This window comes from Mercurialis annua, linkage group LG3, assembly GCF_937616625.2.
Source record: "Mercurialis annua linkage group LG3, ddMerAnnu1.2, whole genome shotgun sequence".
NCBI lineage: Eukaryota > Viridiplantae > Streptophyta > Magnoliopsida > Malpighiales > Euphorbiaceae > Mercurialis > Mercurialis annua.
In genome coordinates this window covers 5,778,489-5,893,726 of record NC_065572.1, presented here as the reverse complement: position 1 = coordinate 5,893,726, position 115,238 = coordinate 5,778,489, and the positions used below count along the sequence as shown (strand labels likewise).

Sequence of the window (115,238 nt, the reverse complement as noted above, 5' to 3'; positions counted from 1 at the left end):
TACTTTTTGTTTTCGGTCATAAAAAAAGGTATGAAAATCGGAATTTGACAAGTATATCTTGGGATAGATTTTATTTGAACAAAAATAGTAAAGCACGGGGCCTCAGGATGAGTTTTAGATTACAATTTTTTTGTTTATTTAGGTATCATTTATTGAAATTTGATTTAATTTTTGTAATTATGTACATCAATTATTGCCATAATAACTATTCAGTGAACTTTCACTTTTGGCTTTTGCCATGAGTTGTCTTAGAGAACTTTCACTTCTCACTTTTCACCTTCCAATTCATATTTTATGTTGATGATAAGGGTAAAATTACAAGAAGAAGAATACATAAGATAAGAAGAGAATTTTAGAGAAAAAAATAACAGTTGGAAATCAAGGAGTTAAATTGTATTCATATTCAGCATATCAAATATAGTAATAATAAGAGCTGCAATTTATAAGATTGTGATGCTCTTCTCTATCTGATGTCAGCTCATACAATAAGGAAAATAAATAAATAAAAGAACTGAAAACAAAAATGAAAAAAATACTGATCATCACATTATGCGCGTGATCAAACAATTTAACTAATGACCTAATTTTCCATACATCAGTTGAATTATGAGTTATTAATCACCCAACATCCTTCACTTTTCAGCCCTTGATTATTAAATTTTCTAAATTTTAATTTCGATAGCCTAGATGGTTAAAGCGTCTTTAAGTGCATTAAGAGGTTATGGATTCGAATCCTGTCTCCGTAACTAACAACTAACAAACTGAAACTAAAAAATACACACAATCAGCTCCACATCACCTACCGAATATGCCCTAGTTCGATTGTGATCGTCCAAATCCTATCTTGCCATCGAACGAATCCTTAACTGCTGCACGGCTGAGGGTGGCGACAGCTTTGACGTCGGTATCAAATTTGAATTGTGGGTGGGGGTTGCATTAGATTTGGCTGTATCGGATTTAGGGTGGGTACGAGATGGACGTCGGTGAAAAGGGTGGCGAATGGTGGTGGCTGATGGAGGTGGCATTAGTTTATGTTGTCGGCGATAGGTAGGTTTTCAATGTTATTGTTTTAAGGGTAATTTGTTTTGTTTGAATTTTTAGGATTTTGATGATTTGTCAGGTGATATAAAGCTAACTGTGTGTGTATTTTTTTTATTCCATGTCAGCAATGTTTAACGATGTTAATCAAAAATTGTCATTATGGGGTTTACTTGCTCTGAAATTGAAACTCAAAAAATAAACTGATTAAAATTAAAACTTAGAAGGTTTGGTGACCGATGCTCCAAAGAAAAAGACGGCGAGTGATTATTTCCCTTAATTATGATAGCTGTTAGAGCTGAAAGTATAGCGTAATTGATATAGGTCTAAAAGAATAGGGTTAGTCTGCATGTTATTTGAAATTGATTTGTAAACATATTTAAAAACAGCTTGAAATAAAGTTTGAGTTTAATCTTGAACCGAATTCTAAAATCTAAAAAAAAAGCCGATGTTGAGCTGTATTTTTTTGCCATGTTCAGAAAAATGTGTCAAATGCGTGTGACGAGAGGACAATTGTTCATCCAGAGTGTTTTTGTGGTTCCTTGCCTTATTATTTGAGGTAGCTCGCGTAGTCATATTACTTTGATTTGATTTAATCCTAGTTTGGATTTAGATCTTTCATTGCTCCAAACTAATTCCTATTCGAGTTCTGGTCTGTCTTTATTTTGAGCAATTTTCTCACATGATGTTAATATGAGTTGTCCTAATTCGGTTTTCAACGTTCTCACTTCAGATTCTTATGTTGACAGTTGATTGAGTATGGTATGTTGGAATTGATAGCCTTATAATGGTTTTAGGCTTTTAGCACTTGTTCCATAACATGTATAATTATGAAGCGCATTACCAACTTATATTGAAACAACCAAACAAACAATTTTCTTAGAAATGTTTTAGATCTTAGGTAACTAATATCAATCTTGACAAGTATTTCTCTTTTTGATTGACAATTGATAAAGATGTCAAAATGTAGACTAACTACTACTATTTTCAAATGTCTTCAAGTTAATTATTGTACATAATTAAATTTTCCCAACAACCATATTTAGCAATTGAGAAAAGCTTTTGTTAACCACCAATAATTCACCAACCAGGTTGTGACGTGGCGTAGTTTCTTCTATCATCAGTTAGGAAAAAAATTTCAAACTTTGATGGAGAAATTGAAGTTTGTACTTATTTGTTATTTATTGGGAAATTAGATCGATTAAACAGTAAATTTCATTTTAAGGTAACTTACTAGTATTTTAGACTTTATTAATCACTTTTAGTTTTCGGCTTAATTACTTAAAAACCACTCACCTTGAACTTTTTTTTTCGTTTATACCATGACCTAGGAAAAAATTCATTTATACCCTGACGTATGTTTTTATGTTTCACCTCTACCCCGAGGCACTAAATTAACCTCTTTTCATTAAGAAAAAAGTTTAAAATAGTTCTTCATTTTTAACCTAAACTAATTAGAGATTAATTAGAAATGAATTTTTCTTTAAATGAAGGACTATTTTAAACTTTTTTTAAATGAAAAGAGATTAATTTAGTGCCTCGGGGTAGAGGTGAAATATAAACACATACGTCAGGGTATAAATGAACTTTTTCCTAGGTCAGGGTATAAACGAAAAAAAAGTTCAAGCTGGGTGGTTTTTAAGTAATTAAGCCTTAGTTTTCTGATATCATCACGAACAAATCTGAGTAGCCATATGTACTAAAGATGCAAATTCGTACTGCTCTTACAACTACTCGTATTGTTTATCATAATATAGACCAATATAACGTGTAAAGTTTAGTAGCAATGTAATGTTGTTTTGAATGATTAAAAAGAGTTCTAAACTTTTAAGCAAGATTTGAGTTTTAAATTTTATGAATAATGTTTTTTAAAAAATTTAAAAAATTGATAGACTTATCTATAAGATTACATGGTTATGCAATTAAGCTAGATAATCGAATTCATAAACTATCAATGGAGACAAAATTTTAAGTATATATTTAAACACTAACTGAATTAAAAAATATTATAGAGAGAAAATAATTGATTATCATATCGAAGAACAGATAATATAATATGATTAAGAAAAATAAAATTGAAAATTAGAGCGTAATATAATTGATAATTAAGAAATAATCGCTTTAATTCTATCTATGTATGTAAATTACTCCTCTCATCTCATTTTAAAAGTCTTGCAATCCCTTTTACACTATTATTTAAAAAGTATTTATAAAATAATTATTTTAAAAGTCTTGCAATCTCTTCCAGTTTCATTTAATTATGTACTTTAAACTGTACTAAATTTAGATAAGGTTTTTTAAATGAAACTGGAAGAGAGACAGAGAGTATTGAGTTGAACAAAATTGAGGACCTGAAAATAAGCCAAAACTTATCATTCAGTAAAACCTTACAAGCCAGACAAGTCACATGCTTGCACGTGAGCAGAGACTTGCTTAAACCCTTAAACAACTACTTCCGCATTGTCCGATCAAAATGCATGTAACGTGGCAAGATCCCATCGGCTTAGCTGAAAAGAAATGGTTGATTTGCTCCCACAGAAAACGGAAAGAGGCAAAATTGGCACACTTTACCGACCAAGAATGAATCAATTAAGCCTTGGACGGTACTTCACCTATTTTCATATTATTATTATTATTATTATTATTATTATCCACTTTTTCCTTTGCTAATACAAAAACACAACCCCATTATGAGCTCAATAAATCATCATCTCTCATCAAATTAAAACATACATATAAAGTCAGAAATTTGATGACCCAAAAGAAGAATCAAAGAAAATGATCCATTAAGGGTGTGTTTGTCATTATTTTTTCTTTTGGGGGGCTAAGTACATATTTTTAACTTTTTTAATGATTCATAATTTATAATATATTGAACTATTTTTTAAATATTGGTATTAAAATTAAAAAAATTTGCTAAAACATCAATCCCAAAATAAATATTAGAACGTAAATATAAATAAAGTGATAATTATAACATATTCCAAATTTATATAATTTCTTTTTATGTTTTACCAGTCGAAATACTAATTCAATTTTTTGATAGTTCGAGACTTCGAGTCACGAATTAAAAAATCAATCAATTGATGATGAATGTATGTATAACGATGTAACTAAAAAAACGTGATAAAATGAACATAACATATAATCATCAGATTCAATTGATAATTTAAAACTATAATAGTTTTCTAAAGATCTCATAACCAAAAAACTACACACTTTTTACCCTCTATTTAATTTCATCCTAACCTTACAATTTTGTCAATTGAACTTAAATCCACACCTTTGAACTTCAATTCCATCTTAAAGTATTAAATTTATATCTTTTTCACTCCTCAATTATATATATAAAAAAACAATTCATAAGCACGTAATGCATACAAGCACCTAAATCTAGTTAAACTTAGACCGTGTTTGGTTTGTGGGTAAATTCGCTAAGAAAATAATTTCTTATAAAACAATATATATGTTTTGCTTGATTTACGTATTTTTATATTTGATTTTTAAGTAAGTTGATAGTCCAACTTACGGGAAAAAAAATAATTATAATTTTATCAAACTCCAAATTTGTACAGAAAAACTCCGCATTACATGAATTTTATGTACTCCGCATTACATGAATTTTATGTACTCCGCATTACATGAATTTTATGTACTCCGCATTACATGAATTTTATGTACTCCGCATTACATGAATTTTATGTACTCCGCATTATTATTTATAGAGAATTTATGTAATGCGGAGTTTTTCTGTACAAATTTGGAGTTTAAAAATTAATCATACAAAATTTAAATTTTTGATTCAACAATTTAACTATTTTTTTTATATAATATATATAAATTTAAAAAATCTACACATTAATTTATATAATATATATAAATTTAAATAGTATATAAATTTAAAAAAAAAAATAACTGGCCCGCAATTAGCCATTGCGGGCCAGTTAAACACCCTGATTAAGGGTGATTAACTGGCCCGCAATGGCTAATTGCGGGCCAGTTAATGCTGCCCGCAAACAGCCATTGCGGGCAGGTGGGCCCCAGGCACAAATCTGGAAATTTTGTGCTCTGGGGCACAAAATTGGAATTCCCCCTATAAGGGGGGGAACAAAAATATCAAAAACCCAGTCCAACTTCTTTTTTATTAAGAAAATAACTTTTATGATAAAACCTAAAGGGTATAAAAGACAATAGCATTCCTAAATTTAATTATTTTAAATAATAAACAAGACATTGGAATTTTTAAAATTTGTAGTTTAACTAAAAATAATATATAACTCATTAAAAAATTAATAAATAAACCAAACAACGACAACATCTATTCTCCAAATAATAGTTTTCCGAATAATTAATTTTTTGCTTATCAAAAAATAAATAATTTTAAAGTGAGGCCTTACAAAAATAAAGTAGAAGATAAGAAAGATATGAAGAGAAAAGAAAAGAGACAAATAAACTTCCCATCTCCTTTGCTTTTGCTTCCCTTCACATCTAAGCCCCCCCCTTCCTTTCCTTTTTCTCCTTACTTTTTTCTCTACCCTACTCATCCAAATTAAATACACACACAAAAACATCAAAAAACTAAATTTTTATTTTTGTTCAATCTCATCAAAGATTCAAGAACATGGGTTCTGTTGGAAACCAGAATCCATGGGCACCATATGATACTTACAGAGACTGTTCTCAAGGAATTTGCAGCATATACTGTCCTCAATGGTGCTACATAATATTTCCACCTCCACCACCTTTCTCTATCGGCGACGCCGACGACGGTGATTCCTCCGCCACTGATTTTTCTCCTCTTATTATAGCTGTCATCGGCATTTTAGCTAGCGCTTTTATCTTGGTAAGCTACTACACTATCATCTCCAAATACTGCCGCCGGCGAAATAATTCCGATGAGAATAGCTTAGCTTATAATAATAATAATGATCGGAATAGTAACACTAATAATGAACTTGTTACTGCCGGATTGGATGAGTCTCTTATTAAATCCATTACTGTATGCAAATTCAAGAAAGGTGATGGGTTCGTTGAGGGTACAGATTGTTCTGTTTGTTTGAGTGAGTTTCAAGAAAATGATAGGTTAAGATTATTACCAAAATGTAACCATGCATTTCATCTTCCTTGTATTGATACTTGGCTTAAGTCTCATGCCAGCTGTCCACTCTGCCGGTCTCATATTGCTTCCGCCGTTATTTTGCCTCTCCAGCGGCAGCCGCCGGTAGTGCTGGCTGCTCCGCCGGTTAATGTGTCGGTTCTTGAATATCAATATAGGGTTCAAGATTATGGTAGTATACGTGTGGTTCAAGATTTGCAGAGAATTCAAGAAGAAGGTGTTGTTAGTGTTGTTGAAGTTGGTGATAGTAATCAAGAAAATGATGTAATACCTAAGACAAGAATTCCAGAAAATTTTGTTATACCAAAGCCAAGAATTCAAGAAAATTTTGTTATACCACAGTCAAGAATTCAAGAAAATTTTATTTTACCAAAACCAAGAATCATTCAAGATAATGTTATATCAAAGCCAAGAATTCAAGAAAATGTTATTGAGATTAGAGATGAGACTGATTATGGTATAATTCAGCCAATTAAAAGGTCAGTTTCATTGAGTTCTTCTTCTTCTTCTTCTCCTCTATGTGAAACTCAGGTTTCAATTGCTGACATACTACAAATTAGTGATGATGATGATGATAATTTGGAAATGAGAGATTTAGTGAAAAACAGAATTGGGATGTTGAATTTGGTTAAAAGTCCTAATTTTGCTATGACAAGATCAATTTCAACAGGAAGATTTATGTTTACAAGGTATGATAAAGGCAGAAGTTCAATCATTCCTAATTAATTTAACCATTTTTAGCTTTTTTTATTTTTATAATATTTTTGCTTTTAAATTTCTGCTTAATGTATATATCCAATCCATCATTTTTTCTTTCTCTTGCTTTTGTAACAAAAGAAAAACCATTATAGAGATCTTGCATATACAATATATATGACAGTGATGATGAGACTTGTACTTTCATGGTGATCTTAATTTTGATCCATGTGCTTGCATATGTTCTAGAAATTGAGATTTCATTTTGGTCTTCTTCGTTTTTTGGCAGTCAGAGAATGGATTTGAATAGTTGTATATCATTCATATGTAAATGAGAAGGATATATATACAAGTAGATACAGGGATGTTTAGGAAATGAATAAATCATAAGCCTAATTTATAGGAGTTGCTATACTATGAGATCTTTACAAGATAGGAAACTATTGACCATCACCACTAATTATGCTAACCCTTTGACACTCCCCCACAAGCTGAAGGTGGAGGAGAGTGTAACCGAAGCTTGGAAAAAATTTTATAAAATTGTTCTTTAGCTAAAGGTTTTGTAAGAATGTCAGCAAGTTGATCCTTCGAAGACACCGGAATGATTTGTAGCTCTTTGCCCATTACTTGATCCCGAACAAAATGATAGTCAACTTCCACATGCCGAGTACGAGCATGAAAAACAGGATTAGAAGATAAAAAAACTGCTCCAACATTATCACAATAAACCAGTGGAGGATTAGCCAAAAGCACACCCAATTCATTTAAAAGTTTGCTAAGCCATTTGAGCTCAACAGAGACATTTGCAATGGCTTTGAATTCTGCTTCCGTCGAAGACCTCGCCACTGTTTGCTGTTTCTTGGAGGTCCAGGCGAGTAAGTTGCTCCCAATGTAAATTAAGAAACCCCCAGTACTGCGCCTGTCATCGGGACAACCAGCCCAATCTGAATCACTGAAGGCAACTAGATCTGTCAAAGGCGTTTTGGTAATAAGTAAACCCTTTGAAAGAGTACCATTCAAATACCGCAGGACATGCTTAAGCGCTTGAAAATGGACATCAGTGGGTTTATGCATAAATTGACACAACTTGTTGACTGCAAATGACAAATCAGGACGAGTAATGGTAGCATACTGTAGGCTGCCACAAAATTGTCGATAGCGTCGAGCTTCGTCAGAAGGCAATAACTTTCCAAGTTGAGATGACAAAGTAGTTCCAGTAACCATTGGCGTGGAACTGGGTTTGCAAGATGTCATACCAGCAGTGTTGAGCAAGGTTTGAATGTATGCTTTTTGAGACAAAATCAATCCAGCAGGACAAGAAATAGCTTCAATACCCAGAAAAAAATTCAAAGTACCAAGGTCTCGCAACGAAAATTCAGCATGCAATTTGGCAATTAAGTTATTCATCATGGTCGAATTATTACCGGTGAGAATGACGTCATCAACATAGACCAAAAGAAAACATGTATCAGATCCCTTGTTGTAGATGAAGAGTGAGGAATCAGTATGAGAACCTTTGAAACCAACCTGAAAAAGAAAATTACTCAGCCGTTGATACCATGCCCGAGGAGCCTGCTTAAGTCCATAAAGTGACTTATGGAGAAGACAAACATAATTAGGATGTAATGGATCAACAAATCCCTGCGGCTGCCTCATGTATATTTGTTCATCTAGATTACCATGTAAAAACGCATTACTGACATCCAATTGCCGGATAACCCAGTCTCTAGAGACAGCTACAGATATCACCGTACGAACCGTAATAGGCTTCACAACAGGACTAAATGTCTCCATATAATCCACACCATACTCTTGTGTAAATCCTTGAGCCACTAAACGGGCTTTGTGCCGTTCAACTGTACCATCAGCATGGCGCTTGATTTTATAAATCCAGCGATTTCCGACCACATTAGCACCAGGAGGAGGAGGCACTAGGGTCCATGTATTTGTTTTAAGTAAGGCATCCATCTCATTATCCATAGCAATACGCCATTCAGAGAGTTTAACTGCTTGAGAGAAAGTTCTGGGTTCCATAGTGTTAGATGAAGAAGAAGGAGAAGTGACCAAACCAACGTACGGTACTTTTTTTGTTGGACAAGGACGTAGAGAATAGATAGGATGTGTTCGATTAGGTTCTGGTTGTGGAGGAGATTCGGTTGGGGAACAAGAACTAGAAGCGGAAGGGATTGGAGTTGAAGGGCGTGTGAGAGTGTGAAAAGATGAAGAATTGGCTGGATAAGACGTTGGGGAATTAAGTTGAGTTGGAGAAACAGATTGACTTAGGTTAGGAATATGAGAAAAAGAATTTGATAAGGTACCTGATTGCAGCGGGTAAGAAATTTTTAACCATGGAGAACTGACAGCATGAGAGACCTGTGGAGAAGATTGAACCTGCACATTCTGAAAGGGAAAACATTTTTCATCAAACTCCACATGACGTGATAAATAAATCCGGCCAGAATCTTTATCAAGGCACCTATATCCTAAATGATTAGGGGAATAACCAAGGAATACACACTGCTTGGTTCGATAGGAGAATTTGTGTTGATTATAAGGACGCAAAAGCGGATAGACAGCGCATCCGAAGATTCTTAAAAAATTAAAATCTGGATTTGTATGATATAACACAGACAGTGGAATTTTTGAGTTAAGAGCAGATGAAGGCATTCTATTAATTAAGAAAACAGAAGTTTCAAAAGCGTACTGCCAATACTTGAAAGGTGAACCACAATGTCCCATCAAAGATAACCCAATATCGACAACATGTCTAATTTTCCTCTCAGCAGTACCATTTTGTTCATGTGTGTGAGGGCACGTGATACGATGAGAAATTCCTTGAGTTTTAAAAAAACGATTCAGGGAACGATATTCACCCCCCCAATCAGAGTTGACAAACTTGATGGTAGAGTTGAATTGTTTTTCGACAAGTTTCTGAAATTGACAAAAGACAGAAAAGACGTCACTTTTGTTCTTAATGGGAAAGAACCAAGTAAAGAGAGAATAATCATCAATGAAAATAACAAAATACTTATCACCAGTAGACGAACTTAGAGGTGCAGGACCCCATACATCTGTATGAATCAACTCTAGCGGTGTGCTACTGCGATGATTAGTTAAACCTAATGATACTCGATGAAGTTTGCCTAAACAACATGCTTCACATTTATCAGAAAATCGTTTAAAGTTCGTACAAGGCAACTGAAATTTATTAACTAACTGTCTAACAGTTTGATAATTTGGATGACCAAGTCTTGCATGCCAGTTCTCCAAGGTTGTCACGTAGGCTGCTGCAATCGGATGTTGGGGAAGAAGTGTGGTTTGAAGTTTGTAAAGTCCCAAGTCAGTGGTGCCCCGTAGAATCGGTTTCTTGGTTACCTGATCTTTCACAGAACAATGATCAGCATGAAATTCAAAAAAACAGTTATTATCCTTACAAAACTTTTGAACTGATAACAAAGGTTTAGTAATGGATGGGACATGTAAGATTTTGTCCATTTTCAGCGGCTTAATAGAGGATTTAATAGAACTATTACCAATATTAGCAATATGAAGAGAAGTACCATTACCAATAGTTAACTTTTCCATACCCTTATAGTTGTCCGCAATGCTCAGAGAAGACAAATCTGGTGTAACATGATGAGTGGCACCAGTATCCGGGTACCAATCAAGAGGAGGAGCAGAGCTCCTATTTTCTGAGTAGTTGCTAGTATGAGAGTACTGCGTGAGATTAGCTTGATGAATCGGAGGTGTGCGCCGTGTTGAGGCAGATCGAGAATTAAAATTGGAGTCAAAACGTCGTCTACACTCATACGCCATATGATTGGTATATCCACAAATTTGACATTGAGAACGACCAAAAGACATCGATCGTCGTCCTCGTCCACCCTGCCTGCGAGTGTGATTCTGATTAGGAACAAAAGATGAGTTGAAAAAGGGGTGAGAGGATCTATGTTGTCCAGTAGAATGATGCTCTGGAACTCGTTGAGTCAGATTTGCTTGCGGTATATGAGGTTGCTGAGATCTGAGTAACAGTTCATACGCAACTAACTGACCATGAAGATCATGATAGCTAGGTGGTTCAGGTCTTTGTTGTAAAGCAGCGATAATTCCATTAAAATCAGCACCCAATTTGTTATAGACAATCGCGTTGAATTCAGCTGGTGAGATGGGTTGGTTTGCTAATGCAAGTTGGTCGGCTATGGCCTTTGCTTGTTGCAAATACTGAGCGACTGACTTGTCATCTTTGTTGAGATTATGAAGTTCTAGGTGTAGCTGTGTACGTTGTGCTTGACTCACAGCACCATAGGCAGAGGCTAGTGCAAACCAAATTTCTGAAGCAGAGTTCAGTCCTATGAGAAGAGGATAAACCTCCTCTGATATTGATGACAACAACCATGAGAAGAGCAACTGATCTTTATTAAACCATGTTAGATATGTTGGATTAACTTCTTGTTGATTTGAGTCGGAATTGAGAATATATTTGGACGGAGGTACATCCGTGCCGTTGAGAATTCCATGTAGATTATAGAAATTAAGAAGAGGAGTGAACTGCAATTTCCAAGGAATATAATTTTTTGAATTTAGTTTGATAGAAAAGGTTTGTTGAATGTGGGTAGGGGTTGCAGTGGTTGTTATCATAGATAGATGAGACGGAATAGGATTTGTGGGTACAGAGGTGGTTGATGGGGAAGAAGCTGATGTTGTTGAAGAAGAGGAAGAAGTCATTATTTGCAGTAGAGAAAAAAAGAAAAAAGGTTAGGCTCTGATACCAAGTCAGAGAATGGATTTGAATAGTTGTATATCATTCATATGTAAATGAGAAGGATATATATACAAGTAGATACAGGGATGTTTAGGAAATGAATAAATCATAAGCCTAATTTATAGGAGTTGCTATACTATGAGATCTTTACAAGATAGGAAACTATTGACCATCACCACTAATTATGCTAACCCTTTGACATTGGCAAATGAGTTTATATATCCATATTTTGATGGTTTTGATACACATATCATAATTATTTACGTAGACAATTACTTCATTAGTCCTAGTAAAAAAGGAGAAATTTTGTCACTTTGATTTAATTGAGGTTTATAAATAATGGTTCTAACTCCTTAAATTTTAACGAATTAGATTGTCAAAAAAATAATTACTTTTTAAGAATTTATCTGTCAAAATAGGCAGAAGGTACAGAAAAAGCCCTCGAGTTTTTCTCAAAAGTAAAGATCAGCCCTTTTATTTTATCTGGGCATAATTAAGCCTCCGTATTTTTAAAATTGAACAATTAAACCCTTATTATTTTAAAATCTAACAAATAAACCCTTTTAGTTTACTTTTGGGACACTTACCCCCTCAAATTTTTGGTAAATATTTTAAATTTTATAATTATTTTTAAACTTTTTTCCTATATGATTATGAGAGACATGTCAGCCATTAACGAGTGTTTCTAATAATGTTGGATGAAAGGGGTTATTTGTTATATTTAAAAATATAAAGAGCTCAATTATACTCCAAAAATATAAAAGGACTGATTTATACTTTTGTGAAAATTACGAGTTTTTTTGTACCTTTTGTCATCAAAATAAGTCAAAATTATGAATACACACCATTATTTTGCATTCTTTTCTATTACAATGGGAAAGAGAAATCAAGACTGATACTCGTAAGTGGAAAACAATATTATTACTACTTAAACTATGCCTTTGGCGATATTTTAATCCTTTTAAATAATCATTAGACTTTATTGATTTACAAAACAAAAGATTGATGAGCAAAAGATTTTAGTTGAACACAATAAAAAAACTCCATTACCACTTTTAAGAATTTACACTCATTTATAAATTTTAAGGTTTGAAAATTGCAATAAAAGTAATAAAATTGTATCACATTAGTCACAATCAACGTCGTATCTTCTTACTAATGACTTATACTTCAGATGGTATAAGCATATGACAACATTATGGGTTCAATTTTCTTTGCAATCGCTAAAAATATTCCCTTTCCGATGATTAAAAAAAGGTACATTTTTTTGAAAATTAAGATAATTAGTTTTAGGGTAATGTTAAATAAGTTTATAAAGTATATTATTTTTTCAATTTAATCACGAACTTAAAAACGTCTCAATTGTATGCAGAAAGTTTCATCTTTTTCTCAATTTGATAATTCATAGGTGTGATTTTGTTGAGGTGGACATCAATTTTAGCGGCCAATTCATCATATTATGACCCCGTGTATCGAATGATTTTTTGTTTCATTTCTTGATTGTAATAAAGCATTATAATATCTCAACTGACTTATTTCAATAAAAAAAATAAAAATAGGGCATATAATATATATATATATATATATATATATATATATATATTCTATTTATGTTAAATGTAGTTTTAATTAATTAATTAAGAGTTGGAAGATGCTAAATATAAGCAACGCCAGGTCACGAGTAAAGTGAGAAAGAAAGAAACGTGAAAAGCGCAAGACTATGATGAGAATAGAGTCTTTGGCCACTTTCACTTTAAAAATACACCTAAGTTACACCCTTCAATTGGGAGCACACTTTACAAAAGAAATGGGTCATTCTTTACTCTCCAAATCCACTCTATTTTACCAAACTTCCATTTCAAATTAATTGATTAAAAGTTTAATGAAAAAAAAAATGAAAAATTATTACACGTAACTGTTGTGTCATATTATTCGTGCAACAAACCAATGATGATATTTTAGATATGTGAGAAAATTAATAATAAAAAATATTACAAAATAATTAAAAAATTCTTTATCGCATTGCTCATTGGCTTATTGTAAATATGACATGACACAATCAATGCATGAGATAAACACTCAAAAAAAACATTTAAACTATAATAATTTTTCCCATTTTAAATTCACTGATTCTTAATTAATTAAACTTTGATGTTCCCAATGAGTTTTAACTATAAGACATTATATTTTTGATGTTTTTGGAATTTTTCTATTCATAATTATTTTCATTTTCACATGATGTAGAATTGTAAACTTAATTTTACAATAGCTGCATAAATGCATCCAGTTAAAATCTTTGATATTGCTTATATTGAAAGAGTACTTTATCAATTCACATGCGTTATGCGAATCATTTAAAAATCAAAAAACATCTCTAACGAAAACCTAATCATTCATATTTTTTTTTTAATTCCAATCACGTACACAAAAATACACAATAAATGTTAAGATAATGCAAATATAAAGAGTTTATAAATATGAGCATTCGGTTAACTACTAACTAGTACTAGTTAATTATTAGGTCATACTTGAATCTAAGCACATTCATATGGATACGGTTTATTAAATTCTAACCTATTTAAAATTATATATTCATACCGATTAATCAATAATATTTTCAATATGGTGGCATAGCAGGTATGGTATGAATTGTTAGTTTTTTGATTATCCGTCTTGATGTTCATCCTCAGCGGCAATTTTTAAAATTTTATGTTTTTATAAGTTTTGCTTTATTGAACAAAAAATATATGAACCAATGAGTTATAACTCAAGTGTTATAAGTTTTAGGCAGCAAATTGCAAGGTTGTGGCTCCAGATCCTCTCACGAGCACTTTCCTCTCCAATTTAAGTGAATATTTTGTTGGGTTTTATTGGTTCATAACGCAGCGGAATTTCAAAAATTTATCTAAAAACCCAAACCAAGATCCATGTAATTCGAATTAAACAGAACAATTACTTACTTGTATGTCGAATTCAACAGCAATGTAGGAAGGAAGGAGGTGGTTCACTTTGGTGATACCTGGCCTCGGATCAGAAACGCCTCCAAAAGAACGCGTCCTCTACGAGTATCCACACGAACAGACCTTAGCCAAAACTAGTGCTTGTGTGCTAGCACTATTGCTTCACAAGCAATTTCGAATTTTAGTGATTTAGTGAATAATGAATTTCGTGATTCTCAAACCAACTGCTTAATGAGTATTTATAGTGATAAATAACACTAGGGTTTGAGACAAATTCGAATTTCAATCTCATTGCAATTCTACAAGTTTATGTTTATCAAAAACTCCTTTTTGATAATTATCCATATATATTAATTACTATATTTATTATCTTCCAAAAAATAATAAATTAAGGAAAACACTTATCCTTAAATTTCGAATTAATATATATATTTATTAATATATATATATTACGAATTATATATATATATATATATATATATATATATATATATATATATATATATATATATATATATATATATATATATATAATTAATCACTTAATCACATTGGGCTTGTACAACCCATAACTGTTTTGGGCCTGTTCTTAGTGTGCGACCCTGTAGGTTCATATAACGTTGGCAGTAGGCTCGAAATCCCTATTTCAGCCCACAAGTCATAAGTGGCCTCTAGCAAGACATTATGACTACCCAAGTTATATGAATATCGATAATCCGATTTAACCATTTACAATAATATTTTAATCCCTTTATCTCTCGATATCCAGATTGAATATAAGGCATAGTTATGTCATCCTTATAACATTCAATCATTAGTTTCTTGACTCTAAGTAGACTGAAAATGATAACTTCTTATCAATTAGCATGGCCATGCATTTACTTCAGTCTATCTTCTTCAAGGGGCCCCATAGATATCTTACTCAAATAAATGAGGGACAAATTCCTTCTCAGTCACTCATATTTCTCACATAGTTACTTTCATATCCAATGACAATCTATTCCATTATCATGTTAAAGATAATGTAAGACTGTATCAAAATATGAAATAACTATGTAGAAATCCATGATGATTTCAAGGTCAAAGGATTATACTAATAGAACTGTAATGAGAATTACTTATGACAGTGATCTATGTAGTATTCTCACAGTGGGTCATCCAGTGCCTTATTTCTCAAATAGCACCTATGATTTGACTTAATATCTCATATACATGATTAGTAAAACATAATCATCAGTCAACATCATACTAGTCTCAATGTTCTATTAAGACTAGGGATAGATGGTATATAATTCTTTTATTAAACCTAAGGGTTCTACTATCAAGTCACATACTCGATGACCTTAGAAAGAATTAACCATTCAAGTATTTTAATCATTAATATAAAATGATAAAAACTGCCAATCAATAAATAATAAAATGATAAAGTCAAAACATGGTCAAACATGATTGACCTAGTGCATATCACTAACATATTTAACAGTATTTTTGATAAACTGTTAAAATCAAATAAATTTTGATAAACTTAAAATTAATTACAATTTTTGAGACTATTTATAAAATGTGAATATTTTGAGGGAAAAAAATCGATACAAGTGTAATTAATTTTCATAGTGGGGACAAAATAAAAATTCCAATTTAATTTAAGAGTGCTACAAGCCGTCAGTGGACTTTAGACAGTCAAGCTTTCTCTATTGGGAAATTTGCAGAAAATACTCCAATTTTAAAAAATATTTGTAAAAATACTCCATTTTTAAAAATTTATTTATTTATCTTTTTTTCCGAAAATTTATTTTTGTACTCTGAAAATTTATAAAAGTACTTTGTAAACTGTTTTTTAGAAACCTTTTGAATTTTTTTTGAAAACGGTTTCAAATTATTTTTTATAAACCGTTATAAATCATTTAAAAATCTATTATAAACTGTTATTGAAACGGTTTATAAAACAGTTTCAATGGTATTATTTTTTTGAAACCGTTTGAAACTCTATTTGAAACTGTATGCGAAAAGTTTTGTAAAACGGTTTCAAATTGTGCAACTGTTTGAAACTACGGAGTAAAAATAAATATTTAAATATTTAGGTATGTTTGTAAACTTTCAGTTTATAAGTTAAATTTTACAAATATTTTTAGTTTATTAAGTATTTTGCTAAACTTCCCTTCTCTATTTCATATTTTTGGGCTTGAAAAAGGTAGAAGCCTAAGCCCAAAAAACTACTGGCATTTCTATGCCTACCAACTTGAGTGTTCATAATTATTGTATATCGTATATAATATTAATTATTACTATCATTTTGATTTCAAAAAATATTTATATCATTTTTAAAGTACAGTACTGGTTTTTAGTAAGTGTAGTCCATCTTTAATTTATTGTTACGGATGACAAAATGGTGAACCGAAAAACACATTTATTATGGTAGCTGATTTTTCTTTCTTGTGGGGCAATTTATGCGATCATACACATTGAAAAACACATTTCTTGTTTTAATTATATCTGAAACCTTAATTAAATACGCATAGCATATGCTTTTATTCCTTTGCAGTGCACATTTTTATAAACCATTAGTAATGTAGAGTACTACATTTGCTCAACAATTAATATGTTAACATATAAAAGTAAAATTAAAATACAATACCATTATTTAAATAAACACAAATACCACTCTTAACAAGAAACCAAAAATACTTGCAAGGAAATAATTAGTAATGTTTTACATAAACTTAGTCTGATTAAACCTGTTCAATTAGACACTATCATTAATTAGAGCTCAAAGTAAAATTCGATTGAACATATTCAAGCAAGTACCGGTCTCGTTGGTTCAAGCTAGTTTATCTTGAGCTGGATTTGAACACTAATCTTAGAATTTAAATTATACTCGGCTCGCATTATAGTTAATCTGAATTTTTTTGATTAATCTCAAAAAAAGATTAATTTGTGTAAACTTGGTTCGAACTCATTAAAATAATCACCTTAAATTATTAATATTTATAGAAATTATATCCATTATCACATTTTGGTTATGAAAAATTAAAATAATAATTTAGCTTAAGAGTCCCGCATTTAAACACCATTCTCCTACTTGTAGTAAAAGAGAAATCTGTTTCTTTTTCTAACTTATAAAACTCACATTTATGGGCCTGAGCACCAACATCGCCACCATAACATCCTCTAACAAATACAACCACCACCATAATGGCAGCGGAGTCCTCCGCCACTTCCGCCGCAACATACCCTATAAAAACAGTAGTAGTTCTGGTCCAAGAAAATCGCTCATTTGACCACATGTTAGGCTGGTTCAAAACACTTAACCCAGAAATCAATGGAGTAACCGGTCAGGAATCAAATCCCATCTCAACTTCAGACACAAACTCCACCCTTGTTTCCTTCAAGGACCAATCTGCTTACGTCGACCCTGACCCTGGTCACTCAATCCAGGCCATTTACGAGCAAGTTTACGGTGTTCAATGGACCGAAGCTGCACTGAATAATCCCCAGGTTGTCAAAATGAATGGTTTTGCACAAAACGCAGAGCGAACGCAGCAAGGCATGTCCACGAATGTGATGAGCGGGTTTAGACCGGAGGCTGTGCCGGTCTATAAAGAATTAGCCGTCGATTTTGCGATTTGTGATCGATGGTTCGCTTCTGTTCCGGCATCAACGCAGCCTAATAGGCTGTATGTGCATTCTGCAACTTCACATGGTTTGACAAGTAATGATGCTATGTTGCTTGTGGAAGGGTTGCCTCAGAAGACTGTTTTTGAGTCTCTGGATGAAAGTGGATTTTCATTTGGGATTTATTTTCAGCAACTCCCTAGTACACTTATTTACAGGTGATAATACTCGTTCATTTTCAAATTTTATTTTCTAGATTACATTAATTTATTTTTTGAAAGAACATGAGATCGCGAGTTCAAATTATTGCTTGATTATCTGTTCAAGCCGATTAATTAAATTTAGTTAACAGAAGTATAATATAAAGCCTAATTAACTGCCAACGATTGTTCTAGTTTAATGAAACGCTTTAAATTTCGGTATGATTCTGTCAGGTTCGAGTTCAAATTAGTTGAGCATCAAAAAAGTAATATATTACTAACATTTTGTCGGAATTAAATGATAAGAGTTATAGACGAAAGTGATCATATAATCCTTGTGAATACCAAATGGTAGGACGCTATTACACTCATATGGTTGTTGCAATAATTTTCTATATATGTAGTTCTTCATAATTGAATCATTAATGGAAATCAAAACTATAACGAAATCGACGAGTATATTATGAATAAATAAATTGGTCAATCTGATTCAGTAATTATGTGGTTTTTATCAATTATATACAAGTAGCAAATAAAAAATATAAAGAGTATAATTAACAAAAATTAAATGTTTTTAGTCATAAAAAATAAAGGTTAATGTAATAAAAATTCACCAACTTTACATGTTTTCTCATTTTAATCACGCCGTTTAAAATCGTCATTTTCATATATGAACTATCAATTTTTTTCAAATTCATACACCGTTCAAAAATCCGGTGAAAATTACTGAGTTGACAACTGGATATTGACATGTTATAACGAATCAGATAGTGACACGTCATCAATTTTTGCCGGATTTTTGAACGGTGTATGGATTTGAAAGAAATTGGTAGTTGCTGTATGAAAATGACGATTTTTAAACGGCGTGATTAAAATGAGAAAACGTATAAAATTGGTGAATTTTTTTTAATATTACCCCTGAAAATAACTTAAAATACTATTTTATTTTTTATTTTTTTTTATTTACTGATTTAATATAATTGACAAAAAACATAATATCATTAGATTAAGTTGTAGTACTTATTTATTCAACGTATATTTATAAAATTCTATCATAGTCTTGGATACATTAATTAATTTTACCAATTAAATTAATGTTAGACCCCCCAGAAATTTATCTTTAAATTTTCCTATAGCTCCATAAAATAAATGAATAATCTTCTTGTTGATAGGAACATGAGAAAAATTAAGTACCTAAAAAACTTCCACCAATTTGATCAAAATTTCAAAAAGCATTGTGAAGAAGGGAAACTGCCAAACTATGTAGTGATCGAGCCGATATTTTTCGATCTTTTATCAAAACCTGCAAACGATGATCACCCATCGCACGATATATCAGAAGGTCAGAATTTTGTGAAAGAAGTGTATGAATTATTAAGAGCTAGCCCACAATGGAATGAAATGTTGTTTGTGATCGTATATGATGAACATGGTGGTTTCTACGATCATGTTCCAACTCCTGCTACTGGCATTCCGAATCCTGATGATATTGTTGGTCCCGAGCCTCACTTTTTCGAATTTGATCGTCTTGGTGTTAGAGTTCCCGCTTTTCTAATATCTCCCTGGATTGAGCCCGGGACAGGTACATTTCGGATTCTTGATAAACCCTCTCATAAGAACTTTAATTACTACTCTTTAATTGTAGATTTCATGGGTCCATTATATATCGGGTCAGGATAAGAATTTCTTGTAGTAGTATATGCTTTATATATTGGAGTTCTAATTTGTGTATTAAATGTTGGAATTATAGTATTACATGGACCTTCAGGACCAGACTCTACATCAGAATATGAGCACTCCTCAATACCAGCAACTCTTAAGAAGCTTTTCAATCTGAAAGAGTTTCTAACCAAGCGCGACGCTTGGGCTGGCACGTTTGAGACTGTTCTCACTAGAACTAGTCCAAGAACAGATTGTCCTGGTAATTAATTCAACATTCAAAATCCTACACAATATCTCACAATTTATGCAATACAAGAATATTTTCATGTACTGATCACAATTTACAATTGCAAACGAGAATTTTGCAGTCACATTGGCAGAACCTGTGAAACTGCGATCTAGAGAGGCAAATGAAGAAGCGGATATCAGCGAGTTTCAACAAGAACTTGTACAATTGGCGGCAGTATTGAATGGAGATTGCGCGACGAATATCTATCCATATAGACTTGTGGAATCCATGAAAGTTTCAGAGGCTGCGAATTATGTTGAAAATGCATATAAGACATTCTATGAAGAGTATGTGAAAGCTAGAGACAGTGGGTTAGATGAGTCACAAGTCATTTCTATAGTCAAGACTCGGGAGTCACTTGCTATAGTTAGCAACGGTACTACCTCAACATCCAAAACTTTTATTCAGAAATTATTTTCTTGCTTAATTTGTGACTATTAGTAGTTATTTCCTTTTCTATGTTGTAAATTAAAAGATTTATATATACTCTTTTCGTTGAAAAATGATAAGTTATTTGGTTAAACACAAAAATTAAGAAAATATAGTTAAATTAATTACAAACTAGTAATTTTTTTTATCCATTTTTCTACTTTATCCTTTTAGATTCTTTGAATATGGAAATAATATATTAATGACTAGTTTTTTATTGATTTATTTTTTATTAAATAAGTTGACTAGTCTAATTTTTTTAGCATTGAAATAAAAAATAGCCTTTATTTTATATTGAATATAACATTAAGTAATAAGGATAAATAAAAAATTTATTTTTAATATTATTTATTAAAATAAAAATAGCTTATAATTTAAAACACAAAAAATAAAAAAGGTGGGCTGGGACAGGGCGTAATTGTTTTAGTTTTCTTAGTCATCGGCTAAGCATATACAATGAGTCTTTCTTTATTTATGATTAGTATGACATTATGTATTAAACAGATATTAATATTTTTTTCTTTGGATACTTAGTGAGTAAAGCTGAGGACCAGTACTATAATTAGATCTCATTTATATATTATAATTTCAATGAATTATATGATACATTTCATTGGCCTTATTATATTACAAGTTACAGATAAAACTACTGAAATAAAAAAAAAATTAAGTAGACTCAGTCCACCATATTATTTATAAACTAAATTTATCATATTATGATAAAATAATTACACTATCGCAATATTATTATTTAAAAGTGTAAAAAAATGAAAATAAAAATATAATACTGCCATTATTTTAATAATGTGTCATGATATAATAAAATAATTCACGAATAATGTGATAAATTGAGTCTAAGTAACAATTTCTTCTCAAGGATTTCAATAGAAAGAAAAATAATATAAGAAAATGTTCATATCATGCTAAGCCAAACCATATGTGCTGTCTCAATTATCATATCATAAACGATTTGAATATCTTTCTTATCACTAACTTTTGGTCTATGATCCCAAAAATTCAACGTATGCAGATTTTATTAATTTTAATATCAATTATAATCTAAAATAACTTTTTTAATTCTGAAATCTTTCTTATCAAATAATTTAGGTATTATTTTACTTGCCAGATTCATAAAATTAAATAAAAAATAAAGCAAAAAAATATACTATTCAACAGCGACTGTCATGTGAGTAAAATAAATTTAATTAACTTAGTTGCACAAGTTTAGTTATAATTAAAATAATTAAAATAATTTTTGTTAATTTATTGCTGAAATTAATAAAGTTAATTTTTTTGTTATAATTGATAAAATCAATAAATATTTATTTTTTAGATCTTGCGCTTTAGTTTATTACTCTCTCCGTCTCAATAGACTTGTTTTTTTTATCTCAAAATTCTTGTCGTTTTTAATAAATATCGATGCTAGAAGTTAATCTTAACTTTATACAAAAAAATATTTTTTATTTAAATTTCACTAATTACCTAATATTATAATCCCTCCATTCCTATTAATAGGAAGATTAGAATAAAAACAAGTATTAAAAAGATTAATTTATCTATGTAAAATGAGTTAATTTATATAAAAATATCATACTTACTCTCATTTAATATTGTCGTAATGTTTTGTCTTTTGATATCTTTCATTTTACTCTTAATGAGTTCTAATATAATAAATAAGGGTGTATATGACAATTTATCATTCAAATAATAAATAACCGTCCATAATTTAGAATAAAGAAAATAAAAATATATCGGAGCGGAAGGTGTAATAGAAAAAATAGAGTAAATATATTAGTTATGTCTTTTTTGAAAATTGGCTGATAATGTGAATGCTTTTTTATTTGTTCAATCAAAAGCTCTTTCTCATTCTGTATAAAAGACATATCTCCTCCATAAGCACCACCACCTCCACCTCCACTATATCCTCCAAGAAACTCAATAAACCACCGCCAAAATGGGTTCACAGAACTCCACCACCGCCACCGCCACACCATACCCCATAAAAACAGTAGTAGTTTTAGTCCAAGAAAACCGTTCCTTCGACCACATGCTAGGCTGGTTCAAAACCTTAAACCCAGAAATCAATGGAGTTACCGGTCAAGAATCCAATCCCATCTCAACTTCAGACCCGAACTCCCCCCTTGTCTTCTTCAAAGACCAATCTGCTTACGTGGACCCTGACCCTGGTCACTCAATCCAAGCCATGTACGAGCAAGTTTACGGTGTCCAATGGACCGAAGCTGCACTTTCGAACCAGGACAATCCTCCGGTCGTGAAAATGAACGGTTTTGCACAAAACGCAGAGCGAACCAAGCCAGGCATGTCTGAGAATGTGATGAACGGGTTCAGACCGGACGCTCTGCCGGTCTATAAAGAGTTGGCTATGAATTTTGCGATTTGTGATCGGTGGTTCGCTTCGATTCCGACGTCAACACAGCCGAACCGGCTGTATGTGCACTCTGCGACGTCGCATGGCGCAACAAGTAATGACTCGAAGCTGCTGGCTCAAGGGTATCCTCAAAAGACTATATTTGAGTCGATGGATGAGAGTGGATTTTCTTTTGGGATTTACTATCATCAAGTTCCTACTACTCTTTTTTACAGGTAAAAGCATATTTTAAACAATTAGTAATATACTTTTATTTTTATACTTTCATGTTACATAAAATACAACATATTTATAAAAACAAATTCTTCAAAAGATACTAGTTGAAAAGGGTAAATGAATTAAAAATAAATTGAAAAGGGTAACATAAAAAATTTAAGTAAAAAAAATCCATAAATTGATATTTTTTATTTAATCATCCATAAATTGATATTTTGAATTAGCAGGAGACACACAAAAAAAGGTAAAATAATTTAATATATTCATATCTTTAATTTAAATGATAAATCTATTTTTAAAAGAGTTGTGATAATTTGATCTGTCAATTTTATTTAATATAATTATATTCAACTTTAATTTTAAATTTATTTTTATAATTAATGATTCAAAATTTTAAATTCTTTTTATATAGTTTATAATTTAAATTTAATAATATACACGCAAAAAAATTGCCTCAATTTAAATTAATTTTATAATTGATGTGACTGAATCTGATGAAGTGTTATGTTAGACATCATATGGGCATTGAAACTAGCTTTTATTTCTCAATTTTTTTATTGTACAAGTTTGTGTTAGGTTTAAATAATTAAATAATTGCGAGTATATAAAACATTATCATTTTCACCTAATAAATATTTATGCATCAACTCTTTCAAATTCAACCTTGTATTGAATTGAAGAGTATTCTGTAGATTTGCAAATCTTATTGGTTTAAGATTGGAGATTTCATGTTTGCAAATGATACTTTAATATATATATATATTTTGTAAAGTTTACTATTTATTTCATCAAAGATTCGACATTTTTTGTTTTGCATAGGATACTTCATGTTTGAGTTGACTTCATCAGTAACCTTGTTGTTAAAACATTGTAAATAACTATAGATCATTTAATTTTAAATTTTCTCTTATTTTTTTATTTTTTTAAACAATATACTAATATATTTAGAACGTGTCCAATGTGATTAAGAAATTGTTGAAGAGGGTGGTTATCAAATAAATATGTATACGTACCTACCCTAAGTATTATATATAAAATAAGCTTTTATAATATTAATAATAATCAATTTAGCGACGTGTATTGGATACGATCCAAATTTTAAAAAATTAAATGGAACCTAATTATTTATCCAAAAAACAGAACCTAATTTATATAAAAATGAAATTTCTCAAATCAAATACAATCAAATCACTAACTAATTTCTTTGATTCTTTAATTTTATTCAATTTTTCTATTCGATTTGTAATAAATTTGAAATAGCATTTTTTACACTCAAAACTGAATTGAACGGAAGAATTAATTCTTATAATTCCAAAGTAAATTAAATTAAATTTATTTAATTGAGCTCAATTAATACGTTGTAGTTTGATTTTGCACGCCCTTAATCTATACTTCTATACTATATATAAAAGCACGGATGGGGGGGGGGACAGGCAAATTTACCGAATAATCCTTTTTAATTAATTAAAATAAAGGTTTTATAGTCATTAACTAATTAGTTATTTAACTAATCACTAAATATATATTACAATTAAAATCCTAATTGGAATAGATAGCTAAATTGTCTCTTATTTAGTTTTTGGGCCAGAAATTTGCTAATTTAGTATGGAAAAAATAGCTAAATTATCTCCAAATTAGTAGGAATAGAGCTATCTTTTAATTTGATTGAAGTTGAGCTATAAAATTTAATTAGAGTAAGGAATCTAGAGATATTTATCAAATAGTAAACATCCTATTTAGAGTTAAACACTTATCTAAATTGACATTGCTTTTTCGACACTATCAATATTATATCAAACTTGCTTTTAATATTTAATTAGAAAGTTTGAAAATTACTAACGTGGAATACATTAGACAATTAAGGTTTAAATCATACTATTATAAAATAAAACAAAATAAAATTCAAGTTAAACTATGAACATAGGTAATTAGCAATTTTTATCTATCTGTTTTAATATACAGTTTTATGTAAATATTAAATTATTACGTGTTCCGGTAATATCAGAGGCCGAAAGGATAAGGAATGCGAACAAATTGATGTAAAGAGTATACCAAGAACCAGCATTAAGAAATTTCTTTGAATGTCTATACTATATAATATCCTAAGATAGAAGAAAGTCAACAGAAACACATATTTAAGTTATATAACTCCAAAAAATAGGCCAAACCTTTTTTTTTCATTTATGAACAAACATTTTAATTTTATCAATATTTTTAAAATAAATTATTAATTAATTTAATACAAAATATTGTTATTACTACTATAATAATATTTTTATAAATCTACACAACCAACATGTTTATAATTCCATAAATTACAGTACTACAAACTACCAAAAGAACTGTGTAATAGTAAATCTTTTAGATCGAATTATTGTGAGGTTCTATACTTATTACAATTACATTTCCGTCCTTTCTATTTAAACTCAAACAATATAAGTCTTTTTTCTAAATTTATATAAAGTAAGAAAATTTTTACTTTATATTTTTGCTTGATTTTGTCATAAATTTATATTATGACAAATATATTAAATATAATATAATTTTATAATAAATTTAATTCAACTCATAAAAAAATTTATAATCAAACAAAAAATTCAAACTAATGTATGATTATAAATAAAACGCATTGAATGCTTTTTTTTAAAATTATAAGTTACTGTTATTGACCTCAATTAATTTTTAAAATTAATAAATGAAAAAGGAGTATTCTATTTATTTCTAACAAAATCTAATTAACTGAATATTAATTATAAATAAAATATGTTGTTGTAATTATGATAAATTTAATTAATACTATGAACGAGTCACTTACGAGCCACGTGCATAGCACGTAAAGCGAAACTAGTTATTATAAAAAATAATAAAGAAAAAGCTTTTGCTGTCACAATCTAATAATAAAAAGTAGTATTATTTAAAATTTGAAAGTTATAGATCTTTTATTATTCAAAATTTGAAAGCTACAGATTTGTTATTGTAATAAAAGAAGCACAAGATTTTCCCTTTCAATCAAGATTATAAATATGATAAACTTTGGGGCATCTAAAGTCAATGAGGCATTATGTGCTTTTGGCTCAATTATCTCATTTTTAAATTTAATTATTTTTTGAAGACATTAGTTGTAAATTGACCCCAATGTTTGGACAGCACATCTTTGTTTAAAATAATCATTTTGGCTCCCATTTTGAGTAGTTTCTTCTTAATTGCAAAGTCCCCAACACCTAACCCATTTTCAAAACATTGGTGCTAATTTTACTATAGTATTATGAGTAATTAGTAAATCGGTCCCTAAACTTGTGAGTCGAGATTTAATAATTCACTCTCAATTATTTTTAACTATTAAAGATTTTTATTTTAAAAAATAAGATAAATTGAATTTTTTTTTTATTTATTTAATTTTTAAATAAATTTAGGTTTGATTAACTTGTTTGGTTTGATTTGATTGGATCGGTTTTAAGTGTGGTTAGATTGAAGCTGTCTGGTTTGTTTGTATTTATTTACAGATTTGAAGGGCACTTTGGTCAATTTATGCGAAAAGGGGTTTAGCTAATTATTGGGTAAAGTTTAGGGGGTTTACGGCAGTTTTTTTTTATCAGGGGGTTTAGCGTAAGGTACCCCTAAAGTCAGGGTCCGTGGGTGATTATTAGCCTATTATTTAGTAATAATAGTATAATTTGTTTTTTTAAAAAGGGCAATTTCTATTATTTGGTAGTTATATTGAAAAATAAAGTAAAATAGAGTTTCAACAAAAAAGTAATATAAAAAAAAGAAAAAAATAAATTTATGTTTCATGTAGATTTTATCAAATAGAGCAAAGAGAAAAATTCAGCCTATTTTATTTACAGAAAAAATTCAACTTTTCAAATAATTAAAAGTAACAAAGTGTTTTCAAAAAACAAATATTCTGCAGACAAATAGAACCTTAATGCATATGAATAATTATTATTGTTAGGAACCTGAGGAAAATTAAGTACGTAAAGAACTTCGAACAATTTGATCTAAACTTCAAGAGACATTGTAAAGACGGGAAGCTACCAAACTATGTAGTAATCGAGCCGAGATATTACGATGTTTTATCGATTCCAGCAAACGATGATCATCCATTACATGATATCTCGGAAGGTCAGAAATTTGTGAAAGAAGTGTATGAATCACTACGAGCTAGTCCGCAATGGAACGAAATGTTGTTTGTGATCGTATATGACGAACATGGCGGATTCTATGATCATGTTCCAACTCCTGATGTTGGAATTCCTAGTCCTGATGGCCTTGTTGGTACTCCACCTTACTTTTTCAAGTTCGATCGCCTCGGTGTTCGAGTTCCGGCTCTTTTGATATCTCCATGGATCGAACCCGGAACAGGTATCCTTATTTTTATTGCTTAATAGTGTGAAAAAGTTCAATTTTTTTAACTACTTATAAATTTTTTAGCTTTACACTATAATTTATATTGATTTTGAAGTTCTAATTTATTTGTTTAAATGTTGGAATTGTAGTATTACATGGACCTTCAGGACCAGAACCTACATCAGAATATGAACATTCTTCAATACCAGCAACTCTTAAGAAGCTTTTCAATCTGAAAGCATTTCTAACCAAGCGTGACGCTTGGGCCGGCACTTTTGAAACCGTTCTGAATAGAACTACTCCAAGGACAGATTGTCCAGGTAATCAATTCAACATTCAACATACTACACATTGATCTCATAATTTACGTACTGATTACAATTGCAAACGTGCATTTCGCAGTTACATTGGCGGAACCTGTGAAATTGCGATCCAGGTCTGCAGGGGAAAATGAAGAAGCAAATATTAGTGAGTTTCAACATGAAATAGTACAATTGGCAGCAGTATTGAATGGAGATCACGCGACGGATAATTACCCGCATAACCTCGTGGAATCCATGAAAGTTTCGGAGGCTGCGAATTACGTTGAGACTTCATATAAGAGATTTTATGAAGAATATGAGAGAGCTCGAGACGGTGGCTTACACGAATCAGAAGTCGTTTCCTTGATCAAGGGAGAGCCGCTTGATATAATTAGCGACACTACTACTTCTATAACATCAAATACTTTTATTCAGAAGTTGTTTTCTTGCTTAATTTGTGACAACTGATGGTTTCCTTTCTTATGTTAAGGCTTCAAGCTATATGAATAAATTGAATTCCTCTTTTCAAACTGTGTACTGATTTGAGACCTTTGATTACAATTGATTTGTATTGATACATTAATAAGAGTGATGTAATTGTTTTTTTTTTTAAATCTTGATCGTTTTCTTTAACTATAATTAAAGGATAGTAGACATATATTTTGAATATTTTATATTCAATTAATAAAATTTAATATGCATGATTTAAACTAAAATTTATCATTAAATCTATCTATATATATATTAATGATTTCTCATAAATTTACAAATATTTATTGGTAGAGTGTGGCAAAAAAAATTGACTAGTTTATTTTTATTTCTGGATGGTGTACTTTTAAAAACTCTGTGATAATTAAATAAAAGTGATATCAGATAATAAATGGTGTATGTTGAATAAAATTTAAAATTTAATTTACTTTTAAGATTTTATAATACGGGAAAGAAGCCATGAGTCGTATTTAAATGGACAAACGACACGACGTTTTATTCTTGCCTCATAAGAGGTCAGGACGAAAATATATCGTTTTGACGACAGGAAAATTATAATTCGCCGTCTTTTTGAATGTTGGCGACGAGTTTTTTTTCCTTTGAAACGAACCGCTCAAAAGAAAAAACAAAAACCTCGGTTATCACATATTGAGGGGGAAAAAAGAAGCTGCCATGAGTTCAGGAGCTAGTAGCTACAATGAAAAGCAGCAAAAACATTGCTGTTTATGCCATGAATTTCTCAAATCAGCTGCCAGAAACCCTAACAAAACTGCCGTTGTACACGCTACACCATTACCTGGCGGCGGCGTTAATCAATTAAATAACCGTGGCGCCGCTTCCTATTCAACTCCCCCAAAGTCATACGACGGGGACGAATCTTTCACTTTTAGCGACATATTAAAGTCCGTAAATGACCTCAGCGCTCGCCTCCGCTCTACTCTCGACGGCGCCGATGACACTCACCACCTCATCACACCTCAGTCCTCATCATCAAGTTCTTCGTCGAGGTATAAACCGAAGATATTGGGAATATATATACCGCCTTCTGTGGATTACGTTATCTCCGTTCTCGCTATTTTGCGGTTCGGTGAGGCGTTCTTGCCTCTCGATCCTTCATGGCCGAGAGATAGAGTAATATCAATTATTTCCTCTTCCAATGTTGATCTTGTTATTACTTCCGAATCTTCATTTATTAAAGCTGGTTATGATTTTAATGAGTTTAATCTGTCAAATTGGCTTGCGGAATCTGGTATTACTTGTCCTATTTTGTTTTACTCGATGGAAGATTGCCTTAGTGTAATGCCGATGCAATTACCTTGGCCTTGTGAAATGGAGAAGAAGAGGCTCTTTTGTTATTTGATGTATACTTCTGGTTCGACTGGAAAACCTAAAGGCGTCTGCGGCACTGAAGAAGGTATACATTTTGCTATCTATTGGTCAATTGCACTTGATTTGGTTTGGATATGCAATGTGGATTGATTGTATGATGTTTTCGTGTTTTATTTTTAAGGTTTGTTAAATCGCTTTATGTGGATGCAAGAACTGTATCCACTTCATGGAGATGAAGTCTTATTGTTCAAAACATCAATTAGCTTTATTGACCATTTGCAAGAGTTTCTTGGTGCTATGCTTACTGGTTGTACGCTTGTTATACCTCCTTTCAATCAGTTGAAGAAGGATCCTTTTTCTGTCGTACGTTTTCTACAGGTACACTTTATTCTTGTTATTGCTTCTTTCTTGGGATTTCATTTTAACTATATTAATGAGTTGGGATCGTAAGATGAGTTAGGAAATTTCTTTCTGATATGATTAGAGCATTAAAATTATGCTGGATTATTCTGTTTTATCCTAGCTCTTTGAAAGAAATTGTATATGGTGAAGGTTCATTCTTCATTTGTTAGACTTTTGTATTGTTGTTCCATTAAATGGTTTATCTTTTACTGCTGGTGCTTTTAATTATGTGATACTGTTACTGATGTATACATTTAGTTAATAACACGTATTTCAGCTATTTGTGTAGGCCTACCCTATAAATAGGCTTACTGCTGTTCCTTCCCTGATTCGAGCAATCCTTCCTGCTCTGCAAAGTCAACATAACATGCAGATCCAAAGTTCATTAAAATTGTTAGTGCTAAGTGGTGAAGTTTTTCCTTTGTCCTTGTGGGACGTGCTTTCCAAATCACTACCGAGGACTGCCATTTTGAATTTATATGGGACAACAGAGGTTAGGATTCTGGAATCTCTTGTTTAATTGTTTTCATATGTTGCGGCATTTTTTTTTTGTTTTTTTTTTAAATTGAACAGATAAGAAAAAGTGAATATTGAAATTCTTGTGTCAATGTGCATACTAGTTCTCAGTTTTGTAACTGCTTCAGCATAGATTATTTTTTTCTCTTAAAGAATTTGAGTCTAACCGTGGAATAAAGCATTTGGTTTAAATTCCAGTTTCTTTGTAGGTTTTTATTCTCCTGTCATCTTATAAGTATATAATACTATTATACATTATCGGGATCAATTAATTATTATAATTGTTTGGATTAGAAGTTGTCCATCGGATTTTTATACAGTTTCATTTGCTAAGATATGCTTCCTTATATTTATTAGTTCTTATCCTCCAACTTGTGTTTCTTTTCCTTCATTATTAATAGTTTTCAACTTTCTAAATATAAACTTTTGATTAAGGTATCTGCTGACTGCACATACTTTGACTGCAAGAGGCTGCCTAAAATTTTGGAGACAGAGTCACTGAAAAGTGTGCCAATTGGTGTGCGTATTTCTAACTGTGATGTAGTATTGGTCTCTAAAACTGCTACACCCAATCAAGGAGAGATATGTGTTGGTGGCTCCTGTCTTTGTACTGGTTATTCTTCTAAATTTGCAGTTATACCTTTTGAAAGTGTAAAATTGCATAAGAACCTCATCTGCAACTGTTTAATGGATAATTGTGGGAGCCAAGTATATTATAGAACCGGTGATTTTGCACAACGGCTGCAAAGTGGTGACTTGGTTTTCTTAGGAAGAACTGACCGTACTGTAAAAGTTAATGGGCACCGTATAGCTTTAGAAGAGGTTGAAAATACAATTAGGCAACATCCATATGTTGCTGATGCAGCTGTCATTGCTCGTGAAGGTCCAGAGGAGCTCACAAATTTAGACGCTGTTTTAGTATTGAAAGAGAATGAAAAATCTGGTGATTTGGCCAGATCTTCAATAAGAAGATGGATGGTTGAAAAAGTTCCTCTAGCCATGATTCCACACCACTTTATATTTGCAGAGTCATTGCCTATATCTTCCAGTGGAAAAATTGACTATGTTTTGTTGGAAACTTCAGCATTTTCCAGCATTCATTTCCGAGATAAAAATCAGAATAGTGAGACCAAAGATCTTATGAACATTATAAAAAAGGTTTGCCCTGCACTTGTGCAAAAACATTTTACATATTCATATCCTTATACCTCCTGCAAATAGATACTAAACTCTCTAAACAGAGTATCCTCCCTCCATAATTTAAATACTTGTGCTTTTGATACAAATTAACAACTTTTGACAGGCATTTTGTGACGCTTTAATGGTTGAAGAGGTCTCTGGTGATGATGATTTCTTTGACATGGGTGGTAGTTCAATTTCTGCTGCTCAAGCTTCTTATAATTTGGGAACTGATATGAGATTGCTTTATGAATTTCGTACTCCATTGAAGCTTTACAATGCCCTCTTAGATAAGATGGAATCATACAAAAGAGATGTCGCAACAGAAATTAGTTTAAAATCAGATACTGAAGATTATGGTGGGAATATGTCTTATCCTGCTAATTCTGCAGCTCCTAACAATAGCGTTAAATCAAAAGAGTGGCTCCCGAAGAATCTTCATGAAATGAATTATCATAATGGTGCAGCATCCAAGCGCTTCAAGGTTGATTTGGACAAATGCATTCCAAAATGTGGTAGTTCAAGTGAGGGTTATCCTTGGTCTGCATTGATACCATTCTCATGTTCATTCAGCCGATGCAACAAGGTTATATATCAAGAAAATTACAGGTTGAGCAATACCCACCAGATAACTTGGTCAGAAGAAGTTTTGAGAAATGGAAAAGGCTGTTCTATGCAGGAATTATGGAAGGTTTGCATGGAGTCTTGTGTAGATGCATCGCCACTTGTGGTGTATAAAGACCAAGATATCTATTTATTTATTGGATCTCATGCGCATAAGTTTATTTGCGTTAGTGCCAAAAGGTATGTGCCAGGAAATGGAAGAGTTTTAATATGGGAATTGTCATCAATTTTCAATGTCTGGTTATATCATGATGCTTTGTGATATTAAAAGACCAGTGAGAAGAACTCCTTTTGTGGTATTTTTAGAGCAAATTACGTTGAGGTATACCATAATTAACAGTTTGGTACTTCTTGTTTCAAAAGTCTATTTAATGGTTTCGTTAATTCGAGGGACTAAATCGTTTAACGGAACTAAAGCGAGGTACCAAATCGTTTAATAAAATTAAAAGCGAGGGACCAAATTCACGAAATTAAAAGTGGGGTACCAAATCGTTTGAAAGTAAATGTCGAAATTAACGGAGGGGCCTAATAGTCAACGGAATTGAAACTGGGGGACCATTAAGTAGACTTTGAAAGAAGAGGTGCCAAACTACTAAATATGGTGTACCTCAGGGATCTCAAAGTAATTTGCTCTATTTTTTAATTGACTTAATGTTGTTATAGGTAGAACCTTTGGGAAGCGGCTTGGAGAGATAGGAAATTAAATGTGTATTGAAAGAAACATAAAAACAGGGGGGTTCGGGGTCTTCTGGACATTTATGTAACATTTAAAATCTTACCCAAGAATACCACTAGAGAAGTTGGATTGTTTTGATATGCTACATCACGTGGTATAAGATTCCACTAATAAACATTTCAATAGTTATAGACAATCTTTAATATTTTGAGCAGAATATCAGCAGCTTTTTGGTGCACAAGACTGGAGTGCAATGCTAATTGCTTGATAAGGGTTGCCTTGTTCTGTTGTAGTTCCAACTTGTTATAAGATGCCTTTTTACAGGAGTTCATAGATGTTTCCTGGCATATCATCTCTTCAAAATGATTTAAAGTTTTAAATATTGTTTTTAACTTTTGAGGTGCATAGTTTGGCACGAACTGTTCATCTTCTCTAAATCCGATGCTGTACCATAATGTACTGGTGCAGTGGTTCTGTCCGGTGGGAAGTCAAAGTACAAGGACGAATTGAATGTTCAGCAGCAATTGTTGCCGACTTTTCTCAGGTTTCTCTTCTCATTGTGCACAATTAACCTGTTGTTCCATTTTTTTGTTTGAGATGGAAAGGGTTTTAACCTTTTCCTAAATCCATTATTAGGTTGTAGTTGGTTGCTATGAAGGGACGATCTATTTCCTAGACTTCATGAATGGCAATATTTGTTGGACTTTTCAAACATGCGCTGAGGTTTGATAAAAAAGCAATCGCCTTTCTACAGTTTTTATTATTTCAGATGTTGTATGTATTTATCCGTTTTTATTTTACCAAGCACCATTTTATTGACTTCATCTTCTCTTTGCTGTTTGTGATTGAAAATAAAAGAAAATAGGATATTGATTCTCTAAATTTTCAATCTGATTATAAATTCAGTTTATAAAAATATATCGCCAAAGTGTCCATTAGCTTAAATATATGCATTATGAAATAAACCCAAACCCCTTAAATTAAGCAAACTGCCTGAAAAAAATCATTTTCTACATTTCTTGCTAAAAGTTGCCCAGCAATATATTCCAATTCAGACTGTATTTGGCTTTAGATAAAATAGCAAAACTGCCGTGGATTGTTTTAGAAAATCAGAGATGAAGGACATGGATGCAATATTAGTGTTGGATAATTACAAGTCTCTTTGCCAGACTTAAGCTCTTATGTTAGGATAGTAGTTAGCCTTAGCGCATTAAGCCACTGCGGCATACATTCTGTGGCTACATACCCAACATAATTCAAAAATCTTGGAAAAAAAGAGAGAAAGACATTTATTTTCAGATTGCAGATTCATATTTTCTGTCTTTTTAATCACACATATTTTAAAAGTCTGCTTCTAATGCCTGCTTTGTTCAACATTTGAAGGTGAAGTGTCAGCCAGTTGTTGATAAATGCAGACATGTAATCTGGTAATGCGGTTTGTTCTGTATTATGCTTTGTCATTTGAGCTTATTGCTTATGTGTTGCTTTATTTAGATTAGTGATGAATTTTGGTTGATGTAATTGTTACAGCAGTGTACTATGTATAGAATCTCATTAACCAAATATCAAGACAAGCACTGTGTAGGCTTTAATTTTGTCTGTGCACCTTGCGCTAATATGTATAACACTATTAAACTTAAATTGCCGTAGTACTTACCAGAAGTATATATAGCAATCAATTATTTTAGTGTGATTTTTAATATCCTTAAGTTGATTGAGAAATTGTCTAATTGTGTACTTCTTGTCCTTAGTTATTCTTTTTTTTTAGGGAATGCCCTTAGTTATTCTTATTTGTTGAAGATCCAAAGGACCAGAATCACCAGATTATTTGAATGCGGGGAAGTCTGTGGAAGCATTATATAGAAAAGCACCGTGATGCTATTTAAGTATTTATGACCCCACTAGTTGCACAAACCCCCTCTTTATTTATACCAGACCTCTCCAGCGTTTTGATAGAATCTGCTTAAGTAGACACCTTGAATTCCTTATTTTTTTAGTGGAATGAGGTTGGTTTATTTGTCGTGTTATCAACTCTCAAGCATGGAAATCTGAACATAAAAGTTTAGTGGTGCTCTGTATTTGTTTTTGGGCTTAGCCAGCTTGTAATATCTTCATGTTCCTGTTAATGTGCGTTTTAAGGCAGGTCCGCAGTCCTGAAATTTATATAGTATCTCCACCACCTTGTTAGAATATATTTTTCTCAGAGTCCATTAGGATTATAAGAGATTTTTAATAATGGTGCAAATTATGTGCAGGTGTGGCTCCCATGACCACTATCTATACGCTCTTGACTACAGAAACTGTTGCTGCATTTATAAGCTCTCATGTGGTGGGAGTATATTTGGGTCACCTGCAATTGATGAGGTGGATAACGTTTTCTAAAATGAGCATCCTTATTAATATTACTTGTGGAACAGATTGGATGGTTCCTCTGTATTCACTGTGATTTGGGTTATACTTTTATTGAGCTTCTTTTCTCCTATTGTGCAAGATGTAGCCATATTCTCTTATATTTCTTTCTATTCCGTCAACATGTTATGTACAATAAAATATTATCAATTCTTTCTGTCTATACTTGTGTGTTGTTTTATATGTATTTATATATGCTATATACTTACACGTCCAGAAGACAAGTTATTCAACTATTTCTTCTGTTAACTATGTTGGTTTTCCCCTACTGTGATACTTTGTTCTTTTCGCTAATCCTCCATTTATATCATTCGACTGAAATTGCATAAATCAGATTTATATGTGACCCCTGCTCATGGGTACACTAATTGAGCTACTGTAATTGGTTGTCCCAGCTATAAAAAAATTAAATGGTTGTCCCAGTTAAATATGACATTTATATTTTGTTTTGTTTTGTTAGATTACAATTTTTTAAATGTGATTTTTTTTTGAATCATCCAACTTTATTATTGAATTTGATATCTAATTAATTTTATTAGGGCCATGACATTCTTTATGTGGCTTCGACTAGTGGTCGTGTGACATCTCTATCAGTAAAGGTATGCTAAAGTGCAACTTTATCTTACTTTTATACTTCCCTAACAAATAAGTGAGATTGCCGTCACTGTATTTGTTGGAAAAGGAACAAATCTCAATAGAGTAATTTATGGAGTAAATATAGGAAGTCTTCTCTATTACATAGATTAGGGAATTAGCCTTATATATAACCTTAATTAGGGGAATTACTTGTACAGTTAATATTTCCTAGTTAGGCTTCCTTTTAGCTGTATATATATACAGGTTGTATATTCAGAAATAAATATAACAATACAATTGTTTTCTCCTATAATATTTCTCATGGTATCAGAGCTCACCTTGATCCAGTGAGCAAAAAATAAACCTAGCCTCCTCATCTAACCTAGCCACAACTTAGCAGCCACCATGTCTGACTCTACAAACATCAATCTTTCTTCTTCTGAAACTCCTACTTCTGCCACTAAAACCTTGGTTCCCTCCGAATCTCATTCAGTCCAAATAACTACAATTCGATTGAATGGAGATAATTTTTTGCGCTGGTCTCAATCTGTGCGTATGTATATTCGAGGAAGGGGTAAAATTGGCTATCTAACTGGAGATAAAAGGGAACCAAACATTGATGATCCTAAATATTCTACATGGGATGCTGAAAACTCAATGGTAATGACGTGGCTGGTTAACTCTATGGAGGAAGACATTAGCTCCAACTACATGTGTTATCACACTGCTAAGGAGCTTTGGGATAATATTAATCTTATGTACTCAGATTTGGGAAATCAGTCCCAAGTCTATGAATTGATGTTGAAACTTGGTGATATTCGTCAAGGAGAAGACAATGTCACTAAGTACTTCAATTCGTTGAAACGCTTGTGGCAAGATTTAGACTTATTCAATAGTTATGAGTGGAAATGCTTGGAGGATGCCAACCACTATAAAAAGAAGGTCGAAGATGAGCGGATTTATAAGTTTCTTATTGGGCTAAATATTGAATTTGATGAAGTTAGAGGAAGGATAATTGGCAGACAACCTCTTCCTTCTATTGGAGAAGTTTTTTCCGAAGTTCGTCGTGAAGAAAGTCGTAGACTTGTTATGCTTGGAAAAAAGACTTCCAGTAGCATCCTTGAGAATTCTGCTTTGGCTGCAGGTGAAGCCTATTTTAGCCGCAATACTCCATTTAGCACTGGTCAAAGAACTGGTGTATGGTGTGATCATTGCAACAAGCCTAAACACACCCGTGAAACATGCTGGAAACTTCACGGTAAACCTGCAAATTGGAAGGGCAAGCATGAGAGGAAGTTTAATCAGAAAAATTTTCCTTCTGCACATGAAGTCGAAGCTGCCCCATTCAGCCCTCAACAGGTGAATCATATTCTAAAATTGCTGAAATCTATTCCTTCTGCACATGAAGTTGAAGCTGTCCCATTCAGCCCTGAACAAGTGAATCATATTCTCAGACTGCTGAAATCTAATGCTGGATTATCGGGTACTCCTAATGTTTCTATTGCACAAACAGGTAGTGATTTAAATGCCCTAGTTTGTTCTTCTATTTCACAATCTGCTCCCTGGATAGTAGATTCAGGAGCATCTCATCATATGACTAGTCTTTCCAATTTGTTTCATACATATTATCCTTGTTCTGGACAAGAAAAAATCCGTGTTGCAAATGGATCCTATTCTTCTATAGCAGGCAAAGGTTTGATAAAATTGTCAAACAATGTGTCTCCTAAATCAGTTCTTCATGTACCTAAACTTGCTTGTAATCTCTTATCTGTTAGCAAAATATGCAAGGATTCTAATTGTTGCGTTACTTTCTTTGATTCTCATTGTATTTTTCAGGACCTGAAATCGGGGAGGACGATTGGCAGTGCTAAAATGATAGATGGTCTCTATTACTTTGAAGAAGAAGATTCCAAGTATAAATTACCTCAGGGTTTAAGTAGTGTTAGTTCTCCCTCTATTAAGGATAATATTAAGCTTTGGCACTATAGGATGGGACATCCTAGTTTTCCTTATCTTAAAAAATTGTTTCCTGCTTTATTTAATGGAATTGATATTCTTGATTTTCATTGTGAACATTGCATTTTAGCAAAAAGTCATAAAAGTACCTACTATTCAAAACCATATCAGCCATCTCGCCCTTTTTACTTAATCCATAGTGATGTTTGGGGGCCTTCACGAGTTCAAACTTTTTCTGGAAAAAAATGGTTTGTGACTTTTATTGATGATCATACTCGATTAAGTTGGGTATATTTGATGAAAGATAAATCTGAAGTTCATGCTTTATTCAAAAACTTTTATGCAATGGTTGAATCACAATTTCATACCAAAATAGGAATTTTGCATACTGATAATGGTACTGAATATTTTAATGAATCTCTTGGCAGCTTCTTAAGAGATAAGGGTATGCAACATCAATCTACTTGTGTTGATACGCCCCAGCAAAATGGTATAGCTGAAAGAAAGAATAGACACTTACTAGAAGTTGCACGAGCTTTAATGTTTTCTATGCATATTCCTAAATATCTCTGGGGTGAAGCCGTTTTAACTGCAACATATTTAATTAACAGGATGCCTACACGTGTTTTGAATTACACTACACCCCTAAACTGTTTTACTCAACATTTTCCCGAAGCTCGGATTTTTTCAAAGTTACCTCTTAAGGTCTTTGGCTGTACAGCTTATGCTTTTATTCCTCAAAAAGATCGGTCAAAACTTGATCCTAAAGCTGGAAAACATGTTTTTATTGGTTATGCATCTAATAGAAAAGGATATAAATGTTTTAATCCTTTAACTCGGAAGACTGTGATTACTATGGATGTTGTATTTCTTGAAAATCAGCCATATTTTCAAAATAATTTTCTTCAGGGGGAGAAACTAGATGAAGAAAATAGTTGGGGTATTCAACAAAGTTTACCTAAAGTTGTTTTGCATCCTATTGTACCAAGTATGGGGGAATCTTTAACAGGGGGAGAAACACTACAAGATGATCCTAAGGGATTTAGGCCTGAAGTACTTGTTTATACAAGGAAGAAAAATCATAAGAAGAATGCAGAACCATCTACACTTGAAGCACTGCCAATCATACCCAATGCTCCAAATTCAGGTTCTTCTCCAAATTTAGGTTCTTCTCAACCTTGTACTTCTTTTGTTCCTAATCATACTGTTGAATCTGAACATGGTGATCTAGATATACCTATAGCCATAAGAAAAGGAATTCGTTCTTGTACCAATCATCCTATTGCAAACTATTTAACATACGATAATCTTTCTCACAAACATAAAGCATTTACGTCAAGAATTTCGAACTTGTTTATCCCTAGAAACATCCAGGAAGCTCTTGATAATCCAAAGTGGAGATTGGCAGTTATGGAGGAGATTGGTGCACTAAAAAAGAATGAGACTTGGGAGATTGTTGAATTGCCAAAAGATCAAAAAATAGTAGGCTGTAAATGGGTTTTTACTGTAAAATGCAAGGCGGATGGAAGTGTAGAAAGATATAAAGCACGGCTGGTTGCTAAGGGGTTTACTCAAACTCATGGTATTGATTACCAAGAAACTTTTGCTCCAGTGGCAAAAATTAACTCCATTCGTGTGTTGCTATCTCTTGCAGCAAACTTTAGTTGGCCTTTACAACAACTGGATGTGAAGAATGCGTTCTTGAATGGTGATTTAGAAGATGAAGTGTTCATGTGCCCTCCTCCAGGTTTTGAAAGTGCTATTGGCCAAAACAAAGCTTGCAAACTGAAAAAGTCTTTATATGGCCTTAAACAGTCTCCTAGAGCTTGGTTTGAACGTTTTGGGAAGGCGGTAAAAGGCTATGGGTATCACCAAAGTCAAGCTGATCATACTATGTTTTATAAGCATTCTGATAAAGGCAATATTGCAATTTTAATTGTATATGTTGACGATATGATTTTGACAGGTGATGATCTTGATGAGTTGTCAACTCTAAAGAAAAGATTGGCAGAAGAGTTTGAGATTAAAGACCTCGGAGAGTTGAAGTACTTTCTAGGCATGGAATTTGCTAGATCAAGAGAAGGAATATTTGTGAATCAAAGAAAATATATTCTTGATTTACTCGATGAAACTGGCCTTCTCGGATGTAAAGCAGCCGAGACTCCTATTGAGGCTAATTTGAAGCTAAATTTAGCTACTGCTGAAAATGTGATTGAAAGAGAGAAATTTCAGCGGCTAGTAGGTAAGCTTATTTACTTATCACACACTCGTCCCGACATTGCGTTTGCTGTGAGTGTGGTAAGTCAATTTATGCATGCTCCTGGCAAAGAGCACTTTGATGTTGTTTACAGAATAATGAGATATCTTAAAGGGACACCCGGCAAAGGGCTTATGTTTAGAAAAGGAGATAATATTCAGATCGAAGTCTACACTGATGCTGATTGGGCTGGATGCATTACAGACCGACGGTCAACATCGGGTTATTGTGCCTTTGTTGGTGGAAATTTGGTGACTTGGCGGAGCAAAAAGCAAAGTGTTGTAGCACGTAGTAGTGCAGAAGCTGAACTTAGATCTCTTGCACATGGCATTTGTGAGATAATCTGGATTAAAAGATTACTTGAAGATTTGCAGATTCAATTTTTATTTCCCATGAAAGCGTTTTGTGATAATAAAGCTGCGATCTCGATTGCTCATAATCCTGTCCTTCACGATAGGACTAAACATATCGAAGTGGACAGACATTTTATCAAAGAAAAACTTGATGATGGCTTAATATGTGTTCCTTACATACCTACATATCAACAGGTGGCTGACATCCATACCAAGGGACTATCTAAAAAACAATTTGACTATCTTGTAAGCAAGCTGGGTATGAAAGATATTTACAAGCCAGCTTGAGGGGGAGTGTTGGAAAAGGAACAAATCTCAATAGAGTAATTTATGGAGTAAATATAGGAAGTCTTCTCTATTACATAGATTAGGGAATTAGCCTTATATATAACCTTAATTAGGGGAATTACTTGTACAGTTAATATTTCCTAGTTAGGCTTCCTTTTAGCTGTATATATATACAGGTTGTATATTCAGAAATAAATATAACAATACAATTGTTTTCTCCTATAATATTTCTCAGTATTCAATTGGTATCATTGCCTGATATATTGCCTGGTCTATGGACAGCCATAATACTATAAGGTCAGATAAATTCCCTGTAATAAAGCATGTATTTCTAGAAGAAAAAATTGTTCAGCTTTGATGATTGGTTTGGCTTAGAAATCAAAAAGATATTTAGAAATCAACAATTCATTACTGTTGCTATATTAACCAATAAACTGTCATTTTGTTTCCTCTACTGTGTCTGCCATCATTCATACTGTATCACGTTTCTTGGATAGTCAGTTTAAGTTTGAGGATATGGGTCACTGGTGCAAGCCAGCAACGGCCTCTTACAAATGTTAGATAAAGCTGCATGCTTCTGATCTCCTCAAAGCTGGAAATGCAGGAGACTTTGTGCTGTTAGGGAACATAGCGCCCTTTTTATATTCGATGCTATTAGGATAGTTTGTTTATTTGACTTTTGTATGAATACAGATTTCACCATTCCATACATTATGGCAACGTGAGCTAGAGGTGCCGATATTTGGGTCACTCTCAATTGGTTCTCCACATGCAAACGGTATGCATATTATATTGGATGTGCTGATGGATTTATTTCTTCATACAATCATACATAATCCTTATTCCCATCTTCCTTTTATTGCAGTTATTTGTTGTTTAGTAGATGGGAACATTGTTGCATTGGATTTAGCCGGATCTACTATTTGGAGGGTATTGACCTATTGCATTTTGTCAAATACAGCATCTATTTCAAATATTTGACAACATATGCATAACTAATTTGCTGCTTTCAATTGACATGAGTCATTCATTCTTAAAAGCGATCCAGTTATAACTGATAGTCCAATATTTCCTGCAGACTCTTTTTTCCTGCATAACTAGAAGAATAATTGTAATTTCAATTTCGTTTACAAACTGTGTCTCAGTTTTCTGAAAATCATTTCCTTAATCAGTATAAAACTGGAGGTCCTGTATTTGCTGGAGCCTGTATATCTTGTGTGCTTCCTTCTCAGGTGAGTCATTTCTTTATCTTCTTTTCACTATTAATAATGATTCTTCTATTTCTGTTACAAGCATAAGTTCTCTTATTTGATACAGGTGCTCGTATGTTCAAGAAATGGAAGTGTCTATTCATTTGAAGTGGTAAGGCTCAGTATTAGTTTGTATCATTATGCATGTGAAACTGAAAAAATTGCATGTTTTATTTGATGGTACCGCCCAACCACTACTTTTAGAATCAATATAACTTTTGTTGAGGTATTGTTTAAGTGGTTTTCTCATTTAGAGATTGTGTAGAAGTGTTGTACTTTTTTGATTAATTTTGATATATGCAGTGTGTATAGAATTATCCTCCTAGTACAACCATGGGCCACCTAAACAGTGTGATTTCTGTTGACACAGAACTTCTTGTTGTATTGTCAAGTTACATTCAGATCCATTTTCTTGATCTGCTAACTCTATTAAAACACATCCTAATTTTGGTGCATGATATCCATTCAATTTATGGATCTCCATTTTTAATTTGAAACGTATCAATTTTGTAATGAGCAATGAACCAACTCAGCAACTCAGACATGCAAGATGATGAGTAGGAACACACAGGAAGTTTATAATCATGTATTCATGTTCCTTTCACAAAAACAGAAATAAGCAACCTAGGTCCTTCCTAGAAAATGAAAGAGCAAAAGAAAGGTCAGATTTCTCAGAAAACTATGAAAATAGGAAGCAGAAATTGGTCTCTTGAAGTTCTTTGCTTGCTGCTTATTATGGCTTTTGCAAAATTTTGTGAGAAAGTTTCTTCTCTGCTCCTGGTCATGGGTCTTGAATTCATATCGATTGATCTCATATCTTACTTATTAGAACAGAAAATCATCCCTTACAAGGTGTACCTAAAGCGATCTTTCTGTGAAATGATTCAACTTTTTTATGGGATCTGTATCAAATAATTATCTGCTCATTGAAGTTCTTTTTTCTCTTACTATTCTTGTTTTTATCATTTTTGTGAATTTTGATATAATGATGATGTTAAGTATATCATCTTGCTTAATCAGTAAGTACTGGGCTGAATTTTTTACAATCTTAGGAATATGGCATGGGATATTACAGACTGTTTTGTTTAACTATTCACTTTCCTTTCACTGGACATTGTGTGACCCCGACGTTTCATGTCAGGAAAAGGGACATCTACTCTGGGAGTACAATATTGGAGATCCGATAACTTCGTCTGCTTATGTTGATGAGCACTTGCAACTGGTGTCTGCTTCCTCCCATGTGCCAAACAGGTAAAGAAACTACAAAAATTTGAAAGGAATTTCGTCAGTACATTATCTAATGTATTTGTGCCCATGATGTTTTCCAGATTGGTTTGCATATGTTCGAGTTCCGGAACTGTACATTTGCTTAACGTTGATGTTGTAGGAAAACAAACTGAATCAAGTAAATCGGAGGTTCAGGAAATTGCAAGATTGGAGCTCCCAGGAGACGTGTTTTCTTCACCAGTAATGATTGGGGGCAGGATTTTTGTCGGATGCAGAGATGATTATGTGCACTGCATTTCATCTGAAATAAAAAGTTTGGTGCAAAAATGAAACCCTCGTTATACAGCCGTAAAGTATAGCTTAAAGCTTCTGGGGATTGCTTGTTGAATAGGATACTGAAACATTCTCTCTCTCGACTGTTTTGATTCTAAAATACAGCACCAGCATCCGCCATAAGTTGCAACCTCTTGTCTTTTCTACATGTCGGGCCTGGCATGAATTGTTCAAACCAGTTTGGTTCTGCCTAAATTGCATCCGCTTCTATGCATGGCTTCCCTAATTATCTTAAGCTGACATAAGAGAGGTATGCTTTCAATCTAACAATGTAGTTCAACCATAAAGCTTTGATAGTGGCCAGCATACAGTGGCAGTGTAGGAGCTTCCGTCGGGTCATTGGTGAAACCTTCCGTAAATGTCAAGATACAGTTACTACAGTATATAAGATAAATTTATGTAATTTCCGTTTAGCTTTTGTCCTCTGATTGGTATGAGGGCCAATGTACAATCATTTAGGTGATCAGATAATGGCATTTTTTTTATTTAAGCAAATGAAAGGGCCAACTGTGATTCAACAGATTATGTTAAATTTATTGAACAGATTCATGCCTCTTTTTACAAGGCTTTTTCAATGTTCAAAACAACATTGCCAGTTTTTTTTTTTGTTACAAGCATAAGTAGGCTACAAATGAATGGTTCGATTTGAAAACTCTGTGTCGCCTTCAGGATTAGCAAGCAACAGGAAATAGCATTTCGACAAGACAAGAACGTTAGACCTTCAACTCCAAAGAATCCAAGCTAAAATTGTTCAAACCTATTTTGAACACCAAAGCAATATCCATGCAACATTGTTCAAACTTTTCTGATAAAGGATCCAAAAATTTAGTAAGTTCCTTTTTTATCTGATTCAAATGATTTGTAGGTATTAGATTTTCTTGTTGTATGAAACAAAAATGTCGAAATAAGAAACGATAAAACAACATTATAAATATATAAAATATAAAATTTTGAAGTTTTAAAAGCATTCTTGGAAATTCAAACTATGCTGATTAGAAGAAAAATATTTATTTATTTATCTATCTAGAAGTAATACTTTCAAGAAGTTAAAAGAAAGATATTTATTTATTTATCTAGAAGTTATAGTAAGTGAGACATAAGAAGGTTGGCATTAGTTGTTAATAATATTAGTTTAGCCAAACTGAAACTGAAAACACTCCTTTTCTTGACAATCACCAAATTTCTTTTATTTTTGGTGTCCCTCTCCTATATTATAGCCTCACATAACATAAAACTTGTTAACCGTTAATGGTTATCCCAAAAAATTAAAAAATAAATTAAAACCTTAAATATTAACAACAATCTTTAATTCCTTACACTAACCGAATTTTAATATCTTTTTTTAAACTCTTCCCTTTTCTTCCACTTCCCCCCCTTTGATGGGCTGCAAACAAACCTCCGATCTTGCACCGCCGTCCAAGAAAACACCGCCACCACCATGAACAACACCCCCAACAACAATATTAATAATCATAATAATCACCACCATATCAGAAAAGGCGATGCAAGAATATACATTGTTACAGCAATTTTCTTTTCATGCATAATATCCGGTGGAGTTTTTCTTGCTCTATACATTTTCCTCCCGTTACATAAATCCCAGCCCTGGTTTCCGACCGCCGGATTAATCCTCGTAGCTATTCCATGGTTCTTTTGGTTCTTGTTATATTTATATAGATGTTGTAGTCCGAAACATACACCTTGTCCGCCTTGTAAGTCCATACCAGGCTCCGAAGAAACTGAGGCTTCTGCAATTGCACCAACGAATACGTACGTTGTTGACGATGATGAGTCGCATTTACGTTCCCTTACGACGCCCACGCCGCCTCTGCAGCAGCAGCAGCAGCCGCCTGACGACGGTGAGCGCCACGTACATTTTGGCGGTGTTGTTGTTATAACTGAATATGATGATAATGAGAATAATAATAATGTTCATATTAATGATAATTATGATGATGACGATGATGATGATGATGTTACTAGTTTTAATAGTAGTATTGATCAAGATGGACATTTAGGTGTTGGACGGCGTTTAGAAGCGGAGCTTGGTGTTTGTGCGGAGAAACAACGGGACGGACGGAGAGAAAGCGAATTGCCGTTAAACTTTTCGGGCTCAAGATCAGGTTCAGGATCAGGTTTATGAACATGTTGATTAAATATGTGTGTTTTATAGGACACTAATTGTTGATTGTTATTAGGTGGAGATTGATATAGAAACAAATTAATGGCTTGAATAGAAAATTTTTCTTGCAAGTTTAATTCTAACTTTTATCATTCATGTTGTTTTTAATTTTTTTTCTGTTTTTTTGACTTGCAAGAATTATGTATGTGGTGACATTCATGATAATTTTAGAATTGGGGAAATGACTAGTTTGTGCAATTTGTATGATTTTGTATTTCTTGTCAAAATTTATAGCCTATGTTTCATGGAAATTTATCCGATCCTATGTTTTGGTGTTTTATTTTTCATTTAACACTTAAAATTTAACATTTTATATTTATAATATATTCTTGTAAAAAAAACATGGCTAATAGACTGAAAAAATCCTGACCTTTGTTTTAATTTTCAATTCCACCCCGACGTAGTAATTTTTTCAATTATACGCTATTTTGCATTTTCAGTTTTCAATTGCACCCTGAATTAAAAACATCAAATGAATTTATTATTATAAGGACTAAAATATATAAAACAAATACATTAAAGGATTAGTTCATACTTTTTTCCATTTGGCAAAATTTAAACAAATCCTTATACTTAAATAAAATTCAAATAAATTCTAAAAATAAAAATAAATTAATTTTATTTTTTATTTTTTTTAGTTTCCGGAGGAGGAGGAGCTGCTCCTCCTCCGGCAGCTCTTGGCCTGAGGAGCTGTTGCTCCTCAACAGAGGAGCAGATCTGCTCCTCCGTTGAGGAGCAGAAGTTCTTCAACGGAGGAGCAGTTCTGCTCTTCCGTTGAGGAGCTGCCGGAGGAGGAGCAGCTAAATTTTAAAAAATATTATTTTTTAATTAAACGGAGGAGCAGTTCTGCTCTTCCGTTGAGGAGCTGCCGGAGGAGGAGCAGCTAAATTTTAAAAAATATTATTTTTTAATTAATTTAAATTTAATTTTTTTTTATTTATAGAGAAGATGATTTTTTGGTATAATTTATAACATTAAAGGACTTTTAGTTTTTTTAATAAAAATGAAGGACCTATTTTGAATATTAACCAAATGAAAAGAGTTCAATTTAATATATCAAGGTGCAATTGAAAACTAAAAATACAAAATAGGGTATAATTAAAAAAATTGCTAGGTCGGGGTGGAATTGAAAATTAAAACAAAGGTCAGGGTTTTTTTAGCCCATTAGCCAAAAAACATTGTTATACTTTTGGGGTTTTCTGTTTCGATGGGTATAGCATTCTTGAACTATGTTTTTTGCTATCACCTTACTCTTTTCTTGTTTATCGAGAGTAAGGACATGATTAAAATAAAAAAAACATGTAAAAATGGTGATTTTATATGGAATTAATCTTTTTTTTTTATATAAGTAGTTACTTTTTCTATTAGTAAAGGTTTATTCCGTCCCTCTAACTTGGCATAAAAGATCAAAACTGTCAAAGTTTATGGATTTTAACAAATAAACTCAGAGCTTGGAAAAATTACATCATATTACTCATTGATTTGTAAACTAACGCATGCTTTTATTTGCCAACAAGGAGTAAAATGATCAAACTTTACCAAGTTGTGGATTTATTTGTCCAAAACCACCAACTTGTATACTTTAAGCTTTTATGCCAAGTTAAAGGGGTAAAATTAACCTTTATAGGTTTTCCAATTGGTTTTGAGGTTATGCAAGCTTCATTGCAAATAAAGATAAGTTAAATGAACAATTCAAAATGAATATTTGCTATTATTAAGATGAATGAAACAAATACTAAACCACATTAATTTAAGTGCATACATAGCTAGCAATCCAATTATTCAAAATTATAACCAAAAAAAAATAAGAATCTGATTGGTGCTTAGTATTTTGGATGAATCTTCTTCAGCTTCTTCCTCTTGACTTGTGAATTAGAGTCATGAACACTGCTCATGCACCCTAATTTTCTCTTCATTTGCTTCCACATACTAAATTTTCCTGTATTCTGATGATTCTTGCTACCATTCTGAACTATTTCTTTTTTCATCACACAGCATTCTTGTTCTAATTCCATCACTTTAATGCTCATTTTGTTCATCTCATTTCTCAATTCTTCTGCATCAGAATCTGCTCCTTTCACATCTTGCTCCTCTTCCTCGTCAACTTTTCGTAACGTTTCGTCAAAAACCCGAACCTGATTTGCAAATGTGTTTCGTATCTGCGATTGGCATATAAACAGCACTTGCACTACGAATCTCAACGGCAGTCTTTCATTAGTCACAGCGTGTTCGCAAGCTTCAGGCGACATTTTTTGGCAATCCAATGTCCTGCAAATCTCCTCTTTTTCGGTTTCTGTTAGATTACGGTTTTTATCCAAGTAAATGTCGATAGCCCTGTAAATTCCGTCGCAGTTTTTCTGTATTCCTACTGATACTGCCATTGATATATCACCAAGCTCACGGAAAGTATCGATCTTTAAATCTCTGTCACTAGCAATCTCCATAAGGAACTCCTCAATAAGTACTGCCACCGCGATTATGCCAGAACCGCTACTATAGTTTCCGTAAAAATGCTTCAAAATCCTCCTCAGGCTCTCGACATCATATTCCATTCCATCCGCATTGCCAACACCTTGACAAGGGTTCTTCATTAAGAGATCATTGACAGTTGCCTGTTCTAGCTGTTGCCCGATTCTATACTCGAAACCATTACGACATTCGTGACTACAATCCAATGACGTAGCGAATTTGAGCAGTTTGAACAACAATGTGCATGGAACTAGTCCTTTCTCATTCGGCAGAAGGCTTTCCACAGTTTCTATAACATCCCTTTGAGAGTGTCGATCGTATACTAACATATTATCGCCTTCTTCGCTGCACGAGAAAACCCATAACTCTGCATATCTGCAGAGCGACGCAGCTACATACCTTGGAGGAATGTGGTTCTGATTCATTGTGAAAATGATTGGCTGATATAGCTGAAGAGGAAGTTTTGTCAAATCCTCCGATTCCCATTCTACACGAAACAGCCTTCGTCTGGCATTCGGTCTATAGTACTCCTCCTCCACCTCCTCCTCCTCCTCAATGCCATCAGTATCGTCACCATTCGATGAAATCTTGAATGGATCGCCAAGTAGATGAGGATTCATCTGTGCTTTTTCAGCAAGTGAATCTAGACAAGGCTCGAGCAAACCCAAACGCGCCGCTTCAGGAAGAAAATTTCCCGACAAACGCAAAGCTTTGATAGTTTCATCCCAACTAGGAAGCACTCTTTGTTCAAGAAAGTCAAGGACTCTCTTTAGCAGATTATTAGTGGAATGATTTTCTGACATCTCTAAGAACTTAGCAAGGCAAATGAGTTGGATAACATTTTCCGACGAGAAACGCGGTTCCAATCCATTGCAGAATTTCAAAACAAGCTCAATGTTTTCTGAATCAACAGGAATATTCTTTAGAAAACAAGAGAGTTCTACTCGCGGATTTTCTTCGAGCAAGGCGGATATTTTTGCTGATCTTGCAGCAAGTTTGCTCTGAAAAAATGCACGAAAAAAAATCAAGTCTATCATATTAATGGAAGAAAGAAAATACTATAAATTGTCTAAAATTTGTAAAACCTTACTCTATCAATGCTCAAGGAAAAACCATATGGTTGAAGCTTATTCTCTGATGAGAAATTAGGCTTCAACAACCTGAAAATGTAATAATACCAGAAATAAGCAAAGATTAACTCAAAAAATAAAATAAAAATCAAGAATTTGAAGGTTTAAAGAAATTACCTTGATGATGCATCAGTTTTGTCCATCTTTTTGACACTGTTTTTGCAACTAAAATGTATTTTAAGTGCAAAATGAGTAAAGAATTTACTGTTATAACTTGCAAATTAGCAGCTAACTTGTGCATGCAGTAGAAGATGATGAGAGGAAGAAGCTAATTTGTGTAGAGAATTGGAGAAAACGGTAAATTTTTTAAAAGTGAGGAAACTTGCAAGAAAAAGAAAAGAAAATCTGCAACGTTCAAAAACTCAAAAAAGATTTTCTGCAAAACTTGAGGAGGTTCTGTTATTTTCTGTTATCGGATAGATTCATACAGCAATACATATAATCTTGAGTAAAAATATTTCATGTTTGGCAAAAGTTTGAACTTACTCTCAGTAAATATATTACAAGCTAATTGTTTTTTTATAAATTTGTATAGCTTAAATTCTTAATTTTTACCGTTAATTATTCTACAAATAATGTTTTTGCTGCGGTTACTTTATTTTTTACAAAGTCACCATTATTTTATTCACTTATCACACCATTAGATGAATAATGGTCATTTTCATCTAAATGGTTAAATAATCAAAGTATAATAAAAATAAAATTATTATACAATTTCCCTATGCATATTTGATTTACATATTATATATTAATTATTTAACCATCATCATAAGGAGATTTTGTGAAAAATAAAATTAAATGAAAAATAAATAAATAAATATTTTCTCAATATATATACTTATGGGACATAAGCTTTTCATCTTTTACTATGAGGAAATAATGTAAAGATTCAAGATGCAGACAAGAACTTTTAACTGTGAAAAAATGATGGGAGTATAATAAAGCTGAAATATGTATATATGAGTATGACTTTATTTCTATAAAATTGCTTCTTGTGGAATTGTGACATTTGGTAACTAATAATAAACAGGTACAGCACTTCTGTTCCCTAAAATTATCCTTCTAACGCCTTTGAACCTTCGTAAGAAAATATACGAACCGCATTTCTGTAACTCAATTCTGCAAGTTCTTCCTTTGTCGTGTCTAACAAAGACGCAACATAAGTAAGTACCTGAAAGTGTCGTGGAACATTGTTAATTAATTTAAACGAAGAAAATGATGGCATGCACAGAAAAGAGAGATGTTTAACGAAAAAAAAGAAAACGTCGAAATGGAAAAAACTGAAACAGAAAACGCTGAAATAGAAAATGCTGAAGGTATATTTTCTAAAGAGAGAAATATAAATATTAAGTTTCGGAGTTATAGAAGCCTTTCGTAAACAAAATGACACACTGAAAACATAGGAATCGACATGTTTCCATGCAATTTATAGGAAGACTGAACAACATACGTGATGGATATTTGCTGGATGATTGAGTGTTTCTCTTGGCCGTACTGACGATGCCTCTTCGGAATCGTGGGATTGATCTTTAGAAGGACTATCAGTTTTTGAGGCAGAATTTTCCATTTTATCTCCTTCCACAGAAAATAGGGAGTCAATATCTGAGTTTGGCAGGGCATCAGGGGCATCTGTCTCCAACAAAATCCTGTCAGAAGATACCTGCAAAAGTTAAGAGAAACGCTTGAGTTTTTTTTTTTATCAACATATAGACTACTTTGCACATAGCAATGCAACTGATGAACTAACCGCTTTCAGCATGCGTTTAGCTTTCGAGACTTTCATGGACATGAGGAAGCCTGAGAAAGAGAAGTAGGCACCAAGCTTGGAAAATTCCGGAACCATCTCAGCAGAACCTAGGTAAGAATGAAGAATAACGCCAGCAGGGAAAGGACCCGTGCTTCTGAGAATTTGCAGTTTATAACAAGTAATCAATGCGTTGCACATATGATTATGACTTAACAAGCATTTTGTTGAAAATAAGAACTATTAAAGATTTAATAACAAAATAAAAAGTGTGCTCGTGGAAACAATTCACAGGCCAGCAGAAGCACCCACAAGGTAAAATATCAAAAACCCTAATCCACAGATTGCAGAATTGAAGTCAACTTAACGGATGACATTTGCTACGCGAAATCTTAAAGAAAAAGAAAATCAGCTTTGCTTCATGTTTCATTAAGAATGCCAAGAACGAAACCATATGTCCATATCTATAGGACTCCCATTCATGCTATCTGTATGCCCAAAAAATTAATTTGCAAACATACAATCTCCAGAAAGAGTGGATGAACCATCATTTTTAACAAGTTCATCGCAATGCACAGGCTCGTTTAACTAGAGACAAATACAGATATGCAATAATGCATCTTGAGTACTGAAAATGCTCCCAAATGAGAAAATTCAAGTTATAACAGTTAACAAAGGAACATTGTTAATTACTCTCTCAGAATGATTAGGTTTAAAATCATTAAGATTCTTAGGATTAACATATAAACTCTTACTTCATGATCTCAAGGAGATCACCAAATGCACGAACACAATGAACAGAGGCCGGTTTGTTCAACTGTTTTGCAAGTTCAAGCTGTTGCCGAAACACTTCAACCTAGATTTGACAAGTTCACTGATTAAAAGATTATGGAAATATATTAAGGGCGAAATATATTTTTTTTCCTACTTAAAGCATATTACAGACAACCAGCATCAAGAAAGAGAAATTAAATAAAATGTATTAACAAAAAAAAACAGATTGGAAAAACCTGATCTAAGAAATCAATCTTCTTCCCATGAGAACCTTTGTCCAATCCAATCTGAAGAGAGGGTCATACAATATTTTTTGTGTTAGTCACATGACTCATGAGCCCTTAGGCAAACAAGAACTTTCAGACAGTTTTACAAGAATCTAAATTACTGACTTGTTAAGCATGCTTTCGTCACAAAAGAAAATTGCTTTAAAAATCGCGAACTTTAGTGTTTTTGGCAATTTTAATAACTTTCAGTTTTGACAATTTAAAACATGAACTATCATTTTTTGCAATTCAAAATACCGTACACACTGAACACTGTTCCGATGTCCATATCTATTGAAAAATACTGATGTGACCATCGGAATGTACACTGTTCCGATGTCCATATCAGCAATCTTTTAAGGGAAAATTATTGGGTATTGACAAAATTTGAAATTTGATGTCCAACGTTATGTTAAATTATAGAGGAACAAGAAAATAATAAACCTCTCCAACAGCAGCAGTGGGAGTGGATTGGAATAATTCTTGAAGTGTATTAAACCAGTTAGGTGTTCTATCAGCAATAAACCTAAAATTAAAAGATCCCCAAAAAAATTAATCATCACATGCATCAAATTTAAAACCACAAAAACATCAATTCAAATTTCAATAGCACTTGATTGAAGAGAAATTAAGACTGACCAAGGATGCAGACCAAAGCATGGAATGACAGAAGGATACTGTTCACCCATTTCTTTAACTAAATTCCAATCACCCTACAATAATTAAAAAAAATATAATTTCATTTAGCATAGATGACAGCAGAATTAAGAGAAATTATAGTGTTGTAAAGGGTTAACCTCGGAGACTCCATTAACTGCAAAATGAAGGATGCCGGTGTTAAGACAAGCTGAGATGAGTTGTGGGGTTTTGTTCAAAATTCTTGGGTCTTGAAGATGACAGTGCGCATCGAACAGTTTGATTGCCATTGCTGCAACTAAACATACACATGGCCACCGTTTGACATTGCAGCAAGAGCCAAGTTTTAAGGTTTGGACTGGACTGGACTGGATTTTGGGTAGAGAAGCTTAATGTGTTGTTGGGCCTTTGGAACAAGGTCAACTAGGATTATACCAGAATCCTTTCTTATTAGGAAAATTTACATATTTATTTAAAATATAAATATATTTAACGGAAATTAAAAAAAAAACACCGCACTTTTTTAACTTTAGATTTTACTCTTTATATTTCAAAAATTAATGATTTTAATTCGTTATCATAATCTTAGCATAATATTATCATAATCTTATTATATAAAAATATTTTACGTATTTTGTCATAATCTTTTCATAATGTTTATTATAATATTATATCATAACTGCATTATAATATTATTATAACCGAATAATATAAACTTATTTTACGTACTCTTTCATTGATTTTATCATAATATTATCTCAACCTTATACATAATACCATGATACAGTTATGATAATGAAATTAAAAAACATATTTTTTTTCCTTATCAAGACACTGTTTTTTACATAAAATTGTTTTTCTATAGAAAATTGTTTTATGCAGATTTTTAGATCTGAAACCGAAATAGTCGTTTCTAATTAATTCCAAACTAAAACAAACATCAACAGTCAATATCGAAAACTGATTTTGTTGATCTTTCTTCAAAATCATATAAGAAACATTTTTAGAGAGATAAAGAGAAATTAAAAATTGTACAAAAAAATTTAGAGCAATTTTTTTTAATTTGGAGGAAAATCATCGGACACGCTATTATTAGGCAAAATAAAAGTTTCACGGGAACAGCGGAAGAAGAATGACGTGAAACAAGAAAACAAAGTAAGAAAATAACTGTTTGAAGAATAAAAAGTATTTGATATGAACTAATGAGGTTAAAGAGTAATTAAAATAGGTCATAGAATAAAAATTTAAAACACAAATGACTGGAAGTATTTTTTTAATTTTTTCATGTTGAGATAGAAATTGCAAATATTTATAAAAATGAAGTGTTTTTTCTAAATGTATTTTGAAATAAATGAAGTTTAATTGATCAAAGGAAAAATAACAAAACGCTCAAATTTTTCAAAATTACATTAATGCTAAAAAAAACAAGTCAGTATCTTTGTTTTTAAAAAATTGTACATTTTCAATTTAAAAACGACATTTCACATGTCACCCTGCAAAATCGTGATAGCCTGCAAACATGCCAATCCTACGACGTATCAACATGTCATTCTTGCAACTCGTCAGTCTTTGCAACTTCCAGTCCTGCAAAACATCAGCATGTCAGCTTCCGCAGCACGACGGTGCATTAATTCATTAAAATCATTCTAAATACATGTAGATACATCTTAGAAACATTTGTGATACAAATACCAATATTAACATTTACATTTAATGTAACACCCACATTTAAATTGCATATAGTCATGCTCATACATTCATGCATTTCGACGGTCAAGAGTAAGCATCGTTCATTTGCATTTACGTGAGCATTTAAAGTAATGATTGATGTTAATTAAATGAAAATGATGGGGGTTTGATTAATGCTATAACTATTCAAAATACATAATAGGTAGTATAACGACCAACAAATATATCAGAACTAAATTGGAATGAAAGTACGTCGGTTAACTAGGTTGATTTGAATGGTTCGAAATGAAATTAAGTTTGAAGTTAGAATTGAACATATAAAATATTTCAAGGATTAAATGAGATATTAGTATTTATGAATGATTCCATAAACCCAATTTTATATTAGCATGAATAAACCCTGACAATAAGTTAAATAACACCTCTTGCCAATCTCTTCTTCACTTATCAAAAAGAAAAAGAGAGAAGAGAGAAGAAACCATAAACACCTAACCTTAGCTCCAGCAATAAGATCAACTACACCTTAAATTAAAGTTTGGATCAAGAAAAGGAGAAATTTGGTAAGTAATTTAAGTGTTTTGGTTGATTAGGTTAGACTTCATCATCTTTTTTGAAGCAATCTGCACATATCCGAAAATTTCATTTTTGTTGTTTATATCATAAACCGAATTATGCAACTCCAAATTGATTGATTCTTAATTCTATGGAAACTATAACCAGTCTACTACAATTGTTATGCTTTGTGTTTCATCATTGGAAATCGTTATGATAGCCTAATAGTCCATACCATTTTGTTGCTCTATCTGCCTATACAGCCTGATAGAGTGTCACCAAAACATGAATATCTCATTGTTTAGAGATCTAATTGAGTTGGTTCGTTTTGTTATATTTTCTAGACTCATATAACTATAACTTCACCGAAGGGTTTTGTCAAATTGTGTTTATATTGATGTGTGGATCAATTGTAAGATAGAGTATATGTTCTGCCTACTTTGTAGAACTATGGCTGCAACATTAGCTACTTTTGAAATTGAAATAATGAGTTATACATGTCCAAATAATGCCATTCTTGTTTCTGTGGATTCATTAGGATGTTAACTAAAACTTTTTAGTTTTGATAAAAACTAATTCTGTCATTTGGATTGTGAATAAGGAAGAAACATGTTAATTATATAATCTGTCTAGATAGTTTAACCTAGTGGTATTGTAATATGCATAATCTGATTTATGCTAATCCAATTGATGTGCTTCCAATTGAAAATGAACCTAGAATCAAATGTACAGGATTCATATCAATTTTTTGTACAAATGATTTTTGAGTTAGGAGTAGTACCTATTTGAAGTCATTGCACATAATCTGCCTAGAAAAAGGGGTTATGGTTACTAGTTTATTTCTTTATGTAAAATATCAAAATAGTTTTACTTTGTGAATGAATTGAGATCGTATATGTGAATAGGTATTTATAGAACAAAAGATAATACGACAGACAAGTCTGGAACTTCACGGGTTTGAGACTCGGTGAATTGAGTAAGTGAATAGATAGTGTTATACTTGGTATATACGTTTGTTTGTAATTGCAAGTGTGTATTGATTTGAGACGCAAATGCGCTTGTGAATTATAGTTGAATTGTTTGCGTGAGTCATGTTTTGGTTTTGAGAATCATGTCATGCTTATGTTTGGATATTCAATGAGAACTGAGATAGTCGTTGGTTGCCTAAAATGGCGATTTGGGCCAACGACGTGAGATTAAGTTATTGGTTGCCTAAAATGGCGATTTGGGCCAATAACGTATGTTGGTTGCCTATATGGCGATTTGGGCCAACATGAGAATTATGCGCATGATTGAATATCCTTCTGTAAACTTGATGTTGATTGAAAATGTGAGAATATGTTTGTTTTGAATTGAACATTGGATTATTATAATTGTTATGGTTATTGTTATGTTGAAAGGATAATTGCTTGAGTTATATATTAGTTACTTGAAATGCTTACGAATGTGTATATTTAGTATGCATATATCTATTTGTTTATTGAGTTGCAGACTCACCCCTCTACGTTATCTTTTTTTCAGGATACAAAGAGTTGCATTGAGTCGACATTTGCATCTGATAGAGGTTTCAGGTGGGCCAATGGTGAGTTAATTGCACATGCATATTTTGAAGTGTTTATGTGTATAAGATAGATGACAAAACTTTTGTACTAAAAGTTATTGTATAGAGTTATGTATAAGTGTTTGATGTGAGATAGTTTGAATGTTACGGCTATGCGATAAGTTAAAACTTTTATGTCGAAACATAGCATATATTAAATGGATTTTGTGATGTTTGTTGTAAATGTTTGAGTATATAATGTTTAATTTGAGGGTGTCACATTAAAAAGGGAATTAATTAAATTTCATTATAATTAGAATAAATATCAATAAAAAGTAATAATTAATAACTACTGTCAACAATAAAAAAGACACTCCAGAATACTAAGTTTTTTTAGTGCATTCAAAAATTTTTATGAAGTATGTGTATTTATTTTAAACCTTATAAAATATGTCAATGTTTCTATTTTTTAAATTAAATTGATTGATATTATAAAGAGTTATTTTACAAATACCGAAAAAAATAAAAATATTTACAAAGATACTACTTGTATATTTTTAACAGAAACATAAAAAATAATTATACAAGTACAAATTTTCAAAAAATATTTACAAGAATACAACTTTTTTGCATACACAAATAATCTGTATATTATCTATATAATCTATATATAATACGAATTATATACAAATTATATACGTCTTTTTTAAAAGAAAATTCAGATCTATCAGATTTGAAAATTTAATCTGTATATTATATGTATATAATCCGTATATAATACGAAATATATACGATTGTTTAAAATCAGATCTAAAAATAAAAATTCCAGATCTGAAAAACGAAGGAGATGAGGATGAAGACGAACTGAAAATTCAATCACGAATCATATATAATAAATCCCAGATCTATACATACAATAAGAATAAAATCCTAGATCTAGACATACAAATCATAGATCTAAACATACAAATATGATTTCATAACGTTTGAAATCTGATTTTATAAAATAAATACGAACGGCGGCGTAAGGAGTGCTGAGGAACAACAGCAAGATCGTGAAGGATGGCACGGCGGCGAGTGGAGCAGCGGGGGTAGTGTAGAGAGGTTGCGGCAGCGAGGGGAGGAGAAGGAAAGTAAGCTGTGGTGGTGATTTTATAAGATGAAAATTGATGTTGGTGGTGGTGGATGTTAATGGAGTAAGAGAGAAAATGAAATTAGGGTTTGAGTAGAGAAGATGAAGAAAAAGGGAGAAATGATAATTTTGTTAATAAAAAAGATAAGGTAGTATGTTAAGAAATATGAAAAACACTCTTGTAAACAGAAAGTATAAGTTAGTATGTTTGTAAATATTTTATCTTATTATGTTATAAAGCGTAAATATTTTTATTATAAAAGTATAAATTTTAAAATTATATTTTATTATATTGAATCGATAAATTAATATGATTTATAATTGATTTCTATATTAAAAATATAATTGAATCTTGTGTTGTTTTCAAAACCCTATCAAACTAAGAAATTCATTTATTTTCAATTAACTTAATTGAATGAAATTTATTCCATAAAAATTCATTTATCCCTTCAGTTTGATATAAATAGTATCAATTAAGAAAAAATTTATAATTTTGGATAGAAACACTATAAAGTTAGTTAATTTGGTCAATTTTACTTCTTCAACCGATGTGAAAAAGGTTGTTTGGAGGAATTGGAGCTAAAGTGAATTATTGGACCATTTGGAGTTTAAAGAGTAAAACAAATCAAATGGTTTATGTTGAAGGTAATTTTATTGAAAACATCAATTTTAAAAATATTTTTATTCAGAACTATAAAATTGATATTTTGTCCAAATTCAAAGGCATCATAAATTTTATTGAAATTTATAGGTTAGACTTGATTATTCTAATTATATTTTAATTTCAATAAATTACTACCAAAGTGACAAGGATTTATCTTTTCTTTTGGTTGTCCGGATTCGCCTGACTATTCTGGATTCGATCTGCATCGCGCACTTGACATATTGGGAGTCTGTTAGCGGAAATTTTTTACATTCACAAGACTCCAACTCAAAATTTTATTTAAACGATGCCAAACTGCTTATCATTTGTACCAATTCCGTTGGTATAAGGATTTGTCTTCTAGTTTAGATGAGCAATGTGCACTCATAATATCCAAGTAATTGCGAATCAACAAAAATAAAATAAAATACAAGCAATTTGATCTCTATAAATGGAAAGAGGAAACGAATTCTTTTTTGAAAATAAATTACAAGTCAATGTCACTTTGATTTTCACAAGAAAGTTCAAAGAAGTACAACCATTTTGCATAATTTTTGGTGGAGATTGGAACACGTCAACCATGCAACATACATCACTAATGCAAGAATCATTTTGTCATTTATTCTTCACCACAAAAATTGTCTGTTGAGACCACACGCTGCAAAGGAATTATAATATTTAATAAAAACATATCCTAAAAGATTTTTTCTCAGAATTTATTTTATATTTTGAGGTTGGTAATGTAAAAATAAGGACGAGAGTGCAAATATTCATTGTTTATTATGAAAATAACATTGTGAGATGTATTGGCAGATTTAGAATGTTTTTATAAAATGTGAAAAAGTGTATTAAAATTTTATAAGACTCATTGCTATTGAGTGATTCCTTCATTTTTTTTTGATAATATTATGAAGTATTTTAAACGGGTCACAAATATAAAATGGTAATTTTTAGATTTTTATATTTAAATTAATTTCTACTTGAGCCGGATAAATTTTTTACGACAGACACAATTGTGACTCTAAATTTAAACGGCTGCATATATAAATATGTTTGAATTCACGATCTCATTGAAGTTAAGAGAACCTTTTATCAGCAACTTGGATTATTTTTTATTGTTAAAAAACAAAAATGAAAAAAAAAGATAGAACAGCAACAGAACACGTTGGCTACTGACAAAGCTTAACCCTATTAAACAGAGCGAATGCCACAGAATCAGAATCAGCCAATAAGAGTACAATCACATATTCTTAATTTTTTAAAATTAAATAAAAATCCTGCAACTCTTAAACATTTGTTTTACGAATAACTTTTCAACATTAAAATAAAAAATTTCTAAACTTTTTAATTTTTATATATTTTCTTATGAATCTCAATTAAAAAGATATTCTCAAATCTCAATTATGTAAAGCAAAAACGTTTCTAGCTTTGAAAATTCTCAAGATTTTGACAAAACAAAAAGAAACCAGAAAACCAAAATATCAGGAATATAAATAAACAAAGAAGGCGATTGGTTCCAATTGAAATGGAAGCAAGCTTCATGTTAAAGCAGTTACCAAGCTGCAATACTTCAACTTTGTCTTGTCTCTCTCGTCAGCTACTCTTAATCTCCAGTTCCCACCACAAATCTCACTTCTTGTTCCTCAAACACCCATTTTCATCCACCTTTCAACTCCACCACCAACACCAACCTTTCATTTTGAAGAACAGCACCAGCCATGGCACCAGTGACAAGCCAAGAACAACATCACCCACCAAGAAAAGAAAAACCAACATCAAAAAAAACATTGGAATCTCCAGAAAACCCAGAAAATCTGTTCCTGTTGGTAATGATGGTGGTGGGGAGGTCGTAGTTAATGAAGAGAGTGAAAACAAGGTCAAAATGAAGGTAAATGTGAATTCTTTGCATCAAAATGGGGACCCTTTAGGGAAAAAGGATCTGGGCAAGAGTGTTGTGAAGTGGATAAGCCAGGGAATGAGAGCAATGGCTAGTGAGTTTGTTGCTGCTGAGACTAGAGGGGAGTTTTTGGAGCTGAGACAAAGGATGGGTTTGGAGGCTGGATTGACTTTTGTTATACAGGCTCAGCCTTATATTAATGGTGTTCCTATTCCTTTAGGGTTTGAAGCTCTTTGCTTAAAGGCTTGTACTCATTATCCTACGCTTTTCGATAATTTTCAAAGAGAGCTGCGTGATGTTCTTCAGGAATTGCAGGGTAAAGGGTCTGTTCAGGATTGGCAAAAGACTGAATCTTGGAAGTTGCTCAAGGAGCTTGCTAATTCAGGTTTCTTTCTTTCTAGATTAAAATTTGTTTTATTGTTGTTTAATGTGTAAATGATTTATAAAGATTTGTATTTTGGCTTAATGATTGAGTAAGTAGAAGCTTAGCTCACACTATTGAGAAAAGATTGATGTTTTCTGGTTAAAATTACAATTTTCTAGTTGTTTAATGTAGTAATGAATGGAGTTTGAAGAGCTAGAGAATTCGACTTGGTTGTAATCTGTAGTCTGTTTAACGGCAAGGAAGGCGATTTTTTGATGTCCTATTGTTTGTAAGTTGGAATATGAACTGAGTTGGTTCTTTTGCAGTTCAGCATAGAGCAGTTGCGCGAAAAGTGTCACAACCAAAGCCTTTGCAAGGTGTTTTAGGCATGAAGTTGGAGAAGGCTAAGGCCATACAGGGAAGAATTGATGAGTTTACTCAAAGAATGTCGGAATTGCTCCGTATAGAGAGGGATGCAGAATTGGAGTACACTCAGGAGGAGTTGAATGCTGTTCCTACACCTGATGAGAATTCTGATTCATCTAAGCCGATTGAGTTCTTGGTTAGCCATGGACAGGCTCAGCAAGAGCTTTGTGACACCATCTGCAACTTGAATGCAGTTAGCACGTTTACAGGTTATTCCGTAATTTAACTTTGCAATGATGATTAATTGTTTTATTGTGAAGTTGTAAACACCGTCTGACTTATACGGGAATTCCGATGTGCAAACAGGATTAGGAGGAATGCACCTGGTATTGTTTAGGGTTGAAGGAAATCACCGACTGCCACCTACAACCCTTTCACCTGGTGACATGGTTTGTGTGAGAGTTTGTGACAGTAGGGGTGCAGGTGCAACTTCTTGCATGCAGGGTTTTGTCAATAACCTTGGGGAGGATGGCTGTAGTATCAGTGTGGCTCTAGAATCTCGTCATGGTGATCCCACCTTCTCGAAGCTCTTTGGCAATAGTATTCGTATTGATCGTATCTATGGATTGGCAGATACTCTCACTTATGAGGTATTTGATGAAAAATAATGTTCACTCGTACTTATTTCTTAACTGACTAGTTGTCAAATTGAGGTATTTCGATTTCCATAAGCTCTTCATTGGACTTCTCAACGAGCCTTTCCCAATGTGATACATTTTCTTGTCAGGGTTCATCTTGTTATGTTTCCCCTTAACGTTTAATTTCAAGCTTTAAAAACTAAGTCTATTTTCGGTCACCCACATGCATCATGCAGATGGTCTAGACTCCAAAGCATTGGGTCCGTGCGTTTCTGTACTTTTAAGAGCTGGTGATTGCATCAATGACTTAGCAATTGAGAAGAGGTGCCTGGCTTGTTTCTGATCCCTTAAAAACCATGTTTTGGCAGTTCTTCAGTTTTGTTAGCTTTATTTATTGACTGCCTCCTATTTCAGCTTGAGAACTTACTCAGGTTTTCAAGAACCATTTATCATGCTGGCAAATTCAAATTACTTGATCATATCTACTTTACTCAATACCCCCCACACATAATTGGAGAACTAATTGCATTAAGCATCAATAAAAATATAGATTTGGCGACCTTTGATCGGTAATAAACTAGCACATTAACAAGTAATTATAGTATGCTGGAGTATCATCAAAATTCTCAATTTTTTGTTTCTTTTATGGGCTTTAAAGTTTACATGTGTATTGACTGGCTTATTGTGATCTTTATTGAAGCGTAACTGCGAAGCCCTCATGCTGCTTCAGAAGCATGGCATGCAAAAGAAAAATCCCTCAATTGCTGTTGTGGCTACACTATTTGGTGACAAGGAGGATATTGCTTGGTTGGAAGAAACAGATTTGGCAGACTGGAAAGAAGCTGATATGGATGAATCTCTTGGGAGTGAAAAGTTTGATGATTCACAACGAAAAACAATTGCCTTGGGATTGAATAAGAAACGGCCCCTATTGGTAATCCAAGGGCCTCCAGGTACTGGGAAGTCAGATTTGCTTAAAGAACTTATAGTACGCGCTGTTCACCAAGGTGAAAGGGTGCTTGTGACAGCACCTACAAATGCAGCTGTTGACAATATGGTTGATAAACTTTCAAGTATTGGCTTAGACATTGTTCGGGTTGGTAATCCAGCACGTATTTCTTCTGCTGTAGCATCAAAATCTTTGAGTGAAATAGTGAAATCTAAGCTTGCAACTTTCTGCATGGAGTTTGAAAGGAAAAAGTCCGATCTTAAAAAAGACCTGAGACAATGCTTAGATGATGATTCTTTAGCTGCTGGCATCCGACAGCTTCTGAAACAGCTCGGAAAGACCATGAAAAAGAAGGAAAAGGATACCGTAAAGGAGGTGTTATCAAGTGCACAGGTAGTTCTTGCAACTAACACCGGAGCAGCCGATCCTCTGGTTAGGAAGCTGGATTCTTTCGACCTCGTTATCATAGATGAAGCAGGGCAGGCAATAGAACCTTCTTGTTGGATACCGGTATTGCAGGGTAAACGCTGTATTATTGCTGGGGACCAATATCAGCTCGCTCCGGTGATTCTATCTAGAAACGCCATGGAAGGTGGCCTTGGTGTATCTCTACTGGAAAGAGCTGCAAATTTGCATGAGGGGGTCCTTGCAACTCAGTTAACTATACAGTATCGTATGAATAATGCAATAGCCAGTTGGGCCTCCAAGGAAATGTATGGTGGATTATTAAAGTCCTCTTCAAAAGTTGCTTCACATCTTCTTGTAGATTCTCCATTTGTTAAGGTAATAAACCTATCTCTAACACTTTCCTAATGTATATAGGTAGAGGTGAGCAAAATGTCCGACCGACCGAATGAACCAACCAAACCGATTACTGTTTGTTGGTTCAGTGATAAAAATGGATTTTCGATCGGTTTGGTTTAGGTTTTTTATCTTTTTGTTCTTGGTTTGAGATTTGGATTATCCAAATTAACCGGACCGACAAATAGATGGTACATTTGTTATAGTTTAATTTTTTATTAACAATCATTGTAATTTTGTCGGTTTTAACTGAACTGACCAAATTGCTGACTTATTTGGTTCGGTTCAGTATTGATTTTTTGTCGGTCCGGTTTCAGTTTCGGTTAATGTTTAATGTTCTGTCAGTCCGATTTTGAGCATTCGGTCTATCGGTTAATCCGGTTTTGGAATTTTTGGTTCGGTTTTATCTGAGCTGACCGAATGCCCACTTCTTAATATATAGGACAAAGAAAGTAAATTTTACATATTATGTTGTTAGTTTAAATATTTTATAACATGCGTACAATTGCTTTGCGTACTAGGACTGTACATTCTGTTCAAACCCAACCAAAAAGTTTTTTTTTCCAAATCAAACCAAACTATTCGGTTCGGTTCCTTTTCTGGTTCAGTTCAGCTTTGATTTGATTTGTACCACAATGAACTGAATTTATTTAACTGAAACTGTATCGGACCAAAAACCAAAATTTATGTATAATTCAAACCAAACCGAAGCAATTTGTCGGTTCGGTTTTTGCTAGGAGCCTAGGACTGACTATCTCCAGAAAGCATCTGTCTTAGATATCAACTTCATGCATGCATAACACCATTGAGGTGAAGAGTTACCCTGTTTGCAAAACACTAACGCCTAGATACAAACTGTAGCTTACTTAGATTGTAACTGAAGTAGTACTTAGAAAAGTGTATGGCCTCTGAGTATTATTTTTGCATAGACATGAAGCATCAGCTAACTTTTGTTCATGTTTTTATAGCCTACATGGATAACTCTATGCCCCCTGCTGTTACTGGATACAAGAATGCCATATGGAAGTCTGTCCTTAGATTGCGAAGAGCATTTAGACCCAGCTGGAACAGGTTCACTTTACAATGAAGGGGAAGCCGAAATTGTTGTGCAACATGTGATTTCCTTGATTTATGCAGGTAGAAACTCTTCCCTTTAATGATAAAATGAGTGTGTATGTGTTCTTGCTTTGTTATTTCTAGCCTAAAACTCGAACGGTAAAATTTCCTGTCCTGCCATAGCTCGTAGATGAGTTTGTTGTACTTTGTTTTCTGAAGAACTTAATTGCATTATCGAAAACGATGATGTGCTGTTGGATAATTATGTAGTTCAGCTGCTCAGTCATTGCTAGATGTTATGTATATGCTATCATAAATTTGAACTGGGGTCACTAGCGGGTTTATCACCCAATAATTTTCTCTATCGTTATAAACTCAAATTCAATTTGTTGCATAAGCGAGAGTAATAGTCGATTTAAAGCAACTTCTTACACATGCGGGAGTGTTGAATTTGTACGAACCATGTTTTCCTCTTCCGTTTTGTACTTTTTTATACTAGTTGCTGGTCTAGCTTCTTTCTATAAACCGATTCCGTCCCATTTTCCTGTCACGGAGACAAACGGTTATCATAATCACATGGTATTCTATATCAATTTCCGAGTATCTTACTCATGCGTCAGAACACTTGATTTCCTTCAGTTTAATTGTTCTTTTTGGAATATCTATGGATTAAGACGATTTTTGGTCCCAACCCACGTATGATTTTTGCAGGGTAATTGTGTAATCTATATCTATTGACTTGACTCTACAATGCAGGTGTTAGACCAGCAGCCATTACAGTTCAGTCACCTTATGTTGCTCAGGTGCAACTCTTAAGAGACAGGCTGGATGAAATTCCTGAGGCAGATGGTGTCGAAGTTGCCACTATCGATAGCTTCCAAGGTCGTGAGGCGGATGCAGTAATCATATCAATGGTATCAATTCTTTTCTAGTGTATTAGCTTCATTTGGCACCTATGTTGCTAGAAACTTCTCGAGTCCTACGTTTCAACATTTCGTTTCCATATCCGGAAACGCTTCTGAAACTCCAAAACTCTATATGTATAACCTATTACTGTAAAAGAATATCGTGTCCTAGTAGTCATTATCTTTGTAGAAGTTGGTATTGGTATTAAGTATTCAAAACGCGTAAAGATTGGGTTTTTAGTTTACATGTAATCAATTTGACTACTGCATGGCTAATTTGGTTACCGACGTTTTCCAGGTTCGCTCGAACAATCTGGGAGCAGTCGGATTCTTGGGTGACAGCAGGCGAATGAATGTGGCCGTAACAAGAGCAAGAAAACATGTAGCCGTTGTCTGTGACAGCTCAACAATATGCCATAACACCTTCCTGGCTAGACTATTGCGCCACATTCGTTATTTCGGCAAGGTGAAGCATGCAGAGCCTGGTAGTTTCGGGGGATCTGGACTCGGCATGGATCCAATGTTGCCATCATCAATCAGTTAAGTATACATTATGATGTGTTTTCTTTCCGGAAGAACTCAACACAAATGCCTGATCACCACAAGTATATGCTTTTATATCCATTTATGTACAGCAGGATTCCATTTTTGTTGACAGAACAGAAAAGAAATATTGGTAGTTACATTGTCTGTGATTGTCAGTTAGATTTGTATATAAACAGTACATACAATGCCATTCTTAATTGTATATGATTTTGAAGTTTATAAAAACTCAATGCAAGTTCAATTAGTATTTGCCCTGATGTATACTACTGTCAGTGAAAGAAGCGACAAACTATGTATTTTTGAAAAATCATTTCGGTCTGCAAAATTGCGTTAGGATCAATTAGATTCAATTTCATACGAGGTTTGTAATTTCAAAATGAATTTAAATTTTTGTTATTTCATTTTGATTTGAATCTATTTGATCTAATTTAATAGAAAATTCATTTGATCTTAGAGATATCTTAGATAGACTCTGTCAACTAGTCAACTACCGGAAGAGTCTACCTGATTTTTTTTTCCTCTTACTTTATCAAGTTATGTCTATTTAACTGCACAACACAAGTTTATGAAGTAAAATAATCATTCTCTCAATTATATATAGGCTTAATTACTTAAAAAACCTCCACCTTTAATTTTTATTTCGTTTATACCCTGACCTAGAAAAACTGTCACATATACCCTTGACGTTGTCATTATGTTTCGCCTCTACCTTCGAGGTATTAAATTGACCTCTTTTCATTTGAAAAAGAGTTTAAAATAATCCTTCATTTTTAGCATATATTCTAATTACACGTTAATGTTATTAATTATACAAAAACACATTCTTCTTTAAAAAATTCAACTAATAATAATAATTTAATTTATATTAGTTATCAATAATTTGTTAAAAATAAAAAACCGTAAATTTTTTTACATCAGACTAATTAATTTCAATATAATACCGTACTTTAATTTTAAAATCTATTTTTAATTTTTTTTTAAAAAATTAATAAAAAAATAGCTCCTCCTTCCTTCCATGGAAGGAAGGAGCTCGCAGCTCTTTCCTCCATGAGGAAGGAGGACGCTGCTCCTTCCTCATGGAGGAAGGAGCTCGCAGCTCCTTCCTCCATGAGGAAGGAGCACGCTGCTCCTTCCTCCATGTGAGGAAGGAGCAGTGCGAGCTCCTTCCTCACATGGAGGAAGGAGCAGCTCCTCTTTTAAAATTTATCATTTAAATTTGAAATATTTACATGTTAAATTTCAACGTTTCACGTTTGTAGCAATTTAATCTTATTTTTTAAAGCTTCGTATCGTAATCTTTCGCGCTTTTACATTGTGTAACGTATAGTCGTTTTTCACCAAAAATAAAGCTAAAAAATGTGTATAAAAACAGTGCCGTTTTGCTTAAAACAAAGTCAAAAATAAAAAAATGCTATACAATAGCGATGCGATGTTTTAAAGAATGTGATTAAATCATTACAAATGTGAAATATAGAAATTTAATATGCAAATGATATTTTAATTTTTCAGATTTTAAATAAAAAAAGTTGAATCTCATTTTTATATTATGATAGATTGTTTTAATATATTATAATTTTAAAATTATTGTTATGAATATATTAGTTTTATGGAGAGATTCCTAGGTATACTCACTATACCACGTCATCCGTGAACTATCCTATCATATGTTATGACATGTTATTAAAATAGTGGCACTATCGTACTTTTATTTATTCCTTTATATACTTTTAAATAGTAATATTACGATAGTGCCATTATTTTAATGACGTGTCATAATGTGATAGGTTTAGTACATAGATGACGTGGTGGACTGAGTCTACCTAAAAAATTTCTACTTTTATGTTTACTTTAATCTAAAGGCTGGAATTTTTATATCCATAAATTTCATGTTGGATTTAAAACTATAGATTTATAAAATCTGTGGATCTTCAAAATCCTTGAGAAATAAGTTGTAATAAATACGTACTTACAGGTACAAACCCTTTTCAATAAATGGACCTTACCCTACGTAAGCAGCAAATTCACATAATGTTATCTTAATTACTAGTATAAAACCTATCTAATAGCATCTGAAAATCATCTACTAATTTAGGCGAATATGACGTATAACTCGTGATTATTTATAATATTCAATTAATAAAAGTCATATTTATTGTGACGTGTCACAATTTAGATGAATAATTTATAATCCTATACAATGAACTTCGATCAACCTAAACAATTTTAAATTTCTGTGATTTATATGCTGTTATTTAAAAACAAACTAACTAAATCTAGTTTAATATGTAGAATTGTAAATTTTCTATTGAATATGTGCCGCGCTATCAAATGGAAGTGTCCGTTCAATAATTGGTTATGTTCATTTCTTTTTAAATCATGTGTGACATATTTAATGAGTTCATAATTATATAGGGTGGATTATATTCATCTAAGAATTTTTCGATTTTTAATAATTTGGAGGATTTTTTTTACCACTTACTTGTCTTAATGGAAGATATAAAGATTTGAATCCCATGACTAGTAATAATCGTACACCAAAAATGGCTATATTTATGTATGAACACATTTCCTACATCTAAAACGTTATAGCATTTTCAGAAATTGATTCATCAATCATAGTGTAGTGGGTGCCTAATTGTTTTTGCCTTTAGTAGGATTATTCATCAAAAACCCTAGAAATCTAACCACTCAAGAAATCATCAAAACCAACTAATAAAATCAGTTATATTACTTATTATTTAAAGAACATTGTTTTTTCAATCACGAAAAATTCTGTTAAAAACATGATCACCAACTAATAATAGGTTTTTTTGCGTTCAGTCCATCTATACACAATGAATCGATCTTTAAGCTGGAAAGAGTTGTCGTATATTTTTCTAATGAATCAAATCATGAAATAGTTTAAATAATATAAGCGCTCAGCAACAAATTGTGGTCGTGAATTTATATATTTCCATGAGCACTTTCCCTCTCCGAGTATAAAAAATATGAAATATGATAATTAAGAAAGTGTGTGTTACCTCTGCGGAATGGAATAACTATTCCGTATAGAATGAAAATTCTTTACTTTAGTTTATGGAATAGGTATTCCACGGAATTGCTATTCCATGATTTTGTGGAATAAGTACTCCTCTCAAAAACTAAAGAATGGCTATTCCATTCCTTATGGAATAACTATTCTATTTCATGCTATTTCATTCCATGAACCAAACATGGCCTAAAGGGAAGAAAGGATCCAACTTTGGTAATGAATTTATTTCATTGACTAATTCTTTTAATTTCTCACTTAACCAAATTATAAATGCAATCCCAAACAAGAAAAGTAAGTAATTAAAGTAGGAGAATACATTCGGTTCAAACCGAAGCAAACCTATTTTTAAAATCGAATTAATTCAGAATTTAACCGAATTGGTTAGTTTGGTTGATTTTCTCGGCTCAATTTGATTATTTTCAATTCATTTTATACTGAAACATAAGTAGTTTTTTATATTCAAACCCAAATCAAACCAAAAAATTAAACGAAAAATTATAATACTAATCTAAAATGAATTTATCGATTTGGTTCGATTTAATACGGTTTTTGGAGTTGTAAGTGATATTGGCATAGGCAAAATATATAGAGAAAACATCAGTTTCTTTTGTAATAAATAACAGAGTTGTCTGTTATTAGCAGAGACCAAAGTCCCAAATAAATATTAAACTTTGTGTCAGCATCCGTTACTCCTCAAAACTCATCTTTTGACATTTTCTCTAACCCATTTCTGCGTTGGTTTAGATAAACTTTGCTTTCACTCTACTCCCCACTCTCTTTTCTTTTTTTCAAATAAGCCCACTAAACTAATTGTTGCGGTAAATTATTGATCAAAATTATTCATTTTTGTATATTATTTAAAATAATTATTTGTATTAAAACTTTTTAATTTTACTTTTGGAAAAATGTTTTTACTTTTACTTGTGTTTCTTAATTAAATTTAAAACTTAATTTAAAAAATGACAGTTGAAAACTTTTTTATTTTTAGTCCTTTTTCTGATTTATTTAATATAATTTTGATTAATTTTTTTATTCATAGAAGTCGTACTCTTTATTTGTAACTTTAGTGTTGTTTCCAAATTAGATTAAAAGTTTAGCTATGATTAACAGAATAATTAATAAACAATATCTTTTATTTTTACTCTTATTTCCAAATTAAATTAGATTAAAAGTTTATTTATGATTAATAAATTTAGTTTTATTCTTTTTTTAAATTCCGTTGTGTCAAAAATTATAAAAAGAACCCTTGACTTTTTATAAAATATTCTAAAAATTGCAATTGAAAGAAAAAAATCAAATTTAAAATTATTAAATATAAATATAAGGTCCCACACAATACCCAAACAAAATGCCATATATATATTTAGTAGATGAACACCAAATATTTCAAATACTCGAAAGTTTTATTATTGTCTCTCATGGCTACAAAACATAATCTTCTCCAATTCCATGCCATTTTTCTCCTGTTCATCTTCTTTGGCTTCTCTTCAATTATATTTTGCAATGGAGCAACTTATAAAGTTCGTAGCTTAAAGCCACACCAGCAAAACAATGGTCTCGTGCATGTTTTTCCATCTATGACATTTGGTTTTCTACCTAAAGGAATTCCTGTTCCTCCTTCCGCACCGTCAAGGAGACACAATAGGCAGCCGGATAACGGTGCTCCGGCCAGCTCAGCGGACGATAGCGGTGCTCCTCCGTGAGTATAAGAACAAAAGCTTGTGAACGAGTTGGAGATTAGAATATTGTTGATGATTTTTAATTAATTATCTTAATACTTAATAGTTAGATGTTGTGTTTGGATGAGAAAAATGTTAAATTGCTCGAGAAAAGAGCGGGTGCAACGATTAAAGAAAAAATAATATCGAAAAGGATGTAAGATCAACCAGAAACAACATGTTATTGACGATCATTTGTTAAAAGATATGTTTTTCTTAATTATCAATATAGTTGAATGTTGTTATATACTCACTCCATTTTTTTGTTCAGTTGTCATTTTAAGAAATCATATTTTTTAGACGTTGCTATATTTTGAATGATTTTTATTTTTATATTCCAATTAATCCTTCTTATTTAATCACTTCATTAAACAATTAAATTTTTAAACTCTTCATTAATAGGCTTAATAAGTACTATATAAGTATTTAATACTTAAATTTAAGACAAACAAAGTAATTTCTTAAAATTTGTAATTTAGCTTAAAATGACAAAAAATAAAGTAGAGGGAGTATCTTATAGTAGTATATATTTAAGAAAGAGAAACAGAAAAGGAGAGATTAATATATGTGACGACTTTGTGTTTCTGGGAATAAAAAGACATCTATTTGGTTATGTCATTATTTCAATAAGACAATAAATGTTAATTGTGCAATAATTATTATAACAACAAAATCTTGATGTGCCTAACCAATCAATGCAAATTTAAATAGTAACGCAATTACAATGACAAAGAACATAATATATACTATATAAATCTTGTGATTATTCCAACATATTGCTTGAATATTATAATAGGAGTAATAAAGATGTGAAGATAAATAAGTTGCAAACAATTCTATTCTTAATTGGCCTAATACCTTAAAAAATTCTGACTTTTTATAATCTCTTTTCGATCCTATCATGTTGTTGAAAACTTATCAATTTTAAACTATTTCCCACTCTATCGTTTTAATTGTACCAGTTCTTTAATTTTTGCCAATTTTTTTTTACTTAAATGATGAAACTATTCAATTAACCATGTTTAAAGATAAAATTAAATTCATTTTCATTTAAAAAAGTACAAATAATTTCTTTATTTTTATAAACTAACCAAAAACTATAATCAAATAAAAACTAATTTAAATTCTTAGCAAATTTAATTAAATCTAAATAAATTTTAAACATGTGTACAATCAATATATGCTATATAAGGAGAACGTTTTCAAATGAAAAAGACGTCAATTTCATATTTTGGGATACAATTGAAACGATAAAATGCGAAATAGGATAGGGTAGAATCGAAAAGGGGCTACAAAATCGGGTTTTTTTTAAAGATATTAGGTTTTCTTAATTTGTATGTTGAAGATTACAAGTTCTGTATTTGTAATTGACGGATGTTAGAATAATATAAAATAAACTATCAAGTTGCTCAATTACTATCAATGATACCTTAAATGGTACTCCCTTTGCTCTTTTTTAGTTGTCCATTTAGCCAATATTATACATACTAAGATAGTGCTTTCTTTTGTTTTAATTTATAAAAGAAAATACAAATATAGTCCTATTAGTTAATAAATATCTTTTAAATTAAAACATAGAGTCATTTATTAGGGATGGGTAAACTTGGAAAATAAGTAGCTAATATCACATGGGATTTCTAAATGGACAACTATTTGTAGACAAATAAAATTGACTAAATGGACAACTAAAAAAGAACGGATGGAGTATAAACTTTTAGCAGCAAATTGCTAGGTCATGGGTTTAATTCCTCCCACAAACATTCCCTCCTTCGATTATTAAAAAAAAAGTTGCTCAATTACTTTAAAAGTGACTTTCTGTTTCATATTTTTTAAAAAACATTTATCTAGATTGCTTATTATAATGTTATTATTACTTTTGATAAAAACAACTATATATAAAAAAACACAATGTTTGAATTGATGATTTTTAGTAGTGTTTCAAGAATCGAATTTGTGGGTTCAACCGACTCGACTGCAGATTGAAGGTCCGCCCGATTTAATTCTTCTTTAAATACCAACTTTTTTGTTTAATCGGCTTGAGCCGAAGAAGCGATTGAACAAAAAAAATGGTTAGTTTAAGTAAATTTAATTAAAATTCGATTATTTTTCTTGTTTTAAACTACAAAAGCCTATATATAATGTCTAATTAAATTATTTAGAAAAAATTCAAAACAATTAAATTGATTAAAAAAATTGGCTATTACAAAAAAATAATATAATCCATCCCAAATTGATAGTCCACTTTACAATTTTAGACGTCTAAAATTATGAGCCGTTTCATATTTTGGATAAACAATTTTAAAACTAAATATCTTGCTCACCCCTTATAAATTTACATAGTTATTTTCAAATGAATTAATTGCTTCATATTCCAACACAAAATAAATATCATTTTTATTACCTATACAAAATGCACCAATGAAAAAAATTAATTACTAATATGTTATCTACATATCTAGAAAATTATAAAAGGATAAAAATGAAAAACTAGTCAAAATAACAAATTTTTACTAGCTTAATCATTTATTTTAATAACCGTAATTGTCCAAATGGCCTATCATTTTGAGACGGAAAGAGTATTTAAATGGATTGCAAACACACAAAGTTTCACTTCTTTTTTCACAATTAGGGCGGATTAAGTGTTGACTGGAATTATAGATATTGATGGAAAACTCATTAACTCCTTAAATCATGTATTACTATGCCCTTTTCTTATCTTTTGGTTCATACTTCATACAATTTTGAGAGAATGAAAATAAAAGAAGAATCGTTTACTTGTTGAAATTTAAAGAGAGCAAAATTAACTGAAATTTAAAGGTTTGGCTTCAAAGAATCAAAAAGGTATTAGATGTTTCAAACACAATTTTTGTTTCTGATATACTGTGACACGGTAAGGCGATAAAGCTCTCTCAAAAGGTTTTTAAAGTTGCTTTATACACAAAGCTCAAACTCGAGACCTGGAACGAGCGATTACCACTGCACCCTAGCCCCATTGGTGATATATTAAGGATTTTAAGTTACATGCAAGTTAATTTAATTAAATAAAATGTTAAAAACTTCTTCTCATAATTTGTGTTTATTCATTTAATACGACGGTCAACTAAACAAGGCCAAGCCTCCTAATCTTAATCAATTTAACCTTAACAAATCTCCGTCCTACATAGTTTTCCACAAATTATTAGTCTCACAAAGAGAAGTAAATAATTGATGTGCGCATAAAATTGAGTTGGACACGCTATATCCAAATAGACTTTGTGGAAAGTTTGATCAAACAGTAAATCTAATAATATTTGAGAAAGCAAATAGAAGTCAATGGCATAGGTTAGAAGATTGTAATAAAGAGCTTTCAATTTAAGGAAGTGAGGATGCCACTAAAACTTACGTTTACAACAAGGGATAGGTTTTCATGTTTGCCAAACAAACACTTTCCACCCAACATTCTCTAAATCTACATATACATTAACACATACTCCAATTTTGTCATTTTATGCACAAAGATCGACCAGTTCCATACGTAATCCCGTTGTTTTACGGGGACATTTACTATAATTTCCTTAAGAAAGCTAATCAATAGCTAGACAGGAAGAAAGAATATGAGCCTCTAACGATCGGTATAAAATTTATGAAGTAGCATCTCCAAATAAAATTTATAGAGTTGCAGCAAGCAGTGACAAAAATGGAATACAAACAATTGAACCCGAAAATTGGCTTACCATTTCTTCTTATGCCTTGTAGCAAGACAATTTGATAGGGAATCTTTATATTCAACTTGACATTAATTAAGGTACATGATTAATCACTTCCGAGCTTCAACTTCGGCTGGTGTCTTGGTCGTCATCTGATCAACTGCATGCACAGTGTTCTGAAGCTCCTCCCATATGGCTTTGTACACCATCCTCTGCCTATTCACAGCTGATTGTCCTTCAAAAGCTGAAGAGATGACATCGATACTGCAAACATGGGTAAAAATATATCAACTCTTGAAAGTGAAGCTTATAAATGAATAATTATTGGACATGCAATGCGACAATCCTGCATAAATTCTAAACAAGATTTTGATCTATGCAAAGATAATTGGGTCAACATGCATGACATATGCAAGCATGGTTTTTCATGAAGATTTCCATGTTGCAAAGAAGGACGCTCTAACAAAGTTAACTAATGGAAAACGTCTGTAAATATTTATGGACTCTCTACTATTAATTCCTGAAAGTGTGAGCCAACCCCAATCAAAGCACACAGGGTCCATATCCCCTTATCCACAACCTGACAAAAACTGATGAAAAGTTCATGGTTGAAATTCCACAAAGTTAATTGAACCCAAAAATCAAAGGGGGAAAAGCTGTAATATCCCTGAAACAAAAAATTCATCCTTCAATCAAACTGTAGAGACCTGTTATACACTCTGCCTCAACCTCAATGCTAGTACCTGTTATGCATAACAGCCTCATCCACCCACTGAACAGCATTTCCAAACAATAGCCTACCATTGACGAAGAGGCGACAGCAATAATCAACTAGCTCAAACTATTTCACATCTGAATATTCATGAGATCTACTTGCACAATCATATATCACACACTTGTAATTCTATAGGGATAACTTGATTGAAAAAATTGAACCCAGCAATGAAGGATTGGCAGTGAAGGTAAGGTGCAAAACTCGTCCCAACAACAACTTCAAACATGAGTGGTGGGCACCAGTGAAATGCTAGAATATCCTAAAGTAAATATAGATGATAGCTTTAGGTTCTAACTCAGGAGTGCTGTGAATGGATCAAAGTCAATCAAGATAAAAGTTATCACTTTTGTGCATGGAATAATAGAGGTGAGCACAAATAGAAATCTCAACTTGTGTATTCTAAACCTATGTCACAGGCACTTACAGCTGCAATAAGCCATAACTCATGAAGTAGCAGAAAGTTCAATCTGCATTCGTGATTCAGATTTTTTGGTAAAAGAAGCAAACTTAAGCTCACGCTTGTACACAAGTAATATTTTGCAGAATCACACTAGTCAGTGAACTAAATAGCTGATAAGTACAGCTAGCCTTCTGTCATACAACATTGAGATAAAACATATGCCCCGTACTAAATTTTCTTGCGGGTGTAAAAAATATTAAAATTAAACAGAATTGGCCAAGCTGATGCATCAGATCAGACCACTTTCTAGTTGGCTAGGTCCAACCCAGTCAGTCTCACCAAAATTCAGTAATTAAATATACAAGACCTGAAGTAAGAAATGAAAATGTTTGACTTGGTAAGTTTGTAACTAAGGTATTTCCACAAAATGGTACGAGGCCCTTAAAGTATAACGATGCTATCTTTGGTTGAAAGAGAAAAAATCCATAAACTAAGGCAGCCAACACTGTCAAGTGCTTATAATAGGCATCTTGAGCTAAAAGTAATTAATTTTCATGGGCATGGAAACTAATAAACAGGAAACACACAACAAAAACTGATGCAGTTCAGCTAAAACTACTGAAATTCAGGAAACTTAATCCAGTAACAATAGAAACAGTAAATAACTCAAACCATCAATGTAAGAAAGCAACCAAAGAAAAAATTTGCATTTGGGAACTCCATAGTTTACCCCCAGATGAGGGCACAACTGGTGATGCTCCAATGTTATAAGCTAAGAACTGAAGCTCCAGTTAGTGTTGCATCTAATGCTAGAAGTTTTCTTCTTCAATCAGAAAATTCAGTAATTTAATCTTATAAGAAAATACACAACAAAGTTTAACATTTCCAATAATAATATAACATTCTTAATTGAAATGTGGGAGCATCTGAATGCATAGCCTAGCAAAATAAAAGAGAAAATTACCCTGAGGCCCCCCACATATAACATAATTCACACAATTCGATACCCCTTGTTTGAAAATCCTACTTAATGACCCCTCACTTTCAATTCCGTTAACAATTAGAGGCTTCTGTTAATTCCGTTAATGATTTAGCACACTTTCAAACGATTTGTTACCTCACTTTCAATTCCGTTAACAATCTCGTACCTCACTTTCAAACGATTTAGTTCCTCACTTTCAATTCCGTAAATGATTTGGTAAAAAAAATAAACAGAAGCCCCTAATTGTTTATATAATTGAAATTGAGGGGCAATTAAGTAGGATTTTCAAACAAAAGGTATCAAACTGTGGATTATGATATATGTGGGAGGGCTCAGGGTAAATTGCTCAAGATAAAAAGACATGCCACAATCTCAGCTCCTTTGCTGGTATAGGCAACGTACAGCACTGAAACACTATAAAGTAAGCGCATCAGAGACTCTAATTTGTTGCCTTTAACACAAATCAATAACCTAATACTTTAAAAAACAAATTACGTTGTGGCCTTTCGGCATTGTAATCAGAGAGGAGTTTTCAGAATCCACTTTTTTTATTGTCACCGACTTACTTAAACAGATATAAGAGCTCAATGGAACATAAATTACTGTAGGGAACAAACAACATTAATATTATCACCAATTTTATAAATATCTTCCAGCTCATCCTCATCATCAACCTTTAAATATTGCTCTACTTATAAATCCTCTAACATTCAATCCAATCAAGTATGTTATTCAAATCAATTCAATTATATTAAGTCTATAATTCAATCCAAACAAGTTCTTGAAATTAAATTGACAGTGAAACTAATAAATTCAAATAAAATAAAATTACAGGCTTAGTACCTAACGTGGCGACCATCTCCATAAGCATCTTTAACAACAACTGAATCTGCATTCAAACTCTCCTTAATCTGTTCCAATAATAAAAAAAACTACTAAAAATCACAGCTTAAGTTCAAATAAAGAAAATTAAATAAAAAATAGAAAAAGAAAATGAGTACCTTTTTCTCCATGGACTGCATAAGAGGAGAGTCAATTGAGCCAGCATCATTAACATTAGTAGCTCTAACATTAAACCTACGACAATTATTACCAAACCCTAATTTTGGTAACAAATTATCATTGTTGTTAAAGCTTTTGATTTGACGGTTTGTTTTAGAGCAGTAACTGTTTGACCTAAGAAAGGAATTAGATTCCGATTTGTTTGAGAGAATTGAGTTGCATGAAACCAACCGTTGTTTCTGATTGAAGAGAAATGTGCGTGTCGACGGCAGAATGTACGGCCTCCATATTAGCGTTTTCGCCATTTGTAAAGCTTTTTTTTTCAGCGTTTGCGGTGGTGAGGTGTTTTTGCTGTGTGGCTGAGGATTGAGAGCCACCGTGTGTTGTGTTGGGCTTTATGTTTGGGCTTGGGCTTTGGTGTTTGCAGATAAGGTGTAAATATGATATAATATCTTAATGGTTTTTCTAAAAATACCCACAAAATAGCAAAATAATTTTAAAAAATATCGTTTGACCAGAATTAGAGAAAATACGGTTTAACTAGTACAAATTAAAAAATACAGTATTTATTTGCAAAAACACAGATTTTATTTTTTTTGATTTAAATCTGCTATCGGTTTACTAAAAAAAAGTTTGTTATTAGTTTGCTATCAAATTACTTAAAAACAGTTTATTAATAGTTTATTTTTTAAATTATAAAGTTAAAATAAATTACTATTTAGTTTAGTGGAAATATTATAAAACATGTACAAAAATTAGTTTCAATTGTTTAATTTTAATTTACCAAAAGAATAAATTTATTATTAATTTACCATCGGTTTACCGCTAGTTTACAAAAGTTTAAATAAATTATGTAAGATTAGGATTGGGATTCCCTCAAATTTATTTGAGAGGGTCAAGTTCGCAATCTACACCACTCATTATAAAATGAACGGTGTAGATCAATTTTGAAGGGTTAATTTTACTAAATCTACACTACTCATTATAAAATGAATAGTGTTGATAAAAAAAATACAATTTTAAGAAAATTGATCTACACCGTTTATTTTACAATAAAAGGTGTAGATCGTGAACTTGATCCCCTCAAGTTCAAATGAATTTGAGAAATCATAATCCTTAAATTTACTATCAGTTTACCATGTCTTTTTTTTTTTCAAAATCTGCAAAGATGAATTAATGGGTAAGTCAGACTTTTTATCAAACACCTTATGTTTATTATATTCGACATTAACATTCAAAATAGGGAAAAGGGTCATTTATGCCCCTATGGTTCGACTCAAGGATCAAGTGACCCCTTAACGTCTAAAAAGGTTCAAATATGCCCCTAACGTCTTAAAAAGTGAACATTCAGGCCCTCCGATGTTGACAACCAGACCCCCAACGTCTCATTTATAAGTTAAAATAGGGGCATGCTTGTTCATTTTGTAAGACGTTAGGGGCATATTTGAACCTTTTTGGATGTTAAGGGCTCATTTGATTTTATAGACAAACCATAAGGGTATAAATGACCTTTTTCCCTTCAAAATATGAAAATACCAAAATCTATATTTGTTAACAATTGAAATAATCAGTAATGCCATTGACCACAAACAAAAAACAGCCATTAACCCAAAATTAAAAAATTCATTAACCCAAAGTCTAAAAGTTTAAAAAAAATTTGAACCGGGTCCATCTGTCATTTTGCAAATTAACGGCTCTTAATCACATGGACAATACAAAAGATATTTCGGTCACGCTAACAACGAAGACATCAACGATAACGACATCTCCAGCTATTTCTTGGTTGAGAAAGGCGGCGATATTATTATGTTTACACCGGCTCAAAAAGGACAACCCAAAAGACATTGATGATTCTAGAGCCTTATGAGCTAAATTAGGGATCAGATCCACAATAGCTTGTTTGCTTAATGGGAAGTTTAGTAAAATACCTAAACAATTAAAAATATTTGCAAAATTTAACTCATAAACTGAAAGTTTGCAAACGTACCTAAAAAATTTAAATATTTATTTTTTTACTCCGCAGTTTCAAACAGTTGCAAATAGTTTCAAACAGTTTAAAAAAACACAATTTGAAACTGTTTTACAAAACTTTTCGCATATAGTTTCAAATAGAGTTTCAAACGGTTTAAAAAAAAACACAATTTGAAACTGTTTTATAAACCGTTTCAAAAATATTTTATAATAGGGTTTCAAACGGTTTATAACGGTCTATTAAAAAATAATTTGAAACCGTTTTCAAAAACAGTTTCAAATAGAGTTTCAAACGATTTCTAAAAAACAGTTTCAAAAATTTTATATAGTATTTTTACAAATTCTAAGAGTAAAAAAATAAATTTTCGAAAAAAAAGGTAAAAAAATAAATTTTCAAAAACGGAGTACTTTTACAAATATTTTTAAAAAACGGAGTTTTTTCTGCAATTTCCCTTGTTTAATTTAGTTGTAGAATGAGTCATGATAAAACTTTGTGTTTGACTAGAAGTGTGATTTTTAGTTATTGAGTCTTAGTCCGTTATTATTTTCCTATTTCGAAGGGAGTTTGTTCTTATAAATAGTTATATTTTCAAGTTAATATAATCTATACAATTTTATCCACAAACACAATTCAAGTTCAAGCCTTTTATCTTAATCTCTGTATTAAAAACTTAACTTAGAAGTAGTTGGAAATTAATCCCGCTTTAGGTTCTTTAACTTCTGAATCGATACTGTTAGATTTAGTTTAATTGGCCGCTCCGTTCCATTTCGTGAGACATGATCAATGTTATTCCAATTAAAGCATCAAACCGAAACAGTTTTCATACAAATTCAAAGATTTGAATTTGGTAAATCATTTGACAGAGATTTAGATATAAAAAATGGATATTGACGATGAATTTGAAGGAGAAGATGCAAGGGAAGGTAATTTTTTTGGAAAAAAAAGGGAAGATAATTTTGCAATTAGAAGCCATATTTTTACTATCAATTCATCTTACATTTTAAAAGTGAGATACGAGAAAGTATATTTACAAATTTCTCGTCACCACTATAAAAGTAAGAAAATTTAGATGTTTTATGGTGTTGCGCTTGATTTCATCTATCTTTTCTTTTTATTTGATCTCATCATTTTATTCTGGAATGGCTCACTCGTGCTTGTTGAGGAGTCATTCATACTTATCATTGTATTGATCGTATTGATATAATGAAAATTAGCCTTTGCTAAAAAAAAAAAAGAATTATGCACATAGATAAAAAAAACAGGGAATTTTATATAATTTATTATATTTTTTATTGTTTAAATTTTTTACATTCCATACTAATTTTTTTAGGTTGAATTTTTTTAATTCTTTTATACTAACTTCATTTTCTAATATTTTTTCTGATTATAATTTTTTTTCGTCATAGTTTTTCTGCACTTATTATAAAACATATATTTAATTTTTAATTATTTCACGTACAGTGTCGTCATTTTTGTCAATTGTAATATCAACCAAAGATCAATCAAAAATCAACCAAAGATCAACCAAAAATACAGTAAACTTGGTAATTTAAAGCTTTTTAAAAAAATTATACTAACTATTTTTAAAATAAAATAAAATAAATAATTACACAAACTTTTATTTTCTATATTTTCTTTGATTATTTTTTATTTGTTTCTTTTTTCATAATTTTTCTACACTGATTATATACCAGATATTTAATAATGTTTGAAATATAAAAAATAAGGACAATCTGTTTTATCAATTGATTTTATCATTTATACGAATATTTTTATTTTTGATTTTTTTTTCTTATATAGTGTCGTCTTTTTTGCCAATTCTAAAATCATTAAAAATGTCAAATAAATTAAAATAAAAAGTTTAACTTAAAAATCAAACAAAATGGAAGTGTTATGGAGAGAGTAATATATTAAGAATTTATATTATTGACTAATAAAAGTAATAGTACTATTTATAAATTTATATTTTCCAGTTTGTAAAATAATTCTTTAACTTTTGCAAATATATTATTTAATTTTTTTAATTTTATAAAGAATATTGATATATATGTGCGACTACATGCACCACTTTATTTTTGTAAGATCACCACCAATAATATTTTTTTAAAGAAAGTACTCATTTTGCTGGACATGTCGGATCCTCCTCATCAAAAAATCCAAAATTGACATTGCTCCTGTAACTCCAACCACTACCGCTGCTTCTTTTACTTAAATCGGCCTGATTTTAAGGTTTCATATAACTGATCATAAAGGAGGATTTTAGCTAAAAAAACTTATATGCAAGAGTAATAAACAGTGATTTTTCTAAATTTATATAAAAGAAATAATTCAAACCTAAATCACTAATATAATAATTAACCCTTAATGAAAAGGCAGCCATGGCAAAATATGCCTGCAAACAACAAGAATATAAAAGAACTTTGGATACAAAGTTCACACAGTTGAAATGTTTGAATTCAGGAATTATAGGTGAACAAAATTCATCTATGCATTTAAATGAAATACATCATTTCATAAAAAAATATATTATAAAAATCTAAAAGTTTTAAAAATTTATCATCCTCTAAAATTCCACCTCACAGGTAAATTAAATAGTTAAAATTCATATAAAAAACTTTTGTTATTATTAAATAACATTATAAATTTATTGATTTTATTTTAAAATTAAATAATAAAGTTTTAAATTTATGGATTTTACGGTCCTTAATCCAAACCACGTCTAACATATTTGTAAAGTGTACTTTACTAATGTTGACCATATGTTGCTAATTTTCCATCATAAAATGGCTCAGCAGCGTGCAAGAGAATTTGTAACTCCTTCACAAATCTTTCCATTGCTGGGGCTGGCAAGCAGACTGGCACTACAAAACCATCTTCTCCTTTGTCATTTTCAAAAGGTATGAAAAAGCTTCCGAATAGAAACATATCTTTAGCAGGACCACCATAAAAAGCTTTGCCCCATCCAAAATCTACATATCGCCATCCCAAATGTCTAACATCTGATATCATGAATGACCCTTCCGCTGGAAAACCAGGTCGACCCTTAATCACTAGCGTATCAGCTGTTGATTGCACGTACTCTCTAGTCATCTCTGCTTTCGCCTTTCGAATCAATTCCAAAGCATAACCTATAGAATTTTTCACGAGTTCTTCGGCAGTGGAAACTGCTGCTGAAACCATAAATCCATTGCCATAGTATCCTTTTGGTATTAACTCGGGACTAAATTTTTTCCGTAAGTTATTAGGAAATAGCATTCGCATTTCCAGCAATGGATTCGGTTGAAGCGCAATAGTTCGACACTTCCAAAGACATGCTGTTACTATTTCCATTGTAGTGCAATGACCGAGATGAGGAGGAGCATAGCTTCGAAGAGCGGCTTTTTCATTAGGTCCGAAAAAGAATGCTTGGTGAACTAAGTCATCAAGCGGAAATGGAATTGTTGTCGTAAAATCATCATATTCTCTATGTATGCACGTAGTGTTTGGTGGATTCCTTGCACTTAGCAGTTGTCGTTTCCATACTGGAAGGATACTGGGAGAACTTTCTCCACGGGATAGTTCACCAATTGCTGCCATGAATTGAACTATGCCAGCGCCATCGCTCATTGTGTGATTGAATTTGAGGGCAAAAACAAAAGCACCGCACTTGAGGCGTGTCACCTGCCAGTTAATCATTCAAAATGATTACGATGACGTGATAAATTGAATATACCTGATATTTTTTCAAATTTACTCGATTTTAATTCAAACACTCCTATAAATTATGGCTAATACAAAAAAAATAAATACTAATGAATAACTTATAATCATATACAATTTTATATTATCTTATTATTATGGGTTAATGTCATAAAAATCCACAAACTTCACATGTTTTCTCATTTTAATCACGCCGTTTAAAAATCATCATTTTCATACACAAATTACCAATTTTTCTCAAATTCATACACCGTTTAAAAATCCGGCAAAAATTGCTGAGTTGGCAACCAGATAGTGACATGCCATAACAAACCGGGTAGTGACACATCAGCAATTTTTGTCGGAATTTTTGAACGGTGTATGGATTTGAGAAAAATTGATAGTTGGTGCATGAAAATGACGATTTTTAAACGGCGTGATTAAAATGAGAAAACGTGTAAAGTTTATGAATTTTTATGACATTACTCCTATTATTATTAGTAGTAGTTTTAATTTAAATTACATTAATAATAAAAGAAAAAATGTATAGTAATAACAATTTTATAATACGAAAAGATATAAAGACAAAAATTAAATAAAATATATTGTTTAGATAGTTTATTAATCTTCAATTTCTATATGATTTTATTATTATCTCTAACACATTGATATATTTATTTGGAAAATCTATTAGACTAAGAATTACCTGAATAAGCAGCAAAGGGCAGTTTATGACTTCATCAGAACCAGGTACATCGAAAAGGAACTCGTTTAAGAAGTGAAATGGAGGTTGAAGTACATTGCCGGAGTGTGCAAGATCAAAATCAGCATCAGCCTCAATAAACAACACTCCTTCACCGGTGCATTCCACACTAAGCTTACGATTAGGTCCTTCTCTGAGTCTACCGGCGAGCGGATAGTAAAACACTAGTGCTTTACCGAGTGCCTCGCGAATCACCTTCACGGGGTCCTTTCCTTGCATGGAGGAGTCACGACGATATATTTGTATGACGGGAACATGGAAACGGAGACCTTCTTGGTCGTCAATGTCCGACAATGGCTTCAATTCATGAGGGGTGGGCTTAGATGGAGCTATGAGCTGCGGTTCTCGCCTGCTCACTTTGAACACTATGGAACTCACAGGTGAATTCATGGCACAAGCATTAAGAGGTGAACACTTTGGTTTGCTGTGTTATCGTTACTATAAGTATATAAATATACACCTACTTAGAATAAAAAAGTGTAAAAAATCTACATGAGATACTTTTGATGGATATTTGTCAACTAGGAACTGTATATCTAAAATCTACTTTATTTTTCTCCTACTGTCCCAAATCTGCATTGCTAGACTTAGTAATTCCTCTGTCCAATTTTATTTGTCACTTTTACACTTTTTGACGTCGCGAAATGAATGACTTTATATAATTAACACGGATTTTTCTTTTTTATTCTTGATATTAATTAATTTGCTACGTAAAAATTAGTGATGTGTTTGACTATATCAAAAATCACAAATTTTTGCGTGTTTTCGGTATTTAACTGTAATACCCCAAAATATTTAAGTATTTAATTGGACTATGTGTCCAGTTCTGATTCGCCAGGGTGGTGATATCGGAAATAATTTCCAAGAGATTAAAGGAATTCAATATCATATTCCAATTTTAAAGTTGGAATTTAAATTAAAAGGGAAAATGTCAAGAAAAGTCTTGAACTAGAGTTCAGGGACTAAAGTGGTAATTTGACCATATAAATCTCGAAATGAAATAATTTCGCCAAGGACCGCGGAATGTTTTATAGTATCTATGGTAAAAGTTTCGGGTCAATCGGAGACCTTTTAAAATTTGGACGCGGATGCGTTTTGGACTAAATTGTAACTTTTAAAAAGTTTAAGGGCTAAAGTGAAAATTAGCCAATTAAATCTCGGAAATAATAATTAAAATATTATTGACGGAAAGATAATAATTTTGAATTAGTATTATTTAATTGGATATAAATAATACGTATGTAATTGAGTTAAAAAGATAATATAACCGTTTTGTTAAATTAGGAAGTTTAAAAGGGAATTGGTAAAGGATCAGAAGAACAAAAGAAATGATACAGTGCGAGAGAAATTCGACGATCGATTACGATCCGTCACCGTTTCGCCGTTTCTCGCCCAAATCACGAGTTCTTTATATCGATTTCTTCAGAATTCAATTCTCTATCTACCACGAGCATCAAATCGAGGTAATTTGGTGATTTTTGAGATTGAAATGATTGGATTAGGGTTAATTCGTTTTAACGAATTAAACGAATTGTAATTGCGTTTCTATTATTGTTTTTGATGGATTTGGAGTTGAAATTGTGTTAAAATGAGATAGGGGCATGTCGGAATAAATATTAGGCACGTCGGGATCGGCCGGAGACGGATTCCGAACCGTGCGAAGCACACAAGGTGTGCGAACGCACACAATGTGCATCGCACACTGAGTGTGCGAGCGCACAGCTATGTGTGCGAACGCACACACGATTGTGCGAACGCACACATCCTCTTGTGCGCTGGCACAACCAACGACGAAGTCGTTTAAAGACATTTTTGCTCTGTTTAGACATAGATTTCCGACTTCAAGTACGTTGGACATTAAAAGTAGACTACGGACCTTGAAAACGAGAAATTTAGGTGTCAAACATAATGTGTTCGATTAAGATTCCGAGATATACGGAATCTAAGTTTAAGAATCAAGGAATAAGAGATATAGCGAATATCTCGATTAAGCATTAAAATAATATTAAAGTTAAGAATCGTATTTAAAATACGATTATATTAACCTAAGTTTATAACTTAGGATTTTGAGGTTAAGGCTACGTTTATGAGTTAAACGTACATATGATTTGAATAGGAACTGGATATATCGTTAGGCTACCAGGCCGTCGAGCTAGAGTAGCTACGAGATCAAACGGAGCACGGAGCTTACGTATTTGGGTGGCGTTAATGCAGTTTTGGATAGCGGTCACTGTGAGTGGCAAATTTACTTTCGCGTATTATTAGTATAAAAGTTATTTTTTATATTATGAGTATTGTTATTAAATATCTCGTATCTGTATGATTTGCTCGTATAAGCTGTTCTGTTTGATAGATTTGATTATATGAATGTTGTTGTATTCGTTGTTTTTGAGATAAGTGTCTAATGTGCGGTCCGAAGAGACCAACTACCTATTGGGTGTCAATAGGCTGCATGATCATTGGTGAGTCAGTCTAGAGTACCTGACTTTATGATTAAGAATTAATATATGTTTATGCATAATATGTTATGAATTCGATACGAGAGTGAACTCGGCTACGGTGTAGTCTGGAAGTCCCCGTATCTAGTGGGCTGGGCCCACCAGTGGCTGGGCCACCAGTGAGTTGGACTCACACTTTATGATTTCGATACGAGTGAGCACTCGACTACGGTGTAGTCTGGAAGTCCCCGTATCTAGTGAGTTGGACTCACACTTTTGAAATTAATAATGTTTGCTTATATCATAAATTTATATATGTATTAAGCGTGTAACGCTATATTTTGATAATAATATAAGTAACTTGCAAACTCACTCAGTATTTTCCCAAATACTGACCCCTCACTCTGATATTTGCAGGTAAGCAGAGTCGGATCAGACAAACCATCTCCATTGTGCCAGAAGTCATTGGACTTGCACAAGCATGAGTTTCTAGAGCTGCAGTAGTCAGTAGGCGTCGGTATTAGATAGACATTTTGACTTCAAACAGTATTTTATATTGTGAACGCTAGTATAATATTTTAATATTTATAAATGCTTTATCCGAAAGAGTTTTCCTGAAAATGTTTTATATATAATATTATACTTTTAAATGCGAAAAATTATTAATGGTTTTAGGCTTGTTACGGGTTTCGAAGCTACCACTCCCATTCCCTAGTGCCGGTTTCGGCTCAATAATTTGGGTCGTGACATTAACATAATCTTTTAATTTTGGTAATATTTAACATGAACTCTCCAATTTTTTGCAATTAAGACCACGTGTGTTTTCCCTATAAAAAATAGTGTCATTTTACATACAAAAAGGTTTCGTTTTAATCTAAAACGGTGCCGTTTTACATCCAAAACGGTGTCAGTGTCTTTAATTGCAAATTTTTAAAAATTCATGTACTTTTTTTCCAAAATTAAAAAATTATATTAAATACGAAAAACACGCGAAAGTTGGTGGTTTTTTTGGTGCATTTAAGCCTTTTTAATATGTGAAAAAATAAAAAAAATGATAAATAAAATTGGAAGAGGGAGAGTATCTTTTTTTTCACATATAATAATAGATATGGAAAAATAAAAATACAACTTGATCAAAAGATTATATAAAAAATACAAAAAAAAAAATTTTAATTAAATAATAAAAATTTATATTTATATTTTTCATCCGGGTTTAAAGGTCAATACAACTTGGCGAGCTGTATGCTCTATTCAATTGTTACTTCGACAATAGATCAACTTTTTGATATTTGATTGAGTTTGATTGTGAAAATATCAAAATTGAAATTATCACTAATAGTTTCATAAAAAATTAATAAAATATAGTATCAAGAACTTCACAAAAAAGATGACGTTTAAGAAAAATTTACAAAAAAAGGAATAGCATGATCGGCGGTGGACTAAAATAGATTTAGCCGATCAATATTGATCGGCGGTGGCGAAAGTATGACGAAAAAACAATAAAAAAAGAGAGAAAATTGGCCCTGTTTAGTGGTGGGAAATACTAGATGTTTTCAGAAAATTACTCCAAAAAAACTGGAAAACAGAATCTAGTGTTTAGTTGTATTATTTTCTAATTTAGAAAACTAGAAAACAATTTTCATAATTTTCCATATTATAATTAATGGTTAGGAAACACCAAAAACATGTTTTCTCACCTTTTCTTTATTAAAATTAACTTTTAGAAAACACAATTTTCTAATTGATATTTCTGTCTAACAAGTTCAAAAAATACTAAAAAAATTTAATTTAAAAATTTAACAACGAAAATCAATATTTATTCAATTTTAATATTAATGAATTTTTTTTAATCATTAATAAACACTTGCATGTAGAAATGACCACAATTATAACTCTATAGTTCACAGTTCGAGAAACACATTAACCGGCCCTAAACCTACTCTTGAATTGTTCCGGGCCGTTTTTAAACCGGCAAATTCGGGCTGCACCCGATTGAAAAAATTAAAAAAATACATTAAAATAAATTTAATATAATTAATTATATTAACAATGAACTATATAAACATATTTAGTATATAATTTAAAATGTATATTTTTTTAAATATACCAACCGACATTTTTGGTTCCAAAAAAAACGTCGAACCGGCCTAAAATCTCTCAGTTCATTTTTGGTCCAGTTTTTAAACATAATCAATGATCCAACCATATTATTTTCGAATTAAAGTCATACACATTTATCATGATATAATAAAAAGTTTCTCAGCACATATTTTCTCCTCATATTTAAATTAAGTATTTATTTTAAATTGAATATTAAATAATTAAAACTCGAATTTCAATTCTTTTTAATATTTTCTGAGGTTAAACAACATTCATGAAAAATAAAAATACAAAAATCTCGTTATAAAGATGTAGTATACTATTTAATTTTAGAAAATAGAAAATAGAAAACAATAAAAAAATTAGATAACCAAACAAAATTTTGATTTTCTAATTTTTTATTTGGAAAATAAAAAACTGAAAAATAGAGAAAATGAGAAAAAAAATGGAAACAGAAAATAGAAAATGTTTTCTACAACTAAACATGGTATTTACATTTTCTTTTCACTCTCAATCTACCCAAGATTACATTACTAAATTTAGTATTTTTCTTTTTCACTCACAATCTATCCCAGATTGCATTACTAATTAATTTAGTTATTATTAACTAATTTCTTATACAATTCTTTAGAAACCCCTTAATTTAATTTCAAAGTATTAATTAATAACCAAACCTCAGTTAAATCAATTGTTTACCATTAATTTGTGAATAGGGAAGGCAAATAAGCAATAGACACAGTATTACCGTAGTAAATTCGAAACCAGTTAAATATTCAAATTAGTAAAGAAAAGTTTAAGTGTTAAGGACTTTGATTTGAAGTAATGAAAAATACACTAATGACTTTGGCCTATCTATATAGCTATACAAACACAAACTTAACAGAAAATATAAAATCAAGCCACTTTAGCTAAAACATAGCTGAGCGTTAAATATAAGCGAAGACCACGTCAATTACAAATAAATATTGTCTCTAAATAATAGGATTTTTTTTTATCAAAGGCTAAAATTTTCATTAATAATAACGAAAATTACATGAACGGTTTCTCAACACATTGAGTCAACTATTCTAGAAAAGATGATGAGAGCTGTAAATATACAGTCATCGACTAGGGCTAAACTAACCAACAAGGGTCACCCAAATTTATAGGCTAAATTAATTAGCTCTAATAATTAATGTAAATACTTAGGCTTCAACTTGTGTATATGAATACACAATATATGGATGTCCTTAGAAAGCCTGATCCTTGGACATCCTAGTAGAAAGTTTTCATGATTGACAGTAGCCCTGTTCTTCAGGCGCTACTGTTTGTCCACCAATATACCCACCTTCAATCAAGTAGTCCTCCTTAGAAAATAACGCAACTGAATCAGACACCACGCCTCCATTGCCATCTTGATTTTTCAGCCAAATCCCCAATCCCTTTTTTCCTTCTCCACTGTTTGCAATATCTTCAAATGGTAATTTTTTAGGGGAGTTTGATAGATGTGTATTCTTTCCCAATAAGGCCTTATGTTTGCTCTTTTTAATTGCCTTACCCACAACTCTTACACCCGGCCCATTCATGGGCCCATTCTCCCCTTTCCCTTTATGTTTTGCACGTGCTGTAACCACATCAGTATTTGATTCCTCTGCATTATCAACTGGAATCTCCGCCAAATCAGCACCCAATAACATACTTACTTTATTTGAAGTTTGAATTAAAGAAACATCAATCAAATCTTCCTTATTTCTGTTTTTTTCCATAATCACGTTCAAATCAGAATCTCCTTCCTTTCCTCCTGAAGATCCGCCTTTTTCCATCCTCCTTGGTTGATCAATCTTTTGCTCCGTCACTGTCCGTAACGGTTGATCATCCACCATACTTTTGGAGCCTCCCTCAATTGCACCACCAGGCCGATGCCTTTTGTTTGTAGTATTTTTCCGTTGAGGATGTCCAGCAATGATGAACTCATTATACTTATAAGACTTAGCACTATTCCCCAACTCCTTCGCACACTCCAGGATTGGATGACCAACGATACCACATTTATTAAGGCATGATATCATGCTATGATATTAAGGCATGATATCAGGTCTTGAATCTGCAGAATATATTCTATAATCTTGTAGAAAATATCTTTTGTCAACTGTACATTTATATACAATATCTTTTTCCTATGTTTAATGCATGTATTACGTTGTAAATCTACTATTTAAAGACATCAATACAATAGAATGCTTTGAGCTTTTGCCAATTATTTTCATGGTATCAGAGCCAACTCCATAATTTTTTTTTTCTAATGTCTACTGAATCCAGCCACTCTATTTCTCATCTACACCAAACGACAACATACTTCATAGTTCTCCATATCACCTGCAATCTTCCGACAATCCTGGTACTGTTTTAGTTTCATATCTCCTTAATGGAGAAAATTATCCAACCTGGAAATGAGCGATGATGAATGCGCTGCGTGCTAAAAATAAAATATGTTTTATTGATGGGAACTTTCCCAGGCCATCCATTGACTCCTTAGATGTACATGCCTGGGAGAAATGCAATTCAATGGTCATCTCATGGATTTTCAATTCCCTTACTTCCGAGTTACATGATAGTGTTGCCTATGTTGATTCGGCACACGAGATGTGGCTGGATTTAGAGGAAAGATTTTCACAGGGCAATGCACCTCGTGTACATGAGTTAAAGCGAGATCTTGCTTTGACACAACAAGGCAATATGAGTGTTGCTAGTTATTACACAAAAATGAAAGGTTTGTGGGATGAACTCAATACTTATTCCACCATTCCCAAGTGTTCATGTGGATCAGCAAAGGAATTTATTGCTGAACGTGACAGAGAAAAAGTTCATCAATTTCTTATGGGTCTTAGTGACAGATTTAATGTTACTCGTTCTAATATTTTAAGTACTGATCCTTCACCCAATATTGCAAAGGTGTATTCGCAGGTAATAAGTGAAGAAAGACAGCAAATGGTTGCTGCAACTCGAAAGCCAAAAATAGAGGCTGCGGCCTTCAGCATCCAGTCTATGCAGTCAAATGCTGCGAACACATCAAAATGGAATGCTTCTGTCAAAATCAATAATAAGTTTCGTTGTGATTATTGTAATAAAGATAATCACACAAGAGAGAAAGGCTTTAAGATCAATGGTTACCCATCAGACTGGCCAAACAAGGGGCGGTCAGTAAAGGGTCGCTCAAAGTCGGCAAATATGGCACAAAATTCATATGATGGTCAAAATGCCACATTATTTGAGTCTCCAATACAGGGACTTACAAAGATGCAATATGACCAACTTATGTCTTTAATCAATGTTGAAAAACAAACTCCAGTAGCAAATTTTGCTGGTAAGGCGACTTCTTTTTCCAATAAAAATTCTGAGTGGGTGTTGGACAGTGGGGCCTCCGACCATATGTCTTGTAATGAGTCTCATTTAACCAATTTAAAACCATGTCCATCTTTTTCCCCCATTACATTACCAAATGGCACACATATGTCTGTTAAAAGTTTTGGTACCCTTTCACTTTCACCTGACATGATCTTGCATAATGTTCTGTTTGTGCCTTCATTTACATGCAATCTTATTTCTATTAGTAAATTAACTAAAGAACTTAATTGTGTAGCTATTTTCTTCCCTTCATTTTGTGTTTTGCAGGACCTAGCAACGAGGAGCTTGATTGGCATGGGTGAACTAAGAGATGGAATTTATTATTTCAAGCAATTACACACTCGCTTTGCTGCCAATTCGACCAGCTCTAATACTATCAGCCTCTGGCATCAACGATTGGGGCATTTGTCTTTTGAGCGTTTGTCTCTTGTCTCTGAATTATCATCATTATCTTTAATAAGTTTTGATAAATGTTGTGATGTATGTTATCGAGCTAAACAAACTCGAAATGTTTTTCCATTGAGTTATATCAAAACTAAAGTACCTTTTGAATTAATTCATTGCGATATTTGGGGACCATACAAAACCGCTTCATTTTCCGGGGCCCATTTTTTTTCTTACCATAGTCGATGATTACACTCGGGCAACTTGGGTTTTTCTTATGAATCATAAATCAGATACTTATCATTTTTTGACCTCCTATTATGCTATGGTTAAAACTCAATTTGATTATTTGATTAAAGGGGTACGCAGTGACAATGGCTTAGAATTTACATCCAATTCCATGCAAATTTTTTATCATCAAAATGGGATATTCTTTCAACACACTTGCGTTGACACCCCACAACAGAATGGGGTAGTCGAACGCAAACATCGCCACTTACTTGAAGTTGCTCGTGCCTTACGTTTTCAAAGTGGTCTACCGATACGTTTTTGGGGTGAATGTGTTTTAACTGCAGCCTACTTGATCAATTATACTCCGACACCTTTATTATCCAATAAATCACCATATGAAATGTTGTTTACCCGCTCACCATCTTATTCGCACTTACGAGTTTTTGGTTGCCTTTGTTATGCCCGCGAGACTCGAATGTATCGAGATAAATTTGCTTCACGTTCTAACGCTTGCATATTTGTTGGTTATCCTCAAGGACAAAAGGGGTGTCGTGTTTATGATCTTGAGAAAAAGAAAATATTCAATTCTAGAGATGTTATATTTCATGAAAAACATTTTCCTTTTCTTACTCAATCAAATGAACAATGTGGTACTGCTGTTATTCCATTACCTGTTACAGATGAGGATTCTATGGAACCACTTTTACATAATACAATTCCACAAAATTCTGATCTAAGTGATAATTCTCAACAACTTGAATTTGTACCAAGCTCCTTAACAAATGCAGCTGATCATGTCTCTCCTCCGCAACAAAGAGAACCCTCGCAAAGAAATCGTCAACCTCCAAAACACCTTAATGACTATGTGTGTAATTTGCCCGGCACAATTCCAGCCTCTCGTCACGCATCAAAGGTAGTTGCTTCAAGTATAAAACACCCTTTATCTCATTCACTATCTTATTCAAAATTTTCCCCATCTCATAATGCATTTTTAGCGGCCATCTCTAGTCAAGATGAGCCTACTTCTTATGTACAGGCTGTACAAGATCCAAATTGGAGAGATGCCATGGCGAAAGAAATCCAAGCATTAGAGGAAAATAATACTTGGACTATGGAGTCTCTACCTGTCGGAAAACGTCCAATCGGATCGAAGTGGGTCTATAAAATTAAATATCATGCAAATGGCACAATCGAACGCTATAAAGCACGATTAGTTGCCAAAGGATATTCACAAGTGGAAGGCCTTGATTACACTGAGACTTTTGCTCCGGTAGCAAAACTTACCACTGTTAGATGTTTACTTGCGGTTGCTGCAATTAAAAAATGGGAACTTCATCAATTGGATGTACACAATGAATTTCTTCATGGTGATTTGGATGAAGAAGTATATATGTCTCCTCCTCTGGGATATCTACAACCAGGTGATAATCAGGTTTGTCGCCTTCACAAATCCATCTACGGGTTAAAACAAGCATCTCGACAATGGTTTGCCAAGTTTTCCGCTGCTTTGCTTCATTTTGGATTCACCCAATCAAAGGCAGACCATTCTCTCTTTACTTCACAATCAGGTGGCTCTTTTACAGCAGTGCTTGTATATGTCGATGACTTAATCATTGCAACAAATGATTCTTCATATTGTCAAGCCTTGAAACGTTATCTTGCCACTTGTTTTCATATCAAGGATTTGGGTTGTCTGAAATACTTTCTTGGAATTGAAGTTGCTCGAACATCTAATGGAATTTCTTTATGCCAAAGAAAATATACTTTAGATATTCTTGCAGAATCAGGCATGCTTGGTTGTAAACCTTGTTCTTTTCCTATGGAACAACAACATCGGCTTTCTTCTGATTCTGGAGCTCCTATTGATAATCCTGCTCAATATCGTCGTCTTGTTGGTCGCCTCATTTATTTGACAATTACAAGACCTGACATCACTTACTCGGTTCATATCCTTAGCCAGTTTATGCAAGACCCACGTCAAGATCATTTTAATGCAGCCATGAGGGTGCTACGTTACTTAAAATCATCACCTGGTCAAGGCATATTTTTTTTCCTCCTCTAGTGAGTTGAAACTTCATTCCTTTTGCGATTCTGATTGGGCAAGCTGCCCAATGACTAGAAGATCAGTCACCGGTTATTTTGTTCTTCTTGGCCAATCTCCAATTTCATGGAAAACAAAGAAACAGATTACTGTCTCCCGTTCTTCTGCTGAAGCGGAATATCGTTCCATGGCTGCTGCAGTAAGTGAGTTAATATGGTTACGTGCTCTCTTAGCTGATCTTACAATCCATTACAATCAGCCCATACTTTTACATTGTGATAATCAAGCAGCTCTCCATATAGCAGCGAACCCTGTGTTTCACGAGCGAACAAAACACATAGAAATCGATTGTCATTTTATTCGTCAACATCTTCAAAACAAGACCATTACCACCTGCTATGTTCCTACCAAGTCTCAAATTGCAGATGTATTCACTACAGCCTTAGGTCGTGACCAATTTCAATCTATCAAAGGCAAGTTGGGCATTTGCGACTTTCATGCGCCAACTTGAGGGGGAGTATTAAGGCATGATATCAGGCTATGATATTAAGGCATGATATCAGGTCTTGAATCTGCAGAATATATTCTATAATCTTGTAGAAAATATCTTTTGTCAACTGTACATTTATATACCATATATGTTTCTCATTACATGTAAATTAGGTAGTCAATATCTTTTTCCTATGTTTAATGCATGTATTACGTTGTAAATCTACTATTTAAAGACATCAATACAATAGAATGCTTTGAGCTTTTGCCAATTATTTTCAACATTTAAAGCATAACGCAGGCAATCTTTCATACCTAAGCATGGCAACTACTGAATTCTTCTACTTATTAATGTTGATTTTTAAACCTCTCTTCAGAGGTTTTGTAATATCCACTTTTACCCTTACTCTAATGTATCTTCCCAGGCAATCACTAGAAGCACCATGATCGACCTCTTCCACTACACCAATCTGAGAATCCAGTGAATTCCCTGCTTCTCTATTCAAACATATCAATGGCAAGTTGTGAATCTGAACCCAAAATGACATTGAATTGAACTGTGCATTTTTATGATCCCCCACCCCAGTTGGAATCTCCAGAACAATGAGATAATCCTGAAAATTCCATGGGCCGCCATTAATAACTCTCATTTTATCCTCTACAGAACCAAAGTGAATCACAAAGGTGTTAATACCCACCATCTCAGCCACCATCGCCTCCTTTGTTTTCCAAACAAAACTCATAGAAGAGATAAAGCCTTCTCTGCTAATCCTTTTCGTAGACAAAACTTTTCCAAAAAGTGACTTAGCGACTTTTTGCTCTCCGACTAACCTCGCTGCATCTCCAAGATCTCATACTTCCAGATCTTCATCATCATCAGACAAAGACAAGGACTGATATAAGGACGTTATGTCCATGATGAAACTTCTGACTCAGAGAGTTCAGAGAAAACTATTCTCTAGAGAGAGAAACTTTTTTTAAATAATAGGATTTTATTCTAACAAATAAGAAATGTTTAGATAGACCAAATTTAATTATTTATCCCAATGTTTTTAAAAACCGGACCGGAAATCGAACCGATTTCATTGGGGGTTCAAGGTTCGACCGGTTCAACCGGGTTCAACCGGGTTCAACCGGATTTTTTAATTATAATAAATATAAATTATCTAAATTATAAATATATGTATTATAAATAAAAAATATGATAAACTAATTAAATAAAATTATTTTTTAAATTTTATTATGTAAAATATAATTTTAAATGACCAATTTTTAAGAATATATAAAATAATTACTCTTAATTGAGACAAAAAAATAATATTTTAGTTTAATAATAATTTTCATTAAATTAAAATTATAAATCAAAATTTATAGATAAAAATATGATGACTTTAAATAAAATTAATTATTAAATTTGTGAAATATAACTATAATTAACAAACATCTATGCGCATATAAAATAATTATATTATATGAAAAAAAACATAACTTTTAACATTTTTATAAATAATAATTGTTAAAATTAAATAATCAAAATAAAAAATATGAAATATATTTAAGTGATAAATAAAAATTATGTGACATAATTCATAAGTTTATTTGGATGAAATTAATATTAAAGTATGTATTAATAATTAATATGTGTTGGAGAAAGAGAGAATATATATGAGAGAGAAAAAAGAGTATGAGAGAGAAAAAATGATGATATATGAAGGAGAAATAAATGTGCGGTTAATAAAATTTTTTTGCAATCCAAGTTGTAGGAGCTCCTACAATTCTTTTAACGTGTCAGCCGTTGATAGGTTGCTTATGTAGCATAAGCTATACCAAATATAAGGTAAAATTGCAAATTTAGTCCCATAGTTTATTGCAAGTTATCTTTTAATAGTTTAGACTATTATTTATTTAACATTTCCTATTAAGATAGAAATATTTTACATAATGAAAATTTAATTTTGTTATTTTTTTTAAAATCATGCATTTTATTTTATTTTATTTCTAAATCATAAACTTATTTAGCTATATTTTGACAAAATAATTCAATTGAAGAAATTTAATTCATAAATAATAAAGATATCAATTAAATAAAATTAAAATAGTTAATTAACTTAAATTATGTTTTATTCATAAAAAGTTTCATTAAAAATGTGCTATTTTAAATAAATTTATATTTCACATAATTTATATTTATGTAATAATAATTTGAGTATTTAGAGTTATATGATTTTTTTATATGTATGTTACAATAATAATTTCTAAGTTATTAAAACATAATATAATCTAAATAGTATTATGAATATAAAATACTATAAAAAGCTTGAAGTTAAAATTAAAAAATAGTTTAAATGTTAAAGTGAGATATGATATACTATTAATGATAAACAGATAAACGGACCGAGAACAGCACATCTCGGACCCACCGAGATAGGCCAATCCACAGCACATCTCGGACCCGCCGATATAGGTCAAACATAACAAATAAGGCATACCAGAGACGGCTCACAACACATCTCGGAATCACCGATATATACCAAACGCAACTAATAAGAATAAACCGGAATGTCACGACATCACAAACCGATCAGAGCGATAACCTAAAGAGAGCATATCTTTTTAGTCACCGAGCACAACCATTCCGAACACACGGGACAAATCTGTCAGAACGTACTCTGACATTCCAGACACAACAGCTGCACAGACAAAGAGAATGAAGTCAGACCTGTCGGCCCAGACAAAGAGAAACAAAGGACTTAATATAAAAGGCAAAAGGAAAGTAGGTAAAAAGGTTAATTCTCTTTCTCTCTCTAAACTCTTAGCCTCTTTTCACTTCTTATTCTCTCTCACTAAAGCAGTTACTAACTAGACCGTCGGAGTGGTTTGCCGGAATCCCCTTCCGGCACCCTTCTCACGGTTGTTTTGTACCTTGTAGGTACGGCCTAGAAGCGTTCATCAGAGATAGTAGTTTAAATGTTTTAAATAAAACCTATATAAAATATGAGGATTAAAGTTGTATTTTTTTTGTGAAATTGTGTGTAATTAAGTGGTAAAGTCTATCAGCGGCTGACACGATAAGAGGAAGTAGGAACTTCTGGAGCTTTAGTTTGTAGGAAAATTTTGTTCATAAAATAATACTCCTACATGAAGTTGACATATGTATGAAGGACCCCCTTGGGCAAATAAATTACCTTTTAATCATTTATTTCAAAAACCGGGTTTGTCCGGTTTCGGTCAAACACCGGATTTTTCCGGTTCAATCCGGTTTTTGACCTTTGACTTTGATATGTAACCGGACCGGACAGATGATTGGTTTCCGGTTAATCCAGTTCGACCGGCCGGTCCGATCCGGTTTTAATAACATTGTTTATCACATATTTATAATTTAATTCAATTAAATTATAACACATCATTATAATGTCTACAGTAAAACTCCTCCATTTAGTAGATCTAAATTTAGGCTCAGCATGTTGAAGTGCAAATTTAATACTACCTCTGTCCCGTTTAAGAAGGGACAAATGAGTTTTGTACAAACATTAATAAAATAAGACAATATTTTATTTTGTCATGTCTACCCCTATTAATTAGTATAGTTTCTCCTATTAATAGAACAAATGTATTGTAAATTGAGTTGCATTTAATGCATATTGAAATAATTAAAAGGATAAAAGTGGAAGTTCAATATAACTTGGCATAGAAAATACGATATGGCCTTCTTATATGGGACAAATAAAAATGGAATATGTCCCTTCTTAAACGGGACGGAGGGAGTACTATGTTTTATTAGGCTCAATAATTTCTAACTAGTTTCGATATAGTTTATAATTTGAGTTGAACGAGATTTCAATATCCTTTAATCATATCTTAACTTAAATTCAATAAATCTGTATGTGGTTCGGTAGAATAATATTTTCAATAATTTTTAATATTTAAGTAATAACTTTGAAAAAAATACTAAGGCACATGTGAGTTGGTAAGACACTCTCCCAACTTAAGTGAGGTCGTGGATTCGAGCCGTATTCATATATGCAGCCGTTTAAAATTTGGGTTCAGAGTTTTATCTCTCGCAACCTACCCAGCTCGAGTGAGGATTAGTATAAAAAGGTTAAATGTGTCGTTTTATAGTTGGAACCCGTTTAACACATCTCATCGTAAAAAAAAAAACTTTGAAAGATATGTCTTAAATATTTCTCAATAGTTTCAATATAAGGTTCTTAATATTATTTTACTTAATAAAATACAGTGTTTGATATTTTTTAACTATTCGGATTATTTTTGTATTGGTTCAATATAATAGAGTCAAAGATATGAACTTCAATAAAAAAATTAAACAAAGAAATGGTGGTAGTTTTATTAATGGAAAGGCAGTCGTGAAAAAACATCACATTCAAGTGACTTCAGACAACAACAGAAACTAGTATTTTTTTTTTTGCATTCAAAGCTCATACATTTGAGCTTAATTTCAGCACATTCATAAAGCGCGGACTTAATCAAATGAATGGTAGTAGTACGTAGTAGTTTATTATGATTGAAGAACTTAAATTCAAAGCTCACTTGTTTAACCTTAATTTCCTCATATTCATAGAGCAGATTTTACTATTGGCCGTGACAATCTATTGTCATCATGAATTGGCTCAACAGTCTGCAGCAAAGTTTGTACTTCCATGGCAAATCTTTCCATTGCTGGGGCTGGCAAGCTCACTAGCACAACGAATCCATTTTCTCCTTTCTCATTCTCAAATGCTACGCAATAGCTTCTCAACCCAGAAAAAGCTTTAGCAGGACCGCCATATATATAGCTTTGCCCCATCCAAAATCTATCTCTCTCAACCCTAAATGTCTCACATCTGATATCAGGTGACGCGTCCTCTGAAAATTTAGGTCGACCCCTAACCACTAGCGTATCGATTGCTGATTGCACATATTCTCTAGTCACGTCTGCTTTAGCCTTTCTAATTAATTCCAATGCATAAGCTACGGGATTTTTTATGAGTTCTTCTGCAGTGGCAACTGACGTTGGCAACATAATTGCATTGCCATAGTAGCCTTTTGGTATTAAATCAGGACCAAATTTGTTGCGTAAATTAAGAGGCATTATGAACCGCATTTCCTGCGATGGATCAGGTTGAAGCGCGATAGTTCGACACTTCCAAAGACATGCTGAAATTATTTCTATTGTACTGCAATGACGATGGATATGAAGAGGAGCATAGCTTCGAAGAGTGGCTATTTCATTGGATCCGAAAAAGAATTTTCGGTGAACTAAGTCATCAAGTGGAAATGGAATAGTTGTGGTAAAATCATCATACTCTCTGTGTATGCATGTAGTGATCGGTGGATTCCTCGCGCTAAGAACTTGTCTTTCCCATACCGGTAGGATAGAAGGGGAATGTTTTCCACGGGCTAACTCGCCAACTGCTGTCATGAATTGAACTACGCCAGCGCCATCACCCATTACATGATTGAGTTTGAAGGCAACAACAAAACTACCACACTTGAGGCGTGTGACCTGTCAAAATAAAAAATCAAGAAGAACTCAGAATTAAAATTAGCATTAAAGCAATTAAAGAAGAGCTAGCAAGAAGAAATACTTGAATAAGCAGCAAAGGACAATTTACGATTCCACCATAACCAGGTACATCAAAAAGAAACTCGTTTAAGAAGCGAAACGGCGGTTGAAGTACATCGCCGGAGTGTTCAAGATCAAAATCAGCATCAGCCTCAATAAATAACACTCCTTCACCAGTGCATTCCACCACAAGCTTGCGGTGAGGCCCTTCTCTAAGTCTGCCGGCAAGCGGATAGTAAAATACTAGTGCTGTAGCTATTGCCTCACGAATCACCTTGACTGGGTCCTTTCCTTGCATGGAGGAGTTAGGACGATAGATTTGTATGAGCGGAACATGCATGCGGAAACCTTCTTGATCGTCAATGTCCGACAATGGCTTAAATTCATGAGGAGTGGGCTTGGACGGAGCAATGAGCTCAGGTTCACGCCTGCTAACCTTGAACACTATGGAACTGGCAGGTGATTTCATGGCACAGCTTTTTTGGTTTGTTGTTTTAGTTACTAACTTACTATTACTTCGTTCTCATATTTGTATTGTGTCCGTCGGTTACATCACATGTTAGTGGTGAATAATTTGGCAGTCTTTTTTTGTGGTTGCGATTGATTAGCTCTGAATCAAATTAATCATCTCTGATAGAGTTAGGTGGAACTTTAATGAGAAAATTAGATAAAATCACTAAAAAATTCAACTTTTTATGTCAGCAATTCACTTTTTATTGCTGAACAAAAATTTTATTTAAATTATTTCTCTTAAAATTAAATTTATTTTGTATTTTAATTGTTTATAAATTAAAATATATAAATTACGACATATCTGATATATTAATTATTAGCATTATTAAGTAAAACAATTAATTACTTAATGATATATAAAATATATTTATTTAAACGCCAGATTTATAAATATCGAGGTGCTATATATTGATATGAAATTTGATAATTAAGAGTGCATATAATTTTTATAAAAATTACAAGAGTACATATAATAATTATAAAAATATGCTTATAAACTTATTGGATTTAATATTAAAAAATAATATTTGAAGTGTGTGTATGAACAAACAAAAGAACGTTTTAATATTCAAAACAAAATATAAAAAAGATATTGATAAAAAATACGGACAAATAAAATTTAAGCATTTAATTTCTCGAATAAATTAAAATTACATATCAACTCAAATTACATTTCAAAATTATTTTTGTTAGATGCAATTATAAATCTTAAAAAAATAAGATCGCATGAATAATATGTTGAATTAGTTTTTTTTATTATTATTAAATAATTTAAAAGTTCAATTTTATTTAATTTTATTTGAATTATAATCAGTTGGTAGATCTTTTTAAAAGAAATATTAGTTGATGCAAGTTATACTATTTGGGTTGAATGTTTATGGAGTCTCTGACATTTAAGTTTAATTTTGTGTTTAAAATATAATCATTTAACCGGTTTCTGGTTAATATACTAGGAATTAAAATGGTTAATAAACCATTTCATATTTAATGAACAAGACTGTGCGGTGGCAGCCTAAGAGACTATCACCGCATAGCTTGCAGGAATTTCCCTTCGCCTAGGCAGAAGTAAAAAATTTGTCCTTTGGTTTTAAAAAATATACTTTCATGCCTACCTTTTAACAATTGTCCTTTTTATTTTATCTTATAATATATTTTAGACTTACATGTATCAAATATTACTAATTTTCACGTGTTTTTGATATTTAATATATAATCTTACCTCTCAAATAATAAAAAGTATATATAATCTTTTAATAATAAAAAAAATGACAAGGTTCAAAATTCAAATTTGCAAGAGACGAGACTTGAGGCCCACTTACTCATTTGGCCAAACACTCATATAATAAGTGTCTTTTTTTTAGTAGTACTATATAAATCATTTATCTCTATTTTAGGTCATTCTCTTATCATTATAAGAATCAATCAAAAAGTAGGTAGAATTAGAGGTGTTAAAATGGATTGGCGGGTCGTGTTCGTGTCGTGTCGACCCACTCTGTTGACACGATTAGGGTCAACACGAACACGACCCATTTAACTAATCGTGTCAAAATTCCCAATCCTAACACGACACAAATTTTAAACGAGTGACACGACACGACACGATTAACACGTTAAGATAAATGTGTAACACGATTAACACAATTACACGGCTAACACGACACGACTAACACGACCCATTTAACATTTAAGAATTTTTTAAATCATATAAATATAATTTTAACCACAAATTTATCAATTAATTTTCAAATTGTAAAATCTTAATATAATTAATTTATTTTCATATTAATATAATTAATTTAGTAGTTTTATTATATTTTTTTTTATAATTATAACTATTTTATTTTTATATTATTATAAATAATAGAATTTATAAACGGGTTAGGTGGGTTAGATGGGTTCGCGAGTCAACCCGTGACACGACCCATTTATTTCGTGTCATAAACGGGTTGACACGTTTTCGACACGAACCCGCTAAGCCTCAACCCGGATTCGCCAAATTTACGGGTTAGACGAATCGTGTTATCGAGCCATGACCCATTTTGACACCCCTAGATAGAATTCCTTTGGTTCTTAGAGTATCTTCATAGTTTTGTGTTTTTGATAACAATTTCCAGATTTTTGGATTCGCACCCATTTTAATTCAAGTTATTATTATTGAAACTTTATTATCTTGTTTATGAATTTATGCTCTATTTATTATTTAAGTAATTTCTCTTTCTTTTATAATGTTTATTATCTATTGCTTAGTTGTTAATGCTATATGGTTAGTTAAACCCCATGGGGTTAATATATGATTTCAAATGTTGTGTTGATTGGTATTTGTGGGTTATGGCCCAATACATGTTCTAATCATAGTTCTTATTGCTTGCTTAGGATTAGCTATCCTAAATTTGTTGTTAGCTTAATTAACTCACTGAGAGATGATTAATTAAGCGGATTTGTATGATTATGAGCCTAGATATTAATGATGCGGGAGTGGGTAAGGGTTTAGGTAGCCGTGAGCTAATTATTTAATCGTAAATTGCCTAATTGTACGTATCTATTATCACGAGAATGAGTTAGGCTATGTTGGTTTTCTAATTGTCGGTTTTGTTGTTCTTTGAGACTCGAGAGAGCGGGAACGACACATTTGGAATAGATCGACTTGTTAATGGTCATGATTTACATGTTCCGTTACACAAAATTTGTTTGATCATATTAGCCTCTAAGCACCTTTTATCATTATTTTAATCCATAGTTTATTAATTGGTCTTAGTTTTAGTTAATTGTTAGTTAATGTTTTGATTTGATTTTAGTTATAAAGTGTTTGAAAACCAGTGTGCTAAAAACCGGACCGATGACAGAACCGGTATGGTCACCGATTCACGGTTTAACCAGCTTAACCGGTTGAACCGATTACAGTAGAAATAGCATAACGTTATGAAGAGAGGTTCGTCCTTTCACTTGGTCCTTTTGACCAACCAACTTAGGAGCCGTTTGGTTTAAGATTGGGAGTGGGAATGGGAATGAGAATGGAAATCGGAATGAGAGAGCATGTGAATGAGAATGATTATTTTCCTTTGTTGTTTGGTTCAAAATTAGTGTAGGAATGAGAATGGTTAAAGTTTAATAAAACTAATTTATTTTTAATTCTTTTGTTTTTAAATTTTTTATTGACTGCATTAAGTTCAAATTTGAGAAATTATGTGGTTTGGTGGTGAACCGAACAATTTTATTGGTCTAACTGGTTTAGAAAAACTCCAATTTTACGGTTTTTTACGGTTCAGCTGTAAATCCGGTTTTTAGAGCAGAACAAACCAGGCTGACCTCCGGATCCCGATCAAACTGGTCGAACCGGCTGGCCCGGTCTGGTTTATAGAACTTGTTGAAAACCATACTTGTTTTGTTAAACGAATTTCATTCTCATCATAGCTTACTCAAACCTTGTGGGTTTCATACCAGACTTTGTCCACTCTATTACGAGTTGTGATATGTATACTTTCAGTAAATGACCAACATCACCCATTGGAGTAGATAAATCTATTTTAAAATAAAAAAACAAATTGATCGAGATCAGTATTCATCCTACAAAATAATAAGAAAAAAGAAAGAAAGAAAACAAGTCAGAAGAATACCTTCAGTAAATCCTTTCAAGAAAAACATCAACAAGCCTTTTTATGGGATCTTCCAAAGGCAATCACTGATGCCTAAGGTACTTATTTATTAAAATAGGAAATGAAGGTTTTACCATCTCACATTGAAGTGATAAATTGGCGGCTAAGCTAGACTCGTCAAAAATCAAAGAAGAAGGAAAAAATTTCAACAGAAAAAAAAGAAAAACCTTTAAAGAAACTAGATAAGACAAACTCATTCCTAACCAAGAATTTTTTTGACCTTCAACCATACATACAAGGAACCTTAATGATAGACCGCCCTGGTCTTCCATTAGCAAAAACAAAAATCCCTTCATTAAGGGAACAAAAATAATTCAGCACGTTCATTGAAGGGGACCGCTCTTAAAGTGTGCAAGACGCTACAAAGCAAACAAGGAGACAAACAGTACCAGGATAAAGCTGCTTAGGAGAAATTTCTAATTCATTGCACACATCGACAATGAAGGGATCTAAAGTAAACCTAAGTGCAGCTAGAAAATGCTCCTCAAATAAAACAATCCGCTTAGGCGAAGTAGAATATAAAAGTGCCCTAAAACGATACTCGGGTTTTTTTTAACTAGGTATCATTCGAAAAAACCATACTTCAAATGAATTTCAGAAACTTGCTCATTTGAAAGGGTAGATTTTCTAAAACCTATACAATCCATGGCAATTTTGCGCTTTTCTTTCGTATTCGCCATCTTTATTATTATTATTTTTAGGAAAAGGGATAAACATCAAAGTCTACAATTCAAAAAGATGGAAAATAAAAAAAAATGAAGGAATACAAAAAGTACAAGCAAAGAACATCAAGAACACAGACAAGAATAAAACTACTGATACAAAGAAGAACAATAAACAAGACTAGAAACTTAAAATCATAATTAACAAAGACAAAATACTTAGAAATAAAATGCAGCAAATTAAACAGAAGATAAAAGACCAAATGTAGAAATAGAGAATTTTAAAAAGAAAAAAATATTCAAGAATAAAAAGCAGAGAAAGAAAACTCAAGGAATAATTCTTGTCTTTTGTTTGAAGAAGACAAAAATGGAGAAGATAAAGAAAACGTATACACAAATCCCAATAAATTAAAATCCAGGATGAACAACATGTGGCAAGAAACGAATTTCTTTTTGTACAGCAACCATGTGCGATTAAGATACTTTATCACAGCTGGCTAGCCTATAGTCCGATCCTTCATTCTCATCACAGCGAGCTCATACTCTTCATCATTAGTAATAGCTTAGCATCCGTCAACAGAATTTGTAACTCCTTCGCAAAACTTTTCATTTTTCAAATTGATACTTAATAATTTTTATTTTTCAATTATGTGCGTCACATGTTAATGAAATTAAAATTTAATAAATTATACTAAATTAAAAATAAAAATTAAATATTTTTTACTTTTTGTTTGCATTTTATTCTTTTCCCTTATCTTTTTCTTCACTATTCATTATTTTCGCCGCTACCATAGCGGACTGCAGTTGTTCATCCTTTCATTTCTTTTTACCAACGAACTGTTGCTGCTCCTTCTTCGTTGCTACTTCTGCTCCTTTGAACTATTGCTACCGCTTCTTCTTTGAGCAAACGAACGACAAAATGGCGAACAACGAACGAACAAGTTGTTGCTCCAACGAACAACGAACAAGTTAATGGCGAACTAATTATCAAAAAAAAAGTTAATAGCGAACTAAAGAAGACGGAATGATGAAGACCACAGATTGATGAAGACGACGAACAAGCTAACAACTAGTTGCAAACTGTGGTGGAGTTGCAAGGAGGACGGTGGCTGAGTTGGTGCCATGATGTTGGATTTAATTAGTTTTTCTAAATCAAAAATTAAAATTTTATTTAAAGTTAATTAAATAAATTTTGATTATAATTAATTAAGATTAATTAGAATGTAATAAATATCTCACCCTTTTAAAATACACTAAATTATTTGTTTCATCATATATGTTTATCTCTTTTTAGGCTAAATCTATTATAAGGTCCTTAAACTTTTATTTTTTGGTTCATCAAGTCCTTCAACTTTTATTTGGCTTTCTCAAATTCTTAAACTTTTATTTTTTGGTTCATCAGGTCCCTCAACTTCTATTTGACTTTCTCAGGTCCTTAAATTTTTGTTTTTTTGGTTCATTAGGTCCTCAAACGAAGATCCATTTAAGGATCTAATGAACCAAAAAATAAACAATTAGAGACTTGAGAAAGGTAAATAAAAGTTGAAAAACCTGATAAACCAAAAAATAAAAATTTAAGAATTCGAAGAAGTCAAATAAAAGTTAAGAGATCTAATGAACCAAAAATGTATAGTTTAGGAACCTTAAAATATGTTTAACCTTTTTTTCATTGCTGTGGGTGCAATTGTTATGAGGGGACCATCATATAATTTTTTTTTAACGGGAAGAGAATAATCTTCATTAAAGATCGACTATAAAAGTCTCGTACCTAGCCACGTAATCTGGGCTAGGAAAATGTTACAAAATTCGTCATCTCGAAGGGCTTTTTTGGCAACTGTATGTGCCACCCAATTAATGATGCCACAGATTTATGTCATTTCATCTTCAAAAATCACATCCCCGAATTTTTCTATTACTGATTTTTATTTCATTTATTCCTTACAAATTGATTTAACTTTCAAAATTTCAATAATCACTTCAGTATGAATTTTTCCACTCAATATACCTTACATCAATTGAATTGCCATATATAATAGATTGGTTAACAGATATTTCACATTAAATATTATTTGATCTCTTTATTATAATAAAATTATAAATTTATTTCGTTCAAATTATTAAAATGTTATAGTATACAATATTAATTATTCTCTATATATTACTGATAAAGAATTTATTATGTAAAATTTGATAAAAACATACAATTTTGTACAATGTCAACACCAACATCAAATAACATTGATCTCATATTAATTGGGGTTAGCTACATGGATTTTTTTTTTCATTTAGTATAATTTTACGGGACATATTTAAAAAAATAAAAACATTTTTTTTTTGAAAGAATGCAGTTGAGAAATCAAATTTCTCGCTGCCAAATATTATTAAAAATAAAAATAAAAAGGTCAGAGTATCAAAACAAAACAAAACAATCCAACAATGAATAAAAAAATGTAATCTAAAAAAATCTCAACATCAGATCAGTTTATTTGGAAATCGCTTCTTCTCACTCTTTAAGTCATTTTTATCTAAATTTACTTAGGTCTTTCCCTTCTTCGCTTCATTTTAAAAAAAAAATCCAAATTTATGAACTAGTCATTTTTTTGAAAGAAAATTAGATTAAATTTTATTCTATTTGATTCTAACTTAAATTTATTCATATAATTAAAAAAATTATTATTTAAACTGATTTTTTTTTCTTATTTTGATTTTTTTATTACAATAATTTTTTAAAATTTATTTCATTTAATTATAAAAATATTGTATTAGACAATATTGTTTTTCAATATATTACTGGTTGTTTTTAAGTCACATTTCAGTCATTTATAATGATTAAGTAGAGATACTTAAGTAATTATAATTAATAGTAAAATTGATATGATATACTTAAACTAATAAGTGAAAGTTTAATGTTTAAATGAAACTATATATGCTAGTCTCTGTTATTTAAATATCCAAAAACATCAACTACGTACTTACGAAAGAATTACAACATCGACAATTATGTAAACCAACAATTTAATAGACACGTTTACATGAAGTAATAATTATGTAAACCAACAATATAATACGTTTACTAAAGTTGGCCGTCTATTGCCAATTTGTCATCATTTGAGCTAGCATCCTGCAACATAATTTGTAACTCTTTCACAAATCTTTCCATTACTTGGGATGGCAAGCACACTGGCGCTACAAATCCATTCTTGTAACTGCTTTTCATGTTAGCTAACAATGCGATAGGCAGCATTTTTACTTGAACTGGTTTTTGAACTCAAACATAGCTAGAGTGTTTAGGGTAATATAGAAAATGTGCAGCTACTCTGATCAGCTACCTTTTAAAGGGATAATACCATATCGGTAAACTGCTTTGCAACGGAAGAAGAATGAATTAATTATCCCTCTAGAGATTGTGTTTGCAAACAACATTTTTGGCTCTTCAATCATCAGCTGGTTTTAGTAGTAGGCAAATTGTGCCTGAATCAGGCATTCTTTTATCACGTGATCAATACAACTGTAAATTTTTCCGCTCCAAGTCTGCTATTTTCTTACCAATTCCAAAAATGACTACCGGATGCTCATCAATACAGCCAGTTTGTGGGACTGAATGTCAAATTCAAAAAATCATATTTGACAAATATTCATAACATAGGTAGCAAGAAATAAAAAATGCCACTGAAATTCCTAAGAAAACTCTTCTATCAACAGATTTGATACAACACAGAGCGAAGAAATAATAACTCCTTTGTTCTAGGTATCCTTGTTGTACATGCTACCTGCTCCATTCAAAGTCTTTGCCAATCCAAAATCTACATCTCTCCACCCTAAATGTCTCACATCCGATATTATAAACGTCCCCTCCATCGGAAAACAAGGTCGACCCTTAATCACTAGCGTATCCGATGCTGATTGCACATACTCTCTGGTCATCTCTGCTTTAGCCTTTCTAATTAATTCTAATCCATATCCTATAGGATTTTTAATGAGTTCTCCAGCGGTGGATACTGTCGTCGAAAGGGTAAATCCATTGCCATAGTACCCTTTTGGCATTAACTCGGGATTAAATTTTTTACCCGCATTATTAAGGACTATCATTCGCATGTCTAGCATGGGGTTCGGTTGAAGCGCAATAGTTCTACATTTCCAAAGACATGCTGTCAATATTTCCATAGAAGTGCATTGACGAAGATGAGGAGGAGCATAGCTTCGAAGAGTGGCTATTTCATTGGGTCCGAAAAAGAATGCTCGATCAACTAAGTCATCGAGTGGAAATGGGATTGCTGTGGTAAAATCATCATATTCTCTATGTATGCATGTAGTCATTGGTGGATTTCTCGCACTAAGGACTTGTCTTTCCCATACTGGGAGGATACGAGGGGAAAGTTCTCCGCGGGCTAGTTCACCAATTGCTGTCATGAATTGAACTATGCCAACGCCGTCGGACATGGTGTGATTGAGTCGGAGGGCAAAAATAAAACCGCCACATGTGAGGCGTGTCACCTGTAAATTATTTGATACGACAAATATATAATCAATTTGAGAGTAGTAAATTCCTATTATTAATTTCAGTTTGATATGGTATCAGATTAAGTGACTTAAAACTTAATTTTTATTTGGACACAAATATGCTACAGCTAAACATGAGTTGATGTGTTCGAACATATGATTATTTGTAGATTAAAATATTTGACTTTTGTAATAATTTAATTCCATTTCTTAAAACGTTATATCGCAAATTTCAACATTTTGCGCATTTGCATTATGTAGCCTATAGTCGTTTTAACCACTAATAAAATTACAAAATGCACCATTTTTCATAAAACGATGCTATATATAACACCAAAGATTAAAAAGTTAGGACGTGGGTTGCAACAATTTAAAAAATGAGATTAAATCGTAATGAAAGTGAATTATTGTAAATTAATATGCCAATAACCCTAGAAAATGTTTTCTCAAAAAGAAAACCCTAGAAAATACTGTTATTTGAAGCCATATAGTAATTAATTTAGAAAGAAAAAAAAGTACCTGAATAAGTAGCAGAGGGCAATTTATGACTCCATTTGAACAGGGTACATCGAAAAGGAACTCGTCTAAGAAGTGAAATGGAGGTTGAAGTACATTACCGGAGTGTTGGAGATCAAAATCAGCATCAGCCTCAATAAACAACACTCCTTCACCGGTGCATTCCACCGTAAGCTTGCGGTTAAGTCCTTCTCTAAGTCTACCGGCAAACGGATAGTAAAACACTAGTGCTTTACCGATTGCCTCGCGAATCACCTTGACGGGGTCCTTACCTTGCATGGAGGAGTCATGACGATAGATTTGTATGAAGGGAATATGGAAACGGAGACTTTCTTGGTCGTCGATGTCCGACAGTGGCTTAAATTCATGAGGTGTCGGCTTTGACGGAGCTATGAGCTCAGGTTCACGTCTGTTAACCTTGAACAATATGGAACTTGCAGTTGCAGGTGTTTTCATGGCACAAGTATATTTAGGTGTTGGATATTTTCTTTTATCTATTTACACAACGTAGCATCTATTTATATATAGCTGGAGAGAATCATAATAAAAGATAAAGATATGTCATTTCTTTGATTTTATTTTCCTACTTAAAAATATTTTTGACTGTTTTATATATGCTTTTCTATTTAAAATACAGTTTTAATATTTTTAAGACTTTAACTTTTATGAATATATTATGATTTTATTAAAATACAGTGACATACACTACAAGAAACTTGATTTTTGGAAACATGAGTTGTCGTTGTGAAAACTTAAAATATGGTTGTTAAAAGTTTTTAATAACGACAAATGTGGTTGTGCGTGTTGGCGTAATGTAATGTTTTTTATAACGACTTTTTTAAATAATGGTCGTTGCTATAAGTTTTACAAAATCTATAAGATTGGTTGTTAAAAGTTATTAGTAACTATAAAAATTCGTTGTCAAAACATTATAATATTAATTATTATTTTAATATGTTATATAATTTTATAATTTTATAATTTTTATAATTTAAAATACAATTATTATTAAAATTTAATATTTTTTATTTTTTGATTGATATATTACAACAAAAGTAAAAATTATTTTTATAGTGAAGGGTGGGTTTCTTTTATAGTGAGAATGTATCATTCTCATTTCACTTATTTTCAATGTGGGATTTTAACTATTCCTTCTTTCTTTTAGCAACGAAATTATTTGTCGTTGTGAAATGATAATATTTAAAAACGACACATATTAAATCGTTGGTAAAGCAAATAATTTACAATGACATGATTAGTCGTTGTAAAATAAGTATCTTTAAAAACGATATAAATTAAGTCGTTGCTAAAAGTATAACTTTTAATAACGATTTTATTAGGCGTTGTAAAATAATTATATTTAGAAACGACATTAAAATAATCATTATAAAAGGTATATATATTGTAACGATTTTAATAGTCATTGTAATAGACCGTTGCTAAAACTCACTTTTCTTGTAGTGATAATTTCTTTTTCATACATCATTTCAAAATTTTCTGCATTTTTATTTCTATATATTTTTTCTGGTAAATAATGATTATATAAAAAAATGATTATATAAAAAGGACATAAGAAATAATAATAATTTCACTGTGATCAAAGAATTTATGTACTTATATACATCAAATTTGGGTGACCCTTGGTGGTTAGTTTAGCCCTAGTCGATGACTGTATTTTTACAGTTCTCATCATCTTTTCTAGAATAGTTGATTCAGTATGTGGAGAAACCGTTCATGTAATTTTCGTTATTATTAATGGAAATTTTAGCCTTTTGTTAAAAAAAAGAAAGGACATACAACCAATATAACGGCTAATAATCACCCATGGCACCTCAACTTTAGGGGTACGGGCGCTAAACCCCCTGATATTTAAAAACGGGCGCTAACCCCCTAAACTTTGTGTCGGCGCTCACAAAACCCCTTTTGGACAAAAATACCCCTGGCGCCGTCTTTTGTTTGGCGGCTGTCTTTTGAAACAGAAAAAAAAATTGACAGCACCAAGTGTCAGATGACATGTCATCAAAAGACAAAAAAAATGAAAATATCTAAAACACCCCTTAATATAATATTTGATAAAATGAAAAAACCTAACCCAAAATCCAACCACCCATTTAAATCCAAACCGCCACTGATCTAACCGCCGCCACTCCACCACCACCGGAAAATTTTCCGGTCATCTTCTCCGAGTGAATGATGACCGGAAAATTTTTCGGTCACCAAAATTTTCCGGGGTCTGAGGAACGGGTCTGTTCCTCAGAGGAACAGACGGCGGTCTGAGGAACAGACCGTCGCGATCTGTTCCTCAGAGGAACAGATCGCGAATCTGTTCCTCAGAGGAACAGATAAAGATGACCGGAAAATTTCCGGTCATCTTCAAAATGGAGAAGATGACCGGAAAATTATCCGGCGGTGGTCGGGTGGCGGGTCGGTTGGTGGGGTGGTGGTTGGGTCGGTTTTTGGGTTGACAGATTGGTTTATATTAAATTGGGTTGGTTTAATTTTTTTTCTAAATTAAGTTAGGGGTATTTTGGGTGTTTGAAATTTTTAAGATATATTTCTGACGTGTCAGATGATATGACAGTGTCAGAATTTTTTTTTAAAATGTCAGTTGACTGAAAAAACGGCGCCAGGGGTATTTTGGTCATATTTCGTCCAAAAGGGTTTAGTGAGCGCCGACACAAAGGTTAGGGGGTTTAGCGCCCGTTTTTAAACATCAGGGGGTTTAGCGCCCGTACCCCTAAAGTTGAGGTGTCATAGGTGATTATTAGCCCAATATAACAGAATATATATAAAACTTTAAAGTAGAAAAATTCAAACAAGAGTATGAAAAATCTAAATTAAAAGACCTATAAATATAAACTGCCTTGATGAAACTGAGAAAAAAACGCCGAGGTAGAATGACTGTGGTCGAATATCATTTCTATATTTTCAAATATCCAAATTGTATGAAATTATGAATTCAAAGGAAGGATTGCAGCCAATAAAATCTTATCATTTCTATATTTTTAAATTGTTTTCATATTAATATTGTTTCTGTCGTGTAACATGTTCTTTTTTGTGGTTGCAATTGATTGTGTCTATCAAATTACTGATCACCGGTTTAGTTGGTGAAACATTAATTTCCTTCAATTCAACAGTGGTTACACTTACTGATTGACTCAATGCATGGCTCTAATTTAATAGTACTCGCATACTCTCTCTGTTTTTTTATTTGTCTATTTTTAACAAAACATATATTAAATAATAAAATAATTTTAAATTAATATACTAAAAATTTACATGTTGATAGATGTTGTCTCTATTTTACTAAGTAAACTTAAAGGTAACAATGAAAAGAAATTAGAACTTGTCATTAAAATTTGTAAGATAAATATTTTGAAACAAAAAAACTTCAAAAAAGAACAATTAAAAAGAAATAGAGGAGTATTAGCATATGGCTAAAACTAATATTTATTCGTAAGGCTAGATATTTTTTTATAGGCGTAAATAAAAATATTAAATATTAATAATATTAATTTAGTAGACTCTCTATTATTAATTTTTTTATTTTAGTTTATTTTTATAAATAACAATAAATATTAATAATATAAATTTATTTTTATTTTTAATTAATTAATTATTCAGTCTTTATATTAAAAATAACAAATATTATATTCTAAACAAAAATAACAAATTTATTATTTGAAATTTGAAATATTATCTCTCAATTGTGAAAATGACTTTCTACATGTGGCGAGTCATTATTAATTGATGGATACCGAATCCTACTGTAAGTATAATGGAGCCGAGTTACAGGAGATCCACTCTCAGGCGACACCGGACTCCCCCTGAAGACTGAAAGATATGAAGGAGATACCGAATCTCTAAGATTCGGTAACACGCTAATAAAGACCGAATCCCATATGATCCGCCAAGAGCGCGTCAGGTCCGGGATTCGGGTAAACGACTAAGTATGGAAATATTGTCCTATTCGGACACAAACACTACATATGGAAAGATAAGCTCTACTTTAGGAAGATAAGACTATTTAGGAAGACGTTCCTAAATAGGACTCTTATCAGATTAAGGTAGATCCCGACAAATCAGGAGAATATCTACGATACGGCCGAATCCCTACAAAGTAGGATTCACCTGCCTAATACAACTCTACTAGGTATATTCGACTACTATAAAAGGAGCACGAGGTATGCCTAGAATCACAATTACATTCACATACTCAAAACGCTGCTCAAAGCTCTAAACTGACTTTAGCATCGGAGAGTTAATCGGACAACCACCGTCCGGTTAGCTTCTACCCTGTTTTGCAGGTTCACTCACCGGTTCAGAAGGCAGACTCCATCAATTGGCGCCGTCTGTGGGAAAAGCTTAACTAAACTTCAAAAGAAGGAGCTTTTCTGAACTCAAAAACAAATCTCATTGAAGAAGATGACTTCTGAAAGAATAAACCTGAAAGACAAACAACCAATGGACCCAAAAAGCACTCCGGAGATAATCAACGTGACGGAAGACGGGCTTCACAACTCCGGGGAAAAAAGCAACACCGGAGGGCCCTCTTTCTCAACACCCCAGTACCAAACTAATCCAATAAGGGGAAGC

The 115,238-nt window shown here is 32.2% G+C and overlaps 10 protein-coding genes and 1 pseudogene across 12 annotated transcripts; 5 read left to right on the top strand and 6 right to left on the bottom strand.

Moving 5' to 3' along the window:
* Positions 1–5,409: 5,409 nt before the first annotated feature.
* Positions 5,410–7,122, top strand: LOC126672124 (RING-H2 finger protein ATL52-like). The gene has a single exon (XM_050366061.2). It carries the CDS (start codon positions 5,660–5,662, stop codon positions 6,878–6,880), a length of 1,221 nt encoding a protein of 406 aa, XP_050222018.1. The 5' UTR covers positions 5,410–5,659; the 3' UTR covers positions 6,881–7,122.
* Positions 7,123–17,621: 10,499 nt separating this feature from the next.
* LOC126671750 (non-specific phospholipase C4-like) lies at positions 17,622–20,912 on the top strand. The gene is made up of 4 exons (XM_050365555.2): positions 17,622–18,402; positions 19,557–19,966; positions 20,135–20,305; positions 20,415–20,912. Exons 1-4 carry the CDS (start codon positions 17,765–17,767, stop codon positions 20,774–20,776), a joined length of 1,581 nt encoding a protein of 526 aa, XP_050221512.1. The 5' UTR covers positions 17,622–17,764; the 3' UTR covers positions 20,777–20,912.
* A 1,679-nt stretch (positions 20,913–22,591) lies between these two features.
* On the top strand, positions 22,592–44,480 carry LOC126671751 (putative acyl-activating enzyme 19). Its single transcript, XM_050365556.2, has 20 exons — positions 22,592–23,368; positions 27,322–27,731; positions 27,866–28,036; positions 28,119–28,389; positions 29,455–29,921; positions 30,018–30,214; positions 30,528–30,731; positions 31,190–31,912; positions 32,058–32,737; positions 33,702–33,777; positions 33,870–33,956; positions 34,617–34,660; positions 35,489–35,597; positions 36,182–36,241; positions 41,766–41,850; positions 41,938–42,002; positions 42,245–42,304; positions 42,390–42,434; positions 43,464–43,573; positions 43,651–44,480. The coding sequence occupies exons 1-20, from the start codon at positions 22,719–22,721 to the stop codon at positions 43,877–43,879; spliced, it is 4,743 nt and encodes a 1,580-aa protein (XP_050221513.1). The 5' UTR covers positions 22,592–22,718; the 3' UTR covers positions 43,880–44,480.
* A 627-nt stretch (positions 44,481–45,107) lies between these two features.
* LOC126674592 (uncharacterized) lies at positions 45,108–46,268 on the top strand. 2 transcript variants are annotated; one of them, XM_050369067.2, is made up of 2 exons: positions 45,108–45,741; positions 45,901–46,268. In XM_050369067.2, exons 1-2 carry the CDS (start codon positions 45,321–45,323, stop codon positions 46,023–46,025), a joined length of 546 nt encoding a protein of 181 aa, XP_050225024.1. In that variant the 5' UTR covers positions 45,108–45,320; the 3' UTR covers positions 46,026–46,268. The 2 variants fall into 2 exon arrangements, with proteins under 2 accessions (XP_050225024.1, XP_050225023.1); XM_050369066.2 differs by having other exon boundaries at positions 45,109–46,268.
* Positions 46,269–47,748: 1,480 nt separating this feature from the next.
* LOC126674568 (BTB/POZ domain-containing protein At5g17580) lies at positions 47,749–50,390 on the bottom strand. The gene is made up of 3 exons (XM_050369036.2): positions 49,781–50,390; positions 49,624–49,693; positions 47,749–49,534 (listed from the first exon to the last, which is right to left on the bottom strand). Exons 1-3 carry the CDS (start codon positions 49,804–49,806, stop codon positions 47,888–47,890), a joined length of 1,743 nt encoding a protein of 580 aa, XP_050224993.1. The 5' UTR covers positions 49,807–50,390; the 3' UTR covers positions 47,749–47,887.
* Positions 50,391–50,602: 212 nt separating this feature from the next.
* Positions 50,603–53,473, bottom strand: LOC126674569 (uncharacterized). Of its 2 annotated transcripts, XM_050369037.2 has the most exons (8): positions 53,245–53,473; positions 53,087–53,160; positions 52,892–52,973; positions 52,418–52,468; positions 52,163–52,263; positions 51,411–51,564; positions 51,114–51,323; positions 50,603–50,834 (listed from the first exon to the last, which is right to left on the bottom strand). In XM_050369037.2, exons 1-8 carry the CDS (start codon positions 53,371–53,373, stop codon positions 50,718–50,720), a joined length of 918 nt encoding a protein of 305 aa, XP_050224994.1. In that variant the 5' UTR covers positions 53,374–53,473; the 3' UTR covers positions 50,603–50,717. The 2 variants fall into 2 exon arrangements, with proteins under 2 accessions (XP_050224994.1, XP_050224995.1); XM_050369038.2 differs by lacking the exons at positions 52,892–52,973; positions 53,087–53,160.
* Positions 53,474–59,998: 6,525 nt separating this feature from the next.
* LOC126673172 (uncharacterized) lies at positions 59,999–66,408 on the top strand. Its single transcript, XM_050367172.2, has 7 exons — positions 59,999–60,921; positions 61,227–61,535; positions 61,633–61,916; positions 62,605–63,636; positions 64,623–64,791; positions 65,467–65,624; positions 65,914–66,408. Exons 1-7 carry the CDS (start codon positions 60,165–60,167, stop codon positions 66,157–66,159), a joined length of 2,955 nt encoding a protein of 984 aa, XP_050223129.1. The 5' UTR covers positions 59,999–60,164; the 3' UTR covers positions 66,160–66,408.
* Positions 66,409–74,504: 8,096 nt separating this feature from the next.
* On the bottom strand, positions 74,505–78,114 carry LOC126675260 (protein BOLA4, chloroplastic/mitochondrial). Its single transcript, XM_050369872.2, has 3 exons — positions 77,755–78,114; positions 77,597–77,664; positions 74,505–74,860 (listed from the first exon to the last, which is right to left on the bottom strand). The coding sequence occupies exons 1-3, from the start codon at positions 78,058–78,060 to the stop codon at positions 74,707–74,709; spliced, it is 528 nt and encodes a 175-aa protein (XP_050225829.1). The 5' UTR covers positions 78,061–78,114; the 3' UTR covers positions 74,505–74,706.
* A 774-nt stretch (positions 78,115–78,888) lies between these two features.
* On the bottom strand, positions 78,889–84,558 carry LOC126672175 (benzyl alcohol O-benzoyltransferase-like). The gene is made up of 3 exons (XM_050366120.1): positions 84,112–84,558; positions 82,524–83,387; positions 78,889–78,945 (listed from the first exon to the last, which is right to left on the bottom strand). The coding sequence occupies exons 1-3, from the start codon at positions 84,556–84,558 to the stop codon at positions 78,889–78,891; spliced, it is 1,368 nt and encodes a 455-aa protein (XP_050222077.1).
* Positions 84,559–99,699: 15,141 nt separating this feature from the next.
* On the bottom strand, positions 99,700–101,363 carry LOC126671759 (benzyl alcohol O-benzoyltransferase-like; annotated as a pseudogene).
* Positions 101,364–109,214: 7,851 nt separating this feature from the next.
* Positions 109,215–111,116, bottom strand: LOC126671763 (benzyl alcohol O-benzoyltransferase-like). The gene is made up of 2 exons (XM_050365567.2): positions 110,646–111,116; positions 109,215–110,120 (listed from the first exon to the last, which is right to left on the bottom strand). The coding sequence occupies exons 1-2, from the start codon at positions 111,096–111,098 to the stop codon at positions 109,371–109,373; spliced, it is 1,203 nt and encodes a 400-aa protein (XP_050221524.1). The 5' UTR covers positions 111,099–111,116; the 3' UTR covers positions 109,215–109,370.
* Positions 111,117–115,238: the final 4,122 nt, after the last annotated feature.

Coding starts and splice junctions, on each gene's coding strand:
- LOC126672124 (XM_050366061.2), top strand. CDS start 5,660: ATGGGTTCTGTTGGAAACCAGAATCCATGGGCACCATATGATACTTAC.
- LOC126671750 (XM_050365555.2), top strand. CDS start 17,765: ATGGCAGCGGAGTCCTCCGCCACTTCCGCCGCAACATACCCTATAAAA. Junction 19,967..20,134: donor CTGGATTGAGCCCGGGACAG/GTACATTTCGGA, acceptor TTGGAATTATAG/TATTACATGGACCTTCAGGA. Junction 20,306..20,414: donor TCCAAGAACAGATTGTCCTG/GTAATTAATTCA, acceptor AGAATTTTGCAG/TCACATTGGCAGAACCTGTG.
- LOC126671751 (XM_050365556.2), top strand. CDS start 22,719: ATGGGTTCACAGAACTCCACCACCGCCACCGCCACACCATACCCCATA. Junction 27,732..27,865: donor ATGGATCGAACCCGGAACAG/GTATCCTTATTT, acceptor TTGGAATTGTAG/TATTACATGGACCTTCAGGA. Junction 33,778..33,869: donor TTGTTGCCGACTTTTCTCAG/GTTTCTCTTCTC, acceptor ATCCATTATTAG/GTTGTAGTTGGTTGCTATGA.
- LOC126674592 (XM_050369066.2), top strand. CDS start 45,321: ATGAACAACACCCCCAACAACAATATTAATAATCATAATAATCACCAC.
- LOC126674568 (XM_050369036.2), bottom strand. CDS start 49,806: ATGGACAAAACTGATGCATCATCAAG. Junction 49,694..49,780: donor AAAACTGATGCATCATCAAG/GTAATTTCTTTA, acceptor TTACATTTTCAG/GTTGTTGAAGCCTAATTTCT. Junction 49,535..49,623: donor TTTCCTTGAGCATTGATAGA/GTAAGGTTTTAC, acceptor GCATTTTTTCAG/AGCAAACTTGCTGCAAGATC.
- LOC126674569 (XM_050369037.2), bottom strand. CDS start 53,373: ATGGCAATCAAACTGTTCGATGCGCACTGTCATCTTCAAGACCCAAGA. Junction 52,469..52,891: donor CCACTGCTGCTGTTGGAGAG/GTTTATTATTTT, acceptor CCCTCTCTTCAG/ATTGGATTGGACAAAGGTTC. Junction 50,835..51,113: donor ATCCAGCAAATATCCATCAC/GTATGTTGTTCA, acceptor CGACACTTTCAG/GTACTTACTTATGTTGCGTC.
- LOC126673172 (XM_050367172.2), top strand. CDS start 60,165: ATGGAAGCAAGCTTCATGTTAAAGCAGTTACCAAGCTGCAATACTTCA. Junction 64,792..65,466: donor GATTTCCTTGATTTATGCAG/GTAGAAACTCTT, acceptor TCTACAATGCAG/GTGTTAGACCAGCAGCCATT. Junction 65,625..65,913: donor ATGCAGTAATCATATCAATG/GTATCAATTCTT, acceptor GACGTTTTCCAG/GTTCGCTCGAACAATCTGGG.
- LOC126675260 (XM_050369872.2), bottom strand. CDS start 78,060: ATGGCGAAAACGCTAATATGGAGGCCGTACATTCTGCCGTCGACACGC. Junction 77,665..77,754: donor TGCAGTCCATGGAGAAAAAG/GTACTCATTTTC, acceptor TTATTGGAACAG/ATTAAGGAGAGTTTGAATGC. Junction 74,861..77,596: donor GGAGATGGTCGCCACGTTAG/GTACTAAGCCTG, acceptor CCATGTTTGCAG/TATCGATGTCATCTCTTCAG.
- LOC126672175 (XM_050366120.1), bottom strand. CDS start 84,558: ATGAATTCACCTGTGAGTTCCATAGTGTTCAAAGTGAGCAGGCGAGAA. Junction 83,388..84,111: donor GCCCTTTGCTGCTTATTCAG/GTAATTCTTAGT, acceptor ATTAACTGGCAG/GTGACACGCCTCAAGTGCGG. Junction 78,946..82,523: donor AGTTACAAATTCTCTTGCAC/GCTGCTGAGCCA, acceptor TTTGATAAAAAG/TCTGACTTACCCATTAATTC.
- LOC126671763 (XM_050365567.2), bottom strand. CDS start 111,098: ATGAAAACACCTGCAACTGCAAGTTCCATATTGTTCAAGGTTAACAGA. Junction 110,121..110,645: donor GCCCTCTGCTACTTATTCAG/GTACTTTTTTTT, acceptor AATAATTTACAG/GTGACACGCCTCACATGTGG.